Here is a 137,486-nt window from a genome sequence, read left to right as displayed (position 1 = left end):
TTGAATTCTTCTCTGGGAAACCTCCCAGGAGTAACTCCAGAGTAGTTCTGCTCTCCAAAAATCAGCTTCTAAGCCAACAAACTCCTCACTCCAGCCTGCTGCCCACCCATTTAATGGGAATTTTCCTTTTCCTGCTCATCTGGATCAACTGGAAGGGAATCCATGAGAAATTCAGGGATCCCAGCAGGCTGCTGGAGTGGGACTGTCCCATGTTGTAGCACCTCTTACACCCTCATATATTTGAATATATTGAATATTGAGTATTTTTACTCCTTCCTTCAGAGGAATGGGAATAACAGGAGCTGCAGGAATAGAAAATGTTGTGTTGGTTGTGATGAGTTTGCCCTCACAGCCAGGCTCAAAGTTGGTCTTTTTTTACAACCAGCTGGGATCTGTTGAATTTTTGGGATTCTTACTCTGGGAACCTCCCAGGAGTTCTGCTCTGCAAAAATCAGCTTCTGAGCCAACAAACTCCTCACTCCAGCCTGATGCCCACCCAGTTTAATGGGAATTTTCCTTTTCCTGATCATGGACGGGAATCCATGAGAAATTCAGGGATTCCAGCAGGCTGCTGGATGGGACTGTCCCATGTTGTAGCAAGTGTAAACATCCTACACTCTCAGCTGTGAACTCGAGGTGGCTGGGAGAGGATTGTTTACGCCTTCTGCCATGGAGTGAACGTCTGGGAGCTGCATCTGCCCTCATCCAGCTGCTCTGGGGAGCTCAGCAATTCTCATCCTGGAGTATTTGCATCCCAAAATCTCTGAAAATCATGGAATATCGTTGATCATGAGGGGTTTGTCTCTGCTGAGGTGAAAGGAAGAGGCAGAGCAGAGCTTCTGGTTCTCCCCACAGCAGGGAATGTTTGTCAGCCTGGAAAAGCTGGGTTTAAATGAATAACTCCAGGCACAACAGTGAGCATCAAATCATGATTTAATTGACACCAGAGCTCGGTGAAAGGTGGGGAATGAGCTCAGGACGAGGGGTTGGGTGACAGAGGAGCCTCTGTCAGTTTGCATGGAATTCACCCATGAGGAAGTTCCATGGCTTTCAACTCTGATTCATTCCCTCCTCCACCTCAGTGGGAGGTGCTGAGGGTTTTAAGGCTCATTATCCAGACTTTATTGGGAACACTCCTGATTTCCACAGAACAATGGAGCTTTTACCAGCTCACCCTGACTGGGTTGCAGTGTTCTGAGGGAAATGTTGAAGCTCCTTTGCCAGGGGTTGTGTCTGGGGAGATGTTTGGCCATGGGGCAGGTGGGATCCATGTTCCCATCCCCATTCCTGGTGTTTCCCTGTAGGAGGAGGTGCTCCAGATTTCCACAGAGCTCAACAATGGAGCTCACCCTGACTGGGTTGAAGTGTTCTGAGGGAGATGTTGAAGCTCCTTTGCCAGGGGTTGTGTCTGGGGAGATGTTTGGCCATGGATGCCATGTTCCCATGCCCATTCCTGTTTCCCTGCATGAGGAGGTGCACCAGACACCTGATTTCCACAGAGCTGAACCACTGGAGCTTTTACACATCACCCTGACTGGGTTGAAGTGTTCTGAGGGAGATGTTGAAGCTCCTTTGCCAGGGGATGTGTCTGGGGGGATGTTTGGCCATGGGGCAGGTGGGATCCATGTTCCCATCCCCATTCCTGGTGTTTCCCTGCAGATGCACCAAGCACCTGATTTCCACAGAGCTGAATAATGGAGCTTTTACCAGCTCACCTTGACTGGGTTGAAGTGTTCTGAGGGAGATGTTGAAGCTCCTTTGCCAGGGGATGTGTCTGGGGAGATGTTTGGCCATGGATGCCATGTTCCCATGCCCATTCCTGTTTCCCTGCATGAGGAGGTGCTCCAGGCACCTGATTTCCACAGAGCTCAACAATGGAGCTCACCCTGACTGGGTTGAAGTGTTCTGAGGGAGATGTTGAAGCTCCTTTGCCCAGGGATGTGTTTGGGGAGGATATATGGCCTTGGGTGCCATGTTGCCATGCCCTGTTTCCCTGCAGGTGCACAAGGCACCTGATTTCCACAGAGCTCAACAATGGAGCTTTTATCAGCTCACCCTGACTGGGTTGCAGTGTTCTGAGGGAGATGTTGAAGCTCCTTTGCCAGGGGTTGTGTCTGGGGAGATGTTTGGCCATGGATGCCATGTTCCCATGCCCATTCCTGTTTCCCTGCATGAGGAGGTGCACCAGGACACCTGATTTCCACAGAGCTCAACAATCAAACTTTTACCAGCTCACCCTGACTTGTTTGAAGTGTTCTGAGGGAGATGTTGAAGCTGCTCCTTTGCCAGGGGATGTGTTTGGGGGGGCTGTTTGGCCATGCTCCCATTCCCTGTTTCCCTGCAGGAGGAGGTGCGCCAGGCCGTCACCCCGGCCGAGCCCGTGCAGTATTACTTCACCCTGGCCCAGCAGCCAGCAGCAGTGCAGGTGCAGGGCCAGCAGCAGGGCCAGCAGACCACCACGGCCACCACCACCATCCAACCCGGCCAGATCATCATTGCCCAGCCCCAGCAGGGCCAGGTGAGCCAGGCCTGGGGGGATCCGCAGGGATGGATTGCTCAGGAACATCAATGGCATCATGGAAATCATGGGTTTAACCCATGGGATGGGTTGGGTTGGGTTGAGTTGGGTTGGGTTGTTTTGGGAGGGAACTGAAATCTCACCCTGTTCCAAGATCAGGGACTCAAGTTATTCCAGTCCTTGTCCTGCCTTACCTTGGACATTTCTGTGGGACAACCTCAGCTCTCCTGGGCCAAATGTGGTTCCTGGGTCAGATCCTCCAGGACAGAGTCCTCAGGGATGGATTGCTCAGGAACATCAATGACAGCATGGAAACTATGGGTTTAATCTTTTGAGGAGGGAAGGAACTGAAACCTCACCCTGTTCCATGATCAGGGACCTTCCAAGGTGTTCCAGGGATTGTCCCAAGTTGTTCCAATCCTTGTCCTGCCTTACCTTGGACATTTCTGTGGGACAACGTCAGCTCTCCTGGGCCAAATGGGGTTCCTGGTCCTGTTCCTGGGTCAGATCCTCCAGTACAGAGTCCTCAGGGATGGATTGCTCAGGAACATCAGTGACAGCATGGAAATTATGGGTTTAACCCATGGGTTGGGAGGGAAGGAACTGAAATCTTTCCTTGGACATTTCTGTGGGACAACGTCAGCTCTCCTGGGCCAAATGGGGTTCCTGGTCCTGTTCCTGGGTCAGATCTTCTAGGAAAATGCCTCACCAGGCTCTGAGCTCCATCTGTGGTGGTTTAATCTGGGTCTAGGACAGGCCTGCCCTAAGCCCGGCAATGAGCGGGGCCAAGGCCCGAGGCCAAGGCCTCAACCAGACCTGAGGGGCTGAGGGAAATCCTCAGGGATGGATTGCTCGGGAACATCGGTGACAGCATGGAAATCATGGGTTTAACCTATGGGATGGATTGAGGTGGGTTGAGTTGGGTTGGGTTGGGTTGGGTTGTTTTGGGAGGGAACTGAAATCTCACCCTGTTCCAAGATCAGGGACCCAAGTTATTCCAGTCCTTGTCCTGCCTTACCTTGGACATTTCTGTGGGACAACCTCAGCTCTCCTGGGCCAAATGTGGTTCCTGGGTCAGATCCTCCAGGACAGAGTCCTCAGGGATGGATTGCTCAGGAACATCAATGACAGCATGGAAATCATGGGTTTAATCCTTCCAGGAGGGAAGGAACTGAAATCTCACCCTGTTCCATGATCAGGGACCTTCCAAGGTGTTCCAGGGATTGTCCCAAGTTATTCCAGTCCTTGTCCTGCCTTACCTTGGACATTTTTGTGGGACAACCTCAGCTCTCCTGGGCCAAATGGGATTCCTGGTCCTGTTCCTGGGTCAGATCCTCCAGTAGAGAGTCCTCAGGGATGGATTGCACAGGAACATCAGTGACAGCATGGAAATCATGGGTTTAATCCTTCCAGGAGGGAAGGAACTGAAATCTCACCTGTTCCATAATCAGGGACCATCCCAAGTTGTTCCAATCCTTGTCCTGCCTTACCTTGGACATTTCTGTGGGACAACCTCAGCTCTCCTGGGCCAAATGGGATTCCTGATCCTGTTCCTGGGTCAGATCTTCTAGGAAAGTGCCTCACCAGGCTCTGAGCTCCATCTGTGGTGGTTTGATCTGGGTCTAGGACAGGCCTGCCCTAACCCTGGCAATGAGCAGGGCCAAGCGAGCCAGGCCTGAGGGGCTGAGGGAAATCCTCAGGGATGGATTGCTCAGGAACATCAGTGACAGCATGGAAATCATGGGTTAAATCCATGGGTTGGGAGGGAAAGAACTGAAATCTCACCTGTTCCATGATCAAGGACCTTCCAGGGTGTTTGTTCTAGGGCCATCCCAAGTTGTTCCAATCCTGCCTTACCTTGGACATTTCTGTGGGACAACCTCAGCTCTCCTGGGCCAAATGGGATTCCTGATCCTGTTCCTGGGCCAAATCCTCCAGGACAGAGTCCTCAGGGATGGATTGCTCAGGAACATCAGTGACAGCATGGAAATCATGGGTTTAAGCCATGGGATGATGGGTTGGGAGGGAAGGAACTGAAATCTCACCCTGTCTGTGATCAGGGACCCAAGTTGTTCCAATCCTTGTCCTGCCTTACCTTGGACATTTCTGTGGGACAACCTCAGCTCTCCTGGGCCAAATGGGATTCCTGGTCCTGTTCCTGGGTCAGATCTTCTAGGAAAATGCCTCACCAGGCTCTGAGCTCCATCTGTGGTGGTTTAATCTGGGTCTAAGACAGGCCTGCCCCAACCCAGCAGCATCAGTGGGTGTAGGACAGGCTCAGCCTGCCCCAATCCTGCCATATCACAGAATTCCCACCTCCTGATCCTCATCTTTGTTTGTTTTTGTGCAGACCACCCCTGTGACCATGCAGGTGGGAGAGGGGCAGCAGGTACAGATCGTGCAGGCCCAGCCTCAGGGCCAGAGCCAGCAGGCTCAGAGCGGCACAGGACAAACCATGCAAGTGATGCAGCAAATCATCACCAACACGGGAGAAATCCAACAAATCCCGGTAAGATTTGGCCAGGAATAAAGGTGGAAAAGTCTCCCTGAGTAAATTTGTGAGCATGAGGCTTGTTTCTGTTTGCTTTGTTAACTGGCAGAGGAAGTTTGGATTGAGTGGTGTGGTTCCTGCACTTAGGAAAACCAACCAAGGGGGAAATAAATCTTCACTCTTTTAATCCAGACTCATTGCCCACCCCAAACACCTTCCCCTGAGTGAAAAAGTTGGGATTAGGAAGCAATAAATCAAATATTTCCTGGCTAAAACCTCAGTTCTTCACCACAGCCTGCTTTGAATAAATGAGAATTCATTTCTTTTGCCTTTACTTGGTTGTGCCTCTGCAATCTCAAGTCATGACCTGGCAGGCTGAGTGGGAAAGTTGCCATCTGGGAGTTATTAATAAACTTTGATGTTAAAAGAAATATTTCTCCAAAATATTTGGAGCTGGTTGGAGAAATGGCTTTGCAGAAACAGGAGATTTTTTTCTGGTTCCTCACTTTTACATCAGCCTTAAAAATGAGATTTTGGGTTCCCAATGTAACCCAAACTTTCTGAAATGTGTCTTAAGTAAACACAGAAATCAAAAAAATCACATTAACTTAGAATTACAACAAAGCTGTAGCTTTTGGTTCCCAGCTGGAAAATATCACACCTGTTAGAGGAAAAAATAAATAAAAATCAGCCAGATCTGTGTTCCAAAGGTCACCCAGGGCCAGGCTTTTCACTTGGATTTCAGTTTTGCTGTGAAATTGGAGCTTTCAGAGAGGTTTTGCCTTTCCAGCCTTGCTGAGCTTCCCTCTGTGGTCAGAGCATCTTGGAAAGGGTTTGGATTGGGGCAGTGCCAGATTTTTCCAGCTCTTTTCATCTCTTGACTCTTCAGCTGATTCCTGCTGCCTTGAGGTGTTGATCAGAAAGGAAGAAATTCCCAAATTGTCTTTTTTACTACAAGGAACTCCTTTTTTCTTCTCTTCGTTTTCTTGTCCATTTCTTTTTTTTTCCTTCTTTTGTTTTTTCTCTTCTTTTCCTTATGAAAATCTCTCTGAGAGATTTGTTCCTCAAAGAATTATGGAAAATCTCCAGGGGATCCTCAGCAAGAAAAGAACAGCTCAGATTTGTCTGCAGGAACTCCAGAAAGGGGCTTGGGAGCAAAAATTCCTTACAAAGGAGCCAAAACCTGAAGAAAATCCAGAGGGATCCTTTGGGAAGTGATGCTGTGGTTTTGGACAGACTTCAGGGGTTTTAGGGTCTGGTTTTGACCCAGAATTTGCTTTTTCCTCCCTCTTTCCTGGCATTGTGGGAGGGTTTGGAGTGTGGAATCTTTTTGGGAATACCTGGATCTCTGACAGCTCCAAGACTGAAATTTGGGATGGAATAATCCAAATTTCCAGCCACCCATCCAGCAGAAATCCTATTTGCCTGCAACCAAGAGGATTTTTCTATTGAAGAGCCACAGTTGGTGCTGAAGGAACTTCCAGCAAGTGAAATAAAATAAAACTTGGAGAAAAACTTGGATTTGGCTCCACAAAATTCCAGTCCTTGATCTGTTCTGCTCTTCCTGCTTTGATTTTATTTTCTTTCCTTTTATTTCCTTTCTGTTTTGGCACAGTCAGAGCCATCTTCTGTCAGCTCTGTGCACTCTGTGTTCCTGCTGCTGTGCACACTCCCTATTCCAGAAATAGAGTGGAAAAGTGAATTTTTAACAGAGAAAAACTGGAATTGAATCCATCAATGAAGTGAGAATTGTTTGGCCATATGAATTTTATGTTAAATTTGATCTTTGTCTTACCCAGGCCTCATTTTAGGCAGGTTCTTTAGAGTTTCCTCTCCTTGCTGAAAGAATTTTTCCCAAATCTCTTCCATCATTTAATGATGTAATTAAAACCTAATTCCCTCAGCATGGAAAACTTGATCTCCCTGCAGTTCTCAAGGCAGAAACAAAATTTTTTATTGAATTTTATTGCTCAGGGGGAGTTTTATTTGCTCTTGAAATAATTTTGGAGCTTTCAGACACAAATGAGAGAGTTGGTGCCAGCACCATGTGCCAGGCACTTCTTTATCAGTCAGCAGTTTTTTAGAGTGTTCTGTGTGTTCTTTCTCTTAAAAAGAAAAAAAAAAAACACCTTTTTTTTTGGTATGAAATTACCCTTAAAGCTGAATTTCAATGTTGTAAAGTTAAATAACAGAAGGAAAATCCAGCAGTGGTATCTGTGACATTTTTATTGCTCTCAGGTGTGTAATAACTCTATTTTTCTTCATGTCCCACATTCCCAAGCATCCAAATTTAGGTGATTTAAGGAATAAATTTAGGATTGAATCTCTCACACAAATCACAGACACCAAAAAGCTGAAACTTGTGCCAGGTGGGACTTGGCAGGTGTGAGCAGAGAGCTGCCTGCAAAGGCTCCAAAAATATCTTTGGGGTTTGAAATCTCTGCTGGCTTTAAAAAAAATCCTGTTTATTCCTTAATTTTTGGCAGGATATGATTGATTGGGGTGCAGGATTTGATAGGGGTGCAGGATTTGATAGTGTTGCAGGATTTGATAGGGGTGCAGGATATGTTAGGCCTTCAAAGCCTCCAAAAATATCTTTGATTTTTGCAATCTCTGTGGGGAAAATTCCTGTTTATTCCTTAATTTTTGGCAGAATATGATTGATTGGGGTGCAAAATAAGATAGGAGTGCAGGATTTGATAGTGTTGCAGGATTTGATAAGGAGTGCAGGATTTAAGAGGGGTGCAGGATATGTTAGGCCTTCAAAGCCTCCAAAAATATTTTTGGTTTTTGCAATCTCTGTGGGGAAAATTCCTGTTTATTCCTTAATTTTTGGCAGGATATGATTGATTAGGGTACAAGATTTGATAAGGGGTGCAGGATTTGATAGGGGTGCAGGATTTGATAGTGTTGCAGGATTTGATAGAGGTGCAGGATATGTTAGGCCTTCAAAGCCTCCAAAAATATTTCTGGATTTTGCAATCTCTGTGGGGAAAATTCCTGTTTATTCCTTAATTTTTGGCAGGATATGATTGATTGGGGTGCAGGATTTGATAGGGGTGCAGGATTTGATAGGGGTGCAGGATATGTTAGGCCTTCAAAGCCTCCAAAAATATCTTTGGTTTTTGCAATCTCTGTGGGGAAAATTCCTGTTTATTCCTTAATTTTTGGCAGGATATGATTGATTGGGGTGCAGGATAAGATAGGGGTGCAGGATTTGATAGTGGTGCAGGATTTGATAGGGGTGCAGGATTTGATAGAGGTGCAGGATATGTTAGGCCTTCAAAGCCTCCAAAAATATTTTTGGTTTTTGCAATCTCTGTGGGGAAAATTCCTGTTTATTCCTTAATTTTTGGCAGGATATGACTGATTGGGGTGCAAAATAAGATAGGACTGCAGGATTTGATAAGGGGTGCAGGATTTGATAGGGGTACAGGATCTGATAGAGGTTCAAGATCTGATTTGGTGTTTTCAGCTCCTAACCGCTGATGTGAAACTCTGCCTCAAAGGAATAAAACTTAATCCTTGTAACCAAAATTGCTTCCAAATCCTTGAGAAACCGAGCCATTAATATGCTTTAGCTACTAACTGACCCTTCCCAGGCTGGAACAAAAGGAGGAATGTGGTGCCTCAGGGCTATCCAGGAGCTCTGTGCCCCTGGGGTTTTACCTTGCATTCAGAATTCCGTGGAGCTCCAGGGCAAAGCTCCCCCATAACTCCAGCTGCCATGGTGGAATCGAGCAGGGAATTTTGCTGTGTGTTGAGGGTGCAGAGTGACCTGTTTCATTTTCTTTCCCTGCCCCCTCCACCTGTCTCCAGGTGCAGTTGAATGCTGGCCAGCTGCAGTATATCCGCTTAGCCCAACCCGTGTCAGGCACCCAGGTAGTCCAGGGGCAGATCCAGACGCTTGCAACCAATGCACAGCAGGTATGCACTCCACAGAGCTGCCTCCAAGGCTTCTTCCCCAGCTCCTGAAACACCTCTTGGGTTAGGATTCCTACTTTCTTTTCTTGTTTTTGTCAGTTTTTTTTTTTTTTTTAATAAATTTAAAAATGAAGGAGCGTAGCGGAAACCTCCTTTAGGTGTCCGTGAGAGGTGCATGCAGAGCTCATTTGTGTGTGTGTGTGTGTGTGTGGCTCTGAGTGAAGCTCCTGCTGCTTTTGAGCTGCTTGCAGGTAACATTTTGGGCTCATCAACCTTTTCTTTCCTTCTCCTTCTTGCCTGGGTGAGGGAGGAGCCGTGCAGGAAAGGCAGAAACGTCGGGAGAGGCGTTGAGGCTGAGGGAACCTTCCCAGCTGGAAAATACCACACCCGTTAGAGGAAAAAATAAATAAAAATCTGGAGGCCACCTTCTCCTTGGGGGGAGCAGAGAGGACGTGGTTTTGGGGTCTGAAAGGACCTGGTTTGGGGTCTAAAAGGACCTGATTTGAGGTCTGGAAGGACCTGGTGTTGGTCTGGAAGGTGGTGTTTGGTCTGGAGGTGTCGTGGCTGCCGTTCTCTCGCGGTTGGGGTGCTGAGGTGAAAAACCTCTCCCCAGGCAGCAGCAGGATGGTGGTGGTGGGGTTGTGAAGGGCTGGGAAGGGCTGGCAGTGATCAGCTGCTCTTATCTCTGTAGATAACGCAGACAGAGGTGCAGCAGGGGCAGCAGCAGTTCAGCCAGTTCACGGATGGACAGGTAAGAGCTGGGGGGCACAAGGGGTTCAGGGTCCTAAATCCTCATTTTCCTCCTCATAAAACACTGCTGGCCAGCAGCAGGGTGAGGGAATGTTGTGCCAGGTGGCACAAATCCACAATCCAGGTGGATTTTTTAAAGTTCTGCTGCCTTTGCTCTGAATTAATCCAACCCCTGGCACTCTGGGTGAAATCCTAAATTCCTAATTCAGGAATAAAAGTTTTAATATCTGGGTGTTGTATAAGTATCATAAATCATGGAATGGTTTGGGTTGGAAGCTCCAACCATGTGGGTGACACCTTCCACTGTCCCAGGGTGCCCCAAGCCCTGTCCAGCCTGGTCTGGGACACTTCCAGGAGATCCTGGGGCAGCCACAGGAAAGGATCTGGGAAATCCAGAGGGGCCCTGATGTGAGCCTGGGCGTCAGGAATTCCCAGAAGAACTTTGGTGGGAATTAGCAGCAGGTTTGGTGGCAGCTCATGGTGGGTTTGGGGTTTTGGGGACACAAATCTGGGGAGGTTCTGAGTGTGCTGAGCACTGACAGAGGTTCCTGTGTCACCTTCTGTGCCTGCAGCAGCTGTACCAGATCCAGCAGGTGACAATGCCAGCGGGCCAGGACATCACCCAGCCCATGTTCATCCAGTCCACCAACCAGAGCTCGGACACCCAGGCCACCCAGGTGACAGGGGACTGAGCAGGGACCTGGGGACAGTCCCCAAATCCAAACCTCTGCCAGACCCAGCAGCACCCTGGGACTGAGCCTGTGGCAGCCTCTGCCATCTCCACCTCGCTCTGCTGGCCTTGGGATTATCCAGGATATCCAGGATATCCAGCAGACTCTGCCAAGAATGCAATATTTTTATTTTCCAAACCAATCTTTGTGTATCCAGCTGCTTTTCCAAACCCTGGGAGAAGCCATCCGAAGGGATTTGGAGCATCTCATTGAACAAACGTTGGAAATGTTTTTATTTCTAGGAAAATCCTGAGGGTACTGCTCCTGTCAGAGCTCTGTTCCTGCTGTTCTCTTTGTATTTTTTTTCTCTAGGTTTGGTCCTCCCATCTCAGTGAGTTTTAGGGAATTTTTAGTGGGGGGAGTGTTTGTGGTTTAGATTTTTCCCTCCTGCCTCCTTTTTTGGAGCATTTGCTGTATGCAGGGAATAGGAGGAGGAGGAAGAGTTGAAGTGAAACAAAATTAAAAAAAAACCAACATTCCTTGTATTATGATTGTATTTTTTAAGAGCAAAAAAATGCTTGAATTTGGCCTCTGGATTCCAGAAGAACTGATGGAATCTGGACAAAACCCCAACCGTGCTGTTACCTGTTATCCTGGCTTTGGTTCATGCATGTAATATAAGCTTTGTGAAAGGAAATAAATTTGCTTTTGTGAGATCCTGTGTGTGCTGTGCTTGAGCTGCAGGGCCTGAATCCCTGGGATTGTCACACCCTGAATCCCTGGGATTGTCACACCTCAAATCCCTGGGATTGTCACACCCTGAATCCCTGGGATTGTCACACCTCAAATCCCTGGGATTGTCACACCCTGAATCCCTGGGATTGTCACACCTCAAATCCCTGGGATTGTCACACCCTGAATCCTTGGGATTGTCACACCTCAGATCCCTGGGATTGTCACACCCTGAATCCCTGGGATTGTCACACCCTGAATCCCTGGGATTGTCACACCCTGAATCCCTGGGATTGTCACACCTCAAATCCCTGGGATTGTCACACCCTGAATCCCTGGGATTGTCACACCCTGAATCCCTGGGATTGTCACACCCTGAATCCCTGGGATTGTCACACCCTGAATCCCTGGGATTGTCACACCCTGAATCCCTGGGATTGTCACACCTCAAATCCTGGGATTGTCACACCTTGAATCCTTGGGATTGTCACACCTTGAATCCCTGGGATTGTCACACCCTGAATCCCTGGGATTGTCACACCTCAAATCCCTGGGATTGTCACACCCTGAATCCCTGGGATTGTCACACCTCAAATCCCTGGGATTGTCACACCTCAAATCCCTGGGATTGTCACATCTCAGATCCCTGGGATTGTCACACCCTGAATCCCTGGGATTGTCACACCCTGAATCCCTGGGATTGTCACACCTCAAATCCCTGGGATTGTCACACCTCAAATCCCTGGAATATTTAGACGTCAAATCCCTGGGATTGTCACACCCTGAATCCTTGGGATTGTCACACCTCAAATCCTGGGATTGTCACACCCTGAATCCTTGGGATTGTCACATCTCAAATCCCTGGGATTGTCACACCTGAATCCCTGGGATTGTCACACCTGAATCCCTGGGATTGTCACACCTTAAATCCCTGGGATTGTCACACCTCAGATCCCTGGGATTGTCACACCCTGAATCCCTGGGATTGTCACACCTCGAATCCCTGGGATTGTCACACCTCGAATCCCTGGGATTGTCACACCCCAAATCCCTGGGATTGTCACACCTCAAATCCCTGGGATTGTCACACCCTGAATCCCTGGGATTGTCGCATCTCAAATCCCTGGGATTGTCACACCCTGAATCCTTGGGATTGTCACACCCTGAATCCCTGGATTGTCACACCTCCAATCCCTGGGATTGTCACACCTCGAATCCCTGGGATTGTCACACCTCAAATCCCTGGGATTGTCACACCCTGAATCCCTGGGATTGTCACACCTCAAATCCCTGGGATTGTCACATCTCAAATCCCTGGGATTGTCACACCTTGAATCCCTGGGATTGTCACACCCTGAATCCCTGGGATTGTCACACCTTGAATCCCTGGGATTGTCACACCCTGAATCCTTGGGATTGTCACACCTAAAATCCTGGGATTGTCACACCCTGAATCCTTGGGATTGTCACACCTGAATCCTGGGATTGTCACACCCTGAATCCTGGGATTGTCACACCCTGAATCCCTGGGATTGTCACACCCTGAATCCCTGGGATTGTCACACCTTGAATCCCTGGGATTGTCACACCCTGAATCCCTGGGATTGTCACACCCTGAATCCCTGGGATTGTCACACCCTGAATCCCTGGGATTGTCACACCCTGAATCCCTGGAATTGTTAGACCTCAAATCCCTGGGATTGTCACATCTCAGATCCCTGGGATTGTCACACCCTGAATCCCTGGGATTGTCACTCCCTGAATCCTTGGGATTGTCACACCTCAAATCCCTGGGATTGTCACACCCTGAATCCCTGGGATTGTCACACCCTGAATCCCTGGGATTGTCACACCTCAAATCCCTGGGATTGTCACACCCTGAATCCCTGGGATTGTCACACCTTGAATCCCTCCTGTCCCCCTTGTCCCAGCTCAGGTGTCCCCCAGCCTGGGCAGAGGTGCCCCCTTTACCTGGCTCAGGTGCCACCTTGTGCCAGTTTTCCTCCTTTACCTGGCACAGGTGTCCCTGGTACAATTAACCTCAATTTCCTGGCACAATTGTCCCAGCACAGTTTTCCTCCTTTACCTGGCTCAGATGCCACCCTTGCCATGGCACAGGTGCCACCTTGTGCCACAGTTTTTCCCCTTTACCTGGCACAGGTGCCCCTTGCCAGGCAGAGAGGGAAGGGAAGCAAAGCTCTGCCTCAACCTTTGGCTTTCCAGGGGATGTTTATTTGTAAATATTTGTAAATATCCCTTTTCCTGATTCCTGAAGGGTTTTTCCCGAATTTTCCCAGATTCCTGGGAGCAGTGGGAGGGAGAGAAGGAGGGAAGGGAAGGGGAAGGGAAGGAGAAGGGAAGGGAAGGAAGGAAGGGAAGGGAAGGGAAGGGAAGGAAGGGAAGGGAAGGGAAGGGAAGGGAAGGGAAGGGAAGGGAAGGGAAGGGAAGGGAAGGGAAGGGAAGGGAAGGGAAGGGAAGGGAAGGGAAGGGAAGGGAAGGGAAGGGAAGGGAAGGGAAGGGAAGGGAAGGGAAGGGAAGGGAAGGGAAGGGAAGGGAGGAAAGGGGAAAGGGAAGGGAAGAAGGAAGGGAAGGGAAGATCTGCAGCTCTCGGAGCATCGCCGGGAAGGGAAGGGAAGGGAAGGGAAAATCTGCAGCTCTCGGAGCATCGCCGGTGTGCGGGGCAGAGCCGGGATGTGCCAGGCTGGAGCAGCATCCCCTGGGCTGGGAAAAGATGGATTTGGGGTGGAAAAAGAACTTTTCGGGAAAGCTCCGAGAGTGGGATCGGCCACGAGAGGGCTCCCGTGGGAAGGGCTGGAGCGGGACGGGACAGGGATGGGACAGCGGGGATGGGACAGTGAGGATGGGACTGTGGGATAGAAATAACCGGGATGGGACAGGCGGGATGGGAGCTTGGAGCTGCCTTCCCTGGAAGTGGCCGCTCAGAGGTCCCTCCTTTCCTTGGAACTTGAGAGTCCCTTTCCCTGGAATTGGAGGCTCACAAGTCCCTTTCCTGGAGTTTGGGTGCTCGGAGGTCGCTTCTCCCGGTATCTGCATCCTTGTCTCTGCTCTGGGCTGGAGCGGGATGGGAGAGCCGGGATGGAGTTTTGGAAGTCCCTTTCCCTGGAATCTGGGGCTCAGAGGTCCTTTCCCTGGATTTGGGGGCTCGGGGGTCCCTTTTCCCGATATCTGCATCCCTGTGTCTGCTCCGGGCTGCTGTGGGAAGAGCTGGAACGGGTTGGGAGTGCCAGGATGGGGTTTTGGAAGTCCTTTTCCCTGGAATCTGGGGATCAGAGGTCCTTTTCCTGAAATTGCGATCTCGGAAGTGCCTTTTCCTGGATTTGGGGGCTTGAGCATCCTTTCTCCCGGTGTCTGCATCCTTGTCTCTGCATCCCGGCTCTGGGAGAGCCGGGATGGGGTTTTGGATCTCTGGTCCCACCCATCGGGGGCTGCCCCACCACCAGAGGAGATGAGTGACCTCCTGTGCCCCCCCAAACCGCTCTGGAAAAGCCTCCCTTGGGTTTGGAGAGCTGGGAATCCGCTTTGTGGGGATGGAGAGAGAGCCGGGAGGCAGAGCTGGAGAGCGGAACGGGCGCTGCTCGCCTTTATCAGCCCCCTCAGGCTGCTGAGGAAAAGCTCTTTACTGGGTTTGCTGGAAATTGGTTAAATTTGAATGGGAATAAATCGCTTAAAGGACAGAAAACGGGAGGGAGATGCTGCTGCTCCTCAAGGGAGTTTCCAGCTGTTGCATGAAGTGAATGAAATTCGGCTGGAAATAAAAAAAAATAAACCCTGTTGAGTTCTGAGGGATCAGAGGGGCTGGGGGTGGCCGGGATGATTATTTTAATTCCTGGTTGTGTGGAACTGGGCAGGAAAAATGTGGTCATGGTGAATAAAAACCTTCACGATCAGATACACAAAAATAGGGTTTGTTAAAGGCACAGAAACAGTTTCAGAATGGAATTTTCTCCTCGGACACAGATCTGGGCAGAAAGCTGAGTAACAACCATGGTGAGAGTGTGTGTTTAATTAACCTCATTAGCATATACAAGATGTGGATTTTAATATTTAAATAAACCTTAATGGGGCAAAAGTTATTTTTTTATTTAGGTGATAACAGAGGTAAAGTTTTGCTGCCCTCCCAGAGGACACTGGGACGGGATGGCTGCTTTGGGGACAGCCAGCACCTTTTGTCACAGGGATTGGAACCCGGGGCATTGACAGGAGCCAGACCTTTCCTGCAAGGATTCGCGGCTCCCTTTGATCCGCCGAGGGGACAGCGGTGACAAATGGGGTGACACAGAGGCCAACACGCGTCCCTCCAGAGAGGGATGGCACCCACGGAGGGGACACCGGCCCTTCTGTGTGTGACACAGCGAGTGCCACCTCTGCAGGGCAAGCGCGATACACCCAGGGACCCGGGATGAAGCTGAGGAGGAGGAGAAGGAGGAGGAGGAGGAGGAGGAGGAGGAGGAGGAGGAGGCAGAGCTTCCCTGCCAAACGGAGATCCCGTTTCTCCTCAGGGTGATGAGCTCAGCACCGGGCGCTGCCACGCTCGGTTTGCTGCGGGTTTGGCTGCTGACAGCTGTCCCCTCCATGGCTGCTGTCCCCCTCCCAAAGCTGCTGTCCCCTCCATGGCTGCTGTCCCCTCCCAAAGCTGCTGTCCCCTTCAGAGCTGCTGTCCCCTCCATGGCTGCTGTCCCCTCCATGGCTGCTGTCCCCTCCATGGCTGCTGTCCCCCCCAAATCTGCCACCTCCGGCCACCCTTTTCCAAGGAAACCCCCCTGCCATGGAGGTCCTGTGTGTGCAGGACCCCCGAGGGACCCTGGAGCAGGGCACGGCGCTCCTGGTGAAGGTTCTGGAGTCTCCACCAGCGCCACCAAGGTCCCGTTCCCTGAGGGATCGGCTCTGCCTCTGCTCTGCTCCATCTCCGCAGACCTGGCATTAACGGAGGGGTTTGGCCGGGAATTGTCCCAGCTCTGGCGAGCCCTCATCCATCCTTCCTTCCTTCCTCACCTCCCAGCCCTGCCCTGTCCCCTCCCTGCTCCTCCTCGGCCGTGCCCGAGCTCCGGGTGGCACCGCTGTAGCTGTCCCAGCTCGGGGACACCTCGGGGTGGCTTTGGGACAGAGCAGCCCCAGCTCCCTGCTCAGGATTCCCCATCCCGGGCTGTCCCAGGCGCTGTTTTGTCCCAGCGAGCCGTGCCAGGAGTTAATTACCCTGGGATGAGGCCAAGCCTCCGGCTGGAGCAGGCGCTGCACAACCCTCCCTGTTGTCACCGCTGTCACCGCTGTCACAGTGCTCCCCACACCGCGACAATGCCACCCCTGCCACCCCCCAGCCCGCTGTCCCCACTCTGCCCATCCCAGTCACCCTGCTCACAATGGATAAATCCTCCCCTCCACGGTGTCCCCCCGGTGTCCCCCACCCAAGGAGCCAATTTGGGGCTTTGTCCCTGTCCCCGTGTCCCGCTGAGGGGTCCCGGCTGTCCCTGGTGCCACAGCCCCTGTCCCCAGCCCCCCAGCCCTGCCAGCTGCATTCCAAGGCTGCAAAACTTACTGGAAATCCTGTGGATGCAAATCCTGGCTGCTGCTCCGTGCCAGGAACTCGAGCTGCAATCCCGAGAGGGCAGCAGGCTCCAAGCCCAGCCAGGCCTCCCCCTCGCCATTCCCGGCCTCTGGAATCCTCTTGAAAGTCTCCTCAGGGCTGGGGACACCAGTGGCTCTGTGGGACCCCCAAAGCTGGGCGGGTGTGGGGTAAAATCAGCAAATCCTGGGGCGGCTTCTCAAAATCTCCACCCATCTGAGGGATGGGTTGGTGCCATGTTGATTCAGACTGCCTGGCTCCATCCCAAAACCTCCCAGCTCCCAGATCCGTGGAGATTCCCAGGCTCTGTGCAGGTGACAAGGTGGGAATGGCACCTGCCCACCGCTTGTGGTGACCCCCAGTGCCAGGAATAACCCAATTCCCACCTGGCCCTGGAACAACCAAGTCCTTTCCAGGTCACCTCAACCCTGTCCCCTCCGCAGCCCCGAGGTTTTAATCAATCCCAGGTGAAACTTAAACCTCCAGCGAGGAGGATGTGCTGCTCCAAAGGCAGCGGGATGAAGGTCAGGGTGCTCCTGCTGGAGCAGGGCCAGACCAGCTGGGGATGCTCTGGGAAGCAATTTTTGGGGGGATGCAGGATTTAGGGATTGATGGAGGGGAGATTTTCATTTGGATTTCCAGCATTTCACTCTTATCCCGTCTGTGTGTGGAGTTTTTGTGGCATCCTTGAGGAGGAATTGTGGGTTTAACAGCACCATTTCCTCCAAGTAAATAAAATTGTTTATTTATTGTTTGTGATTGCCCAGACCTCCCAAATCCCGCAGTGCTCACGAGGGCCCCGCGCTGTGCCAGGATCTCTGACTGCCACTAAATAATTCACTGCCCAAAGCTCTGAACTCCAGCTCTGCTCCAGCAGGAGATGGAGGGGTGGGGTGGGGGCACTTGGGTTCCCCAAAGGTGCAGGAGAACAAGGATCCAGCTTGGAAACGGAATTCCCAGTCCCTGCCTCAGTTTCCCGCTGTGTTGGGGAGAGGTTGAGGTGGAAAAGCAAAGGGCTGAACTTGGGGAAGACTTGGAGCCCGGCTTGAGGATGAGTCTGTGGAGGATGGGAGGGGTGGGATGATCCATCTCCTGCAGGGATGCTCCATTTACTCCAAGGATGCTCCATTTACTCCAAGGATGCTCCATCTCCTCCAGGGATGCTCCATCTCCTCCAGGGATGCTCCATTTACTCCAAGGATGCTCCATTTACTCCAAGGATGCTCCATCTCCTCCAGGGATGCTCCATCTCCTTCAGGGATGCTCCATTTACTCCAAGGATGCTCCATCTCCTCCAGGGATGCTCCATTTACTCCAAGGATGCTCCATCTCCTCCAGGGATGCTCCATCTCCTCCAGGGATGCTCCATTTACTCCAAGGATGCTCCATCTCCTCCAGGGATGCTCCATTTACTCCAAGGGTGCTCCATCTCCTCCAGGGATGCTCCATCTCCTCCAGGGATGCTCCATTTACTCCAAGGGTGCTCCATCTCCTCCAGGGATGCTCCATTTACTCCAAGGGTGCTCCATCTCCTCCAGGGATGCTCCATCTCCTCCAGGGATGCTCCATTTACTCCAAGGGTGCTCCATCTCCTCCAGGGATGCTCCATCTCCTTCAGGGATGCTCCATTTACTCCAAGGATGCTCCATCTCCTCCAGGGATGCCCCATCTCCTCCAGGGATGTTCAATCTCCTCCAGGGATGCTCCACACCCTCTGTTTGGGGTGTGCTGCGGGATCCAGCTCGGGATGCAATTTGGGACGCAGTTTAGGAGGCAGTGACGTGTTTTGGGACGCGATTCCATTTGGGATGCGGTGCAGGATGAAGCTGGGATGGCGTTTGGGATGTGACTCGGTGTGGGGCGCAGTTGGGGATGTGACTCGGTTCGGGATGCGCTTTGGGATGTGTTTGGGTGTCTGGCGCAGTTTGGGACGAGCCGTGGGACGCGGGTCGGGATGCGGTGCCCCAGGATGACGCCCCAGGACCCTCCCCGTGCCCAGCACCGTCCCGTCCCCACCCCCGGCCCATCCCCGGCGCTTTCCCCGCCCGCCCCGTCCGGCGGAGCCCCGGGGGCGGGGGCCAGGTACGGCGGGGCGGGCCGGCCGGCCGGGGGAGGGCCCGCGGGCAGCTGCGGGCAGCTAAAGGCAGGTGCTGGCCCCGAGAGCCGCCCCGGGCTGGCTCGGGGGTCCCGCGGCGGCCGGGGCCATGCGAGGGGCGGCGGCCTGAGCGGGGCGGCCATGGCCGGGGCGGCGGCGGGCGGGGAGCGGCGGGCGGCGCTGACGGCGGTGCGGACCGAGGGCTCGGGGGGCACCCCCGGGGCGGGCAGCGGGACCCTCCCCCCTCTGCCGCCGCCGCCGCCGCCCCCTCCCCGCCGCCGGGGGCTCGGGGCCGCCCCCCGCCCCGCCGGGGCCCCGCGCTGCTGCCGCCGCCGCCTGCAGAACTGCCTGTACAACGTGCTGGAGCGGCCCCGCGGCTGGGCGTTCATCTACCACGTCTTCATGTGAGTACCGGGCACCGCGAGGGGGGCACGGGGAGGCGAACACCCGGAGCTGCGCGGGGAACGAGCACCGGGGGTACCGGGAGAGCGCCCCCGGCTCCACCGGGAAGTTTCTCCGGTGCCGCCGGAGCCGGTCCCGGTCCTTGGATCCGCCGCCAGGGTTGGGTCCGTGGTGTCCCGGTGCTGCTCCTACCCCGGTCCCGGGATCTGCCACCCGGGGTGAGTCCGTGGCGCCCCGGAGCCGGTCCTACCCCGGTCCCGGTCCTGGGATTCGCCTCCCGGGGTGGGTCTGTGGTGTCCCGGTGCCGCTCCTGCCCCGCAGCCGGTGCCGGGCCGGTGGCGGAGGGTCCCGGGCGAGGAGCTGAGCGCGTCCCCAAGGATGGGACTCACCCTCCGGCGTGGCCCAGAGTCCCTTCCCGGTGTCACCGCGTCACCGTCCCGCTCTGCCGCTGTCCCTACGGGGGTCTCAGAGCGTGGGGGGACCCTCAGAGGCAGGGGGGTGACAGCTGTGGGTGGCAGCGGGGTCACTTTGCTGTCTCTGGGTGGGAGGGGGACACTCTGCTGTCCCGTACCTGTAGCACTGCTGGGACAAAGCACAAGTGCCACCCCAGAGCCGTGTCCGGTGATCCTGTCCCCGCTGTACCCCCAGAGCTGCGCCCGTTCCCGGCTCACCGTGGATCCCCAGCCCTGGAAATCCCTCTCCATGGCCACAGGGACGTTCCCAGGAGCGCACCTGCTCCTTTCCCAGCTCCGGGTGTTTTCCTGAGCTCTGCTCCAGCTTCCCTGGCTGGATCCGAGCATCCCACGGCTGCTGGCTCAGCTCAGGGCTCTGAACAGCTTCACTCGCTCGGGTTTGTTACCTCGGGGGGCTGTGACAGCAGCCCCAACACACCTGGGGGGCTGCAGGGACAGAGGGGGCTCCAATATTGGGATTGTCCCAAAGCAGGAGCTGGGGACATGCTGGGACATCACGGCCGTGGGGCAGGAGGTGTTTCCCTCCTTGCCTGGCGTGTTCCAGGTGTGGGCACGGACAAAATTTTGCCTCTTTCCCTCTCACCTGGAGCGGTGCCGCGGGGCTGCGCCGTTCCTGGGGTGCTGCGGGAGCCGGAGCTCGTTAAGAGGCAGGAAAATGGGTCTTGCCTAAGTTAGCACATCGAGCTGGCAGCGGGGATTTGTCACTGGAGGAAAGGGCACCTGGAGCTCCCCAGGGAGCCGGGACACGAGCCCGAGGCCCATTTGGAAACCACAGAGCGGGCTCCCACAGCCAGAATCCCTGCGTGGAAAATCCCACCTTGGGAAAAGCTTTTCCAGCAGGGAAAGGCAGCCAAAGCCCCTGGCAGGGCGGGCAGGGGGGATGGATGGCACACACACACCCATGGGATGTGGAAGAGCTGTGCCCCTGCTCATCTCCAGCTGGGATATCCACCTCGAGCATCCTCCACCAGTTTGAGCCTTTTTTACCCCAAAAATAACAATGTGGGACAAGCGGCCCCATTTTCAGAGCCCCCCCAAAGCCCCCACAGTCCCTCCCCTGCCAGGGCGGGCAGTGGGGATGGATGGCACAAACACCCATGGGATATGGGAGAGCTGTGCCCCTGCCCATCTCCCAGCTGGGATATCCATCCCTGAGCATCCTTCACCAGTTTGAACCTTTTTTACCCCAAAAAAACCCCACCTGGCACAAGCAGCTTCATTTGCAGAGCCCCCCCAGTTCCTCCGCTGCCAGGGTGGGCAGTGGGGATGGATGGCACAAACACCCATGGGATGTGGGAGAGCTGTGCCCCTGCCCATCTCCCAGCTGGGATATCCATCCCTGAGCATCCTTCACCAGTTTGAACCTTTTTTACCCCAAAAACACCACCTGGCACAAGCAGCTTCATTTACAGTCCCCCAAGCCCCCCCAGTTCCTCCCCTGGCAGGGCAGGCAGTGGGGATGGATGGCACACACAAACCCCATGGGATATGGGAGAGCTGTGCCCCTGCCCATCTCCCAGCTGGGATATCCATCCCTGAGCATCCTCCACCAGTCTGAGCCTTTTTTACCCCAAAAACACCAACATGTCACAAGCGGCCTCATTTACAGAGCCCCAGTCCCTCCCCTGGCAGGGCAGGCAGTGGGCATGGATGGCACACAACCCATGGGGTGTGGAAGAGCTGTGCCCCTGCTCATCCACCCCTGAGCATCCTCCACCACTTTGCGCCTTTTTTACCCCAAAAATAACAACGTGGGACAAGCGGCCCCATTTGCAGAGCCCCCCCAGTCCCTCCCCTGCCACCCCAGCGTGCCTGGCCCCAGCTCCCGGGCTCTGGGCTCTGTTCCACAAGATGTGCAGCAGCAGCAGCAGCCAAACGTCTCCAGCCTTTGCTGAGGAGGTTTTTGTTCACTCGCTCGCTCAATTTTAGGCAGCTGCAGGGCAGAGTCCTGCCAGGGACCCCCCGAATCCTGTGGGAAGACGCCGCGGTGGGTGCAAGGTGCAGACATCTGTTCTGCGAAGCCTCTCCCGTAATGCTGCTCATTTCTGGCTCCTTCCAAGTTTTTTTGTTGTTTTTTTTTTTTTTCCTCTCTCTCTCTCTCTCGCAGCAGATGGGAGCTGCGAAGCTGTTGCAGCGGCTCTGAAGTTGTCGGCGATGATTTGTGTGCCGCAATCGCTGGGTTTTAACAAAAGAGGAGGAAGGTGTTACCCCCTCCTCTTCCTCCCCTGAGGCACGGGAGGGGATGGAGCCCCCAGGCCGAGGTTGGGGCAGTGCTGGTGGCACAAACCGGTCCCAAATGCTGGTGGCACAAACCGAGCCCCAGTGGCACAAACCGAGCCCCAGTGCTGGTGACATAAACCGGTCCCCAGTGCTGGTGGCACAAACCGAGCTCCAGTGGCACAAACCCGTTCCCAGTGCTGGTGGCACAAACCGAGCCTGTGCCCTGTGCTGGTGGCACAAACCGGTCCCCAGCGCTGGTGACACAAACCGGTCCCCAGTGCTGGTGGCACAAACCGGGCCCCAGGGCTGGTGGCACAAACCGGTCCCCTGTGCTGGTGGCACAAACCGGTCCCCTGTGCTGGTGACACAAATCGAGCCTGTCCCCTGTGCTGGAGGCACAAACCGAGCCCCAGCGCTGGTGACACAAACCGGTCCCCAGTGCTGGTGACACAAACCGAGCCTGTCCCCTGTGCTGGTGACACAAACCGGTCCCCTGTGCTGGTGACACAAACGGAGCCCCAGCACTGGTGACACAAACCGAGCCTGTGCCCTGTGCTGGTGGCACAAACCGAGTCCCAATGCTGATGGCACAAACCGGTCCCCAGGTCTGGTGACACAAACCGGTCCCCAGCGCTGGTGACACAAAAAAGGTCCCAAACGCTGGTGGCACAAACCGAGCCCCAGGGCTGGTGGCACAAACCGGTCCCCAGCGCTGGTGGCACAAACCGGTCCCCAGTGCTGGTGGCACAAACCCGTCCCCAGTGCTGGTGGCACAAACCGGTCCCCAGTGCTGGTGGCACAAACCGAGCCCCAGCACTGGTGACACAAACCGAGCCTGTGCCCTGTGCTGGTGACACAAACCGAGCCTGTCCCCTGTGCTGGTGACACAAACCGAGCCCCAGCGGCACAAACCGAGCCCAGCGCTGCCTCCCCCGGGCGGGCTGGCTCCGGGACAGGGCTGGGAGCTGCTAAAATGGAAATCCCCGCTGAGAAGTGACGCGCTTCCCTCCCGGCAGCGCGGCCGAGCCCATCGCGTTTATTGACCCGCTCCAGCCTCTTTCTGTCTCGGCCAATTGATCCCAAATCTTCTCCCAGCACCTGCTCTGGGCTCCGTGGTTTGGTGATTGAATAATTCCTGCAGCAGCTCTGCCCTGGAGGGGAGTTAGAAGGGATTGGAGCCACTTTTGGGGTCTGGTGGGTGTCCCCAATGTCCCTCATGCTCAGGGAAGGGGGTGGTGAGGACATGGGAGCCCGTGCAGGTGGAAATCCGAGTTCTGAGGTGCCCCCAGCCCCTCCATCCCCTCCAGACCATGCAGAGAGGCTCTGCCCGGCCTCACCAAGCCAAGCCTCGCCTGCTTGGAATGAGAACTCGCAGCCCTGGAGCTTACGGAGCAAATCCAGGAGGGAGCCCAGAGCATTAACCAGAGGCTTTAGAGCCAGGAGGCAAAATAAGAACTTCCCTTTTCCAATCTCCTCCTCCTTAGCAGGCGCTTCCCTGCTCCCGGCAAAGCTTGGCACGGGCACAGCTGCGTGCCCGTGGGCAGGGGCTGCCCTGCCAGGGGGTTTCTGCACCCTGGAGCTGCTCCATGCGTTTTTCCAGGTGCCCAATTCTATTTATTCCCATTGTGGTTTGTCCCTGCCCACCCGCCAGCCCCTCAAATTCCCGGGGTCTGCTGGTGCCCACGGTTATGAAACGGCGCCAGCAGCTGGGCTCAGCGCTTTTGCTGCTCCTGGAGGAGCATTTCCATGCAGAACAGCTTCACCTGGAGCAAATTAGGGAAGCCTGAGCCAGCAGCAAGCACCGGGAACAGCCGCAATCCCCTGCCTGGAGCAGCATCCCCTGTGCCAGGCCCAGCTCCCTGCGCTGCTGTTGGGTTTATTTCCCACCTGGGAGAGGAATTTCCCTGGTTTGGGGGTTCGTTTCCTATCTGGGAGAGGAATTTCCCTGGTTTTGGGGTTTATTTTCCACTTGGGAGAGGAATTTCCCTGATTGTTGGGGTTTATTTTCCACCTGGGAGAGGAATTTCCCTGGTTGTTTGATTTATTTCCCACCTGGGAGAGGAATTTCCCTGGTTTTGGGGTTCGTTTCCTATCTGGGAGAGGAATTTCCCTGGTTGTTTGATTTATTTCCCACCTGGGAGAGGAATTTCCCTGGTTTTGGGGGTTTATTTCCCACTTGGGAGAGGAATTTCCCTGGTTTTGGGGTTCGTTTCCTATCTGGGAGAGGAATTTCCCTGGTTTGGGGGTTCGTTTCCTATCTGGGAGAGGAATTTCCCTGGTTTGGGGGTTTATTTTCCACTTGGGAGAGGAATTTCCCTGATTGTTGGGGTTTGTTCCCATCTGGGAGAGGAATTTTCCTGATTTTGGGGGTTTATTTCCCACCTGGGAGAGGAATTTCCCTGGTTTTGGGAGTTTATTTCCCACCTGGAAGAGGAATTTTCATGGTTGTTGGGGTTTATTTCCCACCTGGAAGAGGAATTTCCTTGGTTCTTCCAGCCCTGTTGGAGAACCAGAAAACCCCCCTGCCATGCTGGCAGTGCCACCACAGCCAGTGCCCAGCCCTTGCCAACACCCCCAGGGCAATTCCTAACCCTGGAGGCTGGCATGGATTGCAGGAAAATCCTTCCATCCCTGCTCCGTGCTGAGTCCCCACCGCCTGCTTGGAAAAACCTCTTGAATTTAACTCTTAAACTCTTGAATTTAACTCTCAGCCCTTCCACCTCTTTGAATTTAGCTCGTTGAAGGTTTTAAACCTTGAATTTAACTCTTCAGCCTCTCTTAAACTCTTGAATTTAACTCTTCAGCCTCTTTTAAACTCTTCAGTTTAACTCTCAACCATTCCGCCTCTTTAAATTTAGCTGGTTGAAGGTTTTTAACCTCTTGAATTTAACTCTTCAACCTCTCTTAAACTCTTGAATTTAACTCCTCAGCCTCTCCAAAACTCCTGAATTTAATTCTTCAGCCTCTCTTAAACTCCTGAATTTAACTCTTCAGCCTCTCTTAAACTCTTCAATTTAACTCTTCAGCCTCTCTTAAACTCTTCAATTTAACTCTTCAACCTCTCTTAAACTCTTCAATTTAACTCTTCAGCCTCTCTTAAACTCTTGAATTTAACTCCTCAGCCTCTCCAAAACTCCTGAATTTAATTCTTCAGCCTCTCTTAAACTCTTGAATTTAACTCTTCAGCCTCTCTTAAACTCTTGAGTTTAACTCCTCAGCCTCTCTTAAACTCTTGAATTTAACTCTTCAGCCTCTCTTAAACTCTTGAGTTTAACTCTCAACCCTTCCACCTCTTTGAATTTAGCTCGTTGGAGGTTTTTAACTCGCTGTCCCCCAGCTGGGTGGTGGCACGGCCACCCCAGAGGGGCTCAGGCTGTGCCCCCAGGGCCACCTTCAGCCCGGGGCTGAAACGGGAGCTGCTCCAGGGGCAGTGCCAGCGGCAGGAGAAGCCGGCACAGCACTTTCCCCAGCCCCATGTGGTGTCACCAGGGCATAAAATTAAGCGACTTCGGCGCAACATGAAACGGTGCATTGATTTTTCCTTCTGGTTTTTTTTTTTCCCTTTTTCCCTCTTCCTGCTCCCGCCAGACCCCCCATGTTGGCACAGGAGGTGCCAGTTTGGCACCCCAATGTGTGATGCTGAAGTTTTTGCTTCTTTGTCCCCCTCATTTGATCCCAAACCTCCCCTCCACTCTTTGAGGGTCCCAACTTTGGGGCCACCACACCTTTGTGCCCCAAATGTCCCCGCAGGTGCTGGCAGAGGGTGACAGCCCCGATCTCTCTCTCTCTCTCTCTGCTGGGGTGCCTCAGAAAACTCTCTGGCTCCTTCCCCCCCCTCCAGCCCGCTCCTTGCCAGATGATCCAAGAGCAAAACTATCCCGGCTGCTCCGTGTGAGCGCCTTGGCACGGCCGCGGGAGCCTTGTGACCTCCCCGCGGGCACGGCGGGTGCCACCAGCCAGGTTCTCCTCCCAAAACGCACCGGGATTCAGGGCTGGAGTGCTCTGTGGGTGCTGCCGTGGGGTGCGGGAGAGGATTTGTGTCCTGGTTTTGCTTCCAGGGTTCCCCAGGATGATGGGGACATCCCGTGCTGCCTTTCCACTGGGGCTGTGGGGCTCTGGGAGCATCACCCTCCTGATAACAGCTCTGATAACATCTCGGGGGACATCCCGTGCTGCCTTTTCCCTGGGATCTGGGAGCATCACCCTCCTGATAACATCTCGGGGGACAGGGGACATCCCGTGCTGCCTTTTCCCGGGGTTCTGTGAGCATCACCCTCCTGATAACAGCTCTGATAACATCCAGTCCTGCCTTTTCCCTAGGATCTGGGTGCATCACCCTCCTGATAACAGTTCTGATAACATCTGGGGAGATATCCCGTGCTACCTTCCCCAGGCTGTACATCCCCTGCTGCCTCTGTGCTGGGACTGTGGGGCTCTAGAAGCAGAACCTTCCTGATAACAGCTCTGATAACATCTCGGGGGGCATCCCCTGCTGCCTCTGTGCTGGGGCTATGGGGCTCTAGAAGCAGAACCTTCCTGATAACAGTTCTGATAACATCCCGTGCTGCCTTTTCCCGGGGTTCTGTGAGCATCACCCTCCTGATAACAGCTCTGATAACATCTCGGGGGACATCCCCTGCTGCGTCTTCCCTGGGGCTTTGGGAGCATCACCTTCCTGATAACATCTCGGGGGACAGGGGACATCCCGTGCTGCCTTTTCCCGGGGCTCTGTGAGCATCACCCTCCTGATAACAGCTCTGATAACATCTCGGGGGGACATCCCGTGCTTCCTCTCCACTAGGGCTAAGGGATTCTGAGAGCATCACTGTCTTGCTAACAGCTGTGATAACATCTCAGGGGGCATCCAGGGCTGCCTCTCCTCTGGGGCTGTGGGGTTCTGAGACCATCACCCTCCTGAAAATCGCCTTGGGGGACATCCCTGGGGCTTTGTGAGCATCACCCTCCTGATAACAGCTCTGATAACATCTCGGGGTACCTCCCGTGCTGCCTCTTCCCTGGGGTTCTGAGAGCATCACCCTCCTGATAACAGCTCTGATAACGCCTCGGGGCCGGGCTCTGAGCGTGTGCCGGGCTTTGCTGCGCCTCTCCCCATGGGGAAACACTCCCGGAGCTTTTCTGCTTCCCTTCTGGGCGGCGTGGGCCGCTCCGTGCCATGGTTACGGGCGCAAACAGGGCCGCCACAGCCCGGTTATTTATATCTGCCCGCTCCACCTCTCCTGCAGGGCTGCGGGGCCGAGGGACGGGGATTTATGCCTTGTGCTGTTTATACAGCTGCAGACCGAGCTGAACCTGGCGGCCTGGGGAGCCGGGAGGGTGAAACGCCGTCGCCATCCCTGCTGGAGCTGTGCGCCGGCAGTTTTGGGCCAAATAACGAATTTCCAGCGGTGGCACAGCTGGAGGGTTCGGTTTAGGCGCTGTGATGGTGCCGGGGAAGGGATCCGTGCCTTTCTGGGGCCGGTTTGATCGCTCATCCCGCGGCGGAGCTGTTTGAGATGGTGTTTGTCTTGTGCTGAGTTATCGCTGCCTGTGCCCCCGCCCGGGGCAAGGGCAAAGCAGGGAAGGAACAGCCCTGCCAGGGCCGGTGCCACCCCCATGCCAGTCCCGGGGATTTGGGAAAGTGAGACAGGAACAGCCCTGCCAGGGCCGGTGCCACCCCCATGCCAGTCCCGGGGATTTGGGCAGAGCAGGGACTGGGACAGCCCTGCCAGGGCCAGTGCCACTCTTGTGCCAATCCTGGGGATTTGGGAAAGCGAGGCAGGAACAGCCCTGATGGGGTCAGTGTCACCCCCGTGCCAGTCTCAGGGATTTGGGAAAGTGGGACAGGGCCCTGCCAGTGCCCATGTCACCCCCGTGCCAATCCTGGGGTGAGGACAAAGCAGGGACCAGGACAGCCCTGCCAGGGTCGGTGTGACCCCCATGCCAACCCTGGGGCTTTGGGAAAATAGGGACCAGGACAGCCCTGCCAGTGCTGGTGTCACTCCTGTGCCAACCCCAGGGATTTGGGAAAGCAGGGACAGGGACAGCCCTGTCAGTGTCATCCCCGTGCCAGTCTTGGAGGTTTGGGCAAAGCAGGGATCGGGATCTGTGCCTGCCAGGGTCGGTGCCATCCCCATGCCAACCCCAGGGATTTGGGAAAGTGGGGACAGGGAGACAGCCCTGCCAGTGTCCATGTCACCCCCGTGCCAATCCCGGGTTGAGGGCAAAGTGGGAAAAGTGGGACTGGGACAGCTCTGATGGGGTTGGTGTCACCCCCATGCCAATCCTGGGTCAGAGACAAAGCAGGACCAGGACAGCCCTGCCAGTGTTGGTGTCACCCCTGTGCCAACCCCAGGGATTTGGGGGTGAATCCTGCCAGGGCTGGGCTGTCCCATCCCCATCCCACCCCACCAACTCCAAGGATCCCGCTCCTTTTTCTCATCCCAGGCTGTTTTGGGGTGCAGCCCCTTTGCCCAGCGGTGTTTTGGGGGCACTGGGAGCCAAGCTGTGCCCGCCTGCCCATGCAGGGAGCCCGACTTGGCCCTGGTTCCCCTGAGCTCAGCAGCTTTCCCTGCTCACCTGTTCCCGGGCCGGCTCGGGCGGCAGCAGATGGCAGAGCCCACCCTAATGAAGATTAATTGAGGAGATTTCGCCTTCCCCGCCGGGTTTTCATTATTGTTTTGGGGAGGTTTCACTCCTGCTGGGGCCGGGCTGTGCTCCTGCTGGGTCCTGTCCCTGTGTCCATGCTGGGAAAGGAGGGGACCCTGTGAGGATGGGGCTGGAGATGGGAAATTTATTTGGGACAGGTGAAGAACCAGCTCAGCCTCCGCTCTGGGGATGCCCTGGGACTCCTGTCCCTCTCTCTGCCCCTTTTCCATCCCCCTTCCAGCATTCCTGGATTTTCCAGCTCCTCTTGGAGGGTGGGAAGAGCAGCAAGATGGGATGGGAGCCTGGCACTGCCAGTCCCCAGGGGGGTTTGGGAAAGTGGGGACCAGGACAGCCCTGCCAGGGCCGGTGTCATCCCCATGCCAGTCCCATGGCAAGGGCAGAGCAGGGACAGGGACAGCCCTGCGAGGAGTTGGTGCCACCCTCGTGCCAATCCCAGCTTGAGGGCAAAGTGGGACTGGGACAGCCCTGCCAGGGCTGGTGCCATCCCCGTGCCAATCCTGGGTTGAGGGCAAAGTGGGACTAGGACTGCCTTGATGGGGTTGGTGTCACCCTCATGCCAATCCTGGGGATTTGGGAAAGCAGAGATCAAGACAGCCCTGCCAGGGCTGGTGCCACCCCCGGAGATTTGGGAAAGTGGGGACCAGGACAGTTCTGCCAGGGCCAGTGCAGGGCTGAGGGTGTAAAACCCCCCTGGATGTTTGGTAGAGCAGAATTCCTGCCCGGCAGGGATGGGGGATGCTGGTTCCTGGCTCCCCTCGCTGCCTTCAGCCATCTGACCCTTCCCTAAGCCGCTTAAGCGCCGCCGGCAGCCGGGACGGGGCGTTTGCCCGGGCTTTGGAGTTAATTCCTAGCAGGTGATGCGTTCTCAGAAAGTTCCTTTCCCAGCCAGCCCCGTGGGGCCTCTCCTGCCTGGATCCTTCCCCAAATCCCACAGGATGCTGCTGGGAGGTTTCCCCATCCCATCCCGGTGGTGCTCCAGAGCCAGGGCCACCCACAGCAAAGTCCCCACGTGTGCATGAGGCAAGGGGCACAAATCTTGCTTTGCACGAGGGGCACAAATCTTGCTTTGCAGAAGAGGCACAAATCTTTCGCAGCCCGCGAGATTTCTGCCTTCTCCTCTGCTTTGTGCTTGGCTGCCCGTGTAATTGCCTGCTAAATCCTGCCTGGATAATCTTTTCTTGCTGATGATGCACCAAGCTCTGAGTTCTGAGCCGTGTTTTGCTCCTCCTGGCACCTCCTGCCCGTGCCACGGGGGTGCTGCTGTTCCCTGTGGGGTTTCACTCCAGAACTGCTGCGCTGGAGGAAAAATAACCCCAATTAATAATTCAGAGGGAGAAGGAGCTGGCTCCAACCTTCTGCCTTGCCTGGGAGAGCAGCAGTGCAGGGAGGACAGGGTGGTGACAGGGCTGTGACACCCCTGGCCCCAGCTCTGCCTCCTCCCTGCTCTGCATCCAGCCCTTCTCCCATTCCTGAGGGTTTTTTGGCTGTCAGTCCCACTATCAGCAGCATTTTGGGGAAAAGGACCCAGAAAAGGTCCCCTTTAGGCTGTGCCACCTCATGGCAGGGCTGGGTTTGGGAGCCCCCAGCCCCACATGGAGCTGTGGGGTCAATGAGGAGGGGTCCTGGATGGTTCCACTGAGGGACACAGAGCATTGTGCCCTCTGTGCTGTGTCCCCTGGTGACACTGGGACAGCTGGGACAGGATTCACCCTGGTTTTGCCCAAAAATCCCATCAACATCAACAACACAAAGAGGTGGGAAAGTCCTCCTGAGGCGGGAATGAGCCCCTCATAGCCCCCAGATTAATTGAGGAGATTTCTCCTTCCCCATTGGGTTTTCGTTGTTGTTTTGGGGAGGTTCCATCCACTCCTGGTGGCCCCTGGGCATTGTCACCATGAGGACACAGCCGTGGGGCTGAGATGGGTGCCACCAAGGTGCCAAGGCCACCAGGGCTCAGTGCCAGTGCCACCCAGGGTGGTGTGCCCATGGTCCCTGGTGTGCCCATGGTCCCTGGTGTGCCCATGGTCCCTGGTGTGCCCATGGTCCCCAGTGCCACCCAGCCTGGTGTGCCCATGGTCCCTGGTGCCATCCCAGCGCAGTGGTGACGGAGCAACGAGTGGCCCTTTGTGTCACGTGGGCCGGTGGCACAAGCCCTCCGTTTTCCTTTTTTAGAATCGCTGGATCAGGGGAAAAAAATGTATTTTTGGAGGTTTCATTTGCTCCAGCTTCAGAGTCGACTTTCTTTTTTTCCTTTTCTCTTTTTTTTTCTTTTAATTTTAATTCCCCTCCTTACTTTAAATGGGCCAAAGCCCCTCGTGCCTGAGCGCTCGGGGAGGAGCAGCCTCAGAGCTGTTCTTGGGCACTTTTCCCCTTTTTTGACACTTTCCTGGTGCTGCTGGCATGTCCCCACACTGGCAGGGATGCTGGGGACAGTCCTGAGGAGCTCTGGTGCCCTTCCTGCAGCACCAGAGCCCTGCACAGTGCCAGACCCCCCGTGTCCCTCCCTGCCTTTAATTAAGAAGCTGCAGGGCTGCGCCAGAGCTGGCACCGAGCCCCACGGCAGCTCCTGTGCTCCCCAAAGGCTCCATGCCACCATCTAGAGGCAAAACGTGTCCCCAGTGGCTCTGCCACGACCTGGGGGTTCAGGCTGTGAGAGGGGGGGTAGCACTGTGGGCTGGGGTCCCCTGGCTGTCCCTGTGCCCCCACTGACACTTTGTGCTTCCAGATTCCTCCTCGTCTTCAGCTGCCTGGTGCTGTCGGTCTTCTCCACCATCCAGGAGCACCAGAAATTGGCCAACGAGTGCCTCTTCATCCTGGTGAGTGATGCGGGAGCGGGGCTGCTGCTCGGATTCCCTCTCCCCTCTTTATATCCTAAAATAATTGGGGAAGAGCATGGACAGAACCCCTGTGACCTCATCACGAGTCACCTATGGCCCGATGGCACCACGGGGGTGGCCTGGCCGTGGGTGTCACCAGGGCCCAACCCACCATTGTCTCTCCATCCCACCATTGTCCCAATCCGTGCGAAAACCGCTGGAACAGGCAGGGCAGGAGGGGCTAAAAAAGGCAACTTTCCCCCAAACTGTCACAAAGAGCTGACGCAGGGACTTCTCCCGAGTGACGGAGACTAAATTGGGAAGGTCCTTGTGACTTTTCCTGCAAGTAAGCAGAACGGGGGCTTGTTTGTGCGAGAGGTAGGAGGACAATGCTGACAGAGGAGGAAAAGGACCCAGCTCGGGGTGAGCAGGAGAGCAGCAATTCCCTCACAGCCCTGGCAGCTCCGTCCCATCACCCTCATCCCTTGGGGCAGCTCCGCCGGCCTTACTGCTGCCACCCCACGCCGCGCTCAGCCAAATTGACTTTTCCCCATCAAATCTGAGCCCTCCACTCTCCTTACCCCCATTTTTCCCCTTTTTTTTTCCCCCAACAGGAGTTTGTGATGATCGTGGTGTTCGGCATGGAGTACATCATCCGCGTGTGGGCCGCCGGCTGCTGCTGCCGCTACCGCGGCTGGCGCGGGCGCTTCCGCTTCGCCAGGAAACCCTTCTGCGTGATAGGTACCAAAAAAAAAATCATTTCCATTGGGTTTGGGTGTCAGATTAAAGGTGGTGTTTGGGGCTCTAAGGACTTTCAGGGTCCTAGTTGCTGGCAGGTTTAGTTTTGGAGAAATCTGGCAAAGATTGCCAATTTCGAGCTTGGCACCACATGGTCTGCCAATGGGAGTGGCCACAAACAGAGGCAATTTTCCATGGGGAAAAGAAGTGATTTCCTCAGGGTTTGGGTATCAGCTTGAAGGTGACTTTTGGGGCTGTAAGGGCTTTCAGGGTCCTAGTTGCTGGCAGCTTTAGTTTTAGAGAAATCCAGCAAAGTTTGCCTATTTCAAGCTTGGCACTGCCCTGTCAGTGAGGACAAGTGGTCGCAAACGCAAACGGAGACCATTTTCCATGGGAAACACGACAACTTCACAATAATAAATCAACAATACAACACATTACTACAACATGACAACTTTGATTTTTTATGGGCCGAATTCGGGACAACCCCCAGCGTCCCCTGAGCCTCTTTGTCCCCTCAGATTTCATCGTCTTCATCGCCTCGGTGGCCGTCATCGCCGCGGGCACGCAGGGCAACATCTTTGCCACGTCGGCGCTGCGCAGCATGCGCTTCCTGCAGATCCTGCGCATGGTGCGCATGGACCGCCGTGGTGGCACCTGGAAGCTGCTGGGCTCCGTTGTCTACGCCCACAGCAAGGTGAGAACAACTGTAAAATATTTTTGTTACCAATATTGCGGACTTTTGGCTGGCTGGGTGTGTGGTGTTTCACCCCACAGACACTTTTGGCTGTGGGTGTGTGGTATTTCACCCCACAGACACTTTTGGCTGTGAGTGTGTGGTGTTTCACCCCACAGACACTTTGGGCTGGGTGTGTGGTGTTTCACCCCACAGACACTTTGGGCTGTGAGTGTGTGGTGTTTCACCCACAGACACCTTTGGCTGGCTGGGTGTGTGGTGTTTCACCCCACAGACACTTTTGGCTGGCTGGGTGTGTGGTGTTTCACCCCACAGACACTTTGGGCTGGGTGTGTGGTGTTTCACCCCACAGACACTTTTGGCTGTGGGTGTGTGGTGTTTCACCCCACAGACACTTTAGGCCGGCTGGGTGTGTGGTGTTTCACCCCACAGACACTTTGGGCCGGTGGGTGTGTGGTGTTTCACCCCACAGACACTGGGCCGGTGGGTGTGTGGTGTTTCACCTCACAGACACTTTGGGCTGGGTGTGTGGTGTTTCACCCCACAGACACTTTTGGCTGTGGGTGTGTGGTGTTTCACCCCACAGACACTTTAGGCCGGCTGGGTGTGTGGTGTTTCACCCCACAGACACTTTGGGCTGTGAGTGTGTGGTGTTTCACCCACAGACACCTTTGGCTGGCTGGGTGTGTGGTGTTTCACCCCACAGATACTTTGGGCTAGGTGTGTGGTGTTTCACCCCACAGACACCTTTGGCTGGCTGGGTGTGTGGTGTTTCACCCCACAGACACCTTTGGCTGGCTGGGTGTGTGGTGTTTCACCCCACAGACACTTTGGGCTGGCTGGGTGTGTGGTGTTTCACCCCACAGACACTTTGGGCCGGTGGGTGTGTGGTGTTTCACCCCACAGACACTTTGGGCCGGTGGGTGTGTGGTGTTTCACCCCACAGACACTTTGGGCTGGTGGGTGTGTGGTGTTTCACCCCACAGACACTTTGGGCTGGGTGTGTGGTGTTTCACCCACAGACACCTTTGGGCTGGCTGGGTGTGTGGTGTTTCACCCCACAGACACCTTTGGCTGCCTGGCTGTGTGGTGTTTCACCCACAGACACCTTTGGGCTGGCTGGGTGTGTGGTGTTTCATCCCACAGACACTTTTGGCTGGCTGGGTGTGTGGTGTTTCACCCCACAGACACTTTTGGCTGTGGGTGTGTGGTGTTTCACCCCACAGACACTTTGGGCTGGCTGGGTGCTGCAGCTGGGCCCGTGGGGACAAGGCCAGGCCTGCAGGAGCTCTGGTGGTGCTGGGATGGAGCTTCCCCCCATAACAGGGGCTGCTCCTCAGGTTTCCCTCTGTTGGAGAAGCTTTAAGGAGATGGTGAAGGAAAGGAGTTGGTTCTGATGGAGGGTTTGGATGCAGAGCTTTATTCTGGCCCACAGGCCTCTGAATGCAGCACCAGCTCCAACAGAACTCCCTGAGCCCGTGGTTGCTGCTCCTTTGAACCCCGGGGAGAGGGGCAGGGAAGGGGCAGGGAGCCACCAAGCAGGGACAGGAGGGGAGGGACAAAGGGACAAAGGACACCTGGATGGCCCAATGCCCCCCAGGGGTAGAGGGCATCCTTTGGATCTGCCAATCACTGGAATTCCAGGATTGACAGAGAGTGCTGAGAGGGGAAAGGAGAGGTGACTGACACATCTGTGATATAACTTTATAAACATAACCTAAAATTCAGTGCAATATAAAGACCACTCAGCGCAAATCTCCAATCTACCCAGCACAAAACAAACAACTAAAGAACAGTTTAGCACAATACAACAAAAAGCACCCAGGGACACCCCCTAAGCCTCACCATGCCCTGCAGGAGCTCATCACCGCCTGGTACATCGGCTTCCTGGTGCTCATCTTCGCCTCCTTCCTCGTCTACCTGGCTGAGAAGGACGCCAACGTGCAGTTCGCCACCTACGCCGATTCCCTGTGGTGGGGCACGGTAAGCTCGGCCCCCGCGGCTCCCCGGGGACAGGAGGGGACGGGGCCGTGCTGGGGGAGCGCCCTGCAGGCCCCCCGCTGCTGTGCCCCCGGGCAGGTCACCCTGACCACCATCGGCTACGGGGACAAAGCGCCGCAGACGTGGCTGGGCCGGATGCTGGCGGCCGGATTCGCCCTGCTCGGCATCTCCTTCTTCGCCCTGCCCGCTGTGAGTAGGGCTGGGAGAGCCCAAAATAGGGGGGAAAAGGGGTACAGCACCTTCTGTGTGGGGTTCAGGCTGTGCTGGCACTCATGGCTCTGTTCCCTCCTGTCCCCAGGGGATCCTGGGCTCCGGATTCGCCCTCAAGGTGCAGGAGCAGCATCGGCAGAAGCACTTTGAGAAGAGGAGGACTCCAGCGGCCAACCTGATCCAGGTGAGGCAGGGCTGGCCTGTCCCAGCCCAGCCCTTCCCGGGAATGTTCCGCTGTCCCTTCCTCTGCTCTGCCCATCCAAACTCCCGGCCCCACATCCAGCACTGTGACCGTGTTCACAGGGGTCCCAGGATGAGGGAAGTGATGAGGATCTGACTCCATGTTTCAGAAAGCTTTTATTATTTATTATTTTATTTTATATTTTATTATAAAAATTATTTCTTTTTAATTTTTAATTATTTATTTTTAACTATATTATTATTTATTTCTAATAATATTATTAATTTTATTATTTGTTTAATTATTTATTTCTTCTTATTATTTATTTATTTTTAATTAATTTCTTATTTATTTTACTATTTATTTCTTATTTTCTTATTTATTTAATTTTAACTATGTTGTTATTTATTTTGGGTTTTTTATTTAGGGATTTATCATTTTACAAAATAATATAAAATTATTATAATATAATATAATATTATATTATATTATATTATATTATATTATATTATATTATATTATATTAATTATACATCATAATATATATATTATATATGATCTATTAAAACTATACTAAAATAATAGAAGAAAGGATTTCATCAGAAGGCTGGCTAAGAATAGAAAAAGAAAGAATTATAACAAAAGCTTGTGTCTTGGACAGAGAGTCCGAGCTAGCTGGACTATGATTGGCCATTAATTAGAAACAACCACATGAGGCCAATCACAGATGCACCTGTTGCATTCCACAGCAGCAGATAATCAATGTTTACATTTTGTTCCTGAGGCCTCTCAGCTTCTCAGGAGGAAAAATTCTAAGGAAAGGATTTTTCAGAAAACATATCTGTGACACAGCTCTGACATCCTGTCAGGATGGGTGGAGGGATCCGGGAGGGTTCTCCCATCCCGATTAACCCCAATTCCTGGGAATGTCGCTCCCTGCAGGCTGCCTGGCGCCTCTACTCCACCGATGCCAGCCGGGGGTACCTGACGGCCACCTGGTGTTACTACGACAGCCTCCTGCCCGCCTTCAGGTAGGCGGGAGGGGGTGAGGGCTGGGGGCTCCCGGGGGTCCCCGTGGGGATGAACAGCCTGGGAAACCAGGAGGGACCTTGTGGAACCCCCAGGAGCTCGGTGGGGCCGAGCAGCGCCGACACCTTCCCAGGATGGGAGTCTGCTGAAGGAGCCTCCTTCACCCTCATCATCCTCACAGCGCCCATCCCATCCCCTCTCACTCCATCCATAGCCTTCCTCCAGCAGCACAGGGAATGGGGAGGCGCCTCGGGGACCCCACGGGTGTGGTGGTGGAGCTGCAGCAGGACAGGAGCTGGTTCCAGGTGTGGGCACGGGGGGATCCTGTGGGAGCCCCATGTCCCGTTCCTGCAGTGTGTCCCTCTGGTGATCCCTGGGGTTTTGCCACTGTGGATGGGTCAAAGGCTTCCCAAAGGTTTTTTCCAGATCCTGAGGGTTTCCCACATCCCTGCGAGCATCCCTGCCCTCCTGCCTGCCCTGCTCTGGCCGTGTGACAAATCCATCCCTCTGTCCCACTTTCAATTTTTCCAAAGGCAGAGCTTTCAATATTCACAGCCCTGAGTCCCAGTGTCGTGGTTTGAGATGACACCCAGCTTCCCGAGCATCACCCCAGATCCTGGGGATCTCAGGGGGCTCTGCTGCCCCTCCTGCTGGGCCAGGAGCAGTGGAATTCACACAGAGCCAGATTCCATCCCTGCTGGCTCTGAGCTTTCCCCGTCTGGCTGGAGCCCAGCATCTGATGGTGACAGGTCCCCATGTCCCCACCCTGTCCCCAATTTGTCCTTCCCTAATCCATCCCCCTCAGCACGTCCAACCCTTCCTTCTGTTCAATCCCTTCCCAGGACCCTTCCCCAGCCCCATCACCCCCAGTTAAGAATCCATCTTTTGAACAAAAATGCTGATTTTTTTGTTTTGTTTTCCTCTGGTTTTGCTTTGGTTTGAGCTCAGGAGAACCCAGAGCTGCTCAGCCTCGATTTGCCGGTTTCGTTTGCTTTGAAAATTTTAATTTCTCCCCGTTTTTTATTCCACCCCGACCTCAGAGAGCTGGTCCTTATATTTGAGCATTTGCACCGGGTCCGCAACGGAGGATTTAGGAACTCAGAGGTGAAAAAATGGCCTGAGAGAGCCCCACCACCCTATCACTGCTTCACCCCTGCCCAGAAAAGCTTCAGCCTGGCCGTGTGTGCAGGGGAAAGGTAGGAGGGGGCAGCCCCCGTGTTCTCCCTCCTCTCTGCTCTGTCTGCTCTGCTCCTCTGTGCCCTCCTGAGATGTCACTGTCACTGCCAGGCAAGAACAAGTCTAGACTCTTCACTTTTTGGTCTTGAAGTTGTTTATTAATGAAATTTTTAATTTTATATATATATATATATATATATATATACATATATAAAATAGAAATAATTAATTTAATTATTACTTTACCTGAAATAATTAATTACATTATTATTTTTTTTAATGTATTAATTATTTATTATTAAATTATTATTTTTTTTCTGCCCAGCTGAGATCTGCTCATCAGGGCAGCCACAGGCACTCTGACCACCCCCAAGGTGGTGTTGTCTTTTTATGTTATTTATTATATATATATATATAGAGAGAGAGAGAAATATATATATAATATGTATAGTTAAAAATATATTTATATAAAAATATATATCTATTTATATATTTTATATATATGTATAAATGTATATTTATAGTATATATAAAGATATATTTATACTATTTATATATATATATATATAATATAACATATTTACACTTAATTCCCAATACCTATCACCTATGTTAGACAGTGCACTTCTACTCTAAACCAATCCCAAAGTGCCAACACCACTGCAGAAAATGGAGACCAAGAAGAAGAAGAAGGAGAAAGGCTGGACATGCCCAGATTCCTCCATCTTGTCCCCATAACCCCCACACCAAAAATCCTAAAATCTACATTTTCACCCTGTGATAATTTTATTATTATACTATTCAAAACTCTGTGACTTCCAGGTTCTCATACAAAGCTGGTAACGTGCTCCAGGGGTGAAAATCAAATCCCCAAGTTCTCTGGGCTGTGTGCCAGGGTCTCCGAGCCCCCTGGTGGGGTCCTTGGCAACTCTGGACACCCGGAGGGATGCACTGAGTTCCAACACCCAGCTCCATTCCAGCTCCAGAAGGGGCAGATTTGATCCCAGGGGACTCTCTGGGCTGTTTTACCTTTGTGGGGTCACCTTGCTGCCCTCTCCATGTGGCACAGGGCAACTGAGAGTGGCAGGAAACCCCTTGGCAAGGGCCGTGGTGCCATCCTGGCAGGATGGAGCCCCAGGAAAGAGCAAATCCCAGAGCCTGGGGCTGGGAAGGGCTCCCTGAGCCCATGAGGAGGGAACGGAGGGCTTGAGGCTGCCCTGCTGCTGCTGGTGGCTGCTCTGCACCCTGTCCCTTGTCCCCTTTCCCTGAAGAGGAGATCCCAGCATGCCACCCCCCAGGACATCGCCAGGGTTAGGTGGGGAGAGGCCCCGTGCCTCAGTTTCCCCCATGATGCCACACCAGCAGGGCTGAGCGTGCAGGTGTGGGGATGAACAGCACCTGCACCTGCTGGGGATGAGCAGCACCTGGTCCATAATCCAATGGTCTTGGGAGCCACTCATTTTGGTGCAAAACCAAGTGAAAGCAATGGACCTCTCACTAGTCCTAAACACATTCATACTCTTCACCCCAGTAACCCTCTGCACCAGCACCTGCTCCCCCAGGTGAGTTCAGGGCTTGGGGGGCTCCTCCCTGGGCTCTGTGACCAACCAGGACCTGGCAGGGGAAGCACCGAACCCCCCTCAGGGGTCTGAGCCCACCCATCTCCCCCACCTCTCATAACATCTCATCTTCTCTCTCTCCTCCCTCTCACCCTCCTCCTCCTCTCCATCCCTCCATCCCCCCCCAAGCTGGAATGAGGAGGACGCGCAGCCCCACAGGTGTTTACGCCTCAGGTAACGCTCGGGAGCCCCCACCGCGGTCCCTCTGCTCGGGGACTGTCCCCAAATCCTTCTGACGGTGCCCAGGTGTTTATGCAGGACCTACACGAGCATCCTGTCCTCGGGGCGGTGGCACCAGCGGTGGCCCCAGGGCTGATTCTCTTTTCTCCTGTGTCTCTGCCCTGCCCCTCCAGCCCCATCTTTAGTGGTAAGAGGAGGCTCTTGCAGACGTGGGGCACGTGGAGAAGGAGGTACCGTGTGCTGCTGAGAGCCTCGGGATGCATGGATGCACCCTCGGGATGCATGGATGCAGCCCTGCCTGCGTGCCTGCGGCATGGACGGGACTGGGACCGAGGCACAGGGGGTGGAGGCAGAACTGGGGATCCTTCTGAGGGCAGGGAGGTTGTGCATGGCCTGGGCTGAGCTGTCCCGCTGTCCCTCACTGCCTCAGTTTCCTCGTTGTAATGTGGATGAGAATGGGTTGGCGGCAACCATATCTTGGATAAATCCCATAAATCCCAGCTGTGTGCTGCAGCCTGATTGCTGGGACACAGCCCTTCCCAGCCTGGGAATGTGTGGCAGCACGGAGAAGGGCTGGGAGCCCTGTGCCCTGCCAGGACCTTGCCTGTATCCCTGCCATGACCCTGCTTGTATCCCTGCCTGTTGTCTGCTTGTGTCCCTGCCAGGACCCTGCCTGTATCCCTGCCAGGACCCTGCCTGTATCTCTGCCTCTATCCCTGCCTGTATCCCTGTGTGTTTCCCTGCATGTTTCCCTGCCAGGACCTTGCCTAGATCCCCACCTGAATCCCTGCCTGTATCCCTGCCAGGACCCTGCCTGTATCTCTGCCTCTATTCCTGCCAGGACCCTGCCTGTATCCCTGCATGTTTCCCTGCATGTTTCCCTGCCAGGACCTTGCCTAGATCCCTGCCTGAATCCCTGCCTGTATCCCTGCCAGGACCCTGCCTGTATCCCTGCCAGGACCATCCCCAAACCCCTGGGTTTCATGGATCCTGTCCTGCAGAGGGTGTGGGATTCACTCCGTGCCCTCCCCACCTTTAGGGTCCTTCCCTGTCCATCCCCTTGAGCTGCATTTGGGGTCTCTCACCATGTAAAATCGGGGGGTTTTGAGTAGGTCCTGCATAAACATTGCCTGGTGTTCCCCCCCAACCCGAAACTGCAGCTGGGTTTGGGAGCAGAACTCGCGGTAGGGCAGGAGCAGAGCCTGGAGGAGGAGGATGAAGCAGTTTGGCCGGGTTTGGAGGGATGGAGCAGGAGCAGAGCTGTGCTCAGCTCAGTGGTGGCTCTGCCGCGTGTCCCCTGCTGCCACATCCATCTGTCCCCTCTCTCCCTGTCTGTCACCTCCTTTCTCTGCTTTTGGGACCCAAAAAAAGAATTTAAAGGAAAAACCCCAGAGCTGCCCAGTAGGAGCCGCCTGCTCCTGGCCTGGTTCATGCCCATCACCTTTCAGGGGCTCTCTGTGAGCTCAGCACGGCCACCCCCACCCCAAACAGGGTCCCTGTCCCCGTCCCCACGGCCCTGACGCCGCTCTCCCCGCACAGCAACAAGATGGGCATCAAGGAGCGGATGCGGCTGAGCAGCTCGCAGCGCCAGGGCAGCCGCGGCCGGCAGCAGCAGCAGCAGCACCTGGGGCCGCCCCTGCACCGCTCCCCCAGCCCCGAGGACGTGGCCGAAGCCTCCAGCCCCACCAAGGTGCAGAAAAGCTGGAGCTTCAACGACCGCACACGGTTCCGAGCATCGCTGAGGCTCAAACCGCGGACGCCCACTGAGGGTGAGCGTCTTGGTTTGGGAAAAGGAGGCTGCTAAGGAAGGCAGGAGCCTCCCCTGAAATGGAGAATGTGAACCCTCCCCACCCCTCCAAATTGCTATAAATTTTAAATTAAGGGGCTCTCAGGCAAAAAATATGGGAGAAGGAAATGACAGTTCTTTAATAGGGAAAAAACCCCGATAAAATAAACAATGCAGTGAACTAAACCAGCACTGCCAGAGTCAGAACCCAACCTGACACCCTGTGGGTCAGGCTGTTGGCAGCAGTGCCATTGGAATTGTGGCTCAGCCCTCCTGCAGTGTCAGGGCTGGTTCTGCTGGAGCAGGGATCCTGGAGAAAGGTGCAGTCTCTGCCTCTGGAGATCCAGGGGCAGAGGCAGCTGCTGTTCCTCTGGGCAATCCAGTGCAGAAGCCGTGCTGGTGTTCCAGAATCTCCAGATTCTATCCAGGTAGGAATGTTTGAAATCTCCAGATTATATCCAGGTGGGAATGTTTGAAATCTCCAGATTATATCCAGGTAGGAATATTTGAAATCTCAGATTCTATCCGGGTAGGAATGCTTGGCTCCTCCCTCTGGGCTCCCATCTCCCAGTGGGAAGCTGTAGTTCTTATCAGCCATGCAGGGACATTCAATAGCTGTTATCAGCAGATGTCCCCTCCCAGGGAGGAGTGATTTTGAGCACTCAAAGAGAGAGATAAGGCAAATTGCCCACTTGACAAAGGTCATCTGCCATACAGATGGTAATAGAAAACATCTTGCATTGCAATCTTCATCAGTGAGCCCCTGGGGGACACTGAGGGGGCTGCAGGGTTGGGGACAGCCCTGGGGCTGTGCCATCCACGCCCTCTTGTCACCCACAGCCGACTGCCCACCAGAGGACAGCGGTGAGGAGAGGAGCTCCCCCTGCGAGCTGACCTTCGAGGACATCATGCCGGCAGTGAAGACCCTCATCAGGGCTGTCAGGTGAGGCTGTCCCCTCCCATGTCCCCAAGCGTGCCCAGAGCCCCCCAACCTGGGCACCCCATCCGTGCCTCCAGCCCCGCTGTTCCTGCAGGATCCTGAAGTTCCTGGTGGCCAAGAGGAAGTTCAAGGAGACCTTGCGTCCCTACGACGTCAAGGACGTCATCGAGCAGTACTCGGCCGGACACCTGGACATGCTGGGCAGGATCAAGAGCCTGCAGACGCGGTGAGGTGCCCTGCAGGTGACCCTGGGGCATTGTCTGGTGGGGTTTCCAGCCCTCCGGAGTGATGGGTGGGCTCTGCCCCTTCCTTTCCCATCCTGGTGGGGTCCTAAGCCCTCAGGAGTGATGGGTGGGCTCTGCTCCTTCCTTCCCTCCCTGGCACCCCTGGTGGGCTCCTGAACCCTCAGGAGTGATGGATGGGATTTGCTCATTCCTTCCCAACCCTGGGGCATTCCCTGGTGGGGTCTCAGGAGTGATGGATGGGCTCTGCCCTTTCCATCCCGATTTTGGGGCATTCCGTGGTGGGCTCCTGAGTCCTCGGGAGTGATGGATGGGCTCTGTCCCTTCCTTCCCTCTGTTCCAGCGTGGACCAGATCGTGGGCAGGGACCGGGCGCTCCCGGCGGACAAGAAGGTTCGGGAGAAGGGGGAGAAGCCGGCGCTGGAGGCAGAGCTGGTGGACGAGCTCAGCATGATGGGGCGCGTGGTCAAAGTGGAGCGGCAGGTCAGGAGGGGACACCCGGCAGTGTCACCGTCCCTTGGGAGGGACAGCTAAACCTCCCGTGGGGGTGGGCCCGGCTGAGCCGGGGTTACTGAGGGATTTCTGTAATTCTCAGCCATCCCCTACATTGGACAAACGGTAGTTGAATGAGCCTGAGGTGGGTTCTCTGTCGACAACCCTACACTAACTCTGTTCTTTGCCCTTCATTTCCTCCTCCCATTCATCATCGTAAGCCTCACACTCGTCCATCTCACCTTCCTCCACGAAACAGGCTCAAATAACCCCCTCAGGCTGCGACAAAATCCCCTTCCACCCATACTACACCATTAAAGACATTCTAGGGTTTGTACTGATACTTTCCCTACTCGTCTCCCCGGCCCTATTCTCCTCCAACCCCTTGGGTGACCCAGCAAACTTTCCACCAGCTAACCCACTGGTCACTCCTCCACACATCAAACCCGAATGATTCTTCCTATTTGCCATCCTCCGATCCATCCCTGTCACTATAGGACACGGAAGAACGCGAGCTCACACCTCTGTTCTCAAGGTGAAGAAAAAGGGAAGTTTATTTTCTGACTCCAACATTTATAGTGACAGTGGATTGGAGGGTGACAGCGCCACCTCTCCAATGACACTGGACAAACCAACAGCCCATCAACTTTCTCCTCCTCTATAAAGAAATGCAAAACAATGAGTTATTCACAGAAAGTGCGTGAGAAAGTTCACTGCAAGAATGTCAACAGCACGAGGCTTAGAAAATCTTAAGAAATTCAAGGTAACAAACAAACCAGGAGGCGTCTTAGCCATAACTGCCTCCATCCTCGTCCCTGCAGGTGCAATCCATCGAGCACAAGCTGGACCTGCTGCTCGGCCTCTACTCGCAGTGCCTGCGCAAGGGCTCCAGCAACTCCTTCAGCCTGGCCGCGGTGCGGGCGCCGCCCGGCGAGCCCGACGTCACCTCGGACTATCACAGCCCCGCGGAGCACGAGGACATCTCGGCGTCCGCGCAGACCCTCAGCAGCTCCAGGTCGGCCAGCGCCAACATGGACTGAGCAGGAGGCGGCAGGATGGACGCGGGGCGATGGGGACAGTGGGGTGTTGTCACCTCGCTGTCCCCTCACTGTCCCCTCGCGGTGTTACTTGAACCGAGTCTTCCTCTGCGGGGACACGGCTGCAGGGTGCCTGTGGCATTGGGGCATGGCCAGCCCAGGCTCCTGGGATGCTCCTGAGATGTTCCTGGGGTTCTCCTGGGGATATTCCTGAGGATGCTCCTGGGGATGCTCCAGGGACGCTCCTGGGGTGCTCCTGGGGACGTTCCTGGGATGTTCCTGAGATGTTTCTGGGAATCTATTCTGGGATGTTCTCCTTGGGACTATTCCTGAGGATGTTCCTGGGATGCTCCTGGGGACGTTCCTGGGATGCTCCTGGGACGTTCCTGGGGACATTCCTGGGGACATTCCTGGGACGTTCCTAGAATATTCCTGGGATGTTCCTGAGATGCTCCTGGGATGTTCCTGGGGTGCTTCTGGGATGTTTCTAGAATATTCCTGGGGATGCTCCTGGGGTGCTCCTAGGATGCTCCTGAGGTGCTCCTGGCTTCCTGTAGGATGACGCCCCCCCAGCTCTGGGGTCCTGGGTGCTCCCCAGCCGTGGTGGGGATGCTCAGGGCTGGCCCCATCCCCTGGGGTTTGGTTTGAAGCCCATCCCCAGCCCTCAGGACAGGTCCTGCCTGGTCCCCCAGAGCTGAGCCGGGGCCACCACCAGCTATGCAAGGTCCCATCTCCCTCTTGCCGCCAGGGCAGGGGTGTGGGGGCACGACCCAGGGTGGTTTTACCCGTGTCACTGGGGGTCCCCAGTGTGGGGAGCAGGGGACTGTCCCCCCCTGCCCAGGCTGCACCTCTCCAGAAGCACAGCAGAGCCTTCTGCCTGCCCGTGCATGCTCCCAGGGCAATATATATATAGATTATATATATATATGATATTTATGCAATAATGTCTTAATATGCAACACCCCTGGGAAAAGCAACCCGAGGGGCCATAGGCAATAAGCAACAACCTCCTGCCAGCTCCCAGGGCTGGACTGTGCTGCCCTGGAGGCCCTGAGGGCTCAGGAAAGGGGGAAATCTCCATCCCAGGGTGGCCCTGGAGCCAGGAAGCTGAGCAGGGGACAGCGCTGTCCCCAAGGAGTGTCCCAGCCCCTGCTCCTGCTTAGGGGATTCCCTCCCTGCTGGGTCCCGCGGTGCTCAGTTTGTCCCTGTCCCTGTCCCTGTCCCTGTCCCTGTCCCTGTCCCTGTCCCTGTCTGGGCAGCACGGGCCGGGCCTGGAGGGGACCTGCCACAGGGTGGTGTCCTTGCATGTCACCTACAGCAGAGCCACCGCAGCCCCGCGCTGTCCCGGTCCCAACGCTGGGGCTGTGCCAAAGTGGCTCCAGAGGGGCTCGGTGGTCACCCCACAGTGCCAGGATCTGCCCTGGGCTGCTCCCACCGCTCCCCCTCTCTCTTTGGCACAGTGGGGTTCGCTCCAGGTTCTCTGCTCCGGGCACTGGGGACCCCCGACCCTGCTCGTTCCCTCTCCCATCAGTGCATGCAGCCAGCGCGGGCCGTGCCAGGGCTGCTCGAACCCCCCCAAATCCCGGGGGTGCCCGGGCGGTGCCACACCGGGGCACAGCGCTGGGCGAGGTGCATGTGACAGCTTTGCAGGAATTGCAGGAATTTTAACCCTTTAGAACCCCCCTGCCCGGGCTGGCTGGTCCCCGCAGAGCCCCCCAGAGCCAGCGGTAGTTACCTCACTTGATTAACTTATTAATTTATTTGTTTCATTAAAATTTGGAGTAGAGGCTGCCTGCCTGCTGCTGTCTGTCTCCCGAGAGGTGGCACTGCGGCCCTGCCACCGAGTCGCGGACAAGGGACACAAATGACCGGGAGGGGACACAAATGTCCAGACGAGGACAAGACACAAATGTCCGCCAGGGGACACAAATGACCAGCAGGGGATACGAATGACCAGTAGGGGACACAAATGTCCAGCGGGGGACACAAATGTCCAACAGAGGACAAAAATGTCCGGCCAGGGACACAAATATCCAGCTGAGGACACAAATCACCAGTAGGGGACACAAATGTCCAGCAGGGGACACAAATTTCCTGCAAGGGACACAAATGACCGCCAGGGGACACAAATTTCCGGACACCTCCCTGACCCCTTAAGCTGCAGAAAGCCACCGAGATGGGACTGAGAGCTCAGCTCCAGCTCCCTCCTGTCCGTGCTGGGGTGCAGGGCTGGTGTCACTGCAGAAGGACCCGTGCCCTGATTTTTGTCACCTTACAGTGAAGTGTCGCTGCCCTGGGAAGGGCTGTGCCCTCCCTGCCTGTTTGGTGTGTCCCCCCCAAATGGCGACGTCGCTGCGATGTCCCCAATGCCATCCCAGCGAGGTGAGGGTGCGTCCCCCTTCCCCAGGAGCCCCCAGACCCCTGTGGGGACAGCAAAGCTTCACTCCCGTGGGACAGCGCGTCCTGCAGAGATGTCGGGGGGTTGAAGCGGCTCCTTCCCGTGCCGCTGGCCGGAGAGGAAACCGGGGCCGGCCGCGGCTCCGTCCCTGCCTTTCCTGGCCGCCTCCTGCCAAGAAATTCTCTCCAGGATCGCCTCGGGGCCGAGCCCTGCTGGGGCAGCGCCCCCAGAGCTGGGGATGGGGGCTCGGGGGTGCTCCAGCACCCCGGTTCTGCTCAGTGCCCGATGTGTGGGGTGCGATCCGTGGGGGGCTGGCTTTGGGGGGCACTGTACCACCCACCGGAGGGGTGGGCGGCTTTCCCAGGGTGGGTTTGGAAGGATTCATCCCTGAACCTGTGAAATATTCATCCCGCAGCCAGCTCGGCTCTGTTCATGGGGCATCCAGGGCCAACCCAGCCGTGGGTTGGGGTCTCCCCGCGTCTCTGGGCAGTGGGGACAGGGTGCTGGCACTTGTCCCTCCCCCGGTGGCACAGGCAGGGCAGGGGCTGCGTGCCAGCCCTGGGCTCTGCCTCCCGCCCTCACACGGGCACACAAAGTGCCCTGGCAGGACTTTGTCCCACTCCACCTTGGTTACCCCACGTGTGCCCAGGCTGCCACTCCCCGCCGATGGGACACACACGCACACAGAGTGACACAGAGACGGAGCTGTGAGCTGGCAGGGCCCGCTGGCCGCGTCCCACCGGAGCCCGGCCGCAGGAACGGGGTGAGGGGATGCTCCAACACTTGGCCTGTGGCCGCTGCCGCCTCCGCTTTCTTATCAGCTGGCAGGGGGACGGGGCTGTTTACGGGAACGCTCAGCTGCTCCCGCGGCGTCTCTGAGCTGTCAGGGAGCTGGCGGGGGCACAAGGACACAGAGCAGCGGCCGGGGATGTCCTTTGTGCCAGTGGCTTTGCTTTGTTCTCCGGGGGTCTTGGGGGAATTCGTGACTCACTGCGGATTCCTGCGAGTCCAGTCATGCTGGAGACGGACTGGGCAGGACTCAGTTCCTTCCTGCGCCGCTCCAGCTCCGCGTTGCGTGCGCTGCCCAAGGACGCGCTCACAGGAAAGGCCCTTCCAAGAGCGCTTGGAGCAGGGGCTCCCTGCCCGGGGGGCTCCACACAACCCTGGTTCAGGCGCCCAGAGCACCCTTGGGTGCCGGCAGCTCCCGTGCCCGGCGGGATTTGGTGCTCCCCGTTTCCCCGGCATGAATCCCACCCTGGCCGCGGCATCCCCCCCGTGGGCTCAGCCAGGATCCCGTGGCCGCCCAGGGAACCCCGCGGTGCTCCCGTGCTGGCTGCCGTGAGCCACCCTCGAGGAATCCTTTGGAGATGCTCCCGGCCGGGCGGGGACAGCGGGAGCCCCGCGTGGGCGGCGAAGCTCCCGCAGCAGGTGCTGGAGCCTGGGGGACGGCCAGGACCCCCCTGTTGTGTCCCTGAGGGCGAGGTTGGGCGCTGACAGCCGGGCTGGGTCCAAGTGACACCAACTCCGTGCCCTGGGGTGTCCCTGTCCCAGCTGGACCCCTGGAATGGGGAGGAATGCAGCCCCCTCCCCTCCTCTGCGCACACCTGGGCAATGGGGAAGCCCCCCAGGATGTACATGGGGCAGAGGGTGCTGCCCCCATAGCCGGGATCCCCCGTTTGGTGAGGGCAGCGCCGGGGGCGCACGGGGAGGGGATCAGGAGCCGGGGGACACCGAGGGGACAGAGCGGGCCACAAGTTGGGGGCTTCTCTCTGCAGCCCCAGGCCCGACCCCCGCCCCGCCGCGCTCCGCCCCGGGCCGCTCGCGGCTGTGTCGGCGCCTCCCCGCGCCCCCCCGGCCGGGGCGCGGCTATAAGGGAGCGGCGGGGCCGGCGGCGGGCACGGGGCGGCGGAGCGGCGGGAGCGGCAGGTACGGAACGGGCTCCGGGGGGACAGGGTGGGGCTCGGGGGGTGCCAGGCATGGGGAGAGAAGGGGGTCCCGCCCATGAGTTCCGTGAGGGATCCCAGCACCGGACCCTCCGCTCCTCTCACGGGGTCTCTGCGCGGCGGGCGCGGCAGGTACGGCCGGGAATGGAGAGGGGTCCCACCCACCCTTGGGGTCCCCGTGGGTTTTTGGGTCACCTTCCCCGCTTTATGGGGGTCCCGGGAGTCTCCTCGCTGCAAGACCGCGGGAGGCAGCCGGCAGGAGAGGACCCTTCCCCGTGTGCCCCCGGATTGTCCCCACCGCCCCTTTTTGGGGTCCCCATCACCTCCCAAACCCAGCGGGCTGAGCCTGGCAGCTCCTGGCACTGCCCGCCGTGGGGTTGGGAAGGGGTCCCGGGCAGCCCCCGGAGTGTCCAAGGAGCCCCTTCCCCTGGGGGTTTGGGTTTGGAGCTGGTGGTGAAGGGGTGAAAGGGGTAGGAGGGCCAGGGATGTGGGGAGCTGGGGGGGGTGGGGGGGAAATGGTGTTTTGGAGCTTGAGCTGCGTGGTCACAAGGGGAGTTACAAAACCGGAATGCACTGAGGAGCCCGGGGAGGGCAGGGTGGGAGCAGAACCCTCAGAGGGCAGGGTGAGAGCAGAGCTTGGGGAAGGCAGGGTGGGAGCGGAGCCCGGGAGGGCAGAGGGAGCAACCCGGAAGGGCAGGGTGGGAGCAACGGAGGGCAGGTGGAGGCAGAGTTGGGAAGCAGGTGAGACGGACCCGGAGGGCAGAGTGGGAGCAGAACCCTCAGAGGGCAGGGTGGGAGCAGAGATCGAGGAGGGCAGGGTGGGAGCAGAGATCGGGGAGGGCAGGGTGGGAGCAGAACCCTCAGAGGGCAGGGTGAGAGCAGCGCCCACCCCGCGGTGCCCTCAGTGGGATCAGCGCCCACCCCGCCGTGCCCTCACCACTCTCACTCCGCAGGTGCGGGGACATGGCCGGGGACATGCGGGCCGTGCTGTGCCTCTGGCTGGTGGCCCAGGTGGCCCAGGTGGCGCGGGTGGCCGTGTCCTCGCGGGTCCGCACCCGCCGGGAGCTGGGCCCCGGTCTGTACCAACACGGCGTCTACGACGCGGGCGGCTCCTACTGCCAGCGGGGCGACGTGTGCTGCCACGGCCGCGACGACGGCTGCACCGTGCCCTACCACGACACGCTGTGCTACTGCGACCTCTTCTGCAACCGCACCGTGTCCGACTGCTGCCCCGACTTCTGGGAATACTGCCTGGGAATCCCGGCGCCCTTCCCCAAAGCCCCAGGTGAGGCTGCAGGTGCTGGGGTTCAGCCCTGGGGTGATGGATGTGGCGCTGCCCTCACTGCAGAGCTGCTCAGACTCCTCAAAATTTTAGGAATTGCTACAGAATGTCCAGGATGGGGATGGATTCCCTCAAAAAGAGGTGTGGGAGCAGCCCATGACCCCCGAGCCCGTTCCCATCAGTGCCTGCAGGGACACGAGGGGACATGAGGGGATGCCATCCCAGCTTGCGCGGTCACGTCTGGGGCAGGCAGATGCTGGCCCTGGTTTAACCCTGCGGGCAGCCCCCAGCTCCCAGCACAAGGCTCTCTCACAAGTCCCAGCAGCGGAGCAGAGCCAGCTCCCGGGCACAACCGGCCCCTTTATCCCTGTCCCGCCAGGCTGAGCACATTTAACCCTCCCGGCGCCGAGCCAGGCTCCCACCCTGCACCCACTGACCCCCAGGTGCAGCCTGGATTTAAGAACCACGTTGATTTTACCTTTGGTTTGCCCCCCCCCCTGGAATTTGGGGGGCTGGCAGGACCCCAAACACTCACCAGGGGCTCTCCCATTTCCATACAGGCTGTGCCCGAGCAGGACACAATTACCCCACAGGAGCCACGTACCGGGAGAACTGCAACCTGTGGTGAGTGTGACCTGTGGCATGTCACCAGCACGTCACCAGAGGAAGGTGTCATGCTCCTGTAAACCTCAGAGAGCGAGGCCCGAGCTGGGTGGTGGGAGCTGCTGCCAAAATGCCTTTGCTCCAACAAAAATCCGGAGCCAAAAAGGGCCTTGAGCCTCTCCCAAGTTTCAGTTCATGCCTGCGTGGGAGCCGGCGCTGCCCAGGGGCGTTTTGGCCACGCTGGTCCCAGCCCAGCTTGCCCAAGCCTGACGGGGGTTCTGTGCTGCTGGGCACTCCCGGAGCTCGGGGTTAACTGGGAATGCTGGTGTTCTGTACTGGTATTGCTGGCATGCGGAGGTGGGGGGATTGGAGACGAGGATTGCAGCCCGAGGGGCGATGCTGCAGATAAGGGGAAATCAAAGGCAGCGTCTGGGGCGTGTGCAGGGCAGGGGCACGTGTGGGAACATGTGTGTGTGCTGGGGCTGCAGGTGAAAAGCCAGCCCGAGCCTCCCCACAGCTCTGAGAAGTTTCTCTGGGATTGTGGCACGGAGCACTCAGGGATGGAGGGTGTTCCTGTTCAATGTCCCCAAGCCACGCAGGTGGAGCACTCAGGGATGGAGGGTGTTCCTGTTCAATGTCCCCAAGCCACGCAGGTGGATGTCACCTCTCTGCTGCTGGGGGACAAATCTGACCCATCTCTTCCCTTCCAAACCCTTCCAAACCTCTCCCTCACACTTGGTCCCTAGAGAACAGGATTTCTGCAGCATCACCCCCACCCTGTCCCTGCTGGGGTCCCATTGTGGGGTAGCAGGGGACAAAACCCATGGCGGGGTGATACAAGGTGTGTGTGGCACCCATCTGGTGGCACCCTGAGGTGCTCCCAAGTCCCCAGGTGTCACACAGAGCACCGGGGCTGCAGGTGAAAAGCCAGCCTGAGCCTCCCCACAGCTCTGAGAAGTTTCTCTGGGATTGTGGCACGGAGCACTCAGGGATGGAGGGTGTTCCTGTTCAATGTCCCCAAGCCACGCAGGTGGATGTCACCTCTCTGCTGCTGGGGGAGCATCTCTGACCCATCTCTTCCCTTCCTAACCCTTCTAAACCCTCTCCCCCACACTTGGTCCCTAGAGAACAGGAATTTCTGCAGCATCACCCCCACCCTGCCCCTGGTGTGGTCCCATTGTGGGGTAGCAGGGGACAAAACCCATGGCGGGGTGATACAAGGTGTGTGTGGCACCCATCTGGTGGCACCCTGAGGTGCTCCCAAGTCCCCAGGTGTCACACAGAGCACCGGGGCTGCAGGTGAAAAGCCAGCCCGAGCCTCCTCACAGCTCTGGGGAGTTTCTCTGGGATTGTGGCACGGAGCACTCAGGGATGGAGGGTGTCCCTGTTCCCCTGGGAATGTCAATGTCCCCAAGCCACGCAGGTGGATGTCACATCTCTGCTGTTGGGGGAGCATCTCTGACCCATCTCTTCCCTTCCTAACCCTTCCAAACCCTCCTGCCCCACACTTGGTCCCTAGAGAAAAGGAATTTCTGCAGTGTCACTTCCACCCCTGTCCCTGTTGGGGTCCTGCTGCGGGAGTACCAGGGGACAAAACCCATGGCGGGGTGACACAAGGTGTGTGTGGCACCCTGAGGTGCTCCCAAGCCCCCAGGTGTCACACAGAGCTCCAGGATCGCTCAGGGATGGATGGGGGACGGTTGGAATCCAGGTGCTGCCGGCCAGGATCGGGATGGGGGTGTCTGGCAGGACACGGCCACGGCCTCGCTCAGCTCCATAAAAGGGAAATGTGCCGGGATGTGAGCATGCCAAGCATTGCTCACTGCACGGGGGGAGCACAGCCCGGGGCTCCCCAGGGGACCCACCACACCCCCAGAACCCCCCCTCCGGCCCGGCTGTCCCCATGGAGTGCCCTGGTCACTGTGGGTCACCCATGGGGACGCCCAGCCCTGACCCCCAGCCCCGGGCTGCTGTCCAAGCCCCTCTCTGATGTCTGCAGCCCTGGCAGCTTTTCAGCTGATTTTCTGTCCCATGGCCTGGCTGCCCTCGGGGCTCTTGTGGGGGCTGGGGCAGGGGGGGACAGCTCCCAGGGTCACCCAGAGGCCACTCAGTGTCACCCAGAGGCCACTCGGGGTCACCCAAAGGGCTGCCCATGGATTCACCCCACTGCAAGGTGCCAAGCTCTGGTGACCCCTAACAAAAGCACCCAGTTTGGGAGGGGCAGCGCCCACTCAGTGTCCCCCTGGTCACTGTGGGGACATCATTTCTCCCCTATTGTCCCCTCTGCAGCACCTGCGGGCCCGGCGGGCAGTGGCAGTGCGAGGACCACGCCTGCCTGATGGACGGGGAGCTCATCGATGCCGTCAACAGGGGCAATTACGGGTAAGGACCGGGCACAGGGGTGCTGCACCCCTCGCTGCTTTTCGGGGTGACCCCTGAGCCGTGCCCCCCTCTCCCCACGCAGCTGGAGAGCCGCCAACTACAGCCAGTTCTGGGGGATGACCCTGGAGGACGGGATCCGGCACCGCCTGGGCACCTTCCGTCCCTCTGCCACCGTCATGAACATGAACGAGATGCACGTGAGTGCCCGCGGGGAGGGAAACTGAGGCACGGCCATGGCTGGGAAGGGGCTCCCAGAGCAGGGGGCCGGCAGGGCAGCCCTCGTGTTTGGAGACGGCGGCTCAGCAAATTCCCCCGGACAATCCCTGCGCTGCCAGTGTTGTTTTTTCCCCCTCTCCTCCGCGCTGGTTTCCCATCGGAACGCCGAGCCCGACGCTGCTGACTCAGCAGAGCTGCCTCTCTTTGCTTCTCCCTGCACCCAAACCCAGCTTGGGCACCACCCCGGGGGTCCCTGGGGGGCTGGCAGGGTGTGATGGTGGTCACAGGGGTCTCTGGATGAGGGAAGAGATGAGGATTTGACTCTATGTTTCAGAAGCCTTGATTTATTATTTCATGATATATATTACATTAAATCTATACTAAAAGAATAGAAGAAAAGGTTTCATCTCAGAAGGCTGGCTAAGAATAGAATAGAAAAGAATGATAACAAAGATTTGTGGCTCGGACAGTTTGTGCTGTGATTGGCCATTAATTAGAAACAACCACATGAGCCCAATCCCAGATGCACCTGTTGCATTCCACAGCAGCAGATAATAATTATTTATATTTTGTTCCTGAGGCCTCTCAGCTTCTCAGGAGGAAAAAAATCCCAAGGAAAGGATTTTCATGAAAATCTGTCTGCGACAGCAGGGCTTGGTGCACCCCCAGCCCCAGGTTTAATTTTAGAGGCGTTTCCTGCGGGCGATTGTGGCCGTGTCCTCCCCAGGAAGGCCAGGGTGGGGACACTGTCCTGATCCAGGGAGGAAAGGCAGGGCCAGAGGCCACCCTGAGGGGCTGTGTCACCCTGGGCTGTCCCCTCGGGGCGGCCACCGAGGGCCCTGCTGGGCTCTGGGATGGGACACTCAGTGCTGGTGTGCTCCAAAGAGCTGCTGAGGCTGTGGAGCCCAAATTTAGGGGAAATTGAGGGGTTTGGCCTTTCTGGGATAAAGGGGAACCCAAATCTTTGTCACTCAGGGTGATGTCCCTGACCTGAGGGGTCCCACAGTGGGGCTGGGGACACTAAAGCTCAATGGGGACCCTCAAAGGATGGTTGGGATGGCAGGAAGAGCTCTGGGAGTCCCATAGTGGGGCTGGGGACACTAAAGCTCAATGGGGACCCTCAAAGGATGGTTGGGATGGCAGGAAGAGCTCTGGGAGTCCCATAGTGGGGCTGGGGACACTAGAGCTCACTGGGCACCATCTCAGGATGGCTGGGGCAGCAGGAGGAGCTGGGGGGTCCCGCTGGGCTGAGCCCCCCATCTCTGCCCCACAGATGAACATGGACTCCAACGAGGTGCTGCCGCGTCACTTCGATGCCGCCGAGAAGTGGCCCGGGATGATCCACGAGCCCCTGGACCAGGGGAACTGCGCCGGCTCCTGGGCCTTCTCCACGGCTGGTGAGGGGACAGCTGGGACAGGGGGGACAGAGGGGACAATGGGGACGGAGCCACCTCCCCTTGACCTGCGGGGACAGGGACGGCGCCAAGTCCCTCTGAGCTGTGGGGGGGACAGCAGGGGACAGGGACAGAACCACTTCCCCCTGACCAGCGGGGACAGAGGGGACAGGGGCAAAGCCACCTCCCCCTGACCCACGGCCCCTCCCCAGCCGTGGCCTCGGACCGCATCTCCATCCACTCCATGGGCCACATGACCCCCGCGCTGTCCCCACAAAACCTCCTGTCCTGTGACACCCGAAACCAGCGCGGCTGCAGCGGGGGGCGCCTGGACGGAGCCTGGTGGTACCTGCGCAGGAGAGGGTGAGTGGGAGAGAGGGATAATGGGATAATGGGGTGGGATGGGACAGGGTGGGATGGGAATGGAAGAAAAAGAGGCAATGAAGATGGGAATGGAAGGATTGGATGGGATGCAACACAGATGGAATGGGATAGGAAGTTGTGGGATAGATGGAAAGAGGGGATGGTACAGGAAGGATGGAAGGCAGGGTGATCAAAAGATGAATGGGATAGGGCAAAAAGTGTGGGGATAGGGACAGGATGGGACAGGACAACATGGGACAAGATGAAATGAGGATGGGATGGGATGGGATGGGATGGGATGGGATGGGATGGGATGGGATGGGGGACAGGGACTGCTCTGGGATAAAGGAGGTTTGGGGCTTTAGTCACCTGGGGAGAGCCCAGGAGATCCCTGTGCTTAACCTTGCTTGGACAGCTGGGAAATGAGGGCAGGATGGACAGGATGGGGTTTGGGATTGGGATGGGAGTAGGGTTTGGGACGAAGATGGAAGTGGGGATTGGGATGGGAATGGAAGAAGAGGGATTTGGTGTGAGGATGGAGAGTAAGCTCGTTACGGGGATGGGATTGAGATGGAGCAGGAAGTTTGGTTTGGGATGGCGATGGCAGTGGGGTTCGGGATGAGGACGGAGCCGTTCCTTCCCCTCCCGCACCCCAGCGTGGTGACAGACGAGTGCTACCCGTTCACGAGCCAGCAGAGCCAGCCCGCGGCGCCGCCCTGCATGATGCACAGCCGCTCCACGGGCCGGGGCAAGCGGCAGGCGACAGCGCGCTGCCCCAACCCCCGGAGCCACGCCAACGACATCTACCAGTCCACGCCCGCCTACCGCCTCTCCTCCAGCGTGAGCGCCGGGCCCGCGGGCGGAGCGGGGAGCGGGAAGGGGCTTGGCTGGGGCTGCTTCACCTGGGAAAACCGAGCTTGGGAATGCGGCTGGGAAAACCCCGCTGGGGAGCGGCTCCTCCAGAGCAGCCGCCCGTGGGTGCTGGAGCTGCTCTGCTGCATCCCTGGGGTGGGAGGGCAGGGCTGGGGGTCCCGGCCTTGCTGCCACCCGGTGCCACCCGGTGCCACCCTGTTCTGTGCTTGCAGGAGAAGGAGATCATGAAGGAGCTGATGGAGAACGGCCCAGTGCAAGGTATGGAGCTGGCCCTCTGTGCACCCCAAAAGGTTGGGGGAATAAAATAGGGAGGGGAAACCTCTCTGTCAGGGCTGGGGGAGCTGTGGTGGCAGCCAGAACCCCCTGAGCTGCTCCCCATGCATGCCCGGGCGGTGCTGCCCCAGTGCCCGTCACGCTGCCCACCCCAGCGGGCACCGGGTTGCTCATTAACTCCTGAGATTTAATCACCGCCTTGGCAGCTGCGTTTGTTTAACTTTATTTGCGCTTTTTGAAACCTCCTGGGAGTGTTTTTGCATTGCCCCAGGGAGGCTCCAGCTGCTGTTTGGAATTTGATGCCCCCGCGCCCCTCTGTGCCCACATCCCCCACCCATGGGGACACAGATCCCCTCCCTCGGGACAGTGGCAGTGTCCCCAAACCCTCTGGCCGTCCCCACAGCCATCCTGGAGGTGCACGAGGATTTCTTCATGTACAAGAGCGGGATCTATCGGCACACGCCTGTGGCCGAGGGGAAGGGGCCCAAGCACCAGAGGCACGGGACCCACTCGGTGAAAATCACAGGGTACGTCTGGGGGTGGCCTGGGGGGGCTCACAGGGGCGTGAGCCATCCCATCCCATCCCATCCCATCCCATCCCATCCCATCCCATCCCATCCCATCCCATCCCATCCCATCCCATTGTGTTGCACCCCATCCAATTCTCTTCCATTCCCATTTCATCTTGTCCCAAAACACCCTACCCCATCCCATCCTGTCCCATCCCACCCCATCCCATCCTATTGATTCCCATCCCATCCCATCCCATCCCATCCCATCCCATCCCATCCCATCCCATCCCATCCTATTGATTCCCATCCCATCGTGTTCCACCCCATTCAATTCTCTTCCATTCCCATTTCATCTTGTTCCATATTGTCCTGTCCCATCCCACCCTGTCCCTATCCCATCCCATCCCATCTGATTCTGCCCCATTCCCATTTCATCTTGTCCCATGACACCCTATCCCATCCCATCCCATCCCATCCCATCCCATCCCATCCCATCCCATCCCATCCCATTCATTCCCATCCCATCGTGTTCCACCCCATCCAATTCTCTTCCATTCCCATTTCACCTTGTCCCATAGCACCCAGCCCCATCCCATCCTGTCCTGTCCCATCCCACTCCCTTCCCATCCCACCCCACAACTTTCCCATCCTATCCCATTCCCTATCCCATTCAGGGTGGCAGAAATGTTCCCTTTGAGTGTCCCCGAGCAGGGAGGGGATTAGTGGCACGAGGGACAGAGTGTGGCACTCAGCACCCTGTAAAAGGGGGTGTTTGGAGGTGCAGACCCCCAGGATGGGGATGGATCTGCCCTGTGTCCGTGTTTCCTTCCTCCTGCCGTGGCTAAATATTCCTGCCCCTATTCCTGGAGCGGATGTCCCAACCTCGGATGGCCCTGGGGAGCTGCCAGGGCAGGAAATGAGCAGGGTCAGCCCCCCCTGTGCCCCAATCCCACCACGGGGCTGGGTGGGGGGACCTCGAAGTCTGGGGGAGCTTGGGGGACCCCAAAGTCTGGGGGAGCCTGGGGGGACCCGAATGTATGGGAGAGCTTGGGGATCCCAAAGTCTGGGGGTGCTTGGGGACACCACAGTCTCAGAGAGCTTGGAGACATCAAAGTCTGGGGGTGCTTGGGGACACCACGGTTTGGGGGAGCTTGGGGACCCCACATTCTGGAGGTGCTTGGGGACACCACAGTCTCAGAGAGCTTGGGGGTATCAAAGTCTGGGGGTGCTTGGGGACCCCAAAGTCTGGAGGTGCTTGGGGGGGATACCACAGTCTGGGGGTGCCTGGGGGGACCCCACGGTCTGGGGGTGCTTGGGGACTCCCCCTCACTGTCCTGTCCCTCTGCAGGTGGGGAGAGGAGCAGCTGCCTGATGGCCAGACCCAAAAATACTGGGTGAGTTTTGGGGACACAGCTCAGCCATGGGGTGCTGCCATTCCCTGCACCCCTGTGGGGTCCAGCTTGGCTTTTTTGGGGGTGTCACCGCCCTGAGCGTGTCCCCTGTCCCCTCTGCAGACGGCGGCCAACTCGTGGGGCACGGCGTGGGGCGAGGGCGGCCACTTTCGCATCGCCCGCGGCGTCAACGAGTGCGAGGTGGAGACCTTCGTGGTGGGGGTTTGGGGCCGCGTCAGCATGGAGGACATGCCCCACAAGTGAGCCCCGCGATGTCCCCGATGTCCCCGATGTCCCTGTCCCCAGCGCTGCCCTGCCCAGCTCACAGCACGGTGGGCAAGGCGCTGTCCCCTGTGTCCAGTGGCAGGGGGCTGGCGCTGTCCCCTCTCCCCTAACCGGGGTCTGGCGCTGTCCCCTCTGTCCCCTGGAAGGGGCTGGCGCTGTCCCCGTGTCCCCTGGAGGAGGCTGGCGCTGTCCCCGTGTCCCATGGAAGGGGCTGGCGCTGTCCCCCATGTCCCATGGAAGGGGCTGGCGCTATCCCCGTGTCCCTGGAAGGGGCTGGCGCTGTCCCCTCTGTCCCCTGGAAGGGGCTGGCGCTGTCCCCGTGTCCCCTGGAAGGGGCTGGCTCTGTCCCCGTGTCCCATGGAAGGGGCTGGCGCTGTCCCCGTGTCCCCTGGAGGGGGCTGGCTCTGTCCCCGTGTCCCATGGAAGGGGCTGGCGCTGTCCCCGTGTCCCCTGGAGGGGGCTGCGTGTCCCCGCCGTGCTGACACAGCGGCTGGGGGCAGTGGGGCGTGCGAGGGGGATGCTCCGGGGGCTGCTCCCGTCTCCCATGGGATTTACCCGCTAATCCCCCCTGCCCCGAGGCTCGGCTGGGCTGTGGTGGCGCCGGGGGGGGGCTCTTCAAAGGCAGCTGCACCCCCCCAAATCCCGGCTGTGGGATTTCTCCTCCTTTTCCCAATGGAAATTCCTGTCCCTCCCGTCCTGGCTCCAGCAGCTCCCCCCCCCCAGCAGGGCAGCGCTGGAGTTTGGGGGTGAAATAACCCAACAAGGGGGTCCCCTGAGCCCCCAGGGCTGGGTGGTGCCAGGATGGGGTCCCCACCGTCCCCCCCAGCCCGTCCCTATGGTGCTATGGCCCTGCCACCCCCCTGGGGGACAGCAGGGACAAGGGAGGGCTCAGCCCCGTGGTGTCCCCATGTCCTGGGGGGGCACAAGTGGGGTCCACGCAGCCAGCACAGCCCAGGACCTCCCCTCTCTCCCCCACAACACAAGGGCTGTACTTTTAAGACAATTTTTTTGTATTTATTTTGCTTTTTATTGTTTGTAAATAAAGTTATGGAAGCCTCAGAGCCCGGAGGGTGCGCTCAGTGCTCCGATGGGGACGCGTGGCCCCTGTCACCCCCTGTCTGGGGGGGCCCAGCGCGGCCTCGGGAAGGGCTGGGGGGGTGAGATAAGGCCCCGCTCATTGTCCACCTTCCGGCCCCGCCGCTCCGGTCACCGCGGCCAGCGCTGGCCACGCCGCGGGCACGCGCAGCCACTCGGGCCACCGCGGCCACCCATGTCACCACGGCCAGCTGTGCCACAGCACCCGGCTGTGCCACCACAGCCACGTATTGCCACCACAGCCGCCGTGCAGCTGGGCGGCCAAATGCCAGCTGCAAGTGCCACCACAGTGAGATGTGCCACGTCAAGTGCCACAAAAATGAGATGTGACACCACATCCACTGTGTCCCCACAGCCCCCGTGCTCTCCCTGGGGTGGCGCTGGGGCTGTTGTCGTCTTTTCCAAAGGCCTGCGTGGCTGGCGGGCCCTGTCCCTTTCCGTGTCCCCTCCCTCTGTCACCCCCGGGTCCCCACGCAGGGGACACTCACGGGGTGGAGGGCGGTGCCACCTGGTGGTGGTTTCCTGTAACTGCAGGATGGGTGCGAATATATTTATATATTTTTAAAATATGTAAAACCATTTCTATTATGTATAGAGAGATACAGATGTGTATAGGTATGTCTGTGCATATATATATATATATATATATAAATATATATATACACAGAGGTGGCTGTTTGTGTTCACCCCCCCATATATATCTCAATATAAATCTCTCTCTATATATATGCATATATATATGTGTGTGTGTGTGTATATATACCTGTATATTTTTATATATATATGTGCAAAAATATATATATTTTTGCACACATATATACAAAAATATCCTGTATATATTTCTATATGTGTATATATGTGCATGTAACCACACCCATTTATTATATATAATATATAATATAAATAATATACTAGAAAAATATAATATATAAAATATAAAATATATAAGATATAAAAGATAATATACATTATATATAATTTGTATTATATACTATTTAATATAAATTATATATACATATATTAATTATAAAAATTATATATAAATAATATAATCGAAAAATATACAAAATAAAATATAAAATGTATAAGATATAAAAGATAATATGCATAATATATAATTTATATTATATATTATATAAAACATGTGTGTGTCTATGTATTTGCATATATACGTGTATGTATATAAACTCATGCATTTATATATATTTACATATCTATAAAATAACATAAAAATAACATTTACATATCTATATATATAACATACAAAAAATTTTATATATCTATGTGTATCTATATAAATGTACATGTATGTATATATATATAAATGCCTCTATATGTATTTATATACAAAATCATGCATGTATACACACCTATAAATATATATGTACACCAGTGTGTATATATCTATATATACCTATACACCTGTAAATATATATAAATATATATCATGCAGGTATGTATTTTTAAATATATTTATATGTATTTTATATATTTTTACATATATGTATTTTATATATTTGGCATATAAAATATATTAAAAATACATATATGCACATATAAAATGTATTAAAAATCTATAAAATATATATTTCTATTTTTTTATATACATATAAATATATTTATATATATTTACAACCCCTCTGCCTCAAGCCCAAGCAGGGCTGAGCTCTGACTCAACAGAAATATTGGAAATGCTCAGGGGAAAACATCCTCGGAATGCTTGGGGATGGTTGGGAACAGCCAGTCCTGCCCGGGGCTGGAAAACACCGAGGTCACACAGAAAACACCGAGCCTGGCTCCTCCTGCTCATCTCAGACCTTTGAACCTTTTATTCCTTAAGAATTCCTCCAAATCTCTCAGAGATTCCTCAGGGTGAATTCCAGGCTCATCACTCGGGAAAAAAACTCCGGCATTGATGGGATTTTTCTGTGCCTCAGGAGCCTCCCCCAAATTCTTTATTTTCCATATTTGGACATGAAATTCCTCAGAATTGATTTTAGGGAATGGTGTCCAGCCCTGGGACGTGTCCCCTGGTGCCACCACAGGGGACAGGAGGCACCTGACGTCCCCTGGAGCCCCCCCTGGACACAGAGACCACGGAGCAGCTGGAGCAGAACACGTTTTATTCCAAAGCTGGAAAACCTGAGCTCTGAACTTTGTCTGGATTTGGCTTCAGGATTGGCAACAGCAAGGGGACAATCCCATGGGGCTGCAGCAGCACATCCCAATCCAGCAGCCCCAGAAAAACAGGGATGAGACCCCCAGGAAAGCATTCCCAGGGTGGGATGAGCTCCCAGGGCACTAAGGGAGGGAAGGAAGGAGCTTTATCCTCATTTTTCCCCTTTCCTGCTTCTTCCAAACCCAAGGTTCAGCTTTTCCTCCCCGAAACGGGGATGTTCTGCTGCAGGCACCTCGGGATGAAGCTGGAATTTGGGGCTGGCACGGGATCTAAGCTGCTTTGGCTGTCCCAGTTTGGCGTGGGTTTCACAAAATGGACACGAGGAATCCAAGCCAGGAAAACCCCAGCAGGATTTGGGGTGGATCAAGCTGGAAATTTGGCCCCGGGGGGAACTCTCAGATGGGCTCAGCATCATCCAACAGGGAAGATGAGGATGGCTGAAGGTTCTGGAGAGCTCCAGAATTCCCAGCGTTTGGAGTGGGGATGTCAGAGCATCCGTGTCACCACCATGGTGAGGAAATCCTCGTAGCTGAGGCGGACATTCCCCACCATGGCCGTGTCCTTCTCCCTGAAGGCGTCGGTGAGGCTCTGCAGCTGCATGCAGATGTGGATGAACCGGTCCAGTTGGATACTGGGATTGGGGGAACGCTGGGCGTAGCGGGCCAGCAGCAGCTGGCTGAACTGGGGGCTCAGGTTGTAACCCATCTGGGAGAAAGCTGGGAGCAAGAAAAATCTCAGACTGAACCTTCCCAAATGGAAAGGGAGTGGCTGTGTCGTCCTCCCCCATTCTCCTCCTCCCTCCTCCGCCCCACACACCCCATCTCCCACTCCCACCACCCTTCCCACTCGGGGTGTGCACGGGCAGGGCTCTCCAGAGGAATCAAACCACAAATTCCAGGCATTTTTCCCTTTTACACACGCCCAACAGCTCCTCCCCAAAAAACAGGCTCCAGCCACTCATCGCTGAGGGGGAATTCTGAGCTTCCTGAAGGAACTTTGTGCCCCACCCCTGCTGCAGATCATCACCTCCTGTCCCCTGAGAACCTCCTGGTTTATCCCACGGATAATTCCCAAGGAGCTCAGAGCCCTCCAGCCCGGCCGCAGAGACCACTCCAGCAGGAATTCCAGTTTCCAGCTGGGAACAGAGCCTGGAAATGGTTATGGGGAGGGTCAGGAGGGGCCAGGCTGGTGGCTGTGGCCCTCACCCACCTTGCTGGAGCTCGCTGAAGCTGATGGAGCCGGACTGGTCCCGGTCATACTGCTGGAAGAGGCTCCTCCACTGCTGGATGAAGCGCAGCAGGGCGGAGAAGCCGTAGACGTCGATGCGCCCCGACCGCGTCTTGTCGAACATGTCTGGGCAGGGAGGAGCAGCAACAGGGCAGGGAGGAGGAGTGGAAAAGCTGCAGAAACCTCCAGGGAGCTCAGGATCCACGCCGTGGCTCCCTGGAATCCTGCTCTGATCCCAAAAATCCCCCTCGCCAGGACTGCGATCCACTGGGACCGTTCAACCCTCAAGGCTGGTAAGAAACAGCACCAAAAGCTGAGGCTGGGGCAAGCTTTGGGTGAATCTCTGCATTTTTTGGGCTTTCCTCACTTTCCTCCCTGTTTTTCTGGATCTGGGGCTTGTGCAGAGCTGGGATTTCCTTTCCCAAGCAGGATTTTGGGCCCTTCACCCGTGTCCTGAACCACGGGGAGCTGCTTGGTTTGCCCAGCTCCAGCTGGGAGCTATACCCAGGGAAAAGGGGAATTCACCCCAAATCCAACCAAACCAGATGAGAAGGAGGGGAAGGAGACCCCAAACTCACTGATCATGAGCAGACAGGTCTCATCGTTGAACGAGGACCAGTTGTTGTTGACCAGAGCCTGCTTCAGCTCCTTGACGGAGATGAACCCGCTGTGATCCGTATCCACCGTCTGGAACCAGGAAAACGCCTCGGGATCCACCCCTGGGGGGGCATTCCCTGCTCGGGGAGAGGCCATCGGAGCTGTCACCTTCCCCTCGGACAGGCCACGGGCTGGGCTGGCCCCGGGGGTGGCTCCCAGGGCCGGGCAGAGCTTCTCCTCCCACGGGAATTACAGCCCGGTAAATCCCGGGAGAACGGGGCTGGGATGGGCACGGAGCGGCTGGAGCCGGGAATGGGCTGGGAACCGGAGCCTGGGGTGGAGAGGGAGCCACGGTGCTGCCCCAAAAATCTGGCAGAACCGGGAGATTGGTGTGGGGTGAAAGTTTTAGGGCTTCCTGGCACTTCCTCTTCCTCCCTTTTCTCTTTTTCCTCCTCCTCTTTCTCCTTTCCCTCCTCCTCTTCCTTCTCCTCCCTCTCCTCCTCCTCCTCCTCCAGGATTTCAAAATAATAAACCGGGACATCCAATTTCATCCTCCTGGTGGCTTCTGCTGAGTTGGGGACCCCCTCAACCCCCATCGGGGGTCACCGAGGTGGGGACTCCCCATCCCCTCGACCCCGCACCGGGCTGCGGACCCCATCTCTCCCCACCTTGTCCCGGTAACGCCGCAGGGAGACCCCGGACTCACCTCCCGGGGCCGGCCCGCCGTAGGGTCCGGGCTGGGGGCTGCCGTAGGGGCCGCCGTAGGGACCCCCGGGCGGGGGATGCCCGTAGGGTCCCGGGGGTGGCCCCCCGCCATAGGGACCCCCAGGTGGGGGATGCCCGTAGGGTCCCGGGGGTGGCCCCCCGCCGTAGGGACCCCCGGGGTACGGCCCGACCGGGGGGGGCTGTCCTGCGCCGGGGTAGCCCTGGGGAGGGGACAGAGCCGGTGTGAGGCGGGCACCGGGCACCGGGATGGGCACGGGGACGGAGCTGGTGTCGCTCACCCTGGAGACCCTGCGCGCCTCCCGTGGTACCGACCCCCGGATCAGCCCCCGGTCCGACCCCCGCCCCGGTCACAGTCCGGATCCCGTTCCCAGTCACAGTCCGGATCCCGGTCATGGTCCCGGCTCCTGGTCACGGTCCCGATCCCGGTCACATCCCGCTCCCGGTCACAGTCCCGATCCCGGTCACAGTCCCGATCCCGGTCCCTGGTCCCCAGCGCCGCTCCGGGTTCCGGTCCCGCTCCCTGGTCCCACTCTCCGCTGCCTCTCCGGTGCCGCTCCCCGGTCCCCATTCCCCGCCCTCCAGTCCCGGTCGGGCTCCCTGCCGCCCCTCCCACTCCTCCGGTCCTGGTCCCGTTCCCGGTCCCGGTCCCGGTCCCCGCCGCCGCTCCCGTTCCCGCTCCTGATCCCGGTCCTGATTCTCATCCCGGTCCCGGTCCCGCACCTGCCCCGGGTACGCCATAGCGAGTCTTCCGCCCCGGCCACGCCCAGATGACGTCACCGAAACGACCTGCACCCATTGGCTACTCTGGGGAGTGACCACGCCCCTGGGCGGGGCGGAGGCAGAGCGGTGACGCGCGGGAAGCGCGCGCCCGAGGGAGGCCTTAAAGCGGCAACGGCGCCTGGGCGGGGTGGGGCCCACCGGGAGCGGGGATAGCGCCGGGATCAGTCTGGGAGTGCGGCCGGGATCAGCCTGGGAATGGGGCTGGAATTGCCCGGGAGATCAACCGGGATCTGCCCGGGAATGGGGCTGGCGACCCCACAAAATGAGGGCTGGGATTCCCCTGGCAGCAGGACCGAGATCCCTCTAGGAGCAGGGCTGGGATGGCGGTCTGGGATTCCCAGGAATTCCAGGCATGATGCAAAAGCAGGGCTGGGGTCAGCCTGAGAGTAGGGCTGGAATCCCCACAAAACCACAGGAATTAGTCTGGGACTCCCCCAGAGGCAAAGCTGGGATCCCACCCCATCCCAGATCTCCTGGAACCAGGGCTGGGATGTGCTGGGATGAGAGCGGGATCTCCCCAGGAACGGCGCTGGGACACCCCCAAATCAGGGCTGGGATTGCCTTGAGACATCCCAGGATCCCCTGGCATCAGGACTGGCACTGCCCCATCCACCCCAGGGAGCTCAGCGTCACCGTGTCCCCAACCAGAGTGGGCTCAGAACCGGCTGGAGCAGCATCCCTTGGTGACAGGGCTGGGGACAGGCAGGGGACAAGGCACAGAGCCACCCTGTGTCCACTCACAGGTGTATTTTTGGGGCAGGATCCACCTGCCATGGAGCTGTAGAAGCCCCAAGACCCTCGCCATGGGGACAGGGCTGGGGACAGGCTCAGACAGGGCAGGGGACAAGGCACAGAGCCACCCACGTCCACTCACAGGTGTATTTTTGGGGCAGGATCCACCTGCCCCCACCATTGCCTGTACAAGCCCCCCTGAGCCCCCCAGCACGGGCACGGCCCCGGCACAGCGGGGTAAAACACGAACAATATTAACAGCAAATCCGGGGGGGCTCGGGGGGCACGGGGGGCTCAGCCAAAGGGCCCCTTGACGTTCTTGGGCTGGAAGAGCGGCTGCTCCACGGGCAGAGCCCCCAGGCAGTCGGCAGGGTTGCAGTGCCCCGTTTTGCCCGGCTGCCCCGTGGCACCGGGAGGGCCGGGGATGCCAGGGATGCCCTGCTGCCCCACGGGGCCCGGGGGACCCATCTTGCCGTAGCCTGGTGGCCCTTGGGGACCTGGAAGAGATGGAGTGAAGGAAAAGTGGGGTGGCAGCAAAGCCCAGGGTGGGGCTGGGGGTCGGGAGGAGGGAGGGGGCTCACCTGGGGGTCCCGGGGGGCCGCTGTCCCCCATCAGCCCCACGCCTTTCTCGCCTTTCTCTCCTTTGGCACCCGGCTCACCTGGGGGAGAGGTGGAGGGAGAGGAGGGGTGAGAAGCTGGCACAGCCACAGCGTCCCAGTGCCAGGGACACTGGGAATGAACTGGGGACACTGGGGATGAACTGGGAACACTGGGAATTAACTGGGGACACTGGGAACAGCCCAGGGACACTGGGAATGAACTGGGGGCACTGGAATTGAACTGGGAACACTGGGAACAGTCCAGGGACACTGGGAATGAACTGGGGACAGTGGGAACAGCCCAGGGACATTGAGAACATCTTGGGGACACCAGGAACACCGCAGGGACACTGGGAATGCCTCAGGGACATTGATAACATGATGGGGACACCAGGAACATCCTGGGGACACCAGGAACACCCCAGGGACATTGAGAACATGATGGGGACACTGGGAACACTCCAGGGACACCAGGAACATCCTGGGGACACCGGGAACACCACAGGGACATTGAGAACATGATGGGGACACTGGGAACACTGCAGGGACAGTGGGAATGCCCCAGGGACACCAGAAAGGTGCTGCGGACACTGGGAACACCCCAGGGACATTGAGAACATCTTGGGGACACTGGGAACACCCCAGGGACACCAGGAACACCACGGGGACACCGATGACGGCCCGGGGAGCAGCACATACCCCGCATGCCCGGCACGCCCTGCCGCCCCTCCCGGCCAATCTGCCCCGGCATGCCCGGGGAGCCGGGGGGTCCCGGCCGGCCGGGCAGCCCGTCCTTGCCGGGGGGACCGGGCCTGCCCGGGGACGCCACCATCTCCACCGGGAAGTGCAGCCGGGAGGTGTAATAGGCCATCCGCTCTGCGGGGACACAAATGGGGACAAAAACGGGGACAAAACCCGAGCTCAGCTGGCGGGGACAGGGCAGGGACAGGGTGGGGACACAGGGAGGGTCAGCACCCCCTCCCGTTACCGTCAAACATCTTGTTCAGCTCCTGGCGGATGAAGCGCTTGACCTCGTCGTAATTGACCACATCTCCCTGTGGGGACAGAGGGGACAAGCGAGGGGACACGTGAGGAGACATGTGAGGGGACACACGAGGGGACATATGACGGGACACAGGAGGGGAGGCATGAGGGGACATGAGGGGACACACGATGGGACATGCAAGGGGACATGAAGGGACACAAGGGGACACGCGAGGGGACAGGGGACACAGGAGGGGACATGTGAGGAGACACACGGGGACATGCCAGGGGACACAGGAGGGGGCACATGAGGGGATACAAGGGGACACATGAGGGGACATGAAGGGACACGAGGGGACACAGGAGGGGACACGCAAGGGGACACACAAGGGGACACATGAGGGGACACAAGGGGACATGTGAGGGGACGCAGGAGGGGACACGTGAGGGGACAAGCGATGGGACACGAGAGGACATGAGGGGACACACGAGGGGACAAACGAGGGGACACAAGGGGACACGCAAAGGGACACAGGAGGGGGCACAAGAGGGAACACACAAGGGGACGGAGCAGGGGACATAGAAGGGGACACTGCCACCACAGGGACATCGTCCTGCCCCCCGACACGGCCACCCCCCGTCCTTACCATCATGCCCGGGGGTCCCGGCAGGCCGGGGCTGCCCGCGGGGCCCGGCGAGCCCGGGGGTCCCCTCTCCCCCGCGGGGCCCCGCGGCCCCACCAGCCCCATGGAGCCGCTTTTGCCCGGCCCCCCTGGCATCCCGGCTCTGCCCTTCTCGCCGGGGTAGCCGCGCTCTCCGGGGGCTCCAGCGTCACCCTGTGGATGGGAAAGGTCAGTCCTGGTGTGCCAGGACAGCACAGTGGCCGTGGTGGTGGCACTGCCAGCTGGCACAGCCTCACCTTCTGTCCAGCTGGCCCCGCAATGCCCGGTTTGCCTGGTGGTCCCTAAAAAACAGGAGCAGTGTGACAGGAATGTCACCCCAGCAATGCCAGGGGGTGACAAAATCTGTGTCCAGCAGGGCAGAAAGTTCCAGAGAACGCTGCTCACCTCCTTCCCAACGGGTCCGTCCGCTCCCTGCTCTCCCTGTGGGGATAAAGAGGGGCAGCGTGAGGTGGTGACACCACAGGGCCACCCCAAGGTCCCCACGCTCAGGGTGCAGGGTCCTGCTGTGCTCACCGGTGGTCCTGGGTGTCCTGGGGGTCCCGGCTGTCCTGGCATTCCTGGCAGACCCCGCTCGCCCACGGAGCCGCGCTCGCCCTTCAGCCCCTATGGAGAGGAGGGACTGGGAGCACCGGGAGCATCGGGATCAAGGGATCCCAAACCCCCAAATCCCCGACCCAAAGCCCCTATGGAGAGGAGGGAACGGGAGCATCAGGATCAGGGGATCCCAAAACCTCAAATCCCCACCTAAAATCCCCACCCCAAAAGCCCTCCCCAAAACTCCTGTGGGGAGGAGGGACTGGGAGCACCAGGAGCATCGGGATCAGGCGATCCCAAAACCCCAAATCCCCACCCCAAATTCCCACCCCAGAGCCCCTGCAGGGAGGTGGAATCGGGAGCCCCAAGAGCACTGGGATCAAGGGATCCCAAACCTCAAATCCCCTGCAGGGAGGAGGGAACGGGAGCACTGGGACCATTGGGATCAGGGGATCTCAAACCCCCAAATTCCCACCCCAAATCCCCTGCAGGCAGGAGGGACCGGAAGCATCGGGAGCATCAGGATCAGGGGATCCCAAACCCCCAAATCCCCACCCCAAATCCCCACTCCTGGCACTACTCACCACCCCAGCCAGACCAGCGGGCCCCGGCTGTCCTGGGGTGCCAGGGGGACCCTGGGGACAGAGACAGGGGGGTCAGTTGGGGGTCACAGGTGGTGTCCCCACTCCCTGCCCCAAAGGGATCCCCACTGGGTTCCCCCCATTGTGGGGGCACCAACTTACGATGAGCCCTGGGGGTCCCTGCCGGCCTTGGGGTCCCATGGGTCCGGGGTCACCCTGAGGAAGGCAAGGTGAGGAGGAGGAGGATGAGGAAGGCAGGGTGGTGACAGGAGGGTGACAAGGGGGTGACAAGGGGGTCGCTCACCTCAGCTCCTGGCCGGCCCGTGCTGCCCGGGGGGCCGGGTTTGCCACAGTCACCCTAAAAGGAGAAGGGACACTGAGTGGAGTCCTGGCCATGCCTTGGGGATGTCACCAGGCAGTGTCACCACGGCTCACCTTCGGTCCTGGCAGCCCTGGGTGTCCTGTCTTGCCCTTGAAGCCCTGGAGGGAGAAAAGAGCTGGGTGGGGGTGCCAAGGTGATGCCAGGTGACCCTGACCATGCAGTGCTGGTCCAGGGCCACCACCCTCAGCTCGGTGTCACCAGGAACACATGAGGGGACAGTCCTGGCTCAGGAGAGCCCGACTTGGCTGCCAGGGAGAGGTGACAAGGAGGGTGTCACTCACCGGAGGACCCATCATCCCTGGTGGCCCGGGGGGACCGGGATCACCCTGGGGACAGACAGACAGACAGACAGACAGAGTTGGGGGTGTCCTGGGGGGTGCAGGGTGGCTGCCCCTCACCCAAACCCAGCCTCACCCTCAGCCCTGGCTTGCCATCCTTGCCATCCAGTCCTTCCAAGCCAGCAGGGCCCTGTGGGGACAAGGTGACAGTGACAGAGGGAGGGTGGCATTGGGGAGGTCTGGGGGACTTGCCCAGGGCACCCCAGGCCATGGGAACAGATCTGTGGGGATGGGAAGAGATCCCTGGGGATGGGAATAGATCCTTGGGAGTGGGAACGGATCCCTGGGGATGGGAACGGATCCCTGGGGATGGGAACAGATCCTTGGGAATGGGAACAGGTCCCAGGAATAGGAACAGGTGCCTGGGGATGGGAATGGGTCCCTGGAGATGGGAACAGGTCCTTGGGAATGGGAACAAATCCCTGGGGATGGGAAGAGATCCTTAGGAATGGGAACAGATCCCTGGGGATGGGAACTGATCCCTGGGGTTGGGAACAGCCAGTGTTGCTCCCAGGAGCACCCAAGGGTGACACATGGGGGGGTCTTACCTGGATTCCAGGGGGTCCAGGGGGTCCGGGGGGCCCCGGCATCCCCGTGGGGCCCCGCATGCCCTCGCTGCCCTGCAAGAGCCACAGGAGGTGACAGGCAGGTCACAGGCAGGGCCACCAGACCCGGCCACAGCCCAGGGACAGATGGGACAGCACGGAGCCACTGCCCGCTGGCACAGGTGGCACTCACCTTCTCTGAGGGTGGCACTCACCTTCTCTGCCGCGGGCCCTGGTGGCCCGGCTGGACCAGCCTTTCCTGGGAAACCTGGAGGGCCCTAAAGGGGAGAGGGGTGCTGAGTGAATGGGGATCCTATCCCGTAAATCCCGCTCTTTCCCGGCTTGATTTAATGGGATTGACCCGGGGCTGCTCCCTGCTCCTCACCCCACTCGTGTGCCCCTTGTGGAACCCCCTGTCCCCATCCCTGGTGCTGTGGGGACATGGGGACGCACAGCCAGGGATGGACACACAGTCCATGCGGTGCGGAATTCAGTGGTGTACTCAGAATCCCGTGGATTACTCAGAATTCCTGGTGAGTTGTACTCAGAATTCCCAGTGGGATTTACTCAGAATTCCTGGCGGGATTTGTTCAGAATTCCCAGTGGGATTTACTCAGAATTCCTGGTGGGATTTACTCAGAATTCCCAGTGGGTTTTACACAGAATTCCTAATGGGATTTACTCAGAATTCCCAGTGGGGTTTACACAGAATTCCCAATGGGATTTACTCAGAATTCAAGATTTACTCAGAATCCGGTGAGATTTACTCAGAATTCCTGGTGGCGTTTACTCACTATTCCTGATGGGATTGACTCAGAATTCCCAATGGGATTTACTCAGAATTCCCGGTGGGATTTGCTCAGAATTCCCAGTGAGGTTTACTCAGACTCCCAGTGGGATTTACTCACCGGTGGTCCCGGGAAGCCAGGCTGGCCCTGGAAACCCTGAGGAGAGACAGGAGCTGAGCTGGACCCCACACTCCATGGTGGGGGTGGCCCTGGGGGTCCTGTCCCCTTTGGGGACACTCACCTGGTCCCCCTTCTCTCCGGCGCTTCCCGGCAGCCCACGCTCACCCCTGGGACCCTGCGGGGAGATGGAATGGGGTGGTGGGAGCACCCCAAAACCCCCCAGCCACCCCATCCCTCCCCACAGCCCCCAAGGTGGGCACCTACCGCTGGCCCCACGGGGCCGGGCAGCCCGTCCACGCCGGGGGGACCCTGGCAAGGATGGAACAGGATCAGTGGAGGTGGATGGGAGGTGCCAGCCCTGGTGCCCATGGAAAGGGGGCACCTGGGGGAGCCCCCAGCCCCACTGCCCATGGAGAGGGGCCCTGAGGGACTCACCAGCTCCCCTTTTTCACCGGGGGGACCCACGTAGCCTCGCTCGCCTTTGATGCCCTGGGAAAGGATGGGCAAGGTGGGGATGTGGGGCATGGGTGGGATTTGGGGCACAGGTGGGATTTGGGGTACAGGTGGGATTTGGGGCACAGGTGGGATTTATGGTATGGATAGGATTTGGGGCACAGGTGGGATTTGGGGTATGGATGAGATTTGGGGCATGGGTGGGATTTGGGGTACAGGTGGGATTTGGGGCATGAGTGGGACATGGGGCACGTGTGGGATATGGGGCACATGTGGGATATGGGGTACGGATGGGATATAGGGCATGGGTGGGATATGGAGCATGGATAGGACATGGCACAGGGGTGGGATTTGGGGCAGGAATGGGATTTGGGGCAGGTTTGGGGCACGGGTGCTGGCAGGGGCTGCCTGGTCCCCCCCATACTCACAGGAAGGCCAGGTGGCCCCGTGGCCCCGGGGTATCCCGGTTGTCCTGGAGGTCCCTGTGTGTGACGACGATGACATTGAGCCCCCTGCAGACCCCAGCCGGGCGCCACCCCCTCAGGCCACCAGTGTCCCCTGTCCCCTCATCCCACAGCACTCACCGGCTCCCCCTTGGCTCCAGCCAGCCCTGCAGGGCCACGCTCCCCTTGCAGACCCTTGGTGGGGAGAAGAGAGGAGATGCAGGGGGGTCCCCGGGGCTGTGCCCGCCTGGCAGCAGGAGCTGGGCACAGCCCGTGGGCTCTGTGCCCTCTGCCAGCCTGCTGGCACCTGCCTGGGCTCCCTCCACCCCTGCAGGCACCGGGGCAGTGCCCAGGTGTGGTGGGGATGCTCAAACCCTGGTGACACCGAAATGCCAGCCCTGGGGAGGCTCATGGGGTGCCCAGGTCTGGGTGCAGCCCTCAGCTCCAGCCTGGTGCCCCCCGTCCTCCCAGGGTGACACGGGGACCTCCAGGGTGGGTTAGTGGGGTGACGTGGCACCGAGGTGACACAGAAGGACAGGACACGCTGGCACACCGCAGAGCACGGCCCACAGAGAGCCCCAGGGAGGCCCTGGGGTGACGGTGACATTAGTGGACGAGGGGACACGAGCAGGAGCGCGGGATCCTCCGGGAGCCGCCGGCACAGCCCCACCACCGGCTCCTGTGGGGAGCGAGCAGGGGCAGCAGGAGGGTGGAGATGGAGGTGGAGGTGGAGGTGAGGATGGAGACAGAGGTGGAGATGGTGGTGGAGGTGAAGAGGAAGATGGAGGTGGAGGTGACGATGAAGATGGAGATGAAGATGGAGATGGAGGTGGAGGTGAGGATGAGGATGGAGATGGAGATGGTGGTGGAGGTGAGGATGAAAATGGAGATGAAGATGAAGATGGAGGTTCTGGTGAGGATGAGGATGGAGATGAAGTTGGAGGTGGAGGTGGGGGTGAGGATGAAGATGGAGGTGTTGGTGGAGGTGAGGATGGAGATGGAGATGGAGATGGAGGTGAGGATGAAGATGCAGATGATGATGGAGGCTGAGTGACCACACAGGAGTGACCAGAGAAGGAGGATGAGCCCAGGCCACACACGGGATCCTCCCGGTGTCCCTGGTGGCCATCAGAGGAGCTGTGACGGTCACCTGGCCCAGGTGGCACCTCCCTGGACCCGTGCCAGCTCCCGTGGTGCTGAGGGGACCCAGCAGGTGCCGAATGCCACCACCAGGTCCCTGAACTGAGGAAGATCATCCCCAAATCATCAAATCTGGGTCCGCCGGGACCCCCTGCTTTGGGATGGAGGAGGGAGAATGGTGTGATGGAGATGGAATGGAAGGGCAGCTGTGCTGGGCTGTCCCCAGCAGGGACAGGGACAGGGGACACAGCCAAACCAAGCGGCAGCGACACAAGGGGCACAGAGCGGAGCCGTGCTGCGTTCTTACGGGCAGTCCGGGGGCGCCCGGCGTTCCAGGGAAGCCTGGAGGGCCCTGAGGGGAGAAACAGGGAGGTCACAGCTTGGAAAAGGCGCTGGGGAGCCTGGCCTGAGCCCTGGGGGTGCCACAGAGCTCCTGCTCCACCTCCGGGCCGGCAGCAGCGTCACCTCCATGTCCAGCCTCCTTGGGGACATCCGTGGGGACATCCGTGCCGTGCCATGTCACACCTCACCATGGCCATGGCCCTCTGCCTCAGGGCAGGGTGCCAGGCCCCTTTGCCAACCTGCTTTGAGGGGCTGTGAGCCCCCAGACCCCCCAGCCCGGGCAGGGGTACTCACGATGGGTCCTGGTGGTCCTGGGGGTCCTCGCAGTCCTGGGGAGCCCTGGAAGGGGATGGAGGTGCCAGTGTTAGCTTTCAGGAACACATAATCATGAGAATGATGAAGGTGCTTTTATTGAAGAGCTCTGGGTGTCAGGGGTACGAACCCAAATCTGACCCCGACATTTTATATTCTATCGTTATATAGCTTTCATGTTAATTATTAAACTTATGTTGTTCTGTTGTATACATAGATTTCATCCAAGCATGGGCTCCTCGTGGTGCCCCTCAAACTTCTAACATAGTTTCTCATGATTCTTCTTACCATTAAACAATAATTATATTTAATTGCTAAACAATCATCACATCTAACAATTATATCATTTATCATATACTGCTTATATGTATATGATAAATGATATAATTTATCATTTATCATATACATATAAGCAGTATATGTATATGATATCATTGTTAGATGTAGGTGCAATTTCACACGAGCTGGCAAACACAAAGCCTAACATTTTCAGAGTCTATTTTTAACATTTTTCCAGGGCCCCACTAAGTCTAGCTTCTTTCTAATTCCCCAAATTTTATGATTTTAAAATACCAGGTGTGACCACCGAGGTGGGGACAGCACCATGGGACGTGGCACAGCACCCAGGAAGGGCAGGGTTGGATGGGTTGGATGGGTTGGGTGGGTTGGATGGGTTGGATGGGTTGGATGGGTTGGATGGGTTGGATGGGTTGGATGGGTTGGATGGGTTGGGTGGGTTGGATGGGTTGGATGGGTTGGGTGGGTTGGGTGGGTTGGATGGGTTGGGTGGGTTGGATGGGTTGGGTTGGATGGGTTGGATGGGTTGGATGGGTTGGGTGGGTGGGTTGGGTTGGATGGGTTGGATGCGTTGGGTGGGTTGGATGGGTTGGATGGGTTGGGTGGGTTGGATGGGTGGGTTGGATGGGTTGGATGGGTTGGGTGGGTTGGATGGGTTGGATGGGTTGGATGCGTTGGGTGGGTTGGATGGGTTGGGTGGGTTGGATGGGTGGGTTGGATGGGTTGGATGCGTTGGATGGGTTGGATGCGTTGGGTGGGCTGGATAGGTTGGGTGGGTGGGTTGGGTGGGTTGGATGGGTTGGATGGGTTGGGTGGGTTGGATTAGTTGGATGGGTTGGATGAGTTGGATGGGTTGGATGGGTTGGATGGGTTGGATGGGTTGGATGGGTTGGGTGGGTTGGATGGGTTGGATGGATTGGGTGGGTTGGATGGGTTGGGTGGGTTGGATGGGTTGGATGGGTTGGGTTGGTTGGATGGGTTGGATGGGTTGGATGCGTTGGGTGGGTTGGGGTCACCCACCTGCTCTCCTGGCATCCCCGGCGCTCCCGGCAGCCCGGGGTGCCCCGCGCAGTCAGGGCTGTCACCCTGCAGGGGATGGGGACACATCAGGACACCGAGGTGGCACTGCCACCCACGCTGAGCCATGCCAAGCCTCCCCAAAGGCCCCACAGTGCTGGGTGGCCAGCAGGGGCCATCCCTGGGGTGGCACCAGGACAGGGTGTCACTCTGTCACTCACCCGAGCCTCCTCCGCTCGCGGGAGCTGCGCGAGGCACTGCAAAAGAACGCTGGAGTCACCCAGTGTGACAAAGGACCAGCCTGTCCCTCCCTGGGATCCCCACTGGGGCTGTGCCCGCATTCCCAGATGGGTCAGTGTCCCCAGAGGGTGGCACTTCCCCCAAATCCCACCAAATCCAATTCCCCGGTGTCGCACACATGTTTTATGAAAAATCTTTTTGCCAGGATTTTTTTTCCTGAGAAGCTGAGAGGCCTCAGGAACAAAATGCAAACAATGGTTATCTGCTGCTGTGGAATGCAACAGGTGCATCTGGGATTGGGCTCATGTGGTTGTTTCTAATTAATGGCCAATCACAGCCCGGCTGTCTTGGACTGTCTATTGAGTCACAAGATTTTATTAACATTCTTTTCTATTCTTAGCCAGTCTTCTGATGAAATCCTTTCTTCTATCCTTTCAGTATAGTTTTAATATAATATATATCATAAAATAATAAATGAGCCTTCTGAAACATGGAGTCAGATCCTCGTTTTTTCCCTCGTCCCCATCTCCCTTCTCCCCCTCCATCCCAACTTCCACCAAATCCAATTTCCTACTTGGGACCATCTCTCCAACCCCACCCCTGCATGACCAGGAGGTGTCAGGCACCCAAATCCCCACCCAGAAACTCACCCTGGCACAGTCCTCAGTGCCAGGGGCACCTGGCATGCCCCCATCTCCCTTCTCCCCCTCCAGGGCTGCCTGCAGCTGGGCACAGTCCCCGCAGAGAGTCTGGAAAAGAGGGGGGGGAAAGAGGAGTCAGGGGTGCCCTGAGGGGTCCCCAGGGCAGGATGGTGACCCCATCCCCACCCTCTCACCTTCAGCACCTCGATGTTCCTCTCAGCCATGACGGCCAGGGGTCCCTGGAAGAGAGGGAGGGATGGAGGGATGGATGGATGGAGGGATTGTCCCTGCCATGGGGACATTGCCATGGGAGTTGTCACCACCTACCAAGTCTCCAGCTGGTCCAGGCAGTCCGGGCAGGCCGTTGTGTCCTGGCATTCCCTAAATCCCAGGGGAATGTTCAAACCTTGCCCTGAAAGCTCAGGATGGGCCCCACTCCCCTTTCCCATGGCTCACCTGGCGACCGGGGGCACCGGGCGGCCCGGGGGGACCAGGAGCTCCAGGGGGACCCTGAAAAACCCCAAAAAACAATCAGAGATGGGTGAGGGGTGAGGGATGAGGGGGTGACAGGGGTGGCACTGACCTGTGGGCCAGGCTGGGGCTGCCAGGACATCCCAGTCCATAATCCTGGTGCTCCCTGGGGGTGAGAGAACCCCAGAGGGTGAAACGGGGCTGGGGGTGCCCGTGAGGGTGGCACAGTGCCAGGGGGTGACACTCACCGGCATCCCGTTGTAGCTGGGGTCCTGGCGGGGGCTGGAGGGGCAGGAGCACTCGCCAGGGTCTCCCTGTGGGCACAGGGGGTGAGGGCAGGGCGGGTTTGGGGTGGCACGGGGGGCACAGATCCACCCAGAGCCCCCCACTCACCTTCTCTCCCTGGGCACCCTTCTCACCCTGCCAGAGGAAACAGAGATGGGGGTTAGGGCAGACCCCTGTCACAGACATCTTTTATGGAAAATCTTTTCCTTAGGATTTTTCCTCCTGAGAAGCTGGGAGGCCTCAGGAACAAAATGCAAACAATGATTATCTGCTGCTGTGGAATGCAACAGGTGCATCTGGGATTGGTCTCATGTGGTTGTTTCTAATTAATGGCCAGTCACAGTCCAGCTGTCTTGGACTCTCTGTCTGAGACACAAGCTTTTGTTATCATTCCATTCCTTTTCTATTCTTTGCCAGCCTTCTGATGAAATCCTGTCTTCTAATCTTTTAGGATAATTTTAATATAATATATTATATATTTTAATATATATAATATAGTATATATTATTATATATATTAATATAATTTAATATATTCAATATAATATTAATATATTATATTTTAATTCTATTATTAAAATTCTAATTTAATGATTTAATATAATATTTAATTTATTATTTAATAACTTATAAAGTATTATTTCTAATATATAATATATTTAATATATTATATCAATTATACATCATATATATAAATTGTATATATATAATGGTATATATTTAATATCTATTATACATATATTAATGTAAATTAATATATTATTATTATATATTATATTATATCATAATATATATTTATAAATATATATTATATATTATATATTATATATTATATATATATATATATATATATATATATATAAATATATGCATATAATATAATTTATATTATATTATATTACATTATATATTTAATATAATATATATAATAAAATAATAAATCAAGCCTTCTGAAACATGGAGTCAGATCCTCGTCTCTTCCCTCATCCTCAGACCCCTGTGAACGCCGTCACACCCCCCACCCACTGAGTGCCCCCCACACCCCTGGCACCCCCCTGGCACCCCCCTGGCACCCCCCTCACCTACCGGCTGCCCGCTGGAGCCGGGGAGCCCCCGCTGCCCCTCGGGGCCCTGCGAGGAAGAGGAGGGTGAGGGAATTGCCTGGCTGCACCAGGATCAAGGTGCCAGCAGGGTGGCACTGCCCACCCCCAGGGCAGGACATACCGGTGGCCCTGTGACGCTGCTCCCTGGTGGCCCTGGTGGCCCGGGGGGTCCTGTGGCACCTTTGGGGCCCGGAGAGCCCTGCAGAGGAAGGACAGCAGGAATGGGGAGCACGGGGCACACCGAGGGCTGGGGGACGCTGCCTTACCTTGGCACCTCTCTCTGCTGCCATCCCCGGGGGTCCCTGCGGTCCTGGGGGGCCCTGGGGGCAGGACAGGGAGTTGGTTCCCCCCAAGGAGGGGACAGTGCTGTCCCCAGAGCCACCACAGAGGGCTGGCAGGGGTGTGACTCCATCAGCCAGGGCTGGGCGCCCCAAAAGCCCACCCCAACACCCCAAACCCTACTCACGGGGGGTCCGGGGGGTCCGGGGCTCCCGGGGTCTCCCTGGGGAAAGCAGAGGATGTGAAAGGCACCAGAGCCACCCGGCAGGGGACAGCAGGGGACAACACAGCAGGGGACAACCCAAAACCCACCTGTGGTCCTGGCTGGCCGATCCCCCGAGGTCCTGGCTCACCCTATGGACACAGAGGGGCAGGGAGGGGTCCCCAGGAACCCAGTGGGGACACTTAGGGGCACCCCAGGACCCCACTGGGGGCACTGAGGAGCACTGAGGTGTCCCCAGAACCCCACTGGGGACACAAAGGGGCAGGGAAGTGTCCCCAGAACCCCACTGGGGACACAGAGGGGCACTGAGGTGTCCCCAGGACCCCACTAGGGACACAAAGGGGCACCCCAGGGCCCCACTGAGGACACAGAGTGGCACTGAGGTGTCCCAAAAACCCCACTGGAGACACAGAGGGAGCATTGAGGTGTCCCCACAGCCCCACTGGGGACACAGAGGGGCACCCCAGGACCCCACTGAGGACACAGAGGTGGCACTGACCTGTCCCCAACACCCCACCCCCTGCACCCCACTCACCTGCAGCCCCTTGGGCCCCGCAGGACCCCGCACCCCCGGCAGTCCCGGCTTGCCCTAAAACACAGCAGGGTCACCCCGAGGGCACGGTGCCAGCGGCTCTGTCCCATGGGGAGGGAGGGGACACTCACAGCTCTGCCAGGCTGCCCGATGCCCGGCGGGCCCTGCTCCCCTTTGGGCCCCGGGATGCCCACGGCTTTTCCCGGGATGCCCTCGGTGTCCGGGAGGTGCCCGAGCATGGCGGGGTGAAGCTCACACGGCTCTCCCTGCAGGGAGGGGACAGGACAGGGATGGTGACACTGCAGGGACGGGGCACAGCTGCCCAAAATTGGGGCTGTCCTCACCTTGTCACCTTTAGGGCCGGCTGGTCCGCTGATGCCAGGCTCACCCGCCAGCCCTGGCACACCGGCCATGCCAGGCGTGCCCGGGTCACCCGGGCTGCCAGCGTCACCCTGGCAAAGAGAGGGGACAAAGGTGGCACACAGAGGTCACAGTGCCCTGTGTCACCGCTGAGCCACCCCGAGCCCCTCTGCTCACCTTCTGTCCCTTGTCACCAGCCTCGCCGGGTCTGCCCTGGGAAACGCAGCAAGAGGTCAGGATGGGGCATTACCCCCCAAAAACGGGCATGGGGGACATGGGGGGCACTCACCGCTCTGCCCGGGGGGCCAGCAGGACCCCTCTCACCCGGTGGCCCTGGCACTGCCACCACTGTCGCTGTCCCTTGCAGGGCTTGAGGGGTGGGAGGGCACTGCCCGCATTGGTCACCCTGCAAGGGGACATCCCGGCTGGGAGGTGGCTTTGGGGACAGGGACATGGCTCCCTGACCTCCTCAGCGCAGATCTCAGCAGGGACAGCGCAGGGACAGAGCAGGGACAGAGCAGGGACAGGAGTGTCCCCAGTGCTGCACCCACCTTCTCTCCCTTGAGCCCCCTCACACCTGGGTCTCCCTTCTCTCCCGGCGCTCCCTGCACGGAGAATCCGCAGCACAGGTGACACCACTGTCCCCAAAACTCATCTCTGAGCCCCCAGACCCCCCCAAAAAATGTCCCCACTCACCGGTCTGCCCGTGGGTCCCACATGGCCAATGTCCCCCTGAAACGGAGCAGGGCCAGGATCAAAATTAGGGTCGGGATTAGCCAAGTCTGGGATGTCCAGAGGGGACAGGGGTCACTCACCTTGTCACCCTTGATCCCGGCCAGCTCGGACAGCTCCTCCTGGCCCTGCTGGACACACGTGTGGTCACTCTCTGGGCACTCAGACCATCCCAGGGTGTCACCCAGCCCCGGGACAGGGGGGTCCCACCCCGTGACAGAAGGGTCCCATTCCGACCCGAGACCGGGGGTCCCGTCCCGTTACTCACCGGCAGCCCCCGCTGCCCCTCGAGGCGCAGCGCGGCGAGGACACGGAGATGATCGCAGGGCTGGCACGAGTCCCCCTGGTGGGGACAGCAGGGGACAGCTCAGGGGCTGCAGGGACCGAGCAAAGCGTGGCATGGAGGGTCACACACTCACCTTGTCGCCTTTCATGCCCTGGATGCCGGGATCGCCCTGGGAGGGAAAGGAGGAGGTGGGCGCTGCTCGGTGTCCCCCAGCTGGAGATGGGGACACCCAGCCCGGCCCGTGTCACCTACCCTGTCCCCTTTGGCTCCTGCGGGGCCGGGGGTGTCCTGGGAAGGGGGAAACAGAGGGAACATCAGGGATGCTGAGGTGACACCGCTCTGTCCCCCACCCCCGGGTTCAGACTCACCGAGATCCCATCCCTGCCGGGCTCTCCGGGCTCCCCCCGCGGCCCCGGCTGGCCGGGAATTCCGGGAATTCCGATGGCATCGAGCGCGGTGGGACACGGCTGGCACGGCTCGCCCTGCACGGTGACAGCAGTGACACAGAGCCTGGGGTCGGTGTGGTGGCTCCCAGGATGTCCCAGGCAGCCCCAGGACCGAGGGATGTGACCGTGGCCACCATGTCACCCCACCAGTGTCACCATACCCACTGTGTCACTGCACCCACAGTTTCACCCCATCCATGTCACTGCACCCAGTGTCACTGCACACACCGTGTCACCTCACCCACCATGTCACCATGCTCACCTTGTCTCCTTTCGGCCCCAGCGCTCCAGGGGGACCCTGCAGGAGCAAATTGGGGACGGGGCTGCTTCAGGGAGGCCACGCTGTGCCCCAGCAGTGCCACCCAGCACCCTCACTCAGCTGGCCACCAGCCCGGTCACAGGGTAATCCTGGCCCCAAGCAACGCTCCCACTTTTCCAAAACTCCTGGTTTTCCCAAACTCCTCTCAGTTCCTGCTTTTCCCAAAGCCCTCTTGGCTCTCAGTTTCCCAAAACCCTCTCAGTTCCTGCTTTTCCCAAAGCCCTCTCGGCTCCCAGTTTTTCAAAGCCCTCTCAGTTCCATCTTGTCTCCCAGTTTCCCAATACCCTCTCAGTTCCCTCATTTCCCAAAGCCCTCTCAGCTCCTCCTTTTCCCAGAGCCCTCTCAGTTCCCGCTTTTCCCAAAGCCCTCTCAGCTCCCTCATTTTCCAAAGCCCTCTCATCTCCCACTTTTCCCAAAACCCTCTTGGCTCCTGGTTTCCCAAAGCCCTCTTGGCTCTTGGTTTTCCCAAAGCCCTCTCAGCTCCCAGCCTCCCAAATCTCTCCCAGCTCCTGCTTTTCCCAAAACTCTCCCATCTCCCTCATTTCCCCAAACCCCTCTCAGCTCCCAGTTTTCCCTAAGCTCTCTTGTCTCCCAGTTTCCCAAAGCCCTGTCATCTGCTTTTCCCAAATCTGTCTCAGCTCCTGCCTTTCCCAAATCCCTCTCAGCTCCTGGCTTTCCAAACCCCTTTCAGTTCCCACTTTTCCCAAAGCCCTCTTGGCTCCCACTTTTCCCAAATCCCTCTCAGCTCCCGGGCTCAGATCCCGGCCCCTCTCCGGCCAAGCAGCCCCGACCCCGAGCCAAAGACCCGGCCCTGACCCCGGCCTTGGCTCCTGGCCCTGCTACTCACGGCTGTCCCAGGCGATCCTCCGGGGCCAGGAGCTCCCGGGCTGCCCTGGAGCCAGAGATGGGGAACGCTGAGCTCGGCCAGGGGGACACCACAGCCCTGGGTGACATCCCTGTCCCCCCAGAGTGACACCACAGCCCTGGGTGTGACACCCCTGTCCCCCTGGGTGTGACACCCCTGTCCCCCCAGAGTGACACCACAGCCCTGGGTGTGACACCCCTGTCCCCTCTGGGGTGACACTCCTGTCCCCTCGGGGGTGTCACTGTCACCACAGCCCTGGGTGTGACACCCCTGTCCCCCTGAGTGTGACACTCTTGTCCCCCCGAGGGTGTCACTGTCACCACAGGCCTGGGTGTGACACTCCTGTCCTCCTGGGTGTGACACCCCTGTCCCCTCAAGGTGACACCACAGCCCTGGGTGTGACACCCCTGTCCCCCTGGGGGTGACACCCCTGTCCCCCCAGTGACACCACAGCCCTGGGTGACACCCCTGTCCCCCCAGGGGGTGTCACTGTCACCACAACCCTGGGTGTGACACCCCTGTCCCCCTGGGGGTGACACCTCTGTCTCCATGGGAGTGACACCACAGCCCTGGGTGTGACACCCCTGTCCCCCTGGGGGTGACACCTCTGTCTCCATGGGAGTGACACCACAGCCCTGGGTGTGACACCCCTGTCCCCCCGGGGGTGTCACTGTCACCACAGCCCTGGGTGTGACACCCCTGTCCCCCTGGGTGTGACACCCCTGTCCCCCCAGTGACACCACAGCCCTGGGTGACACCCCTGTCCCCTTAGGGGTGACACCACAGCCCTGGGTGTGACACCCCTGTCCCCCTGAGTGTGACACCCCTGTCCCCCCGAGGGTGTCACTGTCACCACAGCCCTGGGTGACACCCCTGTCCCCCCGGGGGTGTTGAAGCTGCAACTCAGCCCTGGTGGACCCAGCTCGGGATGGGGTTCCCATCCCTGCGGGGCACCTGGGACCCCTTCCCCGCACTCACCTTCTCTCCCTTGGGACCTGGAGGGCCACCAGGGTCACCCTGAAAGGGACAAAGGGCGGTGTTAGCCCTGCTGGGGTGCCCTGGCTGTGGGGTGGCACCTTGCCCCTGCCATGGCCATGCCCACCGTGGGGACACCGCCTTGGCACAGGGCTCCTCACCGGCTTCCCTGGCATGCCAACCCCTGGGGAGCCCGGCACGCCCGGGGGTCCTGGTTCACCAGCCAAGCCCTCCGGTCCCACGAGGCCTGGGTCACCCTGGGGGACAATGAGGGGAGGGTGGCAGTGCTGGCAGTGCCACCAGGTGCCACCTGTCACCCCCAAACCCCTCAGGTACCTTCTGTCCCTTGGGTCCCACCACGCAGATCTCTCCGGGCCGGCCCTGCCAGGAGGGGAGCGGGGTGTGAAGGCTCCTGTGGGGGTGCCCAGGGGTGCCAAGGGGTGCCCAGGGGGTGCCCAGCACTACTCACATCACGCCCAGGGCGCCCTGGCTTGCCCTGCAGTCCCCCGTCGCCCTTCTCACCCTTCTGGCCCTGCAGGACAGACAGATGTCACCTGTGGTGTCACACGTGGTGTCACCCAAGGTTGGTGTTGGCACCTCTGCCACCATGCCAGGTGTCCTGGCTGCCATGCCAGGTGAGCTGGACTCACCTTCTGCCCCTCAGTGCCTGCTGGGCCCGGGAGTCCCTGCATGGGAAAAGGGGACAAAGAGGGGGACAAAAAGGGGACAAAGAGGGCTTGGGTGGGTGCCCAGGTGGGTTCGTGAGGGTGCCCAGATGGGTTCGTGAGGGTGCCCAGGTGGGCTCGTGCAGGGTCACCTCCTGCCCCTTTCATGCCCACACAGAGCTGGACCCACAGAGCTGGACCCCCCACCCCATCCCAGGGCAGGGGGACCCCCACACTGTCCCAAATTCGTCCCCAAAGTGTCCCAAATTTGTCCCCAAAGTGTCACTTACCACCTGCCCACGCTGCCCCTTCTCACCCCGCGGCCCCTCGGCGCACTGGGAGGAGGAAGAGGAGGAGGAGGAGGTGAGAGGGGAGGTGTGATGGGGATGGGGATTTGGGGAGGGTTTGGGGGGTCTCACCTGCACGGGGCCATCAGGGTGGGTGCGCACACAGTCCAGGCCCTGCGGAGAGGGGAGGTGGCTCAGGGATGGGGTTTGGGGGGTTTGGGGGCACAGGGGCACCCCCAGGGCATCCCCGTGTGCCAGGGAGGCAGCAGGAGGGGACACCAGGGACAGGGACACCAGGGACACTCACACGGTCACCCTTCTCCCCTTTGCCACCCGCCGTGCCAGGGAGGCCCCGCTCGCCCTTGGTGCCCTGCAAGAGAGGGAGGGAGGGAGGGGGACAAAGGGGCACAAGGAGGGTGAAAAACGGGCACAGGGAGGGGGACAAATGGGCACAGGGAAGGGGACACAGGGGCATGGAGAGGGTGAAAAATGGGCACAGGTTGGGGGGACAAACAGACAGGGTGGGTGACAAATGGGCACAGGGTGGGTGGAAAATGGGTACAGGGAGGGGGACAAGTGGGCACAGGGTGGGTGACAAACTGGCACAGGGAGAGTGACAAATGGGCCCAGGGTGAGGGACAGGTGAGCACAAGGAGGGGGACAAATGGGCACAGGATGGGGGACAAGTGGGCACAGGGAAGGGGACAAATGGACACAGGGTGAGTGAAAAATGGGCACAGGGAAGGGGACAAACAGACACAGAATGGGTGACAAATGGGCACACAAATGGGCACAGGGAAGGGGACAAGCGGGCACAGGGTGGGTGACAAATGGGCACAGGATGGGGGACAAGTGGGCACAGGGAAGGGGACAAATGGGCACAGAGTGGGTGACAGACACAGGGTGGGTGAAAAACGGGCACGGGGTGGGTTAAAAACGGGCACAGAATGGGTGACAAATGGGCACAGGATGGGGGACAAACGGGTACAGGATTGATGAAAAACTGGCACAAAGTGGGTGTAAAACAGGCACAGGGTGGGGGACAAATGGGCACAGGGAGGGTGACAGACACAGGGTGTCCCCACATCCCCATGTGTGCCCACAGCTCCTGGCACAGCATCCCCACATTCCTGCTGCAGCTCTGGGTGTCCTGGAGAGGTGACAAACCAACCTTGGGACCTGGGGGACCGAGGGTGACCTGTGGACACAGGACAAAGGTGTCCCCAAGGTGGCAGCAGCAGAGCCCTGAGCCCACCACAGTCCCCATTGTCCCAGCACTCTGTCCCCAAGTGCCACCATGAGGCACGAGGTGTCCCAATGGCTGCCACCTCCTTGCCATCCCCCCACACCCCAGCCAGCTGTTGCTGTAGGAATGGGGCCACATCTGGAAAGGATCAGGGCCCTTCCAGATGTTGCAGGGCCAGGAGGAGCTGTGGCGTCATGGGCGGCTGGGGACAGTGGTTCAATGGCTTTTGTCACCCCCAGGTCACAGCCCAGCCTGGCCAGGTCAGGGTCCCCATGCCCGGTGCCACACTCACATTTCCTGGTGCCATCTGGGGTGAGCAGGGAGGGCACTGCAAGAGACGGGGGTGGGAGATTGGAGCAGCTGCACGCACTGCCCGTGGCACCCCGAACACCAGGGCACCCAAAAACCCGCCCAAAAACCCACAACAATCCAAACCCCACAGCACCCCCAAACACCAGAGCAATCCCAAACACCAGAGCGTCCAAATGCCAGAGCACTCCCAAACACCAGGGCACCCAAAAACCCAGAGCACCCCAAACCCAGAGCACCCCAAACACCAGAGCCCCCAAAACCCCAGAGCACCCCAAATGCCAGAGTATCCCAAACCCCACAGCACTCCCAAATCCCAGAGCACCCCCAAAACCCCACAGCATTCCAAACCCACAGCACCCCAAACCCCACAGGAACACCAAACACCAGAGCACCCCAAACTCCACAACACCCCAAAACCCCACAGCACCCCCAAACCTCACAATACCCCAAACTCCACAACACCCCAAAACCCCACAGCACCCCCAAACCCCACAATACCCCAAACCCCATAACACCCCAAAACCCCACAGCACCCCCAAACCCCACAATACCCCAAACCCATAACACCCCAAAACCCCACAGCACCCCCAAACCCCACAATACCCCAAAACCCCAAGCATTCCCAAAACCCCACACATCCCAAACCCCAACACCCAAAACCCACAGCACCCCCAAACACCCACAGCACCCAAACCCCACAGCACCTAAAATTCCACAACACCCCCAAACCCCACAGAACCCAAAACCCCAGAGCACCCCAAATCTCATAGCACTCCCAAACCCCACAGCACTCCTAAAACCCCACAACTCCCCAAATCCCATAACATCCAAAACCTCCACAATACTCCCAAAACCAAAATCCACAGCACCCTCAAACTCCACAGCACCCAAAAACCCCACAACACCCCAAACCCCACAGCACCCCTAAACGTCACAACACCCACAAACCCCAGAGCACCTAAAAGCCCAGAGCACCCAAGAACCTTTTGCACCTGGCTCGGTTTTTCTCTGTAAAGAGTTTTGTTATTTTGCTTTTTACTAAAACTTTTTTTTTGTTTCCACCACTCCCACAGAAGCCATCCTGCTGATTTTATACCTTCTAATTTAGCTGAGCTATCTTGGGTGTGAAATAGATCTCCAAGCACTTATGAGACCATTTATCACCCTCCACCCCATTCTGCACCCCGAGACATCCCCATGGTGGGATGAGTGATCCCAGAAAACAATTCCAGGTAGAATGAGGAACAGATAGTTCAGGAAACGTTCGAGATCTGCACACCAGATCTCAGAAATCTCAGGGTGGAAAGGGAGCTCTGAGAGATTCAGGACCCAGGACGATCCCTGAGACATTCCAGTGGGAGGATAAGATCCCAGAAACATTCAGGGATGAGGAACAGATCCCAGAGACGTTCAGGGACGAGGAACAGATCCCAGAGACATTCAGGGATGAGGAACAGATCCCAGAGACATTCAGGGATGAGGAACAGGAGCTCTGGAGACGTTTCCCAGCTCTGGCAGACGCTCAGAGGGAACAAAGAGTCCCTTGGCCAGAGCTGGGCTGGCTCCAGCAGCAGCACGGAGCCAGTGGGGCCTCAGTCCCTGCTCGGGGGAGCAGAGCAGCCGCTCCTCATGGCGTCCCTGCAGCACTGGGAGAGCCCAAATTGGCAGGGACAGAGCCAGCCGGGCTGTGGGACAGTGGTGGCACCGTGGGTGGCACTGGAAGGGGAGCAGGGCTGGCACACGCTCACCTTGTCCTTGGGATTGTCCCTCAGGCTGGTCCTTCCTGAGGTTCTGCCCGGCTCCTGCACAGAGGGAAGAGCTGGTGGGAAGAGCCTGGAGCATCCCAGCCCTGTCCATGAATCCTGGGATGGTCCTGGCTGGGCACCCAGGGAGGAGGAGGAGGAGGAGGAGGCAGCGGTGGGACCCTCCTGACACCTCCCTGCCTCCCCAGCCTTGCACCAGGTGGAAAAAGTGAGGAAGGGATTTTCCAGGAGCTGGAGCAAGGGGATGGGAACAGGGATGGGGGACCCAGGATGGGGACAGGGTTGGGATGATGACAGGGATGGGACCAGAATGGGACCAGGATGGAGATGAGGACTGGGATGGGGATGGGGATTGGGATGGACTGGGATGGAGATGGGACAGGGATGGGGATAGGGATGGGAATGGAATGGGAACTGTGATGGACTGGGATGGAGATGGGGCTGAGAACAGGGATGGGGACGGAGATGGGACTGGGATGGGGATGGCATGAGATGGGATGGGATGGGATGGGATGGGATGGGACTGGGACTGGGATTGAGATGAGGACTGGGACAGGGACAGAAATGGGGACTGGGATGGGAACAGGGATGGCAACGGGGATCGGGGACCCAGGATGGGGATGGGATGGAATGGGATGGGATTGGGATGGGGACTGGGATGGAAATGGGAATGGGAACAGGGATGGGGACTGGGATGAGAATGGGGATGGAAAAGGAGATGGGCTCAGGGATAGGGACAGGATGGAGACCCAGGATGGGGATGGAGATGGGAAGAGGGACTGGGATGGGGATGGGGACTGGGATGGGACAAGGATGGGCACGGGGTGGCACTGCCGGAGCTCACGGTGCCCAGCGGCTCCTCCAGGCAGAAGCAGCGGGTGAACACCCTGCCCTCGGGCTGCGGCACCATCTCAATCAGGTTGCTGCTCTGCATCAGCTCCGCTTGCCGGCGGGTCTTGGGCGTTTCCGTCTGGCACTGCAGGGACACAGAGGGGTCAGAGAGAGGCGTGGGGACAGGCAGCACGAGGCAGTGACACAAAGGGGACAGACATTGCACCTCAGTTTCCCCTGTGGGGAAAACTCCAAGCATGCACAGGGCCAGGGTTGGGATGGGGGCACTCAGGGACACTCATTGGCACTCATTGGCACTCAGTGGCATTCAGGGTGCTCAGAGGCACTCAGTGGCACTCATGGTCACTCAGGGTCACTCACCCCGCTGGCCGAGATCTCGCAGCACCCCTCCTGCCTGGCCAGCTCGGCGTCGCAGTAGATCTGAGCTTGCTGGAGGTCAAACTGCAGCAGGACATCGGTGACAGGTCAGGGGTGGCCCTGACACCGCGGGCCGAGCCAGGGGCACTCATTGGCACTCAGGGGCACTCATTGGCACTCAGGGGCACTGGCCCTGGAGCACTCATTGGCACTCATGGGTGCTCAGTGGCACTCATTGGCACTCAGTGACACTCATTGGCACTCAGGGGCACTCGGGGGCACTCACTGGCACTCATTGGCGCTCAGGGGCACCGATTCCGGGGCACTCAGTGGCACTCATTGGCACTCAGGGGCACTCATAGTCACTCATTGGCACCGACCCCTGTGACTCACCCTGACCGGGGTGCCACGCACGGCGTCCAGCCCCAGGAAGGCGTTGCCCTCGGGTGCCAGCGCTCTCCTTGGCCCCAGCGGCTTGGAGGAGATGGAGGCGCAGTCCAGGTGCACGGACACGGCCTGGCCCTGCACGGCCAGCACCACCTTGTGCCAGCGCCCATCAAACAGCGACGCCACCGCCTTGCCCGCGAAGGTGGCACTGACAAAGCTGGCACCCGGTGCCCGCGCCTGGAACTCCAGGCTCCTCTCAGGGCCATGCACGGACAGGGAGAGCTGGGCACACAGAGGGGACAGTGGCACACTCAGAAATGGCTCCTGGTCATTCCTGGGGTGTCCCCACCACATCCCCGGGGTGTACCTGGGGGTATCCCTGGCGGTCGGTGACCTGGAAGAGGTACCAGTGCTCCCCGGTGCTGTTCTTCTTCAGCAGCAAGGTGAGGACCAGGGTGAAGGTGGGGGGCAGCCCCCGGGGGAACACCTGCCTGTGGGGACAGCTCTTGGGGTGGCTGGATCCTATGGGGTGCTCCAAGGAGGGTGGCACCCATCCATAGGGGTGGCTGGATCCTATGGGGTGCTCTGGGGATGGAGCTGGCACTGAGGAGGGTGGCACCCATCCATAGGGCACTTTCAGGAGGCAGCACCACCCCAACAAACCCCAATGGATCCTGCCATGAGCTGTCCCCACTGATGGCACCATCCATAGGGCACTTTCAGGTGGCAGCACCACTCCAACAAACCCCCATGGGTCCTGCCATGAGCTGTCCCCGCTGATGGCACCATCCATAGGGCACTTTCAGGCGGCAGCACCACCCCAACAAACCCCATGGGTCCTGCCATGAGCTGTCCCCACTGATGGCACCATCCATAGGGCACTTTCAGGTGGCAGCACCATCCCAACAAGCCCCCTGTGTGTCCTTCCATGTCCCCAGTGTCATCCCCTATGGATGGGTGCCCCAGTGTCCCCACTGTATGGCACTTGCAAGGTGCCAGCACCACCCCAACAACCCCTTGTGGGTCCTGCCATGAGCTGTCCCCACTGGTGGCACCCCAGCTGGCATCACAGTGGGTTCTGTCCCACACTGCCACCCCTGCTGGCATGGCTGCAGCTCTTATCCCAAAATTTTGTCCCAGGGCAGACAGGAAATGCATCCATCATCGCCAGGGAGGCTCTGGCAGCCTTTCCCAGCCCATTTAACCACTGGAAATATTTGCTCCGGGCTCTGCTCCGCTCCCAGCCTTGGCTGCACACCCACGGCTTTCCAAGCCACTGCTCTGGAGCTGCACCAAGGGATGGGCACTGTGACAAGGCCAGCGGTGCCCTCTGCTCTCCACGGGGCACAGGGACACCCTGACAGGGCGCTGAGGTGGGTGGGCACCCATAGGATCTTACAGGATCTCTGTGCCCATCTCCAGACTCCCCAAAGCTGAAATTGGGGTGCCCCAGCCAAGAACAACACCAGCCTGGATTCTCCACCATCCATCCAAGGGTTTGGCTGCCCAGGCTGGATCTGCTGGCCCTTTGGAGAGCCCCATGCCCAGCACAGCTCGGTGCCAGCCCCGGGGCAATGTGGGGACACGCCACAGCCATTTCCTGCAGGACGTGGATCTGCCGCCACCCTGCCACGCTGCAGCGTCCCTGCCAGCCCTGGCACCGTGGGGACAAAGGCCAGACACCCTGTGCCCCCCAGCAGCCCCCACACACCCAGCAGTGCCTGCTCAGAGCCTCTGGAGCTCGTCTGGACCCCGCAGGCTCTGCCAGGAGCAAGACAGAGAGCTCTGCTTGCGCAAGGTTTGGCCAGCACCCAGCAGAGCCGTGGCAGCCTGGGGTTTACTTTCGAGGAGAAAGGTGTTGGCACAGCCTCGGGGTCCCCAGTGTCCCCACGGGTGACACGGAGCTGCCTGGCAACCCTGGCACGAGCTAAGGGCAAAGGCCACCCAGTGTCACAGACACATTTTATGGAAAATCCTTTCCTTAGGGTTTTTCCTCCTGAGAAGCTGAGAGGCCTCAGGAACAAAGTGTAAACAATGATTATCTGCTGCTGTGGAATGTAACAGGTGCATCTGTGATTGGCCTCATGTGGTTGTTTCTAATTAATGGCCAATCACAGCCCAGCTGGCTCAGACTCTCTGAGACACAAATCTTTGTTATCATTCCTTCTTTTCCTATTCTTAGCCAGCCTTCTGATGAAACCCTTTCTTCTAGTCTTTTAGTACAGTTTTAATATAATATATTATAATATATTAATATAATATCTAAAATCTAATATATAGTATATAGTATGTATTATATACAGTATATAGTATATACTACATACTATATATATTATATGTAATATATAATTTATTGTATAATATATAATATTATATATTAATATATTATATTATAATATATATCATAAAACAATAAATCAAGCCTCCTGAAACATGGAGTCAGATCCTCATCTCTTCCCTCATCCTCAGACCCCAGTGAACACTGTCACACCCCAAATTTACACCCCAGACCCCAAATTTACACCTGGAAGAGCTTTGGGCCACCTGAGGGTCACTCAGGGCCACCTAAGAGGTCACCCAAGGCCACTTCATGTGTCACCCAGTGCCACTCACTGCGTGGGCTGGACACGGAGTTGCCTGGCATCCCTGGCACGAGCTAAGGACAAAGACCACCCTGACCCCAAATTTACACCCCAGACCCCAAATTTACACCTGGAGGAGCTTTGGGCCACCTGAGGGTCACTCAGGGCCACCTCACAGGTCACCCAAGGCCACCTGACTGTCACCCAGGTCACTCACTGCGTGGGCTGGACCAGGGGCACGGTGCCCAGGCGCAGCACCGTCGGCCCCCGGGCGCTGCGGATCTTCTTGACGGATGAGATCTTGAGCAGATCAAACCTTTTAACCAGGTTAAACCCTGCAGGACAGAGCAGGGGACATGAGACCCGGCCCTGGGGCAGGTGACAGTCCCCAGGCAGGTCACAGAGCCCATCCTGGGGTGCCAGGGGATCCCTGAGAGGCTCTTTCCTTACCGGTGACATTCTCGTACTTGTCCCCAAACAGATCCTCGTCCCAGAGCCGTGGGCACAACTCCCCTGTGGGGCAAACCAGCCGTCACTGTCACTGTGTGTCCCCAGGCAAGCAGGGTGGCACCACACAGAGCTCCCCAAGGCCAGGAGGGTCTGGGGGTGCTGCCAGGAGCCGGCCCCAGCCCCCCGAGGCAGCGCAGAGCAAGAAAACCCCCCTTGGGAAGGGACAGAGATTGGGAGGGGACAGAGCTTCAGAGGGGACAGAGATTGGGAGGTGATAAAGATTGGGAAGGGACAGAGATTGGGAGGAGACAGAACTTGGGAGGGGACAGAGATTGAGACGGTGATTAGAGAGTATTGGGAAGGGAACAGAGATTGGGAGGGGACTGCTTCAAAGGGGACAGAGATTGGGAGGGGACAGAGCTTGGGAGGGGACTGGCTTCAAAGGGGGACAGAGATTGGGAGGGGGATAGAGATTGTGGATGGAGGGACAGAGATTGGGAGGAGGCAGAACTTGGGAGGGGACAGAGATTGAGAGGAGACAGAGCTTTGGATAGACAGAGATTGGGAGGGGACAGAGATTGGGAGGGGACAGAGCTTTGAAGGGGACGGAGCTCCAGAGGGGACAGAGCTGGCGCTGCTGCCTCCCGCAGGTGAAACGCTTCCCCAGCTCTGTCTGTTTTGCCCGCAGACAGCCCCGCGGCTGCGATCAGCATCAGGAGCCTGGGCCGGCTGCCAGGGACACCCACAGCGCCATCGACATCTGTCCCTTCCTGCCCCTTCCCGAGCCGGTGGCCCTCGGGGACAGGCGCGAGGGTCCAGCCCGAGGCCGAGGAGCAGGAAATGCCGTGTCAGGGGCGGTCACGGGGGTGCTGCTGCTGCTTGCAGGGATAAATCACGGCCCCGGCAGCACTGAGCCACCTCCAGATGCGCCAGATGTTGGGAGGTGCGAGATAAAGGAGTAAACAAGGGAGAAGGGAAGGATTTGTTTTGTCTCCGTGCAAAGCGGCCCTGGAGCAGGATGGGCACTGAAGATTCTCCCACCTCTTCCTTGGATGTTCCTGGGGGTCTCTGAGCCCCCCCAGACCCTCCCCACCTCTGTCAAGAGCTTGGCACCACCGTGTTTGTGGCCCAAGCTGAGCAGGGGCCAGCAGTGGTGTGGGGACATGCCTGGGCCAATGTCACAGCAGTGAATGTCACAGCCAGGGCAGTGTCCCCTCACCCTCGGCAGGGCAGGGGACACCAAGGAGCGTAAATCACACAAATGCCACCCCTCTGGAGCCTCTCCCAGCTCTGGGAAGGGAAAATCCTGCCTTCTGTCTCTCAGGAAAGGCCGTGCCGGGCAGCAGGAGCGGGTGACAATGACAGTGACAGTGACAGTGTCCCCTCCCGCCTGATGCAACCCCGGTGTCTCTTCCAGCAGCTCCTCCCCCTGCGCCCGGGGCTCATCCCACACCGGGACCTATCCCTGTTCCTTGTCCCTGTTTCCATCCTGTTCCCCAATCCCTGTTCCTTGTCCCTGTCCCCATCCCCGTTCCCCCATCCCTTTTCCCATCCCTGTCCCCGTCCCCGTCCCTGTTCCCATCCTCAGCCATTGTCCCCCTGTCCCCAGCTGCACCTGGACACCTCCCAGCCCTCCACCATGGTGTGGATCATGGCCAAAACCCCCTCGGGAGCTCTGTGCATCCTCACCCTGCCCTGTCCTGGCTCACCTGACCTGTCCTGGCTCACCTGCCCTGCCCGGACCCGGCTCCAGCCGCGCTGCCCTGGCTGTCACAGAGTGTCACCAAACCCCATCTGTCCCCATGCCAGGGCTCTGGGGGCAGTGTTGGGGTGTCCCAGGCTGGCTCCCCACAGTCGGGCTGGCTCAGCTCTGCTCTCCCTGGTCCCCTGCCCGCGGGGGATGCTGAGCAAAGCCCCGGAGCTCACTCTGGATCCACCACTCTGGTCCTGACACAGCTCATGGTGTCTGTCACCTCTGATCTGCCCCCCCTGTGACAGGGACAGAGGAGGACGGAGGTGTCTCCCAAGCCCTCCCCTCGGTGCTCCTTACCTTCTGTTGGCAGCGGCTCCTTCCCCTGGCAGGCACTGATGAGCCCGGTGAGCACCAGGGCCCAGAGACCCCTCATGGTGCCCCTGGCAGAGGCTCAGGGCCCTCAGGGCCACCTGCAAGGGACAGACCCTGAGATGGGCACCTGGTTGCCCACACCAGTAAAGCCACCAGCATGGAGTGGCACTGACCCTCCTGGCCATGGCTCAGTGATGTTTAAGGGGTCAGAGTGGCCCCCCATCCATCTGCCCCACACCCACCCCAAGCCTCAGCATCCCAACATCCCTGGGTGTCAAAGGCCAGCACCCAAATTTACTCCAAACATTCAGAAATGCAATGATTGAAGTTTTCCCCAGAGTGGAACCGGGTGCACCCACCCGGGAAGGGCTCAGCACCTCCCGTTCCATCTCCTGGTCCCGCGTGGATCCCGGGAGATGAAACCAGGTCGGGGTATCCCTGCAGGTCACCCCGACCTGGCCCCTCTCCTGCTTCCTGCCACGAGGCAAGCCGGGGCTGCCGGCAGGGCCCGGAGCCGGGACAGACGGACAGACGGACACTCTCGGCTCCGGGGCTGCTGCCGGAGCGGGACATCCCCGTCCTTCCACCCCCGCCCTGCCTGCTCGGGGCTCTCTGGCACCCCCAGATCTTCCCAGCCCCCCTGTCCCCCCACAACCCCTTCACTGTTGTCCCCTGTGCTGCCACCCGGCTCCTCTGGCCCGTGCCACCCCTTGTGCCACCCCCGAGCCGCTCCCCGCTTTCCCCGCGCCGCACCCTCCGCACCGGAGGGTCCCCGCGGCCCCGGGGCGTGATTAACGCCGGGGATTAACGGGGAATAATCCCCCTCGTCCCGTCCCGTCCCGCCGCAGGGCCGGGCTGCTCCGCGCTCCCGGGGCTCACCTGCGCGGGGCTCGGTGGGGACGGGGCTCTGGGGGGGTGCGGGAAACCGGGACACCGGGAATTCCACCGCGGGACACCGGGAACTCCGCTGGAGAGCGGCACACCGGACACCGGGAGCCGCCCCCGCCGCCTTCCCCGCCTCCCTCCGGGGGGAGCCCGAGCCGCCCCCCAAGCGCTGCCCGCCCCCCGCACCAACCCCCCCTTCCCCAACCCGGGGGAGCCGCCTTGGCATCCCCGCCCTCCTCCTCCTCCTCCTCCTCCTCCTCCTCCTCCGGGCGCCTCCCCCGGCAGCGCCTCCGCTCCCTCCCCACCCTCCTTCCCCTCTCCGGCCGCCGGACCCCAATCCCGGGGTTCCCCTCAACCCATTCTCTGTCTGCCATCCCTGTGGAGCGGCTCTTCCTCTCCCCACACGGAGCTGAGGGCACCCGCTGGTGGCACCGCTGGCCAGAATGTGTCCCCAAGGAAGGACGGTGTCCCTCAAGGATGCTCCTCCACGGGCACAGCCCCAGGAGCAGCTCCGGGGAAACCTCGAGGCACGGAGACAGCCAGCCCTCTGTGTGACACGGCGCTGCTGTCCCCTCCCTGCGCCTCGGGGGTGCCTTGGGGACAGTCTGGGAGAGATGCCTGGGGTCAGAGCGATGAGACGGGATCGCTGCTGCCACCATCGCTGCCGCCATCCCTGCCGCTGGCACCGCGTCCTGCTGATTTCCCAGAGCCCTGCCAAGCCCTGGGATCCCGGGATGTGCCAGCCTGCAACGCTGCCCCGGGAGATGCCAGCCTGCAATGCTGCCCCGCAGCCTGGCTGCCCCATCCTCCCGTTCCCGTGCGTGCCAGGCCGCCCTGACCCCCCAAAACCAGGCAGAGAACGAGCCCAGCTCATGTAATTTTAGGTCTGGAGGGTGCAAAGCATCCTCTGGCATCTCCGTGGCTGTGTCACCGTGGCACAGGGACACTCAGGAGGGCCCAGCTGCGTTTTCTCCCAAATTGTGATGGATCTGTTCAGGCTGCAGCTTTAGAGACGCGTGAGGGACGCGTGGATCTCAATAAAGTCGCTAATTAGCAACTGCTGCTCGTGCAGAGGCAGTAAATGAGCTGTCGTGGGCAACCCCAGCCAGTCCCGGCGACAGCGCTCCCGCGAGGTGCCTGCTGAGGTAATTAAGGGTAATTAAAGCAAGTGGGAACGAAAACACAGCGAATTTTCCTCGTTCTCTCCTTTGGAATGATTGTTCTTTGTTTGGGGCCATCCAGCAGCGATGAACGTGGGTTTGTGTGTCCTGCGGGCCCCAAAACCGGCCCCACATCCCATCCCAACCCCAGAGCAGAGCAGGGGATGAAGGGCAGCCTCATCTCATCCTCTGCAATTCCCAATTGATCATCAATTCATCCGCAAAACACTTCGGAGGGTTTACAATTGAGTTTCCCTCACTTCCCAGGGTGCTCCCCTGGTTTCGTTGTCCCCAACCCAGCGACACAAAGCGACCAAAGGTGGCAGCGGCGTGGAAAACCCCGCTCCGTGCAGCTCCTGCTTCTCTTTGCTGCTCCAGAGCACGGGATCGGCATTTCCAGAGGGAGAAAGAAGCCGGATCCCGCCTGCCCAGAGCTCTGCCTTGGAGCGGCGCCCAGCGGGGGGATGGAAAGCAGGATCCTGCAGCCCACCCTCCATCCATCCCATCATGGAAAAAGCAGAGGCACGCTGCGCTTCCAAGAAACTGCCGCGCCGCCTGCCAAAAAACACGAGCCGGAGCAGAGCCCGATAATTTTGGGGCTGGAGGCAATTTTGGGGCCGGAGACAATTTTGCCTCCGAGCAACGAGGAGATTTTGTTACCCTGGGGGCTCCCCACGTCTCACTCCCCCCAAAAAGCTCCCCAAATCCAAGGAATGAGGGTTGGGATGACGCCGGCCAGACCAGGCTGGCTCAGAGGCAGCTGGACAAGGCGCAGGAGGGAATTCCTGCGGTGAGGATTTCAGAGGCTCAGCATTAATTTCTGCTCCGATCCAGGCACAATTCCCCCTCCTCCCCGCCTAATTCCAGCCAGGAAGGAAAGCGCTGCAGGAATTCTTTCCAGCTTCCCAGGGCCGTTTGTAGCCACGGTGCTAGAACAGCACTTTTTGCCTCTTTTTGGTGAAGTTTCTTTCGCGGGGAGCGGAGGGAGAAGCCTCAGAGCAGATTCTCCATCATTTCCGCCCCCCAAAATTCACAGTTTTGGCACTGGGAGCACTCAGCCTGGCTCCGATGGGAGCAGAAAATGGAAAAGGGCTCCAGAGCTCTGCTCTGACCCACCCCGTACCCCCTGTCCGGCAGGACTGAGGATTTCAGCGCCTCAGCATTAATTTCTGCTCCAATCCAGGCACAATTCCCCCTCCTCCCCGCCTAATTCCAGCCAGGAAGGAAAGCGCTGCAGGAATTCTTTCCAGCTTCCCAGAGCCGTTTGTAGCCCCGGTGCTAGAACAGCAATTTTTGCCTCTTTTTGGTGAAGTTTCATTCCTGGGAAGTGGAGGGAGAAACTCCACGAAGTCCTCGTCCCCCGAGCAGCCTCAGAGCCGCTTCTCCATCATTCCCGCCCCCCAAAATTCACATTTTTGGCACTGGGGGGACTCAGCCCAGCTCCGATGGGAGCTGAAAATGGAAAACAGCTCCAGAGCTCTGGGATCTGCTCTGACCCACCCTGTACCCCCTGTCTGGGTGTCCCTTGTCCCCTTATGCTGGGACACACCACGAGTCTGTGCCTCTGGCCCGGGCTCCGTTCCCTCGCCCCATCTGGCGTCTCCATGAGTAATAAAAGCCGCTAATTGCCAACAGATGCCCCAGGAAACCCTGACGCTGCCTCTCGCGGCTGTGTTTGGCTGGGGAAGGAGAGGAGGGGAGCTGGAGCAGGCCCCGGATCCCCCCAAAGCAGGGAGGGCGGCGGGAGGGGGATCCCAGTGCGTGGCAGCTCTGAGAAACCGGAGCTGGAGGATGTGGCTGCAGAATTCCAGCAGGATTTCCAGTAGGATTTTCCAGCAGAATTCCAGAAGAATTTCCAGCAGAATTTTCCAGTAGAATTAGGGACCAGCAGGGGAACACCCCAAGGAATGGATGTTGCTCCTGACCCACACCCTCCATGGGGCTGGGAGCCCCACAGCAGCCCCAGGATCTGTCACCCAGGATTCTGACCCCTGCCATGGGCAGCCAAAACCCTTGTGTTCATCTCAGCCCCCTCCCCACGCAGCTGGATCCCCCTTAGGAGGTGGCAGTGGGATAATTTGGCTCCTTCCACACCCTCCTCGTCATTCCCTTCACCACGTTGGGACACAAATGGCTTCTCCCAGTGCCCCAAACCTGAACTGGGCACTACTGGGATGAACTGGGATGAAATTGGGACTTTCAACCCCACTCCAAAGGTCACATCCTGTCCCAGTGTCCCAGTGCTGGGGATGGGGGCAGCCCTGTCCCATCCCATGGTCAGTGGCCACCAGCCCAAACTGTTCCATGTCCTTTGCTCTTCCCAAGCCCGTCCTGTCCAAGGGAAGCCCTCAAGAAGCTCAGAAGGCTTTTCCCAGAGGGAAAAGGGCTGGGACCAGGATCTACTCCCACCATGGCACAGCCATGGAGGAGCTGGAAGGGTTTTGGTGCCGTGATCCCACCATGGATCCAAATCTCTCATCCCAGATGTGCCCGGAGCCACCAGCAGAGACGTCCTCTCCTCCAGCACCACTGTCCTGCTCTGGACATTCCCACCCACACCTGCTGCTCCTGCTGGAGCTCCCACCTCCATCTCTGGATGCTGGGATGCTCCAGCAGTGCTGTGCAGCCCACCTGGAGCGACTCCACGTGGTGACGACCTCCAAGATTCCTAATTTACTGACAGATTAATTATTCTATAATTACCTTTCCCAGCTCCCATGATCAGATGCTCATTTGCAGTGTGTGGGAGCGGGATCAGCCCTGCTCAGGGTGGGATTTTTTGGGCAGGGGGGTGCAGGCTGTGACTTTGGGTGACACTGGGTGACACTGGGTGACACTGGGTGACAGCCACCCCCAGGCCAAGCACGAGGCAGCGCCCACGGCCCCACGGCACCACAGAGAGTGAATTTTATTTCCAACAACGACAGCACCTGCCCCGTGGGGTGGGGGACGGTGGGGAGGGCTGGGAGGGGGCGGCCGCGGGGCTCCCGGCGTTTTTTGGGGGGGGGGTCCCGGGGGGCGGCCGCTGGCGTGCACACGGTGCACGGCGTGAAGAAGAAGAAGAAACATCCCGGTAGAAAAGAACAAAGGTCTGAGGGCCTCCACGGGCCGGTCCTGCCCCGGGGGTTGGGGTGCAGGCGTGAGCGTGGGGGAGCATTTTGGGGATGGGTGGGGGGAGAGGGCGCGGGTCCCCTCCACACCCGCGTCCTGGGGGTGGCGGGAGGAGGAGGAACCGCATGAGGACGGGTGGGAGGCGGCTCTCCCGAGGGGCAGGGACCCCCCGGCTGCCCCGGAGCACAGAGCAAACCCAGCGGGGCCGCGCACGGGGCGGCGGCGGCGGCGGCACCTCCGGGGCTCACACCTCCGTCTGGAAATCGCCGTCGGCCGCGTCCAGGCCAGCGCAGTGGCTGTCCCAGTCTGCCCTGCACAGCTCCAGCCGGTCCCGCTGGGCGCTGGGCAGCGAGCCCAGTGTCATCGCCTTGAACGTGCTCCATGGCTTGGGCGGCGCTGCCGGAGCTTTCGGCCGCTGCTCCTCGGGGCTGGTCACATCCTGCGGGGTGAGGGGCAGCTGTGGGCAGGCTCTGTGCCACAGCCACCTCCTGCCCTCTCCGCAACACCCCCAGGAGGAGTCAGGACTTACGTTGGCCGTGTTCTTGTCCCCGCCGCCCGACGAGACGCTCCACCGCTTTTCTCGCTGCGGAAAAACGCCAGTGCTCAGCCCCGGCGGCGCCCATGGGTGCCCTGAGTGTCCCCGGGGTGCCACAGTCCATGCAGGAGGAGGAAAAGGCTGGCAGGGCGCACGCCAGGGCAGGACGGGGCCTCCAGGACCTCACCTTGGAGGAGCCGGTGGACGGAGCCCGGTACCGGTCCAGCGTGTGGAATTTCTGGTTGAGCTCGTGGTAGAGCTCGGAGTGGCGTTTCCGTGTGTGCATCACCTTCTGCGGGGGCAGAGCAGGGCCTGTGGCCATCGGCTCTGCCCGCTGTGTCCCCTGTCCCTTGGCACTGTCCCCTGTCCCCATCCCTGTCCCCATCCCTGACTTCCTGGGCCATCCCAGACCAGCACTCCACGCTCATCATCGGTGTTTTAATCCAGTGCCAACGCTTGCTACTGCCTGGTCTAAACCCCTCAGAGCTCAGGAGCTGCTGGTGGGGCAAAGGGAGTGGGGACAGCCTGGATCAGTCCCCCACGATGGCACCGGCGCCACCTCCATGGCAGGACTTACCTCAAAGTCCAGGTCAGAGTACCGCAACCTCTTCCTCTGGCAGGGGGACAGGCAGGAGCAGGGGAGGAGATGGAGAAGAAAAGGGAAAGGTCTTTGCAGGGCCAGGATGAGGGGGAACAGGGTTTAGGGGCTCATGCCAGCCCCTATCCATGCCCAGCTGGGGACACGGAGCTCATCCCACCAAGGATGGGATGGCACGGGGGGAATTCATGCAACCCTACACGTGCATTTGTGTCCTGGGCACACAGATCCCTCCCCACACAGGCACCAGCCCCCCGCTCACCTCCAGGGACCCCACTTTCATGGCAGAGCCGGGCACGGTGCGGGGCATGGTGCGGCTGCGCTCCGACAGCTCCGAGGCCAGGATCTGCCTCACCGTGGGGTGCTGCTTGAACTGCAGGCCGTAGGGCGCCTTCACCGTGGCGTAGGGCTGGTTGAGGTTCACGTTGACGTGATCCACGGCCACAAAGCCGGGATAGGCGTCCCCTTCTGCCGCCGGGCGCCCCGTCCCGCTGGGCACCGCTTCCTCCGCGCTGGCACCGAGCGTCCCTTCCTCCCGGGGAAAGCGCTTGAGGCTGCTGGTGCGCCGGGGCAGCATCATGTAATCGCTCTCCCGGGGCGGCTCGGGAGCCCGGATCCAGCCGTATTCCAGGGGCCTCAGGCTGCTCTCAGTGCACAGGTAAACGGGACCCGGCGCCTCCAGGCTGAGCTGCTGCGCCGGCGGCTCGCCCAGCTCGGTCAGACCCGCCACCACGTTGGGCGTCATCTTGGGCACCTGCACCAGGATGCTGGCGGGGGGGATGTTGCCGGGCAGGCTGGAGAAGCCCAGGCCGCCCTCCGAGGTGGTGTTGAGCTTGGGGTCTTCGTCTCCGTCCAGGGAGATGCGCGACAAGGTGCCCGTGATGGTGGCGGGGTTGCAGGTGTTCACCTCTTTGAACAGCACTGTGGGCAGGGAGCGGGGTCAGAGCCGGCCCTGAGGGTCCCACCGAGGGTGGGGGGCACAGGAGAGACCCCCCCCTGGCTTGTGCTGCCTGTCCCTCCCAGGTGTGGCCAACAGAGGGGAGCTCACCTGTCTGACACGCCAGGTCAACGTCCTTTTCAAAATCTGTCTATAAAAATCCAGAAAGAAGGGAGAGAGCGAGACAGAGAGGAGAGAAAGAGAAGGGAGAGACACGGGGAAATGAAGCAGCATGGCCGGGCACGGGCAGCAGCGGTGGCGGGGGTCTCCAGGGGGGGACCCACTCACCAGGATCTGCACCTGCCCGTTCTTGCAGGAGTCGGGCGAGTTCTCATTCTCCTCGCTCCTGCACCCCCCCATCTGACACTTGACCACGTCCTGGACCTGCGGGGACAGAGCCGGTCACGGCCCCGCGGCCAGGGCTGTCCCCCGGCGCCCCTCCGGCGCCGCCCCCACCTCTCGGCGCAGGAAGCCGTGCACGGTGATGATGACGAAGCCCTGGACGGAGTTGAAGACGGCGAAGAGGACCTGGAAGAGGATGGAGCGCCGGTCGGTCATGGCGAGCACGGCCGACATCCAGGTCAGCGCCAGCAGAGGCAGGACCACGCAGGAGCTCCACAGCGATGCCCTGGCGCAGGGAGAGAGGGGCCGGGGTGAGCCCGCAGGGTGGGGATGCCCTGGGAGAGCCCCCCGAGCATCGCCCCCTCCCCACAGCAGCCCCCAAACCCCACAAGCATGGCCGGGGCTGTGTGACACAGCTGTCCCCTCGTCCTCGGTGTCCCCAAGCCAGCGCTGGCTGGGAACTGAGGGTTGAGGGGACCTGTGGGCTTCAACCCCTCAGGTGTGTCCCTGTCCCCACACAGCCACAGGGTGCTGGGGGGACACGGGGACACTGCCACCCTCCCACGGCCACCAGAACAGCAGAGAGGGGAATTTTGGGATTTTTTCTCTTTTTTTTGCAGCGAATTTTGGGGCTGCCTCTGTTATGACCAAACCCTCATGAGTGGGTACTTTGGCAGCCACACTCCATGAGGAGGGACATCCCCAGGGTCCCCCACCCCAGGCCAGACGAGCCCCCCCAACCCCAGCGATGAGGTGACCTGCCATGGGAAGCCATGCCATGCAGACGTGATGGGACACCCCGCCCCGAGCACACAGCGTCACCCTTCCTTCCTTCCTTCCTTCCATCCCCTCGGGGACCCCCAAGCCGCCCTCAGAGATGCCCAGAGCCCCCTCCCCGCGCTGTGCTCGGGGCGGGGGGCGCGGGACGGGCACTAACATGGCACTGCTGGCGGTGGCGGAGGTCATGGCCGCGCTGGACACCACGCCGCACTTGGTGCATTTCAGCAGCAGGCTGCCGCACGGGGGGGGCTTGGAGCTACGGGCCCAGCGCCCCCCCGGCGCCCCGCGGCCAGGACCGGGCCACGCGGGGACGAGGAGGAGGAGGAGGAGGAGGGATGCAGGCATGGGGAGAGGGGAGGGAGCAAGGCAGGACGGCAGGGAGAGGGCGGGGAGGATGGACAGATGGACGGACAGATGGATGGAGGGATGGATGGATGGATGGATGGACAGACACAGGCAAGAAGCAAATGGGAGGAGGAGAAGAAAGAGAGAGAGAGAAAGAGAGAGCGTCGGGTTAGTCGAGGGTGGCAGCTGTTAATGGCGAGGGGGGGTGGCCAAGCGGCAGGGGAGGGGGCGGGCACGGAGGGGGGGCTGCGGCCTGCGGACCCCCCCCTTCCCCGAGGGGCTGCCCCCCAAATTCTGCCCCTCCAGCAAGGAGGGGCTGTGCTCACCCCGGGCTTGGCCCCCGCCGCCTATTGATGCGGTGAAATCTGCCCCACCCCGTGCCCGCTGCTTGGGCACCCCTGACAGGGTGTGGGGGTCGGGGGGCACCCCAGGGACCCCCTCGTGGGGCACAGGGCACACTTACCCAGCTCGCTGCTTTTTGGACTTATCTGAAATGCCGTCGCGGGACATGAGCTTGTTGAAGACGATGATGCCCACCAGCATGTTCACCTGCGGGAAGGGGAGCTCAGGGCTGGCATGGAGACCCCTGCCCGCGCCAGCAGCTGTCACCAGCCCCGCCAGGGTGGGGTCTGGGGGCTCCAGGGCTCACCAGCACGATGACAGCAGCGGGTCCCACGAAGGCGTAGAGCAAACCGCCCTCCAGCGAGAGCCAGCAGCTGCAGGGGACACAGGGTGGCGGGTTAGGGACAGGGTTGTGCCCTGCTCCCAGTGAACCCACAGCAGCCACCATGCCCTGCCCCCTGTCCCCTGTCCCCATCACCCCCTGTCCCCTGTCCCCTGTCCCCACGTACTAGCTCGCTGTCCCATAGCCTTTGGTCCGTGTGAATCCAACAGAGACGGCGACCACGAGGGCTGGCAACCCTGGAGAGGGGACACGGGGATGGAAGAGATGGAGGAAGGTGGCACTGTCCCCACCCCGTGCCAGCTCCAGGGGTAGGGACAGCGATGGAGCTCCTCTGACACATCCTGAGGGCGCCACCAGCGAGACACCTGGGTGTGCTTTGCTCTGCTGTGCCTCAGTTTCCCCTCTGATGTGTCACAGACATCTTTTATGAAAACCTTTCCTTAGGATTTTTCCTCCTGAGAGGCCTCAGGAACAAAATGTAAACATTGATTATCTGCTGCTGTGGAATGCAACAGGTGCATCTGGGATTGGCCTCATGTGGTTGTTTCTAATTAATGGCCAATCACAGTCAGCTGGCTCGGACAGAGAGCCGAGCCACAAACCTTTGTTATCATTCCTTCTTTTTCTATTCTTAGCCAGCCTTCTAATGAAATCCTTTCTTCTATTCTTTTAGTATAGTTTTAATGTAATATATATCATAAAATAATATGAATATAAAATGAAAAATAAGAAATACATAATATATAATATATAGTAAATAATAAATAATAAATAACAATATATAAATACTATATCTTAATTAATGTTTTATTTATAATATTTTATTTTTAATATTTATAATATTTAACAAAATAATTTTATTATATTCTAATACAATATTTTATAATGTATTTTTATATTTATGTGTTTATATATTTTTATTTTTATATTTATATATTTTATATATTTATATATTTATATTTTAATATATTAATTTATATATAATTTCATTTAATATGATATTTATAATATTTTATTTATACTGTTTTATTTTTAAGATTTTAATAGTAATATTTCATTATTTATTATAATATATAAATAATAATAAATATATAATAATATTAATTAATAATATTAATATAAATCAAGCCTTCTGAAACATAGAGTCAGATCCTCATCTCTTCCCTCATCCTCAGACCCCTGTGAACATGCTCACACTTTGCCTGGGGGGTACCAGGGATGGACAAGGGGTGTCCCCCCCCAGCCAGGCCGGGCGATTTGTAAACAATGAAGATTCTTTATTCAGAAATAAAGATTTGCACAGCCAGGCCGGGCTCTTACCCCATCCCAAGCACAGGAAGCGTTTCCTGACCAGGCGTGTCCGGATCCGGCCGATCACCGCCAGGTAGGACTGCCAGGCCTCGGTCAGCACCCAGCAGAAGGACGAGAGGAAGAAGAAGTGGAGGAAGGCGGCGGTCATGGTGCACACGCCCTGCAGGGGGGACACAGGGACATCATGGGGACATCACAGGGACATCAGTGTCTGGCACCGTGGTGGTTAAACGCCCATGCCCGGCGAGGTTTGTGTCAAAGCACGGGGAATTTAATCCCGGGATCGAGTTAATCCAAATCCAATCTGCAGCTGGGAGCCAGCAGGGGACCAGGCGAGTGGCCGAGGGTGGCAGGGGTGGTGGCAGGGTGGTGGCAGGGTGGTGGCACCCACCTTGCTGAGCATCTGGGACTGGCCCACGAGGATGAGGATGTTGGAAGCCAGGATGGAGACGCAGAAGTTGAGGAGGATGATGGAGCGCTCCGACTTGATGAACCTGCGGCAGGAGCGGCGTGGGGCCAGCCTGTCCCTGGCCTTGCCCCTTGTCCCACGTCCCTGTCCCTTGTCCCTGTTCCTTGTCCCTTGTCCCTTGTCCCATGTCCCTGTCCCTGTCCCTGTCCCATGTCCCTGTTCCTTGTCCCTTGTCCCATGTCCCTGTCCCTGTCCCTGTCCCTGTCCCTGTTCCGGGTCCCTTGTCCCTGTAACTCGTCCTTGTCCCATGTCCCTGTTCCTGGTCCCTTGTCCCTGTAACTCGTCCTTGTCCCATGTCCCTGTCCCTGTACCTGTCCCATGTCCCTGTTCCTTTTCCCTGTACCATGTTCCTGTCCCCTGTCCCTTGTCCTTGTCCCTGTCCCTTGTCCCTCATCCCTGTCCCTTGTCCCATGTCCCTGTCCCTGTCCCATGTCCCTGTCACTTATACCATGTCCATCACTTATCCCACGTCACTTGTCTCATGTCCCTGTCCCATGTCCCTGTCCCTGTACCTTGTCCCTGTCCCATATTCCCTGTCCCTATCCCTTGTCCCTATCCCTGTCCCATGTCCCCGTTCCTTTTCCCTGTCCTATGTCCCTGTCCCCTGTCCCATGTCCCTTGTCTCATGTCCCTGTCCCTGTCCCATGTCCCTGTCCCTGTCCCTGTACCATGTTCCTGTCCCCTGTCCCTGTCCTTGTCCCTGTCCCTGTCCCATGTCCCTGTGCCATGTCCCATGTCCCTGTTTCTTGTCCTTGTCCCTGTCCCCATCCCTTGTCCCATGCTGCCACAGAGTGGGCACTGCCCTGTGATGGGGACAGTCCCAGGCATCTTCTCCCACCCAAGTTTTCCATTCCCATTAATCCCATTGATGCTGACCCTTCCCCGGTGCCCTGTCCCCCTTTGTCACCCCCTCCCCACACAGCCCCACGCCCCAGGAGCCCCCCCATGTCCCCATGTCCCCTCGGGTCACCTCCAGAAGGCGGCGTAGATCACCAGCAGGGTCAGCAGGGCCATGCAGGACACGGCACAGCCGATCATCAGCGGCACCGACGGCGTCCCCGAGGGGTCCATGGCCTGGGGGGACACACAGGCTGAGCCCAGCCCCCTCCCCAGCTCTCTGACAGCCCCTCTGGTGCCAGAAGGGGTCGGTGGCAGTGGTGGCACTGCCAAAGGGGACTCTGTGCCAACAGGGAATAGCAATGGGGTGCCCCCTCCCCTCCTGGCAGTGCCCTGTATTGAGCTCTAGGGACCACGGCAGCCCCTGCCCACACAATCCCACCCTGCTGGGGGTGCTGGGACCCTTCCCCTGGCTGATGGGGACACCCCAACCCTCCAGTGCCCACCTCATCCTAGAAATGTTCTGTGCCCATCCCCACCCTCCAGTGCCCACCTCATCCTAGGAATGCTCCATGCCCATCCCACCTTCCAGCACCCACCTCATCCTAGAAATGCTCCATGCCCATCCCCACCCTCCAGTGCCCACCTCATCCTAGAAATGCTCCATGCCCATCCCCACCCTCCAGTGCCCACCTCATCCTAGAAATGCTTCGTGCCCATCCCCACCTTCCCTCAGGACCGCCCCTGCCCAGCTCAGGGATCACTCCCCAGCCACATCCCGTGTCCCCAGCCTGTCCCCAGCCTGTCCCTGTGCCCTACCAGGTCCCTGGGCAGCTGGGCGAGCACGGCGAAGGTGGCGAGCTGGCGGCACTGGCACTTGGTGTGTGCCGGGAGGGTCTCCAGGGTTTGGCAGCTCTCTGTGTCCCAGTTTCCCAGGCCAGCATCGCTGATTAATGGCAGGAGAGAGCAGAGGGAGAGCAATTTGAAATGATCAAACACGCGGCAGCCCCTCGCGCCTCTCCCAGGGTTAACCCCTTCCTGGCCTTGCCCAGGGGGAGGCACAGAGGGGGCACTGCCAGGGGATCCCCCCAAGCTTGGGGGCAGAGGTGAAGCCATCGCTGCCCTGGAAGGCTTCGGGTTTAATCATCCCACAGAGATTTGAGAGGGAAGAAACATCTCAGAGAGGGGTGGGGACAGTGCCAGGACAGGCAGGAACAGCCCCAAGAGCCCCCTGGCACCTGTGTCCCCTCCCGGGGGGTGCAATGATTCCCTCTCTCCATGGGGACCCCTCCCTCCATGGGGTCCTCGCTATGGGGACCCCTCTGTCTTTGGGACACCTCATTATGGGGATCCCTCATTATGGGGACCCCTCTGTCTTTGGGACCCCTCATTATGGGGATCCCTCATTATGGGGATCCCTCTGTCTTTGGGACCCCTCATTATGGGGATCCCTCATTATGAGGACCCTTCTGTCTTTGGGACCCCTCTTGCCCTTGGGGACCCCTCCCACCCTTGGGGACCCTTCTGTCATGGGGCCTTTCCTGTTAGAAAGATCTCTCCACTATGGGGGATCCCTCATTATGGGGACCCCTCTGTCTTTGGAACCCCTCTTGCCCTTGGAGACCCTTCTGTCATGGGGCCTCTCCTGTTAGAAGAATCTCTCCCCCATGGGGACCCTCCTTTTATGGGAACTTCCCTTTTATGGGTACCACCCCCTTGGGAACGCTCCTGCCATGGGGACCCTTTGTATTAAAGGGATTTCTCCACCCTGGGGACCCTTCCTGTCACAGGGACCCCTCCTGCCATGGGGATCATTTGTATTAAAGGGATTTCTCCACCCTGGGGACCCTTCCTGTCACAGGGACCCTCCTGCCATGGGATGCCCCCAGTGAGGGGGCAGAGAGTGGGGTGGCACTGCCACGCCCAGGGAGAGCAGCCACAGCCCCCAGCACATGAGGAAAACCAGGAATTGGGTCTGTGGGACAGCTGGGGATGTCCCTGGGGCAGGGCTGAGACCTGCCATGCTCATCACAGCCAACGCCTCCCCACCGGTTTGGGGGATGAAAGGAACCAGTGACCCCAAACCGTGGGGTTCCCGTGGCTACCTGGGCAGGGGGGCTGGCAGTGCCCTCCCCCAGCCCGCGGCGCTGCCCGCCCCCCTTCCTGCCCTACTTTCCCTCATTCCTGCCAGCGCTAACAAATCACATCTGGCAGCCTGGCAGCGGCTCCGGGGCCACATCGATCCCGTGGGAGCTCAATTCACCCGTGCCACTGGGGCTGGGATGCGGGAAGGGATGGTGCTGGCTCCTCATCGCTGTTCCCATTCCAGCTCTCCCATCCCTGCTCCCATATCCCTGTTACCCCATCCCTGTTCCCATCCCAGCTCTCCCATCTCTGTATCCATCCCTGCTTTCTGTCCCTGTTCCCCCATCCCTGTTCCTTGTCCCTCTCCCCATCCCTGTTCCCTATCCCTATTCCTATCCCTATCCCTGTTTCCCGGTCCCTGTTCCCTGTTCCTTGTTCCCATCCCTGTTCCCTGTTCCCATCCTTGTTCCCCATCCCTGTTCCCCTGTCCCCGTTCCATCCCAGCTCTCCCATCCCTGCTTCCATCCCTGCTCCCTGTCCCTGTCTCCATCCCCATTCCCCCATCCCTTTTCCCATCCTCATTTCCCCATCCCTGTTCCCCCATCCCTGTTCCCTATCCCTGCTCCCTGTTCCCTTCCTGCTCCCTGTTCCCTTTTCCCCATCCCTTTCCCCATCCCCATTCCTCCATCCCTGTTCCCCATCCCCGTTCCCTGTCCCTGTTCCCATCCCTGCTCCCTGTCCCTGTCCCAAATCCCTGTTCCCTATCCCCATCCCCGTTCCCCCATCCCTGTCCCCATCCCTGTTCCCTGTTCCCTGTCCCCATCCCTGTTCCCATCCCTGTTTCTTGTCCCCATCCCCATCCCTGTTCCACATCCCAGTTCCCCCATCCCTGCTCCCATCCCTGTCCCCTGTCCCTGTCCCTGTTCCCATCCCTGCTCCCCTCCCTCCCAGCAGCCCCTGGCACTGCCAGCCCCGCCCTGTCCCCAGAGTGTCCCCATGTCCCCGTGCCCCTCACTCACGTCCTCGAGTAGTCCCAGGTGACACACTGCGGGTGGGACGTGCCCTGCGGACACAGGGACAGGTTAGAGCTGCCCCCAGCTCTGTCCCCACCCCACAAGGGGCATGCCACCCCTTGGGGACATTCCCTGGGTGTCCCGGGGTGGCGCGTCCCCACCATGGGCACAGGGACCATGACACAAATTGGGAATTGCTGGTTCAGTGCCTGCAGGTGACAGGGACACACATGGGACTGGGAGGGGACACGGTGATGGGACAGCAGGGTGACACATGGATGGCGTGGGAGGGGGACACTCACATTGATGATGTGGGAAAGGACATAAATGGTGACATGGGAGGGGACACTCATGGTGGTGATGAAGGAACTCATCGATGACACAGGGGGATTGATGATGAGAAAGGGCAACGACGCGGGAGGGGACAATCATGATGACAATGTGGGACAAGGGACACTTGTGTGGATGACACAGAGGGGGACGCTCACAATGACGTGGGAGGGGACACTCAGTGATGATGAGGGACAAGAACAGTCACATAGACATGGCAGGGGGGACACAGGCTGATGACACGGGGAGGGGACACATTGATGACATTGGAGGGGGACATTTAGGTAGATGTCGTGGGAGGAGACACATTGGTGATGTGGGAAGGGACATTCATGGTGACATGGGAGAGGGACACACACTGGTGCCATGGGAAGAGGGACATGGTGACATGGAAAGGGACATTCATGGAGACATGGGAGGGGAAACTCAAGGGAGGGGACACTCAGGGGAGGGGACACTCACATTGATAATGTGGGAAGGGACGTTCATGGTGACATGAGAGGGGACATTCACATTGATGATGTGGGAAGGGACATTCCCAGTGACACGGGAGGGGACGCTCACGTTGATGACATGGGAAGGGACACTCGTGATGCCAAGGGAGGGGACGCTCACGTTGATGATGTGGGACAGCTCCACCAGCACGAGTGGCTCCGCGGGCCGGGTGGGCGGGCGCACCGTCACCGTCAGCACCTTGGAGGTGACGGCCAGGGGGCTCCTGCGGGAAGGGACACGGGCTGTGACAGGCCGGGGGACAGCAGGGGACACGGTGGGGCGGCGCCACTCACCTGGGCGGGGGCAGGATGAGCCCCAGCGTGCGGTACAGCACCGCCCCGATGACAAAGTGTGACGATTCCTCGGCTTCTGCAGAGAGAGACACAAGCTGGGTGACAGGGAGAGGGGACACGCAGGGCAGGCCAGATGTGCACCCAGATGTGTGGGGCACACAGCTCTAGAGCATGCATGGTCACCTGCACATGCCCGGGGGTGCAGCTCATGTGTGTGAATGGGAGCCAGATGTGAGCCCACATCTGCAGCAGGTGTGCACTCATGGACACCTCCAGATGTGCACATTCACACCTCCAGATGTGCAGGCTCACAGGTGAACACATCTTCACACCTCCAGATGTGCAGGCTCACACATGTGTGCACTCCCAGATGTGCACTCACATGTGCACATTCACACCTGAGTGCACATCCAGATGTGCACACTCTCAACATGCACACCTCCAGGTGCGCAGGCTCACACACTTGTGCACATCCAGATGTTCACGTTCACACCTGCTTGCACACCTGGACACTCCCAATATGCCCACTTCCAGATGTGCAGGCTCACACATTTGTGCACATCCAGATGTTCACGTTCACACCTGTGCGCACACCTGCACACCCCCAGATGTGCACACGCCCAGCTGTCACACCACCAAATGTGCAGGCTCACACACATGTGCGCATCCAGATGTTCACCTTCTCGCCTGTGTGCACACCTGCACACTCCCAGCATGCAACGAGCAAGCACACACCTGTGCTGTCCCAGACGTGCAGGAACACTCAGTTCAACACATGCCCACCTCCAGCTGTGCCCGCCCCGCCAGATGTGCCCACAGCTGGGCCCTGCCCGCTCACCTGCCGAGGCGAGGCTCAGCACCTCCCTGGGGACGAAGAGCTTGTCCTCGGAGCTGCGGGCCCAGTCCTTCATCCCCCGCCGGCCCCTCATGGGGAAGTTGATGTCGCTGGACACGGCGGACACGGGCTCCCGCTGGATGCTGGTCACTGTCAGGGGACACCGCTGTCACCTCCCCGCTCCTGGGTCCCCTCAGGTCCCCCCACACTCGTGTGGTGGTGTTCAGAGGATGAGGGAAGAGATGAGAATGTTGACTCCATGTTTCAGGTTGAACTTGATTTGTTATTTTATGGTTTATATTATATATGTATGTATGTATGTATGTATGTATTTATTTTATATATAATATATATCATATTATATATATTGGATTTTAATATCTATAAATCAAATATATTATATATATATAATGTATTATATATATTATATATATTATATATTATATATATTATATATATTATGTATATTTATTATATAAACTTGTATCAATATATCAATATATAAAATTATATCAATGTTATAGCAATATATATTAATTATCTTATTATATGCATTTATATATTTATAGATATTTTATATATTTATATATAATATATCATATATATTATATTATATTATGTATATTTTCTTTGTATATCTATAAATAAAATAGATATTATATATAATATTTAAATATATATTTGTTATATAAATATATAATAAATATTATATATGTATTTATTATTTTATTTTATATATATTATATTAAAACTATACTACAAATAGAAGAAAGGATTTCTTCAGAAGGCTAAGAATAGAAAAAGAATGATAATAAAATCTTGTGACTGACCAGACAGTCTGAGCCAGTTGACTGTGATTGGCCATTAATTAGAAACAACCACATGGGCCAATCCCAGATGCACCTGTTGCATTCCACAGCAGCAGATAATCAATGTTTACATTTTGTTCCTGAGGCCTTTCAGCTTCTCAGGAGGAAAAATCCTAAGGAAAGGATTTTTCATAAAAGATGTCTGTGACAGCAGGGCGAGTGGAGCCGTGATATTTTCTGAGAAGTATAGTTTTAATGTAATATATATCATAAAATAATAACTCAAGCCTTCTGAAACATGGAGTCAGATCCTCGTCTCTTTCCTCATCCTCGAACCCCTGTGACCACCGTCCCACCCTGCTGCTCACCCAGGTTGTCAGTGACAATGAGGGAGCTCTGGAAAGCCTTCAGCGCGTTCCCCACCAGGTGGATGAAGTCCTCCACCACCTTCATCAGGTGCACGGAGCCAGGAGAGACCTGAGGTAGACAACAGAAGCTCCAGAACCACTGGGATTTGTCACCGCGATGGGGACACCTCCATGGTGGGGACATCCCAGCTGCCACCACCACACCCCTGTGCCCCTCACCTGCTGGGCATCCTCCCACTTCTCCCGGTTCTCAGCGTCCACCATGTAGCTCACCACCTGGAAGAAGCGCTGCGGGGACGGGGCTCAGCGGGGCTGGGGACAGACCGACGGGACAGACCGACCGCCCGCCGCCTCCCCGGGGATCGGGGGACCCTCTCCGTCCCCCCGGCCGCTACCTGCACGTCCTCGGAGGACGGGATGTAGGTGGCCCTCTTGAAGGTGTCGGTGACGTTGCGCAGGATGTCCACGGAGAAGAGCAGGTCCCCGCTGTAGTAGCTCTTGCGGGCCATGAGCTCCAGCAGGCTGCGCACCACCTGCGACATGCCCTCCCCTGCCAGCACCCGCTGGCCCTTGGCCAGGTGCTCCCGCAGCTGCCACGGGGAGGGGACAGCCGTGTCACCGAGCTGCCACCACCCCACTGCGGTGCTGAGTGTCCCTTATTGTCCCCAGAGCCCCAGGGACACTGCGGAGTTGATTAGGGCAGGATGAGCAGGTTGAGGGAGTCTGCAGGGGTTTGGGGACATCCATGGGGTCTGGGGATATTCACAGGGGTTTGGGGACATCCAGGTTGATCTGGGGACATCCAGGATGGTCTGGGGACATTCACAGGAGTTTGGGGACATTCACAGAGGTTTGGGGACATCCAGGTTGGTCTGGGGACATCCAGGTTGGTCTGGGGACGTTCACAGGAGTTTGGGGATATTCACATAGGTTTGGGGACATCCAGATTGGTCTGGGGACGTTCAGAGGGGTCTGGGGACATCCATGGGGTCTGGGGATGTTCACAGGTGTTTGGGGACATCCAGGTTGATCTGGGGACATCCAGGGTGGTCTGGGGACATTCAGAGGGGTCTGGGGACATCCAGGATGGTCTGGGGACATTCACAGGAGTTTGGGGACATCCAGATTGGTCTGGGGACATCCAGGTTGGTCTGGGGACATTCACAGGGTTCTGGGGACATCCATGGGGTCTGGGGATGTTCACAGGTGTTTGGGGACATCCAGGTTGGTCTGGGGACATCATCCACATCCCAAAAGCCTTTTCCCAAACACACAGGAACACAACCCCAACCAGAACCCCCCATCATCTCTGGGATGGGATCCCTCTTCCCACCCCACAGGGGATTCCATGGGGATCCGAGGGAACTTTCCCATCCCAAGAACCATTTCCCCCTTTCCCAGCCCACCCACAGAAGCGTGCCTCAGTTTCCCCGTGCCAACGTGGTCAGGTGGCTCTTGGAGCACCAGGGATGGGACAGAGCCCCAGGGACAGGGCCAGGGGACAGAAGGGGCCGTGCCAGAGCGGGCACCTACTGAGAGATGCAAGTATCTGTACTCGTGGGACACGCAGCGGGCGAAGCTGGGCACGCCCCAATAGGCGACCCCGTGGGGGCTCAGCAGGCACCGGCGGCTGGCAGTCCCTGTGGCGGAGATTTGGGGTTGGGGCTGGCACTGCCATCCCTTCCTGGCACCCCCATGCCACCCTGTGCAGCTCCAGGGCCAGGGGATTTAGGGGCACTTGACCCCATTGTCACCCACCATCCCCTGCACAGCTCCAGGGGATTTAGGGGTGCTTGACCCCAATGTCACTCACCACCCCTTGTCCTGCTCCAGGGCCAGGGGATTTAGGGGTGCTTGACCCCAGGGTCACCCATTACCCCCTGTGCAATTCTAGGGCCAGGGGATTTAGGGGTGCTTGACCCCAATGTCACCCACCACCCCCTGCCCAGCTCCAGATGCCTTGACCCCAATGCCACCCCCTGTCTCTGAGGCTTTGGGGTGGCTCAACCCAAATGCCACCCTCGCCCCCTGCCCTGCTCCAGGGGCCTGACCCCAACGCCACCCCCTACCCATGGGTTTGGGGTTGCTCAACCCAAATGCCACCCACACCCCTTACTCTGCTCCAGCCCAGAGGGGTTTGGGCCACTTGTCCCTCATGCCACCCATTTCCCCTGGGGTTTGGGGTGCTCAATCCCCCACCACCCCCTGCCCTGTGCCAGCTCTGGGGACATCTGGGCTCACCTGTGGCATTGGGGGGACATTTGTTGTAGATGATCTCCCCTGCAGCCGTCTTCTTCCAGGTCATCAGCATCACGTACTCGTCCTTGCACATCTCGTGGTAGGCTGGGGGGGAAAGGGGGGATCAGCACGGCCCAGATATGGGGTGAGAGCACTGTGGGGTGGGGGGCACCCCGTACCTGGGCATTTCTTCTCATTGCAGGTCTTCACCTCCTCACCAGTGCCCTCGCAGGGGTAGCCCTGCATGCCCGTGCCCTCGCACATGCGGAAGCGCCGCTGCCAGCCGGTGTCGCAGGTCTTGGAGCAGAGGCTCCAGTGGTTCCAGGGACCCCACTTGCTGTCTGCTGTGGGGATGGGGACACTGTGGGACACCTGGTTCAGCTCATGGAGAGTGACACCCGCGGGGACGGGGATGGGACAGCATCGGTGATGCCCCACGCGCTGTGAGCCGAAACCCCGCGGGGTGTGAAATGCGTGGGTCAGTGACTGAAATATCAAATCTCTTTTAGAGCAGACTGGCATCCTGCTGCAGATGCCCATCCTGCTGCAGATGCCCATCCTGCTGCAGATGCCATCCTGCTGCAGATGTTGCCCATCCTGCTGCAGATGCCCATCCTGCTGCAGATGCCCATCCTGCTGCAGATGCCATCCTGCTGCAGATGCCATCCTGCTGCAGATGCCATCCTGCTGCAGATGACGCCCATCCTGCTGCAGATGATGCCCATCCTGCTGCAGGTGATGCCCATCCTGCTGCAGATGATGCCCATCCTGCTGCAGATGCCATCCTGCTGCAGATGTTGCCCATCCTGCTGCAGATGCCTCTCATTCCCTGCCACCATCCACGGGAACAGCAGAGGTACCTTCCTTGTTATTTGGCTTTTTCTCCATTTCCCTTTGTTTGAGCAAGGCCGCTCGAACTTATAAACTCCAGAATTTTGCTGAAGACTCATTCCCAGACTTTCCCAATGTTATCAATTCATGCCCTATTTTGTCCCAAAATTGAATATTGAGGACTTCTTCAGGAGAAATTTGTGGGAAGTGTAGAAAAAGCCACCTCACACAGCCACCTCTGTGGCTGCCACCGGTGCCACCACTTCTCCCACAAACAAGGAGCTGCTCGAAGGACAGGATGGGGACCTCGTGGTCCATCCTGTGCCCGCTGTCCCCACGCCCAGAGCTGTCCCCGGCCCCACGTGCACAGTGAGATCTCCCTCGTGCTTGTACGCCCAAAGCACGGCGGGACCCGTCACCAGCCTGGCACCGACGGGTCCCCAACGCGACCCATGGCAAGGACAGTGCCAACCTCCTCCAGCTGGATGTGCCCGGTGATCCCTGGCATCACCGACATTCCCAGCATTCCCGAAATTCCCAGTATTCCCAGTTCAGGAGGCACAGGGACATTTATTGAGCCGCGACACTGTGAGGACACCATGGGGACACCACGGGGACATCCCAAGGCCCAGCTGGGACCCCCCAGCCCATGGTGATCCTCCCAATTCCCGAAAAATTCCCAAGGAATTCCCGGGGGTGGGGACCGGCCTCGAGCTGGTAGAGCTGGGAAGGACGGGGACACTGCAGTGGGGTCCCTGTCCCCACCCTGGGGGTGGCACTGGGACCCTCCTGTCCCAGTTCCTGTCCTTGTCCCCGTGTCCCCCTCCTGGGGGTGGCACTGCCATCCTCCCGTCCTCACTCCTGAGGGTGTCCCTTTGTCCCTGTCCCCCTGTCGCTGTCCCCGTCCTGGAGGTGGCACTGCTGTCCCCTTGTCTCTGTCCCTGTGTAGCTGTCCCTGTCCTGGACGTGGCACCTGTCCCCCTGTCCCTGTCCCCATCACGATCCAGGAGGTGACACTGCTATCCCCCTGTCCCTATCCCCATCACTGTCCCAGAGGTGGCATTGCTGTCCCCCTATCCCTGTCTGTGTTGCCGTCCCCTGTCCCTGTCCGTGTCCCTGTTCCCCTGTTCCTGTCCCCGTCCGTGTCCCTGTTCCCCTGTCCCCATCTGTGTTCCTGTTCCCCTGTTCCTGTCCTCCTCTCCGTGTCCCGTGGTGACATTGCATCCTGGAGGTGGCATTGCTGTCCCCCTGTCCCTGTCCCCATCACGGTCCTGGAGGTGGTGGCATTGCTGTCCCCCTGTCCGCCTCCCTGTTCCCCTGTCCTCCTCTCCGTGTCCCTGTTCCCCTGTCCGTGTCCCTGTCCTCCTCTCCATGTCCCTGTCCCCATCTGTGTTCCTGTTCCCCTGACCCTGTCCTCCTCTCCGTGTCCCTGTCCCCATCTGTGTCCTCCCTGCTGTCCCTGCCCTTTGTGTCCCTGACCCTGTCTCCTGTCCCATGTCCCTGTTCCCCTGTCCGTGTCCCTGTTCCCTGTCCGTGTCCCTGTCCCCATCTGTGTCCCTGTTCCCCTGACCCTGTCCTCCTCTCCGTGTCCCTGTCCCCATCTGTGTCCCTGTTCCCTGTCCATGTCCCTGTCCCCTGTCCGTGTCCCTGTCCCCTGTCCGTGTCCCGTGCCGGGTGCGCGGTGCCGTCCCCCCGTTCCCCCCCCGGCGCGCGGGGCCTTACTGGGACAGGTGGGGTTGGAGCACTCCCGGGCGTCGGCGTGGGCCCCCCGGCACTCGGCCCAGCCCTGGGGGGCCGCCACGCTGCACCTGCGCGTCCGCTGCTGGGTGCCGTTGGCGCAGGTGACGGAGCAGCGGCTCCAGGCGCCCCACGGCAGCCACTGCCCTTCCACTGCGGGGACAAGGAGAGCGGCGTCTGTAGCCGCGGTTCTCTTGGCAGAGAAAAGCAACGCACAACTTCCCCAGGATGGTTTTTGGGGTTCACTTTCTCTTCACAGAGAAAAGCAAGGCACAACTTCCCCAGGATGGTTTTTGGGGTTCACTTTCTCTTCACAGAGAAAAGCAAGGCACGACTTCCCCAGGATGTTTACTGCGATTCGATTTCCCCTCACAGAGAAAAGCAAGGGATTCACATTTGTCGCAGACATCTTTTATGAAAAGTCTTTTTTTTTAGGATTTTTCCTCCTGAGAAGCTGGGAGGCCTCAGGAACAAAATGTAAACATTGATTATCTGCTGCTGTGGAATGCAACAGGTGCATCTGGGATTGGCCCATCTTAGATATTTATAATTAATGACCAATCACAGCCCAGCTGCCTCAGACTCTCTGTCCGAGACACAAACCTTTGTTATCATTTCTTCTTTTTCTATTCTTAGCCAGCCTTCTGATGAAATCCTTTCTTCTACTCTTTTAGTATAGTTTTAATGTAATATATATCATAAAATAATAAATCAGCCTTCTGAAACATGGAGTCAGATCCTCGTCTCTTCCCTCATCCTCGGATCCCTGTGAACACGGTCACAGACAATCACAAGATTTTGGGCAGTTGAGTGGAGTTGAGGGCTTGGCAGATTCAGTGTAATACAATGTATTATATAATAGAATAATACAGCATAATAAAGTAATTAATTCGCCTTCTGATATCAGTGGAGTCAGATCCATCATTTCCTGCCTTGCTTTCTGATAGGCGTCAGCTCCCACTGCATACCCAGGCTCACTGGACAACGGGTCCAACCTATGGATGTGCCAGCTCCTGGACAGGCAGTGCTGGCAGTGGGGATTGTCACTGGGACTGTTCCCTGCACTGGCTGGGACACAAGGGACATGCTCAAGGTGGGGACCTTGGTGTCGCTCACACTGAACTTAGCATTTCTGGCAGCCTTGGTATTGCTTCCAACCAAACCCAACGTCTCTGGCATCAGTCTTGACAAATCCAGCAGCTCTGGCATTGCTTTCCACCAAATCCAGCAGCCCTGGCATCACTTCTAATCAAACTCAGAATCCCTGGCATCGCTTCTGGGCAAATCCAGCATCCCTGACATCACTTCCAAACAAATTCCAGCATCCCTGGCATTGGTTTTTACCAAATCAAGCATCCCTGGCGTTGCTTTTTACCAAATCCAACATCCCTGGCATTGCTTCCAACCAAACCCAGCATCCCTGGCATTGCTTTTTACCAAATCCAGAATCCCTGGCTTTGTTTTTAGCAAATCCAACACCCCTGGCACTGCTTCCAACCAAGTCCAGCATCCTTGTCATCAGTCCTTCCAAATCCAGCAGCCCTGGCATCACTTCCAACCAAACCCAGCATCCCTGGCATCATTCCCTGCCAAGCCCAAGGCTCCAGCAGCATCTCCACAGGACAGCCATGGCCAAAGCTGTGTGCCATGGGTGCCACGTCCCTGTCCCTGAGGGAGCTCCTGCGCTCCCTCCTGCTCCAGCTGTCACACATGGTGTCCCCATAGGGACAACATCTAAGACATGGCATCCCTGCCCATCCCTGCAGAAACCCCACAGCCACCACCACGGCCACTCCTGGCACGCAGGATGAAGGGACAGCTGTGCCACTGCCACCTGTGTGCACTCAGACCCTGCAGCCAACCCCCTTTGTCACCTCCCTGTACCCCACAACGTCCCTGTGCCACCCCAGTGCCCGTCACCGCAGAAACCCCACAGCCACCACCACAGCCACTCCTGGAAGGGACAGCTGTGCCACTGCCACCTGTGTGCACTCAGACCCTGCAGCCAACCCTCTTTGTCACCTCCCTGCACCCCACAATGTCCCTGTGCCACCCCAGTGCCCGTCACCGCAGAAACCCCACAGCCACCACCACAGCCACTCCTGGAAGGGACAGCTGTGCCACTGCCACCTGTGTGCACTCAGACCCTGCAGCCAACTCCCTTTGTCACCTCCCTGTACCCCACAACGTCCCTGTGCCACCCCAGTGCCCGTCACCGCAGAAACCCCACAGCCACCACCACAGCCACTCCTGGAAGGGACAGCTGTGCCACTGCCACTTGAGTGCACTCAGACCCTGCAGCCAACTCCCTTTGTCACCTCCCTGTACCCCACAACGTCCCTGTGCCACCCCAGTGCCCGTCACCGCAGAAACCCCACAGCCACCACCACAGCCACTCCTGGCATGGACCTCATGGACACGGGAGCTCAGCCACCTGTGCCACTGCCACCTGTGTGCACTCAGACCCTGCAGCCAACCCCTTTGTCACCTCCTTGTACCCCACAAAGTCCCTGTGCCACCCCAGTGCCAGGCACAGCAGAGGGCAGGGAAGGAGCCGCCTCCTCTCTGTTCCCTAGCCCATGATGGGATCGTGAGACCCTAACACAGCCAAGAGCACCAAATTTCCTCTTGGATCTCCAGCAGGGACAGAACAGTGCTCTGAGTGTCACAGCACCCGTGGCGGTGCCACCCATCCATGCCAGCACCCTGGCACTGAGCTGGCACCATCTCCTGGCATTCCCAGAGGGAAAAAGGATCATGGGGAGAGGGAGGGAGGTACTGACCGGGGCAGGTCTGGATATTGCAGGGCCTGGCCTGCAGCTGGGGGCCCTCGCAGCCCTTCCCCGGGCGCCGCGGGGCCGCGCAGCGCCGCGTCCTGGTCCTGGCGCCTCGCCCGCACGTCACCGAGCACAGGCTCCACGGGGACCACGGCTCCCACGCGCCAGCAGCTGCAACACAGCACAGCCCGGGGGGGTTGCTGTTTGAGGGTGTCTAGGGAGCAGGATTTGCTGTTTGAGGGTGGTCTGGGAGCAGGATTTGCTGTTTGAGGGTATTCAAGGAGCAAGATTTGGGCGGAGACCTCAGCGATTTTGGAATCAACCTCAGCCATGGCATCTGGCCCTGTGGCCACCTCCCGAATGTCCCCTGATGTCCCCAGGGCTGTCCCTTTGCCACCACAGCCCCTCCAGCCTCTGAGGGGTCCTGGCACTGCAGACCCCTCGTGCCCACCCAGGGCTCAGCCTGGCACAGTTTCCAAATTTCTTATTCCAAATCCCTGAGGTGGCAGCGCTGCTCCAGTCTCTCTTTTGGGGTGCTGGCACTGGCGGCGCACGTCCCCCCAAAGCGACACAGGGGTCACCCCAATCCCTGTCAGCACATCGAGCACCACCTGCCCCTCACATCCACGGGAGCTCAGCACTCCAGGAACATCCTGAAGGATGCTCCTCCTCAAGCTCTGATGTCCTCAGGGTGCCAGGACAGGGCTGCACTCCCCACTACGAACGCTGAATGTCCTGGGGGTGAAAATCCCTTGAAACACCCCAGATTAGGACAGGGCAGTGTGGCTGCCACTGTGGCACCCTGAGGTCCCTCCAGTGTCCCACATGAGACACACGGACACCACCACGGACAGACAGGACATCCTCAGCATCCTGCTGGAGTCACCGAGCAGCTCAGGGGGAACCCCTGGGAATGCCAGGGTCCAAATCCGCCAGGCTCCCACACAAAGCCTCCAGGAGGAGCCCACCAGGAGAGAGGATGGAAAGGAGATCCTGCTGTCACCTGCCTCGAGTCACCGAGCAGCTCAGCCCCCTCGTGCCCCATGTCAGGAGTAACCCCTTGGAATGCCAGGCTCCAAATCCCCCAGGCTCCAGCACAAAGCCTCGGGGACATCCAGGAGGAGCCCACAGCTCACCAGGAGAGAGGATGGAAAGGAATTTCCGAGGCAATCCCTGGCAGCAACATCCCTGACAGGGCACAGGGGTGCAGGGTACCCATTCCAAGAGAGGATGGAGGGATGCCAACAGCACTCAGAGCATCCACAACCACGCCAGGCCACCCTTCTCATCCACCACAGCACCCCGAGGACACCCCAGAAACATCCCAGCAACATCCACAGCACGCCGAGGACATCCAGACACGTCCCAGAAACGCGTTCTCTCTGTCCCCACCCGCCTGCGGGGAGCCGGCAGCACAGCCCCGCGCTGTCCCCGCTGTCCCTGCGGTGTCCCCACGCTGTCCCCGCGCTGTCCTTGGTGTCCCCCGTACCTGGGCAGGTGGCGGTGTTGTTGCAGGTGCGCGTCTCCCGGAGCAGCCCGCTGCACAGCGTCCCGTAGGGAGAGGAGACGCAGGAGCGCGTCCGCACCTGGGAGCCCTGGCCGCACGTCAGCGAGCACACGCTCCACTGCGACCACTCCTCTGCCGCCGGGTCCCCTGGGCGAGACAGCGAGCCTGAGAGCCCGCGGGGCACAGGGGACAGGGGACATGCCAGCAGGGACAGGGAGGTGGCACCGGTGAGAGCAGCAGGGAGGATGACGGGGTGTGGGTGACAGGGGTGACATTGAGGGTGGCACTGAGGTGAGGCTGCAGATGGAGGTGGGGAAGGGATTGGGGCAGGGGGTGGCAGCTGGTGTGAGGGACAGGGTCTGAGCTGGGAGGGGATGGCAGCACAGGCAGGGCGGGCAGGGCGGGCAGGGTGGGCAGTGGGCAGCTGGGACAGGGCGAGCAGGGTAGGCAGTGGGCAGCATGGGCAGGGTGAGTTGGGTGGACAGGGTGGGCAGAATGGGCAGGGTGGTCAGTGGGCAGCACGGGTGGGGTGAGCAGGGTGGGCAGGGTGGGCAGTGGGCAGCACAGGTGGGGTGGGCAGGGAGGGCAGAGTGGTCAGTGGGCGGCAGGGACAGCATAGGCAGGGTGAGTGGTGTGGGCAGGGTGGGCAGTGGGCAGCATGGGCAGCACGGGCAGGGTGAGTTGGGTGGACAGGGTGAGTGGGGTGAGCAGGGTGGGCAGTGGGCAATATGGGTAGCATAGGATGGGCAGGGTGGGCAGCACAGACAGGGTGAGCAGTGGGCAGCATGGACAGGGCAGGGTGGTCAGTGGACAGCTCAGCCATGGTGGGCAGGGTGGGCAGAGTGGTCAATGGGCAGCATGGACAGGGTGGGCAGCATGGGCAGAACAGGCAGGGTGAGCAAGGTGGGAAGGGTGGGCAGAGTGGTCAGTGGGCAGCACGGACAGGGTGGACAGCACAGACAGGGTGGACAGCCTGGGCAGCACTGGCAGGGTGGGCAGAATGGTCAGCAGGCAGCACAAACAGCCTGGGCAGGGTGGTCAGTGGGCAGCCTGGGCAGGGTGGTCAGTGGGCAGCACAGGCAGCACAGACAGGGTGGACAGGGTGGGCAGTGGGCAGCACAAACAGGGTGAGCAGAGTGGGCAGGGTGAGCAGTGGGCAGCACAGACAGGGTGGGCAGTGGGCAGCACGGACAGGGTGGACAGCACAGACAGGGTGGGCAGTGGGCAGCACAAACAGGGTGGACAGCCTGGGCAGCACGGGCAGCCCTCCGCCGCTCCCTCTCCCCACCCCGTCACACGCTGACATTTACAACAACCGGCTCTTATTAAGGTTGATGATGTCTCTGAGGCTCTTGGACAGCCCAGCAGCAGAGCCCATCCGTTTAAATTAAACAGGGATGGATGGGGGAGGGCTCCAGAGGGGACCGTTTGTCCTGCAGACAAGCACAATGTGGGCTCCGCGTCACCCGCGGCGGTGACAACGTGCTGGGGCTGCTCCGTGTCGCAGGAGCAGGACAGGGCCACCCCTGGGGTCACCCAGGAGCTCCCAGTGGGGCAGGAACCCCGTGAGCAGCCGAGTGTGGTGGGAATTCTGCACGTGGAGCAGAGCTGGGGCTCATCCATCTCCCCGCTCGCCTCCGAGCCCTCCGACCATAAATCAGGGAGGCTGGGGAGGGGGGAGCAGCACGTTCAAATTACCCAGATGGATTTGCCAAATAAATACGTTTGAACGAAACAATTAATAGATTTTTTTTTTCCCCTGCTTTTGCTTTACAACCCTCGGAGGAAAGTGCAGAGGAAAAAATATATAAATGGAGCAAATTAAGGCAGTCCGTGGGCAGGGAGCCAAAGGGAGTCGCTCCATCTCTGTCACCCCTGGCCAGGTGCACGAGCCTGGTGTCACCAGTGTCCCCCTGCCTGTCCCTGGTACCTGTCTGGGCCATGTAGACCCCGGGTTCATCCGCTGAGCGTGGCCACTGGGTCTTCACCTTCTGGTTCTCCTCGACTGCATTGCCTAGGGGAGAGAAATGGCCAAAATGAGAGTGGGCAGGGGACAGGGGTGGGGACAGGGATGGGGACAGGCCAGTGCAGGACATTTCAGGGGTGCCTGGCTCCATGCTGACATCCCTGAGAGCAAAACCTGGTGGAGCATCACTGATCATGCTCCCAGCACCCCAAACGTGTCACAGCTACCCCAAAATGTCCCAGCTGGACCCCAGCCCGGGGTGCCACGTCCCTGGTGCAGGCAGGGTGCCAATGTCCCCACAGTGCCAGGCGGAGGTGCTCTCCTGTCCCCACTTATCAGCTCGCTGCAGTGAGGTGGCACAAATTTATGGCTCGGCTCACCAAAAATAACAAGTGATCCATCAAGGGCACTTGGCGTGAAATTAACTGGCGTGTGCGGGGCCCGGTGGGGGACGCGGCTGCAGGCACAGGGGGACACCTCCCTCAGCGTCCCCCACACCCCTGGGACATCTCCCTGTCCTCCAGAGGGACTCCTGTCCCCAAATCTGAGCTCACATGGATTCATCCTAGCTGGATGTGCCATGGGGACAGAGGGACAGCGCCATCGGTGCCACCCCAGGGATGCCACCCCCAAAAATGGTGTGGTCACTGCGCTGCTGTGACAGCCAGGAAAGCAGCAAGGGATGGCACAAGCACTGCCAGACAAACACAGCCATGTCCCCAAGGGATGGAGGGGAGGTGGCATGGGGACAGCTGGCATTGCCAGGGTGCTTTGGGCACGCGGTGGCACCCACTGGGACACAGAGCAGGGACACCAGGCAGGGAGCACAGCCTGCTCTGGCACTGCTTGTGCTGGCAAAAAGCCCCAAATTTATCATGTTTTGCCTTAAATTGGGGTAACCCTTCAGGGCTGGCAGGCACCCTCAGATCCTGTCCTTGGACATCCCACTCCGGAATTCCCGGGGGAATGGGAGACACAGGGGGACACTGAGGGGATGCCCAGGGGGGTCTGTGGGGCTGAACTCCCCATAGGGCCGACCCCCTCTGGGAGCAGCAGAATTACACACAACACAGCAAGAGCCCGGGGAAAGCCATAAATCCCGAGGATATACGAGGGCGTTCTCCCTGGCTGTGTTCGACAGAGACACCAAATTCAATTTCCTTCGGAGAGCACTAAATCCTTGCCTGTCACCACCAGGAGGCTGCAGCCAACCCCAGCAGGGCACCCCAGCCTGCCCAGGGGTCCCCCAGGTGGTGGGGACAAGCATGGGAGGGGATTTTGGGGACATCCAGGGGTGTTTTTTGGGGACATCAAGGTGAATCCCAAGGCTGGTTGTGTCCTTGTCCCAGCAGCACCTCTCTGGGAGTTGGTTTCTGAGCAGGGATGGGTTTGGGGCGAGGAAAACCCAAAATTGGAGGTGCTTGGCCTCAACACAGCAAAAAGAGGGAGTTACAGCTTTGGGGGTCTTTAGAGGGGTCACACCACCTGGATTGTGGAGCAGCAGGGTCGAACAGACCCAAAGTCACCCCACAAACCTCCAGCTCACCCACATGGCTCCAACCTCATCCCTGAACCCCCCTGGGGGAGCGAGGATGACGCGGGAACTGGGCACTGGGGACAGGGCATGAAACACACCCAAAGTCACCCACAAAATCCCCACGTGGCTCCAACCTCATCTCTGAATGCCCAGGGGAGCAGGGATGATGTGGGCACCAGGGGACCCCGGGGTCAGGGCATGAAACACACCCAAAGTCACCCCACAAACTTCCAACACACCCAAATGGCTCCAACCTCATCCCTGACTCCCCCTGGCAGAGCGGGGATGATGTGGGCACCGGGAACCCCAGAGTCAGGGCATGAAACACACCCAAATTCACCCACAAAACTCCCATGTGGCTTCAACCTCATCCCTGACTCCCCCTGGCAGTGGGGATGACTCGAGGTCAGGGCATTGAACACACCTAAAGTCACCCCAAAAACTCCAACTCCCCACCCACATGGCTCCAACCTCATCCCTGAACGCCCCCGGGGGAGCGAGGATGACGCGAGCACTGGGGACCCCGGGGTCAGGGCATCGAACACACCCAAAGTCACCCCACAAAACTCCAACCTCATCCCTGCCTCCCCCTGGCAGTGGGGATGACCCGGGTCAGGGCATCGAACACACCCAAAGTCACCCCACAAACTCCAACACACCCATGGCTCCAACCTCATCCCTGAATGCCCCTGTGGAGAGCGAGGATAGCGGGCACGGGAACCCCAGAGTCAGGGCATGAAACACACCCAAATTCACCCACAAAACTCCCACGTGGCTCCAACCTCATCCCTGACTCCCCCTGGCAGTGGGGATGACTCGAGGTCAGGGCATCGAACACACCCAAAGTCACCCCACAAACTTCCAACCCACCCATGTGGCTCCAACCTCATCCCTGAACCCCCCCGGGGGAGCGAGGATGACGTGAGCACCGGGGACCCCGGGGTCAGGGCAGAACCACAGTCCCAAATCCAACCACCACCCCTGGCAGGGATGACCAGGTCAGCCTCGAACACCAATCACCACAACTCCAACCAGTGCTCAACCTCATCCCTGACTCCCCCTGGCAGAGCGGGGATGACGTGGGCACCGGGCACCCCGGGGTCAGGGCATGAAATACACCCAAATTCACCCACAAAACTCCCACGTGGCTCCAACCTCATCTCTGAGCCCCCCCGGGGGAGCGGGTATGACGTGGGCACCGGGCACCCCGGGGTCAGGGCTGTGGGCAGGCTCTGGGCGGGTGCCAGCCCCGCGTCGCTGCGGCGCAGGAGCCGCTGAGATCAGCGCTGGGCGCCCGCCAAGCCTCGGCTCACAGGCGCCATTCAGCCCCCGGCCCTGCGTGCCACCATCCATCCCCCTCAAAGGGGACCATTCTCCACCCCGGGGGGCTGGGGGGAGGCCAGGTGGGAGCTGGGACCCCCCCCCCAGCTGCATGAAGGGCGCTCTGTGATGCGGCCCCGCGGCTCGGCGCGGTGACACCATCAGTGGTGTGGCACCAGGGGTGGCCGTGGCAGCGCGTCACCCCCGTGGCTCTGGCACTGCAATAACACTGAGCCCCCGGGCGCTCCGGCCTTTAATTGAATGTCAAATGTAATTTGGAGAAGGAGCTGGAGTTTGCGGCCGTGGCAGCCGGAGAGGCGGAATGTGGCACTGAGCCCTGCCAGCTCTGCAGGGACACCCCAGGCCAGCGCCCTGTGCCCGGCTCAGGGTGAATAACCCCGCTGAGCCACCCCTGGGGATGTGCTGGGGCCCCTGGAGGAGCATCCTGCTTCTCCATCCCATCCTGGATCCCCCTTTTTCATCCCATTCTGAATCGCAATTCTCCATCCCATTCTGAATCGCAATTCTCCATCCCATCCTGCATCCCAATCCTCTGTTGTGGATCCCAATTCTTCATTCCATCCTGCATCCCAGTTCTCAATCCCATTCTGGATCCCCCTTCTCCATTGTGGATTCCAACTCCCAATCCCATCCTGGATCCTAATTCTCAATCCTATCCTGCATCCCAATTCTCAATCCCATCATGGATTGCCCCTTCTCCATCGCGGATCCCAGTTCCTAATCTCCACAATGGATCCCAATTCCCAATCTCATCCTGGACCCCCCTTCTCCATCCCATCCTGCATCCCAATTTCCAATCCCATCCTGGATCCCATCATCCTGGATCCTAATTCTCAATCCCATCCTGGATCCCAATTCTCCATCCCATCCTGGATCCCCCTTCTCCATCATGGATCCCAATTCCCAATCTCCATGATCGATCCCAATTCCCAATCCCATCCTGGATCTCCCTTCTTCATGATGATGGATCCCAATTCTCCATCCCATCCTGGATCCCCCTTCTCCATAGTGGATCCCAATTCCCAATCCCATCGTGGATCTGCCTTCTCCATTGTGGATCCCAATTCTCCTACCCGTCCTGGATCCCCGTTCTCCATCCTGGATCCCAATTCCCAATCCCATCCTGGATCTCCTTCTCCATCCAACCACGGATCTCCCTCCTCCACAGGCAGCCCCAGCCACCACAGGTGTCACCCCTCGGGCACAGGGTCAGCCAGGCTGACCTTGGGGCTGGCACCTGACCCCAGCCCTGAGCTCTTAATCACCCACGGGGAGTGGCTTTTATAGGGGGGAAAATAAACCAAAACACGAAAAAAACTCATAAAATGCAATCAGCTCAAGCAGCTCCCCTCGGGATGAGGCGATTTAGAGCCCTGCAGCTGTAAGGGACCGGGGATTTACCGGGGGATCTGCCCATAATGACATTTAGCTCCTGAAATAAATGCTAAAGCCCAATGAAATTATCTCTACACCCACCCCCGGCCCGGCCCCGCCACCTAATCTGCCGGATAAAAACCCCACACAGCCTTGTCGGGGATTTCTCCTGCCCACACATCACCCTGAGGCTGCTGAAGGGAAAACATCTGGCCAGATGTGTCCCAAAATCCCCTCGTCACCTCGCCGGGCTTGGCACCACAGGCATGGGCAGCATCCCAGTGTCGCAGACATGTTTTATGAAAAATCTTTTTTTTTTAGGATTTTTCCTCCTGAGAAGCTGAGAGGCCTCAGGAACAAAATGTAAACATCGATTATCTGTTGCTGTGGAATGCAACAGGTGGATCTGTGATCGGCCCGTTGATAGTAAAAGGTTTTAAAATCATAAAATCCGGGGAATTAGAAAGAAGCTAGACTTGGTGGGGCCCTGGAAAAATGTTAAAAACAGACTCTGAAAATGTTAGGCTTTGTGTTTGCCAGATCGTGTGAAATTTCACCTGCGTAAGCAGTATATGATAAATGATATAATTGTTAGATGTGATTATTGTTTAATAAGTAAATATAATTATTGTTTAATGGTAAGAAGAATCATGAGAAACTCTGTTAGAAGTTTGAGGGGGACCATGAGGAGCTCATGCTTGGATGAAATCTATGTATACAACAGAACAATATAAGTTTAATAATTAACATGAAAGTTATATAATGATAGAATATAAAATGTCGAGGTCAGATTTGGGTTTGTACCCCTGACACCCAGAGCTCTTCAATAAAAGCACCCGCATATAATCATTCTCATGATTATGTGTTTCTGAATGCTAACACCATGTTAGATGCTTCTAATTAATGGCCAATCACAGCCCAGCTGGCTCGGACAGAGAGTCAGAGACAGAACTTTTGTTATCATTCTTTCTTATTCTATTCTTAGCCAGCTTTCTGAAGAAATCCTTTCTTCTATTCTTTTAGTATAGTTTCAATATAATATATATCATAAAATAATATTTCAAGCCTTGTGAAACACGGAGTCAAATCCTCATTTCTTCCCCCAACCTGAGACCCCTGCAAACACCGTCACACCCCAGGGCAAGGCAGATCCTGGGGCCGGCTCCTTTATCCTCAGCCGTTCCCACAATCCCGGAACGAGCAAATGGCCTCATTCCGCCTGGTTAACAGCCCGGCCGTGACATCCTGCCTGGAATAACAAGCGCCCGGGCTGCGGCAGTCAAGGGTAATTTGCCACGGCAAAGGGTCATTTTACCTGCAAATTGTTTTCCGCGTCTCCAGCGGGGCAGAGAGAGTTGGCTCCTGCTCCTGCCCCGTGCCAGGGAGGCGGTGAGTGATGCCAGGGAGCCATGAGGGATGTGCCAGAGCAGCCCTGGCATCAGCCCTGGCATGGTGGGGTCACCGTGGTGTTCCCAGCGATGGCTGGGCCACAGCAAGGGCAGAGCAAGCTGCAACTCCACGGATTTGAACTCATATGGATTCCCTGCTCCATGCTCAGTGTCCCGCTGGAAACTTCCAGCCCTAAGGGAGCACGTTCAGGCAGGATTCATCCATCCTATGGATTCTCCATGCACAGCTCCCTCCTGCCCTGAGGAGTGTGCTCAGGCAGGATTCATCCATCCCATGGATTCCCTGTTCCATGTCCAGGGCTCAGTTGGCACCATCCTGCCCTGGGAGTGGGCTCAGAGAAGATTCATCCATTCCATGGATTCCCTGCTCCATGCCCAGTGCCCCGTTGGCACCATGCTGCGCTGGGAGTGTTCTCAGGCAGGATTCATCCTGTGGATTCCTTGCTCCATGTACAAAACCCTCCTGCCCTGAGGAGTGTGCTCAGGCAGGATTCATCCATCCTGTGAATTCCCTGCTCCATGCACAGTGCCCAGTTGGCACCATCCTGCCCTGGGAGTGTGCTCAGGCAAGATTCATCCACCCCATGGATTCCCTGCTCCATGCCCAGTGCCCCACTGGCACCTCCAGCCCCAGGATCCATCCATTGCACCATACCCAGTTCCCAAATGGCATCCTTCAGCCCCAGGATCCACCCATTGCATCATTCCTTGCCCCATTCCCAGTCCCCATCTTGCACATTCCAGCCCCACAGATCTCACACAAGCAGGACCCATCCCCTGCCCCATTCCCACCCTCCCCATTCCCCGTGTACCCCACACAGGCAGAACCCACCCATTCCACCAGCACTGGCACCACCCAGAGACCCCCACCACCACACAGGGCGCCCATCCCCGCTCCTCACTCACCGTGGGGCACCTCGGGCAGCTCGAGCTCGTTGGCATTGGCGGGATGCAGCTCGGTGGGGCAGCAGTCGGGCGCGGCGGGCACCGGGGTGGGCGTGGGGGGCCGGGTGCCGTTGCGCCGGGGCACCGGGGCGCTCTCGGCCTGGCAGCTGCAGCCGGCGTGGGTGAAGCCGCAGCGGCGGGCACCGGGTGCCTGCAGGCACTCCTCGAGCCAGCGGCACAGCACGCTGCAGGTGAACTGGCTGGAGTTGTTGTTGTTGATGAGCAGCACCTCCACGAAGCGGAACTCCAGCGCCTGCGGCTCCAGCAGCCGCGGGGCCGCCTCGGGCTCGGCCGCCAGGCACAGCTGCACGAAGTTCTTGTCAAAGTGCAGGAAGGTGAAGGGTCCTGTGCCCTCACACAGCTCCAGCTCGGCTTCCTCGTCCTCCTCCTCCTCCTGCTGCTGCTCCGGGTGCTGGGGGGTGGGCGCAGGGCTGGCCTCGCCCCGGGGGTCGCAGGTGTAGTTGGCCAGGTAGTGGTCGAGCGGCAGCACCATGGGCGAGAAGTGGGTGCACACCTGCTCCTCCCGGTTGAAGCGGAGGTAGAGCGAGTACTTGGTGGGGTCGGGGTTCTCCAGGGTCCAGGAGCAGCCCGAGGAGATGGTGGGGAACAGGTCCTTGAGGGAGAAGGAGCCGTAGAGGACGCCGGAGGCCAGGGCGGAGCAGGCGCTGGGAGCCGGGTCGAAGCCCCGCGTGAGCCACAGGACAGACGAAATCACAGCCAGTAAGAGGGGACCAGCAGCGGTCATCCTATGGCATTTGCCCTGCGGACAGACAGATGGACACACAGACAGGGGCTTACCAAGAGGTTTGGGTGCTGGGGAGCTGGGCTGGGGGTCAGCACCCTGCCCTGAGCCTGGGGACAAGTGGGGACATGAACCGGGAGGTGACATGGGGTAACTGGGATGCTGTGTGCGAGCAGCATCCCATGTCCCCTCTTGGTCCCTGTCCCCACATGGTCCCTGTCCCCATCTGCCACCTTGCAGCATTACAGGGGACTCCTTGCAGTGCCAATGAGTGCCCAGGTTGGGGACAGTGCAGCACACAGTGAGTAATTCACCCCAAAACCACCACAGCAGCATCCCAACCCCGCAGGACCCCACTGCAATGATCCCCCCACCCATGGCTCACCCCTGGCCAAGCACAGCCTGGGCATGGAGCCACCAACTTCAGACAGAGCTAGAAAAACCCTTGGAGCTCATCCTGGAGCATGGTGGGGACAGGCTGGCAGCTCGGGGTGACATTCTGGGGGTTCACAGTGACACCCCAGCAGCGTGGTGTCCCCATAGCTATCCTAAGAACCAAGCACTGGGTGAGCAGTCACTGCTCAGCACAGATTTCTTGGATGCCTCTCTGGGAATGCATAGCATGGCCATGAACAGCTTTTTAATACCTCATTAATAAAATAATGCACGCCGTGGCCTTATTAAGCGAGCCCGGAGCGCGGCTCTACAGAGGCCGAGGCCGCCGCGCACGTGGCAGCATCACTCAGCCCGTGCCCGGGGCAAAGGGACAGCCCTGGGGACACCAGGGGACATCCAGGAGGTGGCCACAGGGCCAGATGCCATGGCTGAGGTTGATTCCAAAATCGCTGAGGTCTCCGCCCAGCCGTGTGCTGGGGATGCCGAGCGTTGGCACAGCATAGGGGATGCTCATCCTCACCCTCAAACTGCAAATCCTGCTCCAAAACTGCTCTCAAACAGCAAATCCTGCTCCAGAACCACCCTCAAACTGCAAATCCTGCTCCCCAAACATCCTCAAACTGCAAATCCTGCTCCCTCAAACAGCAAACCCTGCTCCAAAACTGCCCTCAAACACCAGATCCTGCTCCTGAGCCACCCTCAAACACCCAAATTCTGCTCCAAAACACCCTTCAACACCAAATCTTGCTCTCAAACTGCCCTCAAACACCAAACCCTGCTCCCTAAACCTCCTCAAACACCAAACCCTCCTCCCTAAACATCCTCAAACACCAAATCCTGCTCCTCAAACACCCTCAAACAGCACATGCTGCTCCCAAACACCAAATCCTGCTCCGAAACCACACTTAAACAGCAAATCCTGCTCCAAAACCACCTTCAAACACGAAATCCTGCTCCCAAATCGCCCTCAAACACCAAATCCTGCTCCCAAACCACCCTCAAACAGCAAATCCTGTTCCGGAGCCACCCCTGCCCGAGGTGCTGGTACTGGGGCATCCCCGGCTCATCGGGAGGGACACTTGGCCGAGCCTGCAGCTGGAGCCACTCCGGGGACATTAAAGAGCTAAAAATATCCCGATTCTCATGCAACAGGCTGGCGCTGGCTCCGGCAGCACGGAGGGGAGGGCTCGGTGCTGGCGTTCCCCCCTCCAGGGCACGGGGAGAGGGGCTGGGATGGAGCAGAGCCGGCTGGATCTCCCCGATGCAAGCAGGGCTGAAAGAAAACTCCATTTTCCCGGATTAAAACCCTCCGGTTCTTCTGATCTCCAGCCAGAGAAATGCAACAGGAGAGATCCAAAAGCACCGAATTCCAAGTGCAGCCGGAGCGGGGCATCCCCCAACGGTGCTGCTGGAGAACCTGGGGTCCCCCCCGAGAGTCGCAGCCCCCTCGGAGAGCCGCGAGAGGAGGAGGAGGAGGAGGAGGAGGGAGAGGAGGAGGAGGGAGAGGAGGAGGAGGTCAGGCAGGGACACGCTGCCGCTCTGCAGCGAGCTCCCGGGGCTCCCGCAGCCTGGCAGGGACACAAGATGGTGCTTGCTTCCCTCGCCCAGCAGCAGCAGCGAGCAGGGAGGACGCTCCGGCAGCACCATCCATCCATCCATCCATCCATCCATCCATCCATCCATCCATCCATCCATCCACCCATCCTCGGGGATGCACACAGCCCCCTCCTCACCTCTCCAGGCACGCATGATCCAGCTGTTCTGGGATATGCGGAGCTTCCTCCCAGCCCCAAAACCTCCTCCTGGTTGCGGCTGCCTGAGCGGAGCCACGGCCGGGGCTGCACCGGAGCTCGCTCGGCACCAGCCCCGCTCCCTGCCTGCGCCGCAGTGAAAATATTTCACTGATCTGCGAAGGGGCCGAGGAGATTTTTAACATCTGTGCCACGGAGTCACCCGGCTGGAGCTGCCCAGGGGTCACCATCACCCCCAGCCATCAGCACGGCGGGGACACGGAGCCCTGCGGCGTCACCGTCTGCGCTGCCCGGCTCGGGGGAGCCCAGCCCGGCCGCGGTGCCAGGGCACGGCCGCGCTGGCATCACCCCCGCTGCGCCCCGAACCGCCTCGATCCATGCGGGATGAACCCCCTGAACCACCCAGGGACCCCCCCTGCGCCCCGCCGGTGCTCCCTGGGGACAGCGATGTCACCCGGAGCGCGGCGGGCACAGCGATGCCACCCGGAGCGCGGCGGGCACAGCCTGGCACGCTGCAACCCCTTCCATCTGCCTTTGTTGCCGCCCGGGCGCAGGGAAGGGGGTGGGTTTAGAGCTTTAATTAAAGCTTTTAAAGAGCCATCACAGAGCTCTGGGAAAGCGGCCGGGCGGGCGGAAGCGACAGCTCGGGCTCGCCGCTCTCTCTCCATCCCTGCCTCGCATCCCTGCTGGAATTTCGCTCCTGGAAAAGCAGGATCAGAGCGCGGCTCGGCTCTGCCCGGCCACGGCACTGCACTGCTCCCCGTGCACAAACAGGTTGTTTCCCTGAGGATGTTTTGCCTGGATTTTGGCTGGATCCCGGTCCGGCTCCATCATCCCGGCACGGCAGGAGCTCAGATCGTGATCAGGAAAAGCCAGGGACAACCAGCGAGTCCCCAGAAAAGTGATAAATGTGCAGCACCAAAGCATCAATAATCTGAGAAACGATTAAAGGAGATTTGGGGGTGGGGGGATGTGGTTTTTAACCCAATCGTTCTTTTAACAGGCTGTAAAAAATACAAAATCCATGGGGAAAAAAAAAAAAAAGACCTGATCCAGGAAAATTCCTGACATGAGCATGGCTTAGGATAAAGGAGTAAAAAGTGAGGAAGGGCTGGTGCATCCTGGGTGGTTGATCCAGCATGGAACAGCCTCATTTCCCTGCCGAAAGGAACAGGAACGGCAAAGCCATGGGGCTCCATCCCATGGGATGCCATCTGTGCCCACCCAGAGGTGACAGTGACAAACGCAGCGCCACAAATTCCCACCACCCTACAACCCCCGGGATTCAAAGGCATCCAGGGAATCCAAAGCTGCCCCAAAGCTCCTCCTGAGCGCTCCCAGCACTTCCACCAACACATCAGCACCATTCCTGGCAAAAACTACTGCAATCCCCCCAAAAACATGAATCCCTGCTCGGCACATGCTTGCACACGCGTGTGCGCACACAGACACCCAGCGGGCGCAGCGATCTCCCAGCTGCTTCCACCCACCCTGGCACAATTCCCTCAGAATCCAGGAGCACGTTTCCCCTCCCTTCCACGATTCCACGTCTCCCTTGTCCCTCTGGCTCCCCGGCGTGCTGCCACGGCCCCTCCTGGAGCCGGCAGGCTGGCAGCGGTGCCGCGCTGTAATTAATGGTGCCGCTCTGCCAATCCCTGGCGCGGCCTCGCGAGCACTGGCAGGCACAGGCCTCTTTATTTATTTTACTTAACTGCTGTTGGTGAAACTCCACTCCAAAAAGCAAGGCCGGGAGACAGCGCAGAGAAATCTCCGCCGGGATTGGGGATTTGCTGTGCCAGGGAATGGTGGGTGCTGCCTCGCCCTTGGACCTGCACAGCTGGGGGGGTCCCTGGAGGCAAAACCCCCTCAGCTTCAGGGGCTGCAGCAGCCACGGTGCTCCCACAGCCTCTTCCAAGGAGTTTCTTCCACATCTTTGGGATGTGAGCCCCTCTTTTCCATCAGCTCCATTCTGGAGGGCTGGGAGACCCAGGAAGGCTCCAAAGAGGGGTTCTGTTCTCACCCCAAAAGGGGATTTTTTTTATACCCATTATCTCATCCAGATCCATCCCCACCATGATCTTCTGAGGCGCTTCAGGGAGAGAAGGGGCCTGGCTCCATCCTGCTCTTGGAGGACATCAAGAAGGAACTGAGAGGAGCAGCACAGGGGCGACACGGTGGCCCTCGTGAGCAGCGAGGAGCTGAAGAGCTTCTGACATTTGGCAACCAAGCCAGGTGGCTCCAAGCCAGCCTTTTCCCCATTAGAGGACGGGCCCGTGGTAGGAAATGAGTTTGCAGGGCCTCAATCCAAGTTCCCATGGAGAAGCATCCATGTGGAGGCATCACAGCACCGCAGAGCTGGAGCATCATCTTCCTCCAGGAAATGGGGAATCCATCCTGCAGCTCCCATCCCATCTGAAAATCCCCATGGGATGAGGGGGTGTGGCAGCAATGGGGACACCCTGGCTGGTGGAAATCCCATCTGATCCCACAGCGGTGAGCTTGGTGCCAGGGCAGAGCTCTGTACCAGCGGGGAGAGCCGAGCACCCCCGGTGCCATCTCCAGCATGGCAGGGAGCGACTCCAGGCTGAACATTCCACAGCCAAAGGTCCTTGGAGGTGTTGAGAAGAAGCAGAAGGAGCTGGGAAGAGCTGGCAGCGTGTCCCAGCCGGCTCTGGAGCCCCTCTGCCACGCGGCTCCCAGCTGGAGGGCGAGATCCCACTGTGCCCGCTCCGTGCCCGTTTTCTCTCCAGCACAGCCCGAATTTGTAGGATCCTGGCTCCTTGAATTAGAGCTGGGGCCGGTGACAAGGCTTGACAGGCCTGGCAGAGGAGCTGCTGCCAGGCTCCGTGCTCTGGCACAGCAGGGCTGGCACTGCCACACCGCCAGCCCCACATCCAGTGCCACCGTGCCATCACCAAGGAGCCCTGCTGGTAGCGGGGAGCGGACCCTCCCTGCCAGGTGACAGTGACGGTGACAGTGACAACAGCTGCGCCACCCCGCTCCTCCCCATGCGAGCCCACGGAGCCTCCCCACGACCCCCCTCAGCTCAGCACGGCCTTCAAAGCAGGGACAACGCTGTGCCCAAGCCCTGGGGACAACCCCAGTGGCACAGCTCAGAGCCAGCCCCGTGCCACCCGCTCCACGTGCGCCCCGCACTGAACCCCGGGCCCGGCCACCCCGGGGCCACCTCCCCGCGTCACCGGCGGCCCCGGCTGCCAGGCGGCGGCCAGCACAGCCAGCGGTGCCATGACCTAGAAAAGGGAAGGGTTGTTCACACGCCGCGCTGCCGCCAGTCCCCCCCCAGCGCCGGCTGCGCAAAAACCTCCCCCGTCCTCAACAAGTGACACGCGCGGGAGGCGCACCTGGCACCGCTCCGTGCCACCGCTGCCAGGGCTCGCAGGTCCCCCCGGAAAGAGCTGCGGGTCCCCCCAAGCTGCCACCTGCGTGCTGCACGTGCCCGCGGTGCCCACGTGTGCCCTCCCGCACGCCCACGGGCCCCGTGGCACCCCACGCTGGCACCGAACAAAGCCCTGGCGCGCAGGGGAGGGCTGAGAACCCACCCACGAACCAACCCACCCACGACAGAGGCTTCACCCACGCAGCCCCCGGGGCCCTGCCCCAAGGGTGACAAACCCCGCCGGGCACCCACGCTGGCCAGGCTGGCACAATCCACGCGTGTGACCGCAGCGGGGATGCCAGCAGGGAGGCCCGCACCCACGCGTGGCCTTGCTGTGCGACACGCGCCGCGGTTCCACACGTGTGCCAGCGAACACACATGTGCCCACGGACACGCGTGCAGCCCCGCCGCCGTGGGGCGGCCGGAGCCGGGCACGGTTTAACGGGAGGGAGGAAACGGCGCCTCGAGGGGGGCACGGGGGTCCTGAGGGGCACCGGGGAACCGGCAAAGCCGAGGGGAGAACCGGAGAAGCGGCAACCAGCGGGGAGGGGGGAGAGGCAGAGCGGGAGGAGGAGATCGGGAGCCCCGGGAGAACGGGGAACCGGCAGTACCGGGGGAAGGAGCGGCAGCCCCGGGGGAAGGAGCGGCAGCCCCGGGAGAACGGGGGAGCGGCACCCCAAGGGAAGGACCGGCAGTACCGAGGGAAGGACCGGCAGTACCGGGGGAAGGAGCGGCAGTACCGGGGGAAGGAGCGGCAGCCCCGGGCACGCCGCGGCTCTCCGCCAGCCCCGCTGCCGAGCCCTCCGCGCCGCCGCAGCCCCGCGCAACTTCCCGGCAGGGCCGGGGCGGCCTCGGGGACGCCGCTGCCCGCGCCGAGCACCGGGCACGGGGCACCCGCGCGGCCGCAACTCCCGTTCCCGCAGCCCCGCGGCCGCCGGGGCAGCAAAGTTGGGGCGGGAGCCGCGGGGGTCCCCCCGGTGGAACCGGGGCTCTACCAAGCGGCAGCACCGGCCGCCGCAGCCCGCATCGCCGGCGAGCTGCCGCCCCCGCTGCGCCGCGCCGGGGGGGAGCGGAGCCGCCGCACCGGGGAAGAGATGGAGGAGCGGGGGGGGGGGGGGTAGTTCACCGATAACGGGGGGGTGCCGGTGCGCCGGAGAGGGGGGAGATATCAGATTGTGGCCGCCTTACCTGCGCTCCGTTAGCAGCGCGTGTAGCCCCGGCGCGGCGCGGCGAGCAGCGGGCTGGCCATCCCCGAGCGGCGGTGGCGGCGGCGGCGGTGGCGGTGGCAGCCGGTGCCCGGGCGCGCCCGGGGGAGCGCGGCGGCGGCGGCGGCGGCAGCGCGCGGGGCCGGGAGCGGGCGCGGGGCCGGGAGCGGGGCCGGGAGCGGGCGCGCAGCGCGCCGGGCCCCGGTGGCGGCGGCGGCGGCGGCGGATGCGGTGGGGAGGGGAAGGGAGAGGGGGGGGCTGGGGGAGCGGGGGGCGCGGGGGCGGCGGCGGCGCGCGCCGCTCGGGCACTTGCTGCATGCGCCGGGAGCGGGGCGGCGTGCGACACACCGGGCACCGGGTGTGTGACAGCACCGTGTGTGTGACAGCAGCGGGCACCGGGTGTGTGACAGCACCGGGCACCGAGTGTGACAGCACCGGGCACCGAGTGTGACACAGCGGGCACCGGGTGTGTGACAGCACCGTGTGTGTGGCAGCACCGGGTGTGTGGCAGCACCGGGCACGGTGGGGACACCCCCCTGCTCCCTCACGGTCCCCGCTCCGCCGCCCCCTCCGTGTGTGTGCAGGGGGAGGTGACCCCCGGGTTCTGCTCCTGCCGCTGTTGCTGGTGCAGCGCTGGGGGTGCTGGGGTGAGCGGTGCACACGCACACGGGGAGGGTGGCGTGTCCCCAAGCCCCCCACCCCAGCCGTGTCACACGCGTGGAGTGGCACACGGGCACGGGGGAGTTGTGGCTGAGTGTGCACAGCTGGGGGGGTGTGAACGCTCTGCCATGCACAGGCGTGTGCAAAGCACGCGTGGCTCTGTGTGTGTGTATCCCATGTGTGTGTGTGTGTGTGTCCCGTGTGTGTCCCCACATGTGTGCAGGCCTCGGGGAGTTCTGCAGGGATGCTCAGA

The 137,486-nt window shown here is 58.5% G+C and overlaps 6 protein-coding genes across 15 annotated transcripts in view; 3 read left to right on the top strand and 3 right to left on the bottom strand.

Moving 5' to 3' along the window:
• NFYC (nuclear transcription factor Y subunit gamma) overlaps window positions 1-11,070 on the top strand; it is a 76,219-nt gene extending 65,149 nt beyond the window's left edge. For both annotated transcript variants that reach the window (XM_064731440.1, XM_064731442.1), the window contains 5 exons: window positions 2,345-2,518; window positions 4,869-5,027; window positions 8,829-8,936; window positions 9,625-9,684; window positions 10,256-11,070. In XM_064731440.1, coding sequence (XP_064587510.1) covers window positions 2,345-2,518; window positions 4,869-5,027; window positions 8,829-8,936; window positions 9,625-9,684; window positions 10,256-10,375 — 621 coding nt within the window. In that variant the 3' untranslated portion in view covers window positions 10,376-11,070. The remainder of the gene's footprint in view (window positions 1-2,344; window positions 2,519-4,868; window positions 5,028-8,828; window positions 8,937-9,624; window positions 9,685-10,255) is intronic.
• A 7,551-nt stretch (window positions 11,071-18,621) lies between these two features.
• Window positions 18,622-43,841, top strand: KCNQ4 (potassium voltage-gated channel subfamily Q member 4). Its single transcript, XM_064731861.1, has 15 exons — window positions 18,622-19,166; window positions 31,249-31,339; window positions 31,954-32,080; window positions 32,599-32,774; window positions 34,632-34,757; window positions 34,827-34,964; window positions 35,074-35,169; window positions 36,109-36,197; window positions 37,236-37,391; window positions 39,120-39,164; window positions 40,710-40,939; window positions 41,797-41,899; window positions 41,991-42,122; window positions 42,482-42,620; window positions 43,451-43,841. Exons 1-15 carry the CDS (start codon window positions 18,622-18,624, stop codon window positions 43,667-43,669), a joined length of 2,412 nt encoding a protein of 803 aa, XP_064587931.1. The 3' UTR covers window positions 43,670-43,841.
• A 4,109-nt stretch (window positions 43,842-47,950) lies between these two features.
• Window positions 47,951-57,800, top strand: TINAGL1 (tubulointerstitial nephritis antigen like 1). The gene is made up of 12 exons (XM_064731537.1): window positions 47,951-47,990; window positions 48,961-49,292; window positions 49,850-49,913; window positions 52,182-52,274; window positions 52,357-52,471; window positions 53,764-53,887; window positions 54,097-54,247; window positions 54,904-55,087; window positions 55,333-55,378; window positions 55,797-55,920; window positions 57,254-57,299; window positions 57,420-57,800. Exons 2-12 carry the CDS (start codon window positions 48,971-48,973, stop codon window positions 57,558-57,560), a joined length of 1,410 nt encoding a protein of 469 aa, XP_064587607.1. The 5' UTR covers window positions 47,951-47,990; window positions 48,961-48,970; the 3' UTR covers window positions 57,561-57,800.
• Window positions 57,801-60,782: 2,982 nt separating this feature from the next.
• Window positions 60,783-64,185, bottom strand: PEF1 (penta-EF-hand domain containing 1). The gene is made up of 5 exons (XM_064731776.1): window positions 64,126-64,185; window positions 63,386-63,605; window positions 62,661-62,816; window positions 62,065-62,208; window positions 60,783-61,571 (listed from the first exon to the last, which is right to left on the bottom strand). Exons 1-5 carry the CDS (start codon window positions 64,141-64,143, stop codon window positions 61,342-61,344), a joined length of 768 nt encoding a protein of 255 aa, XP_064587846.1. The 5' UTR covers window positions 64,144-64,185; the 3' UTR covers window positions 60,783-61,341.
• An 865-nt stretch (window positions 64,186-65,050) lies between these two features.
• COL16A1 (collagen type XVI alpha 1 chain) lies at window positions 65,051-94,201 on the bottom strand. 2 transcript variants are annotated; one of them, XM_064731574.1, is made up of 71 exons: window positions 94,077-94,201; window positions 93,183-93,295; window positions 91,133-91,195; window positions 90,900-91,017; window positions 88,468-88,591; window positions 88,107-88,382; window positions 87,717-87,797; window positions 87,349-87,480; window positions 86,490-86,543; window positions 84,722-84,757; window positions 84,355-84,381; window positions 83,491-83,553; window positions 83,316-83,357; window positions 83,187-83,231; window positions 82,882-82,917; window positions 82,701-82,763; window positions 82,568-82,612; window positions 82,393-82,488; window positions 82,235-82,273; window positions 81,239-81,283; window positions 80,335-80,370; window positions 79,995-80,108; window positions 79,879-79,914; window positions 79,760-79,795; window positions 79,609-79,683; window positions 79,424-79,471; window positions 79,305-79,340; window positions 79,160-79,213; window positions 78,898-79,014; window positions 78,786-78,821; window positions 78,593-78,700; window positions 78,380-78,514; window positions 78,252-78,305; window positions 77,806-77,847; window positions 77,681-77,716; window positions 77,481-77,534; window positions 77,336-77,413; window positions 77,198-77,242; window positions 76,221-76,247; window positions 76,076-76,141; window positions 75,940-75,993; window positions 75,813-75,866; window positions 75,684-75,737; window positions 75,551-75,595; window positions 75,366-75,464; window positions 74,697-74,732; window positions 74,479-74,544; window positions 73,144-73,188; window positions 72,815-72,859; window positions 71,509-71,562; window positions 71,353-71,406; window positions 70,907-70,960; window positions 70,736-70,780; window positions 70,593-70,646; window positions 70,472-70,507; window positions 69,779-69,841; window positions 69,567-69,638; window positions 69,095-69,148; window positions 68,962-69,006; window positions 68,734-68,778; window positions 68,603-68,656; window positions 68,461-68,514; window positions 68,302-68,352; window positions 67,697-67,786; window positions 67,568-67,603; window positions 67,420-67,464; window positions 67,148-67,336; window positions 66,505-66,571; window positions 66,216-66,392; window positions 65,499-65,576; window positions 65,051-65,414 (listed from the first exon to the last, which is right to left on the bottom strand). In XM_064731574.1, exons 2-71 carry the CDS (start codon window positions 93,256-93,258, stop codon window positions 65,212-65,214), a joined length of 4,812 nt encoding a protein of 1,603 aa, XP_064587644.1. In that variant the 5' UTR covers window positions 93,259-93,295; window positions 94,077-94,201; the 3' UTR covers window positions 65,051-65,211. The 2 variants fall into 2 exon arrangements, with proteins under 2 accessions (XP_064587644.1, XP_064587645.1); XM_064731575.1 differs by having other exon boundaries at window positions 79,424-79,468.
• Window positions 94,202-98,130: 3,929 nt separating this feature from the next.
• On the bottom strand, window positions 98,131-136,690 carry ADGRB2 (adhesion G protein-coupled receptor B2). Of its 8 annotated transcripts, XM_064731756.1 has the most exons (32): window positions 131,954-132,087; window positions 129,044-129,842; window positions 122,441-122,524; window positions 120,493-120,657; window positions 119,010-119,174; window positions 116,212-116,379; window positions 113,838-114,002; window positions 113,662-113,763; window positions 112,954-113,060; window positions 111,816-112,010; window positions 111,640-111,708; window positions 111,421-111,529; window positions 110,247-110,393; window positions 109,409-109,484; window positions 109,236-109,338; window positions 108,297-108,340; window positions 106,012-106,138; window positions 105,326-105,429; window positions 104,278-104,380; window positions 103,896-104,046; window positions 102,742-102,811; window positions 102,540-102,606; window positions 102,354-102,439; window positions 101,703-101,801; window positions 100,880-101,051; window positions 100,712-100,807; window positions 100,535-100,574; window positions 99,749-100,407; window positions 99,466-99,501; window positions 99,076-99,180; window positions 98,883-98,936; window positions 98,131-98,792 (listed from the first exon to the last, which is right to left on the bottom strand). In XM_064731756.1, exons 2-32 carry the CDS (start codon window positions 129,825-129,827, stop codon window positions 98,598-98,600), a joined length of 4,647 nt encoding a protein of 1,548 aa, XP_064587826.1. In that variant the 5' UTR covers window positions 129,828-129,842; window positions 131,954-132,087; the 3' UTR covers window positions 98,131-98,597. The 8 variants fall into 8 exon arrangements, with proteins under 8 accessions (XP_064587826.1, XP_064587818.1, XP_064587821.1 ...); XM_064731748.1 differs by lacking the exons at window positions 119,010-119,174; window positions 131,954-132,087 and adding an exon at window positions 136,557-136,690; XM_064731751.1 differs by lacking the exons at window positions 119,010-119,174; window positions 131,954-132,087 and adding an exon at window positions 136,557-136,690 and having other exon boundaries at window positions 113,838-113,999.
• Window positions 136,691-137,486: the final 796 nt, after the last annotated feature.

This window comes from Zonotrichia leucophrys, chromosome 23 (assembly GCF_028769735.1).
Source record: "Zonotrichia leucophrys gambelii isolate GWCS_2022_RI chromosome 23, RI_Zleu_2.0, whole genome shotgun sequence".
Taxonomy (NCBI): Eukaryota; Metazoa; Chordata; class Aves; order Passeriformes; family Passerellidae; genus Zonotrichia; species Zonotrichia leucophrys.
This window is presented reverse-complemented; position numbering and strand designations above follow the sequence as displayed.

What these genes read in the sequence shown, in the direction of transcription:
- COL16A1 (XM_064731574.1), bottom strand. Translation starts at nt 93,258, where the DNA reads ATGAGGGGTCTCTGGGCCCTGGTGCTCACCGGGCTCATCAGTGCCTGC. An exon ending in GGAGCCGCTGCCAACAGAAG is followed by an intron (nt 91,196 to 93,182) that starts GTAAGGAGCACC and finishes TTTGCCCCACAG; the next exon opens with GGGAGTTGTGCCCACGGCTC. An exon ending in CAGGGATGATGGGTCCTCCG is followed by an intron (nt 68,779 to 68,961) that starts GTGAGTGACACC and finishes TTCTCCCTCCAG; the next exon opens with GGCTTCAAGGGCAAGACAGG.
- TINAGL1 (XM_064731537.1), top strand. Translation starts at nt 48,971, where the DNA reads ATGGCCGGGGACATGCGGGCCGTGCTGTGCCTCTGGCTGGTGGCCCAG. An exon ending in TGGTACCTGCGCAGGAGAGG is followed by an intron (nt 54,248 to 54,903) that starts GTGAGTGGGAGA and finishes CCCGCACCCCAG; the next exon opens with CGTGGTGACAGACGAGTGCT. An exon ending in CACTCGGTGAAAATCACAGG is followed by an intron (nt 55,921 to 57,253) that starts GTACGTCTGGGG and finishes GTCCCTCTGCAG; the next exon opens with GTGGGGAGAGGAGCAGCTGC.
- PEF1 (XM_064731776.1), bottom strand. An exon ending in CGGCGGGCCGGCCCCGGGAG is followed by an intron (nt 62,817 to 63,385) that starts GTGAGTCCGGGG and finishes CTCCCCGAGCAG; the next exon opens with GGAATGCCCCCCCAGGGGTG. An exon ending in GACCTGTCTGCTCATGATCA is followed by an intron (nt 62,209 to 62,660) that starts GTGAGTTTGGGG and finishes CTCCCTGCCCAG; the next exon opens with ACATGTTCGACAAGACGCGG.
- KCNQ4 (XM_064731861.1), top strand. Translation starts at nt 18,622, where the DNA reads ATGCGGTGCCCCAGGATGACGCCCCAGGACCCTCCCCGTGCCCAGCAC. An exon ending in ACCCTCATCAGGGCTGTCAG is followed by an intron (nt 41,900 to 41,990) that starts GTGAGGCTGTCC and finishes CTGTTCCTGCAG; the next exon opens with GATCCTGAAGTTCCTGGTGG. An exon ending in ATCAAGAGCCTGCAGACGCG is followed by an intron (nt 42,123 to 42,481) that starts GTGAGGTGCCCT and finishes CCTCTGTTCCAG; the next exon opens with CGTGGACCAGATCGTGGGCA.
- ADGRB2 (XM_064731756.1), bottom strand. Translation starts at nt 129,827, where the DNA reads ATGACCGCTGCTGGTCCCCTCTTACTGGCTGTGATTTCGTCTGTCCTG. An exon ending in ATGTCCCCCCAATGCCACAG is followed by an intron (nt 113,061 to 113,661) that starts GTGAGCCCAGAT and finishes TCTCCGCCACAG; the next exon opens with GGACTGCCAGCCGCCGGTGC. An exon ending in CTTCCTGTGCTTGGGATGGG is followed by an intron (nt 102,812 to 103,895) that starts GTAAGAGCCCGG and finishes TCCCCTCTCCAG; the next exon opens with GGTTGCCAGCCCTCGTGGTC.